General features: G+C 47.8%; 2 protein-coding genes across 2 annotated transcripts; both read left to right on the top strand.

Moving 5' to 3' along the window:
* Positions 1-7,184: 7,184 nt before the first annotated feature.
* On the top strand, positions 7,185-13,769 carry Itpripl2 (ITPRIP like 2). Its single transcript, XM_038313426.1, has one exon. It carries the CDS (start codon positions 7,766-7,768, stop codon positions 9,371-9,373), a length of 1,608 nt encoding a protein of 535 aa, XP_038169354.1. The 5' UTR covers positions 7,185-7,765; the 3' UTR covers positions 9,374-13,769.
* Positions 13,770-57,862: 44,093 nt separating this feature from the next.
* Positions 57,863-126,240, top strand: Syt17 (synaptotagmin 17). Its single transcript, XM_038342980.1, has 8 exons — positions 57,863-58,180; positions 62,976-62,993; positions 63,627-63,775; positions 71,073-71,221; positions 72,931-73,550; positions 98,498-98,618; positions 100,519-100,674; positions 125,103-126,240. Exons 1-8 carry the CDS (start codon positions 58,166-58,168, stop codon positions 125,297-125,299), a joined length of 1,425 nt encoding a protein of 474 aa, XP_038198908.1. The 5' UTR covers positions 57,863-58,165; the 3' UTR covers positions 125,300-126,240.
* The last annotated feature ends 17,939 nt before the right edge of the window (positions 126,241-144,179 follow it).

The raw sequence follows: 144,179 nt of genomic DNA, 5'->3' as shown, positions 1-144,179 counted from the left end.
CAAGACATGCAGAGGAGAGGTAAAAGCCACAAGTCACATGGCAATGCATAGATGAATAGAAATGGGTTAATTTAAGTTATAAGAGCTTAATTTCATAATAGTAAGTCTCCATGTGGTTTTCTGTGAGCTGGCAGCCCAAAGAAAAAGCCTGCTACAGTTTCAGAACAGAGGCCCATGTGGTTTGATCAGGGTGTAGAAAAGCCACTCGGGGTGCTAGGTCAGGAGTTTGGGGATCAGGAGTAGAGGACGAAGGACCCGGTAGGGTGCCTGCTGGGACAAGGCAGGCAAATGAGGCGACAGATTTGATTACAGTGGCAGGATAGGGCTTTACGTGAGGCTAAGACACAAGGCTTAGAAATGTCAGTTGTTGATCCCAGCACCCAGTACTGTGCTGGGACTGCACCCCGACTACCCAGAGCCCTGATTCTTTTTACTGTCCTTATTATTTTGCTTTGAACAAAATAGAAGTTTATTCTTAGTCCTAGATTTGAGTACATAGTCCACTCAGACCTGCCAGCTCAACAGACCAGGGATCTATGTGCCTTCACTGTTGGAATATAAAATGTCCTCCGACGGTTTATATGTCAAGGTTCCAAGTTGGTCTCACTATTGTAGGAGGTTAGTGGTCCTGGGTGGAAGGAAGTAGGCCACTGGGGTTTGATTTTGAAGGGGATACCTGGTTTCTGCTTCCCATCCTGCGCACCATGAGATGAAACAGCCCCTTCCCCACCTGCCACCATGATGTTCCAAACTCCTCCCATTCCGCTGCGGCTCATGCATGGAGCCCAGTGACCACTGAGCCCTTGAAGCTGTGGTCAGAGAGAAAGAAACCCAAATGGTGTCGTGGTGGCACACACTTTCAGTCCCAACACTCAGGAGGCAGAGGGAGGTAGATCTCTGTGAGTTTGAGGCCAGCCTGGTCTACAAGAGCTAGCTTCCAGGAAAGGCTCCAAAGCTACAGAGAAACCTTGCCTTGAAAAAAGAAAGCAGGGGGAGGAATTCTTTCTGCAACTTATTCTGTCCAGTACTGGGGAAAATGCTGTGTAAAAATTCCTAATGCTTTGTCTCCAAGGTCAAGGGCAGCAAATCTTCACGTGCTCCTCAAGCTGAGATTTTTTTTTTTTTTTGGCATCAAGTAACCCTTTTGGAAAAGGGTCTTGCTCTGTAGTCTTTGAAATAAAGTCTTGCTCAAGTCTATGGACTTGAAGTCATGATTCCCCCTGCCTGAGCCTCCTAAGTGCTAGGATTATAGGTGTATACTATCATGCCTCTTAAGTATTTTGGGGGAAATCCAACATATTGCTGTGGAATAATCCTCTTGTACACTGTAAAGATTTGTCATTTGAATTGTTTTAATAAAACTCTGACTGGCAGGTAGCCAGGCAGGAAGTACTAGCAAGGTGACCAAACTAAGGATGATGGGAAGGAGAAGGGCAGAGTCAGAAGTCACCAGCAGACACAGAGGGATCAGAAGACAAGGGTGTCATGCTAATAAAAGTACCACCATGTAGCAGAGTGTAAATAAGGAATATGGGTTAATTTAAAATGTAAGAGTTAGCTAGTAAGAAGCCTGAGCTATCAGTCAAGCATTTATAAGTAATATTAAGCCTCTGAGTCAATTATCTGGGAAGTGGCCGCTGGGTAGTTCAGAATAGACGGACAGGAGAGAAATACCCACTTACAGTGTATATTTCAGGACATGAGACTGCTTAGAAACTCAGGCTTCAGCATCTAGAAATAAGCAGTAGAGTCAACTCCATCCCCTCATTGACCTGCTTTCTGAAGCTGCTACAACGATTTGGGGTCAGGGATCCCCCAAGCATGGATGTTGTGTGAATTCTAATTGTTCTTAATAAAAACTCAGAGTCGGGTATTAGAGGGCAAAAGCTGAGAGATTAGAGAAACAGTGCAGCCAGCCACTAGAGACACCTTGTATCTCTATCGAATCCTCAGACCTAATGGGTGATCCTGCCCTCAGGCTGCCTTCTCTGACTGATTGCTTCAGACTGCACTTCAGACAACATCTACAGACTGCATCCTCAGACTGCATCCGCAGACTGCATCTGAGACTGCATCCTCAGACTGCATCCTCAGACTGCATCCTCAGGCTGCATCCGCAGGCTGCATCCTCAGACTGCATCCTCAGACTGCATCCACAGGCTGCATCCTCAGGCTGCATCCGCAGACTGCATCCACAGGCTGCATCCGCAGGCTGCATCCGCAGGCTGCATCCTCAGGCTGCATCCGCAGACTGCATCCTCAGGCTCCACTGACTCTTGTCTTCTCCCACCTTTTATTCCTCTCTCCTCCCAGCCACATCCCTTCCTGTCTCCACCTCCATAGTGCTGGGATTAAAGGTGTGAGCCCCCGCCACCTGGCCTCTAGTGGCTTAGCTCTGCACTCTGATCTTCAGGCCATCTTTATTTGTTAAAACACAAACAAAATATCACTACACATGGAGACATTCTGACTCTGATACATGCATCAGTCTTCATTCAAAAGTGTTTTTTCAGAGGTAAACAACATGAGATGAAGTCATACTAGACTAGGGTGGGCCTTAAAACTGACTGACATCTTTCCCCTTCACTCATGGTCCTGGTTGTTGAACCTTGGCCCTCACACATACTAGGCGGATGCTCTACCGCCGAGTTACCTACATTCCAAGCCCATTCTGCAGTTTTCAGATTTTTGACGCAAGTTTTCCCTAAACTCTCCATTCTGGCCTTGAACCTACTGTAGGCCTTGGACTTGGGATCCTCTTGCTTCCGTCACCCAAGTAGCTGGGATGACAGGGCTGTGCCACCACATCTGGAATGACTGATTTTGTTGTTTGTTGTTTTTTGAGATGAGGTCTCACTCCAGCTCAGGCTGGTCTGGTATTTACTATGCAGACCAGTCTGGCTTCAAACTCATAGAACCATCTTGCCTTAGCTTCCCAAGAGCTGAAATTACAGACATGAGCCACCATGCCCAGCTTACAACTGACATTTCAAAAACAAGAGAGAGAGAGAGAGATTTGGAGACCGAGATGCCAGCAAACACACAGGGAAGAGATGGTGGAGGCTGCAATGCTATGGGCGCAGGCTAAGGAATGCTAAGGACTTCCAAGAGAAACTAGGACTGGCTTGATTTTGGGCCTTTAGGAGGAGGAAGAGTCTGTCAGTCATGTGGTTTTGCTATAGAAGTCTCTAGAACTGTGAAGAAATTTTGTCTTTCTGGTATTTTGAGACAGAAGTTCACTATGTAGCCCAGGCTGGCTGTAAGCTTATGATCCTCCTATCTCGACTTTCTGAGTATCAGGATTACAGGCAAGTGCCCCCAGGCCTGGTAGTTTCATGTTTAAGCCACTCTTTTGTACAGCTTTGTTCTGGCGACCCCAGGAAGTGAACAGAGCTTCGCTGGGGCTGCTGAGAAGACCTGAGCAGTTGTGGAAGTCAGGCTCAGGATCTGAAACTACCCACAGGGTGGGTCCTCACAAAAGTGTTTGCCAAGCTTTGTTCTACAGGGTGGCCATTATTTGGGTGGTAGGAGATGGCGCACCACCGTATCTAGTGGGGGGAATTAACCACCCAGTAGGTGTTACAACCCTCCCTACCCTAGAGATTCAGTGAGCAGAGCCAAGCAAGGTTAAGACATAAACAGGCAGCCTCTGCTCTGCCCCACCCCTCCTCCTTTAGCACCGTGACTTTCTCTGGGGGAACACCCCTGCCACAGTGACCCTGTGTCCTGTTCCCAGGGCTGGGTACCCAGTGTGTTAGTCAGCTTGGACTGACTGCAAATGCCGCAGGTGGAGTGACTTTAACAATGGGACTTTATCTGCGCCTGAGTCTGGAGCCTGGGAGGTGAAGGATGGAGTTCTGCCGGGCTTCGGCTTCTGAGGGGGGCTGCTTCCCCGGCTTGAAAATGGACACCTCACCCTGGGTCCTCATGATCTTTCCTTGGTGAATGTGCACAGCCAGGCATCCATGTCTCCTCACAAGGCCACAGATCCTATCAGATGGGGGCCCCGTCTTTACCTCATTTAACCTTAGTGAACTCCCTAAAGGCCTTTCTTCACATTCAGTCATCTTGGAGGCTGGGCTTCCACGGAGAATCTGGAGGTGGGAGCACAAGCCGGGGGAAGGCAATCAGTGCCTTTTCTTACCTGGTCACTTCTCACACGTGGCCTGACACTATCCTGAGGATGGCATTGGTTACAACTGCTGGGAAAGCAAGACTCTCTTTCCCTCTGAACCCAGAAGAAACGTGAGGCTAGGCTAGCCATGGCACATAGAGGTGACCTGTCAAAGCACAGCCCATTTAGGAGAAATCAGAGTTAAGAAGCAGAGGGAGAGCAGACACATTTGGAATTATGGGACTTAGGGTCAGCTGAACCTGAATCAGGTTCACCATGGACTCCTGCACTGACAATACAGTGTTTTGTTTTTTTTTTGTCTTAAAACATGCCTAGCTGTATTTCTGTCCTTCTCAACTTGTTAGCTAGTCTATAACCTCTTATCTAATATTCATCCTGTGGACAGTCAGCCTCTTTCCATCCCCATCATTACCTAAGAGGCCCATGGACAAAGTGGCTCTGGTGGTAGAGAGGCAGATTAGGCCCGAGCTCCGCGACTGCCACTCACCAAAACTGACCCTGCTACAGCTGCTACTGAATTCCCCATCTGCCGACAACAGAGACCAGCACTGAGCCCCAGATATGGTACCATTCTCTAGGAATGAAGGTATAGGTCATTCCTCTAGGAAAAGAGCCAAGGTCTGCCGAGGTGGTACTTGCTGAGGGTGGAGGAAATACAGAACGGGTAGCAGAGAGAGGTAGTTATAAATACCAGCTGAGACCACAAGACCAGCTGCAGACATGAGGATTATAATTGACATGAGTGTTTCTGTTGTACCTTTGTTAAGAAGTCTGTGCATATGAACAAATACACTAAGCATTCACTTTCTTTTATTTCTCTGCCATATAATATAGGATGAGATAATATCAGTGGTTATTATCATGTTTAGGTCATGAGACACTAAAAGACTAAGCATTCCTCAAGGGACATTGCCACCTATTCTAAAATATAATACCGCATTAGTGATTGTATGTGGCTAGTTACATCATGTTTGGCAAAATTATGACCTGGTTATTGTTTTCATTTGAAAATTACGCATGGCCTAAGGATGTGACTGAAGATCAGGTTGTCAAGGGGTAGGTGTGTGATGGCAAATCTTGGTTGTCATCTTGCCTACATCCGGCATCAACTAAAACCCAAGCAGCTGGGCACTTTTGCGGGGGATTTTCTTCACTGGATCATTTGAGGTGGGACTATCCACCCTAAACCTGGGCCTCAGATTCTGGTGTCATCCCAAATAAAAGAACAGGGAAGAGGAAAGCGTTTGCTTTTTGCCTACTTGCCTTCACTCTTGATGGCAAGTTCATCCCTGCTTGGTTGCTGCTGCGGAGCACTCCCCCACTGATGGCAGAGCCTACTTCTTTGGAATGCCAACATGGACTGAAGACTATCAGCTACTAGGAATCCTCTGGGACTCCGGCACCAGCCCAGATGGGATCCAAAACATGTCTGGAGGCTGGGAGATGACTCAGTCAATAAAACACTTGCCTTACAAAGGCGAAGACCCTAGTTCCACCCCCAGAACCACTGTGGGGAAGCTGGCCACGATGGCACTCCCTCGTAGTCCCAGCACCTGGGAGGTGGAAACAATCTGATCTCTGGAGCTCACTGGCTAGCTGAATCAGCAACCTCAGGCCCCAGTGAGAGACCCTGTCTCAAAGACCAAGGAGGACTCAAGGAATAGCAACCAAAGTTGATTTATAGCCTTCATATATGCATGTGAATGAACATATGCATGCTCACGCACACGCACACGCATGTGCACACACACACACTTCTGCTTAGCACTAACTGGTTTGATCGAACTCTCCTGGTCTAATGCTAGGAGGACCCTTTGTCCTGGTTCCCAACCATGGCTGGGCTCTCATATGCTTTAACGCATTTACCCTTGCTCTCCTTACAAAGCAGCAAGGTGTGTTTAAGTGTGAACAAACACAGGTGACTATTCAAATAAATTCAGATTGCTTCTGGGAGTAGCCATGCTATGAAAAAGCGCAGACTTTCTAGGTCCTAACAGAGTCCTGGAAGGACTCAGACTCAGAAAACAAAAGCCCAGAGGATGAAAAGGGACCCATGGGCTTCTTCCCTGGGCATCCTGCCCTCTGGCTTTTCCAGATGTAAGCACCTGAGTTCCAGGCACAGCTCTGCAAAGTCTGTGATCTCGGGCAATCTTTGGAACCTGCCAGGGCCCTAGTTTCCCTATAGGAAAAGCAGAGAAGGCACTAGGTTATTCATTAGCAATAGATATTAGTGCTAATGTTTAATCAGTATGTATTAGTATTAAAGTGCAGAGTGAATGTGTTCCATGTGACTAAGTGCAGACATAAGTCCTCCCTCCAAAGAGAGAGAGAGAGAGAGAGAGAGAGAGAGAGAGAGAGAGAGAGAGAGAGAGAGAGAGGCGCTCAGAGGGTAACTGGGAGCGCCTCTCTCTCTCTCTCCTCTATGTAGGTTCCAAAATTAAACTCAGGTGGTGAGGCTGGGGATCAAGCCTGACTCCAGCCCTGTAAAAACTATCATTATCTCCTCGTTCCTGCTCTCCCAGGTCTCAGGCCCAACGCCATCCCCTCAGCCACCACTCCCCCCTCATGGTTAGGGCAGGACTGGGGGGGGGGGGATGACCCCTGAAGTATCACCCTGTACTCCTTCTGCCAGCTTCCATTTAGAACATCTGCCTGCAGGGGGCTTGTTTTTGGGACAGGGTCTGCCTCAGTGTAGCCTAGGGCGGCCTTGAACTCATGACCCCAACACAAGGGTCAGAGGTGGTCATCAACCTTACTGTTCATAGTCCCTTTTTACAGGGTTGTAAGCTTGAAAGGCTGGCAGAAAAGCCTCGTTCACACTGTCAGCTGCATTCCCAGCTTTTAGGCTCCTGCCTAGTGCATAGTAGGTGCTCAGCGAATGTTGGTTTGCAAGAAAGCACAGCCTCAGTCTGCAAGGGGCCACTTCCGCCCCGGGCCTGCCACGCCGCCAGCGGGACGCGCTGGGGGTGGGGCCGGCGAAGGGAGGGCCGGGCGGTGGGGCTGCAAGCCTTCCTCCGGCAACTTCCCAGTAACTGCGGGATCCGATGCAGCCACCGCCCCGGAACCAGGCCTTCTCTGTTCTGCCTTCCGAGAGGGGGCCCGGGAGTAGCCCTTGGGAGGGCAGTCTCTCGCACGTCCCGAAGTCCCTCTGGCCACCCGGCGTCGATCCAGGCGGAGGCCGGGAGGGGGCCGCCCTCCCCGCGAGGCTCCAGACTCAGGCATTTCCTCCCTGCTGCCCGGCGCGGCCTTCCCCTCCGAACGAAGAAAATCCTGGGGCCCGAGTAACCCGGCCGATCGCCCCGGTGTGCAGCGGCTGCCGAGCCAGGAGGGCCGCTCAGGGTAGGATAGGAGTCCGGAGCAGAAGCTGGTCGAGGGCAGCGCGGCAGGGACTGAGCGGGACAGGGACAGGGCGCGGCCAGGGGCCGGAGTGTGCAGCACGGGCGGCGCCTGGAAGGGGAACTTGAGCTGGGAGTGGAGGCTGAGCAGTGAGGCTGCTGGTCCCGGCGCTGCGAGCCGGGAACCGCCTCCAAGGCCAAGGACACGGGGGCCGCGGGGCCGCCGGGGCGCTGCGCGCATGCTGGGCAGGGGACATCACCCGGGCTCGCGCCCTGGGCCGCCCGGGCTCCCGGCATGTCCGTGCGGTACACTCTCAACCTGAAGGTCTTCTGGCCGGTGGTGACTGGACTATGCACGGCGCTGGTGTGCCTCTACCATGCCCTGCGCAGCACCGAGGGAGCCCGGGCCGAGCCCCCCGACGGCGTAGACAGCGGCTTCCCGCTGCTCAAGGTGGTCATCCTCCTTCTTCTCGGCTACATCCTCCTACGATGTCGCCACACCATCCGCCAGCGCCTCTTGCCAGGCTCTTCCCGCTCTTGTGGCCACGCCAACTTTTCAGCCAGACCCTTGCAAGAGCCAGGCCTGAGCATCTTACTGGAGAGTTACTATGAGCACGAGGTGCGCCTGTCGCCGCATGTGTTAGGTCATAGCAAGGCGCACGTGAGCCGGATCGTGGGTGAACTGGTGCAGGCTGGCCGAGCCCGAGGGTCTCCAGGCCCCATCACCGGGGGAGCGCTGGCCTTGGCCTTCCGGGGAGATTTCATCCAGGTGGGCAGCGCCTATGAGCAGCATAAAATCCGCCGGCCAGACAGCTTCGACGTGCTGGTGCCACTGCGCTTCCCGCCGCAGGTGGCTCTGGAGCCTCGGAACCTGGGGACCGAGCCCACGCTGGCCCCTGCCTTCCGCAGCTGCTTCGTGTGTGCCCTCAAGGCACCGCCCTCGCCATCGGGGACCTCGACAGGACAGTGGCATCGCGACTGCAAACCCTTCGCTGAAGGGTTTTGTGTGGATGTGCAGGGCCGGCGCCACCTCTCCGCTACCCTGGTGCTGCGCTGGTTCCAGGCGCACCTACAGCGCTCCTTGGCCACAGTGCGCTACAGCCTGGAGGGTCGCTGTAGAGTTAGCCTGACCCCAGGTGGTCTGGAGCAGCCTCCCACCCTCCACATCCTTCCTTGCCGCACGGACTATGGCTGTTGTCGCCTTTCCATGGCGGTGCGCCTCATCCCCGCTGTCCATCTGGGCGATGGCGTCTTCCTTGTGGCACCGCCACCGCCACCCTCACCCAGCGGAGCCCTGTCAGAGCTGCCGGGTGGCCTGCGCGCTGAGGCACTGTGGGGTGTGAATACAGCACGCCAGGAGCAGAAACTGCTGGGCTGGCTTCAGGAACGGGCTCCTCCGGGTGCCTGCTACCTCAAGTGCCTGCAGCTGCTTAAAGCTCTTCGAGATCTGGGTGCCCGCGGGCTGGACCCTACAGCAGCTACCCACTGGGGACGCATCCTGTCTTCCTACGTGCTGAAAACGGTGCTGCTGGCCGTGCTTCTGAAGGAGGGCGGCCCAGCGCACAGCTGGGACGAGGCACACCTGAGTGAGTGCTTGGAGAAGCTGGTGAAGTTCCTTAGGGACTGCCTGCTGCGACGCCGAGACCTCTTCCACTGTGTCCTGGGTCCAGGTGGAGCGACCGCCGAGGTGGGCCCCCTGCCCAAGGTGCTGCGCGAGGCCGCTCCAGTTGACCTCCTGGCACCTTTCGATCAGCATGCCCGGGAGCTCGCAGCAGCGCGGTTGCTGTCCACCTGGCGAAGGTTGCCTCAGCTTCTCCGGGCCTATGGCGGTCCCCGCTACCTTGCCAGGTGCCCCTTACCCCGGAGTCAACGCAGCCAGGGCTTCCCTGAAGATGAACCATGAACCCGGATTACACTGCACCTGACCAAATGTCTCTTTCCCACAGGATGGGAGGGAGGGTGGCAGTTCAATTCGAGATGAGCTGTAGAAAGGGTTAGGAAATTTGGAGGATATCAAAGGCTTTGGTGGCATAAATGTTCTGCCCTAGGCTTCATGACCCAAGATAGCTGTAGCATCTTCTGCAGGTCCATTAGAGTGTCCTGGGTGGTCTTATACACACCCATCTCTGCCCCCAAATTATTTGAAGCAATCATGTTTGACATGCCTACTTGTTAGATGCTAGGTTCTCAACTAGGTGTCCATGTTTTTGGAGGGGTGTTGATTGTATGTTTGTTTCAATTACGGGGTTGGACTCCTGGGTCTTGCATATGCTAGGCAGCTACTTCACCACAGAGCTGCACATCCAGGGCCCCTAGTTTTGTTTTTAAAAGGGGGGAAATCCTTATCCACAACTGGAGTTGAAATTCTAGTCCAGCTGTTAGCATTCCAGAGCAATAATTTAGCCATTCCCATGAGTATTTGTGTATTTTTAATGGTGCAATCATAAATTTGTTGAGCAATATTACTGGAGTTGCCATAAATTAAGTGACCTTGCTAAGACCTGGCCGGGAGCTGAAGAGAGACTTTCAGAGCAAGCGGCCCTCTATACCCAGCCATTCTCTTGTTCTATGGTGGCCGGAACCAGGGACTGTTCAAAGAGGGCTCCACACAGTTATCTGGAAGACCCAAGCTCTGAGAAGCAGCCAGCCACCATTCAACACTCTCCAGGTCACAGGTGGGGATTGGACACTCAGCACCTCTTCATTTGAGCCGGGCAGAATGCAGAGGGAAAAGATCCTTAATTAAGACAGGTCTGGCAAAAGTGTGAAGCACGGGTCTTGAAACAGATCCTGCCCGAGGCTCGCTGTCAAGCCGGACACAACCCGCCTTTGTTTCAAAGTTTCTGAGCAAGCGGCACCTCAGGCATGTTTCAGAGTTTAAGGATCTGTGAGGAGAAAACGCTTGGCATGTTGCCTAGTTAGGGCTCGGCTTCGGTGATGCCTTGTGTTGGGGTAGTGGGTGGAAGGTTCTTGATTGCCCAGATAACCTTACAGAGTCTTGGAGGCCAGCTCTTGCTTCTGCGGATGACCTGTGAAATAGTAGCTTGCAGTTTGTGCCTGGAGACCTGCCATTTCTCACCAGTGGGCAGAAGAGGTGGGTTACAGGAGCTGAAGGAGAAGCAGGGAGCTGGCCTTACAGTGTTCTGCTCTTCTTGGCCCTGAGCTTCCCCAGGCTGGGGGCATCTTGCAGTTGGGAAGAGCCCATTCCCCTGTGCCTCTCAACCTCCCGGCTTCCTGACAGCTCCAAATGGCACTTCAAGTTTAGAATGCTCCACCTTCCTCTCTCCTAGTGGGAAGTGCGGCCACCTCAGCAATATACTTAGGGATTTTCTTTTTTAAGTAGACTCTTTAAAGTGAAGGTTGGAGGACGAAAATAGTCACATGAATAAGGCCATTGTTTAATTTCTTAGCTATCTGGAGGGAACTCTGCAAACCCCCTTTCTTTAGGGCACCCGGTTGGCAATCGATGGGAATAGATTGTAGGAACTTCTCGGTAGAGCTATGTTGGCTTCTGTGTCCTTTGCAACTGAAAGAGGAACAGCTGTCTCAGTGAGTTGTTTTGGGGACCACTCCTCTTGATACCCCAAGGTCATTCCTAGTTTTTTGAGGCCAATATTTGGTCATAAGGTACGGCATTGGATGTAGGGGGTGTTCTGTCATCCTCTTGCAAGGACAGAAACTGCACAGTGGGTTTTATTTTAATTACTTTAAAAAGTCAATGCCAAGGGAAGATTGTGTGTGTGAGTATGTGTGTGTGTGTGTATGTGTGTGTGTGTGTGTGGTATGTGTGTTTGTCTGTGTGTATACTACACATGTTTCCATACTCAGCCTGTTGATTCCTTTGTAGTCACTAAGTTGGAATAGAGAACAATGAGACAATTTTCCAATTATTAGATTTTTTAAATTGTGATAATATTTTGAAGTATAAAACTGGTTATTGTCATAAATATAAATATCTTTCTTGTAGGGTTTTTCCGTTATTTTTTTGGTTAATTAACCAAAATTTCATCCATCCTCAAAGCTTTTAAATTTTATTATATTATTATTATTATTATATTATTAAATTAATGGGCATTGTGCTTGTGAATTAAAGAAATATTAATGTTTTATTTAAGTGCCATGCTGAACAGTTGTTCTTGATATGTGGCAACCAAAACTCAAGAGATTTCGATCAATTTTGATCAATGTTTAGCGATCTGAAGCATGTACTGTGTACAGATGCAATAATACGGCCGTTGCGGTGGCTGCCCGAGGCCCTTGCAGTCAGCTGAGTCCAGCCTTTCGTTACAGCCTCTGTCACAGCCTCTGTTTGATGTGTACACATTTTTGGTGTATATTTGGTACTGGAGAGTCACATATGCCAATATTCTCATAGAAGATGGCTCTACCAAAAACTAAAGAGTTGTTTAGCCAGTGCCCAAAGATGTTTTGAGGAAGATGACTCAGCCCTTTTATAATCAGACACTTCAGTGACTCCCACTGCCCGGCTCGGAGCCTTCCTGGAATGTTCGTGGGATGGGAGAATGTGTTTTGCAAAAATGAAGTTGGAATGGAAAGAGAGGACGGTCTGAGTGGATGCAGATATTGTCTGAGGATTGGGGACAGGGGGACTTAGGATGAACGTGAAAGGGAGAAATGGGAGGAGGGAGATCCCTCGAGGGTGGGAGGGTGTTTTAGGTGAAGAAGTGTGTTTTTAGGTATGTATTTTCAGCCAGGAGTCACAAACTCAGTAGCCTGAAGGCAGGAAAATAAGTGAGGGAGGGGAGGGTGGCGGGGGCTGTGCCTACTTAAAGAGGGCAAAGAAAAGGTGGGGCTAATTTCAGATTAAAATACTGCAGCTCACTGGTTTTTAATTTAAGCTATAATTTAAACTGTCTAAAACCACCGAGTGAGCAGAAAGTTGGTTGAACCTGAGGCCACCAGTTTGTGACACCTTGCCTTACACAGTTAGCCCTTCCTCTGAGTATATATAAAGTTATATTCTTTGCTGTGGAGACGATGGTTATATGTATGTGGGGGTGTGCTAGCTCGTTTCTGCTTTAATCTCTCAGAGTTAAGATTTATTATAGGAATAACAACAGAAAAAATTAACAAAGCCACAGATAACATTTATCCCCAGTTTCTGGTAGGGTTCCCATGCAAGCCTGACTCTCCAGTCAGGATCTCAACTAAAACACTTGGGGCTATTTCTGGATTTTCTTTGCCGGTGATTTGGGGTCAGCTTCTCTCCCTGGCTGGAGTTTGTGGATGAGTAATGAGGCGGAATTGCGGAATGCATTCTTTCTTTGTATTTGGTTCTTATCCGAAAATTAGTTTCTTTGGTTGTTGTCCTTGGTAACCTAGCCCGGGACTTCACAACGTTGGTTGAAGGCATTAAACACCAGCAAAATAACAACCAAAACAGCCCGTGTTCCATATTTGGGCCAAATTCCATGGCTTTGTACTATGGCCTTCTCCAAGAATCCTGCGGGCTTACTCCCAGCATTTCCGTCCCTTTCTGACTCAGTGTCTCTCACCAAAATTGCCACCAGCTGAGCTTGCTTCCAAGGCGTCTTTTGTCACCTCCCAGAGGAAGTTGTGGTTTCCACTGGGCTTCTTGGCTTTGACTTTGACGACAAGGTTTTTCCCGGTCTACACAAAAGTTCCTCCCACGTGGAGAGAATGAAGCTTGTCCACATTTCTGACATCCCTCAGGAGGGCAACTCGCTCAGTGTTACCCTTGTGTGGTGCGTTAGCTTCTTTGTCTTTAATTACGTGTCCGTAACATATCTCATTTTTTACGGCATGCGGTGGGGGTGGGGATAATGCTAGCGGAAGTCAAGAGAAGGTAGCAAATTACGGATCGTGTAGACAGAGAGAATTGGTGGAGACCTACAGCTAATTGGTATGGAATCTGGCTCTGGCAGTATTAGATATTTAGGACTATTTTAGCACTTTTTGGAAAAAAAGTTTCCTTGTCTTAGTTGCTTGACTTGAAGCATTCCAGCACAGGCAGCTTTTTAACGTGCCTTCTGACCCCAAACTGCACATTGGGATACACTTAGAGGGTCTCCGTTACAGCCCAAGTTTGTTCCAATAAAAGAGACCAAAGAGTTAATCAGACCTGGTTGACTGCTATCACAACTGTGTGGTTAAGGATGTCTTAATCACGCAGTCCATGGCCCCAGTGGTCAAGGCCCGTCACTCCCATCTTCGTCTGAAGTTGGAGTGTGCATTTGCACTTTTCGATCCTGTGGGTCACTAGGGGACCTTGTTCTTTCCCGTTTTGCTGTATCAATAAAGGAATTTGTGGAAACCTCTGGACTGTGTGTGTGGGCTTTGGGGGGCCTAGGGGGAGGGTGCTGGTGCCTGTGCCTGCACCAGCTTGAACTTCGCACAAACTTCAGTTGCTTTACTTCAGTTGCTCCCTCTTTCCTCCCCTCAATCCATGTGTGTGTGTGTGTGTGTGTGTGTGTGTGTGAACAAGAGAGAGAGACAGAGAGAGAAGAGGTGGTTCTGGGTGTTATAAACTCAGGTCCTCCTGCTGCTTGGGCGGCAATCACCTTATCGGCTGAGCCATCTCTCCAGCTCATCTCATAGACTTTTCTGGAACTCTGTCTCTTGATCTTACTGGAAAGAACTGTTTGCCCAGGTGGGTGTAAGATGCCCTGCAGGGGTGCAGCCTGAAATTCTGTCTTCTGTTCTTTTCCTGCCTAAAACTCTCTGCCCTGCCCCTCCTCTCTGCCCCCACCATCCCCCCTCGAACACCATTCAAGTACTGACCTGTGGCTAATTCACAGTTCAAACATTTTGCCTAGAAACTGCCTGGGCCCTGAGGCCATCTTGACATGGTTAACTGCTAACATTGGAAATCAGCCATTCTTAACCCGAGATGGCATCTTGGAGACCATGTTGGGTGGTCGACATCTCAGCCAGCGAGGCCTCAAGGAAAGCTGCAGCTGCCACTGACTAAGCACTAGCTGTGTTGTGTGTTCAGCCTCCAGGACAGCTGATGAGCACATTGCGCTGAGCTTTCAATGAGAGTAGTCATATCCCAGGGTATTGAAGACAGCACAGAGCTGGCAAAGACACACACCGCCTCTTCCAGGATTATAGACGAGCTGTCGGAGACTCGGGTACTGAGCAGGGAAGGCAATGAAACTCACAAGAGGGATGCCTCCTCGGGCATAGGCATAGGGATTTCCAGGAGGGCTCCTTGGAGGAGGTGGCTCTAAGGCGAGATCTAAAGACAGATAGGAATCAGCCAAGCCAAAGAGGTTGAGCTAACTTCAGAAGACTAATACATCAAGTGCCACCAGTGAGGAAATTGGCAGAGGAAAACTGGTCACTTCTTACCAGGAATGAGAGGGAGGGGTTGGGGGTCCCAATGCCTGCTCTTAGCGACCTGGCCTCTTTCCTCTGTGGTCCAGCTCCCCTAAGGCTCCACTGTCTCCCAGTAGCCTGAGGACCAAGCCTCTACCATGGGGACTTAGGGAAACCTTAAAAGCCAAGCCATTCCAGAGGAGCATGGAGGGAAAGACACGCATTAAGAACACATTTGGCTACAGATTATTATAAAAGCCTGAACTACAGGGACGTCAACAAGGATTTCAAACCCCATCTGCTTCTAGAAGATGTGAGGGTCCCACAGTTGAGGGATGATTCTAAATCCAGGCATCTTTTTGCTTTGGCTTTCAAGGTGGCTTTGCTTTTATCTTTGTGCAGTATACGTCCACTTGCTTTTCCTACAGCTAACTTGTTCAGAGAGAACTGGCTGAGGAAAACGATGGATTTCCCTCTTCCTATTGGACAGAGTCCTGTCGCATGACATACTTATAGGAGAAGCTAGGAAGGGCAAACGGGTATTAGTGGATAAGCAAGCCAGCCACGGAATCTACCAATAAACAAATCAGCCCTAGATACAAGTTCCTGAAGAATCTACCAGAAAAGGGAGCAGTGGAAGACTCAAGAGTTCATATCTGCTTGATGTAGACTGTCCTAAGTTAACTTGCAAAAAAAAATACACAGATGAGTCTGGTATCAGGGTCACTCTTCACTCATGATGAGGTTGGTGATTATTATTATTATTTCTTTAAGTCAGTTAATTTTTTTTTTTTTTTTTTGGTTTTTCGAGACAGGGTTTCTCTGTGGCTTTGGAGCCTGTCCTGGAACTAGCTCTTGTAGACCAGGCTGGTCTCGAACTCACAGAGATCCGCCTGCCTCTGCCTCCCGAGTGCTGGGATTAAAGGCGTGCGCCACCACCGCCCGGCAAGTCAGTTAATTTTTTAAAAATATCACTCCTACCCCACATTCAGCATATGAAAACCCATCCCTTGATAGCAGCACTGGAAACAATGCATGCACGCTGGCAAGTGTGAGTCAGATGTTAGCTGTCTGCCCTTAGGACCTGTATGGCAGACTGTTGGAACAAGCAGAGGGTCAGCTTACAGAGGAATCCTCTCATGCATTCAGCCCATTGTCTCCCCATCACCAAATTTCCTTCCCGGTGGGACCAGGGAACATTTTTTTGAACATTTGCTGTAGCCGTCCCTAGAAATGAAGTCCATTCAGTGAGAGATTCGCCTGCAGCCGCTTCTTTCTACCACAGTGAAACGTCCCCAAATGTCCTCCAGCTGTTGTCCTTGAGAGTTCCAGGCACAAGGCTCAGCTTCTCAATGGTCTCAGCCCTGGCTTTCTTAGGACACACCAGGGACTTTGCAAAGACACCCAAGCTTGGGGTCCTACCCGATACCAGTGAGATCAGAACCTCTGAGAGTGTAGCCCACGTAAGAACCCTTTTTAGAACCCCATGACTGGATTTCCTAGGGCTGTTAACCACTGGCTTCTGTCTGGCGGCCCTTCCAAAACCCACTTCCTGTAATATCGCCATCAGGTCTTATGGCACCAGTTGGTGTTTGTCACATCTGCTTCCTGGCAGAGACAGACAGGTGAAGGGTCAACAGCAGTGGTGATAATGGACAGGAATCTTTGCCTGAGAGACACAGGCTCAGCATCACTTCTGAGCAGGCATGGGGTGTAACTGTACAGGCACTTTCCCTTTCTCTAAGGAAAGACAGAGACAGTTTTGTCAAGATGTTGAAGTCCCAATGAAACTTCTCCACGGAGAAAAGCTTCTATAACAGAAAGACACTACCCTCCTGCTATAATCCATGATGGAGCTGGATGCTCCTGCTTTCTGTCACTCTGACAAAATACCAGATATAAACAAGTGTTAAGAAGAAGTTAGAAGAAGTTTCAGAGGGTTCAGCCCATGGCCAGTTGGCTCCATTGCTCCATTGCTCATTGTCATTGTGGGACATCAAGAAAGAGATGGGGTTGAGATTCCCTTCAATGGCATGTCCCACCATGACCTAAATTCCTCCCACTAGGATCAACTACCTAAAGATTCAACTCCCTCCCTCCCTCCAATGGCACCATGGGCTGGGGACCAGGAACCAAGCTTTTGATACATGGTCTTCAGAGTGAGCCATTTAAGATCGACATGCAGTAGCTATAATCCATCTTCACAGAATGCTGCCTTTTCCCATGAACATCCAATGACTTTATCCACATGCGCATGTACATACATGCATGTGGCAGCCAGAGATTAACTTTAGGTATAAATTCTTTTTTAAAAATATTTTTATGGTTTATTTAACTTTATTTTATGTGCATTGGTGTGAAGGTTTCAGATCCCCTGCAACTGGATCTTCAGACAGTTTTGAGCTGCCAGGTGGGTGCTGGGAATAGAACATGGGTCCTCTGGAAGAGCAGTCAGTGCTCTTGACCACTGAGTCATCTCTCCAGCCCCGATTAGGTATAAATTCTTCAAGCTGTCTCCATCACGTGATTTTTGTTGATTTGGTTTGGTTTAGTTTTTTACTTTTGTTTTGTATTGTTTTGTTTAAACACAGTCTCGAAATGGCCTGGACCTCACCAAATTAGCTAAGCTGATGGACCACCTAGCCCCTGAAACCTGCCTGTCTCCACCTCCCCAGCACTGAGATTACAAGCATGTGCCACTTCTGGCTTTTTAACCTGGGTCCTGGTCACAGAACTCAGGTTCTCCTGAATCTAAGGCAAATGCATTAACAACAGAATTGGCTGCCCAGCTCCTTGCTACCGCTTCTCTCTGTTTCTTCCTCCAAGCCCTCTTTATGTGCAGTGACCCCGAGCTGTCCCTGAAGAAGAGATTCAAGTCCATTGAGCCACCTTCCTCTGAAGCCAGGGGGAGAGACCCCAAGAGTCACTCTGTCTTCTGCATCCGACAGAAAACTTTTAAGGGCCTAATCTTTTGAAAGATTTTTGTCTTCATGGTTTATCTAATCATCAGTCATTTCAAATTAAGAGCTAGGCCTCTAATGAGTGACTGTCGATCAAAATGAAAACATCAAAGCATCTCAAGCAGGGATACAAATGGTCTTGGTGCTGCCGATGAGTGGCCTTCCGGATCCCACAGGGCAAGGAACCGCAGACTGAAGACACTGCCTCACGTGTCTTAGATGTCACATGGGCAAAGGTTGTGTGATCCCACACCTTTTCTGATGAATACAGTCCACTTTCCATATCCATGGCTGGCACATCTGTGAGTTCAACCACGGATCATAGATTCAGGGAAAAAAACAACAACTGAGTCTGGAGACCAGCAAGATGGTTCAGCAGGGTAGAAACACTTGCTCAGAGAGCCTGAAGGGAGCTAACTACCAGAAGTTGCCCTCTGATCTCTACATACACACTGTGGAATGTTCACACCCACATGCGCACAAACACGCATACATTATAATACAATAATTTTATACATGTGTTAAATTTTAAAAATTACATCTGGGACTGGCAAGACAGCTCACATGATGAAGATGCTAGCTGGCCAGGCTGAGCTCACCCCTGGGACCCAGAAGGAGCTATCTTCAGAACATTGTTCTCTGACCTTTACATGAGTGCCAAGGCGCACAAGGATCATGGGAGACTTGATCAGTTTTTGGAGAAAGGACCTCACTCTGTGACTCCAGCTCTCCTGGAACTCAGATTACAGGTGTGAGCTGCAGTGTATCTTTCTTCCTCTATTGTTGTGTACAGAGGGCCTGAGCACCCGCAGTTTTGGTTCTCGGGGTGGGTCTTAGAGCTGAAGTTCAAGGATGCTGTGGTGTGGTTTGACCTGGTTCTCAGAAGCCATCTCGTTGGTAGCGTTCTGTCCCTTCCAGGTCTTCAGCGAGCATTGGGACTCCCTCTTCCTAGTCACAGACTCGGGAAACCAGTCTCAGAGTCTGAGCCCTCCACGTGCAGAGGCACACACTGACTAGATATGAGCAACCCTCTACTGACCCGTCCCCCTACAGGTGCACAGGGCCGAGTGACTAGTTGTATCCAATGGGTGGGGAGCAGAAGAGACATGTGTTTGACCCTGCAGGGCCAATAAAAGTGACCAGTTGCAATGACAGCATCCCAAATTGCAGCTGAGTCATGAACACATAATCCCATAGGAGACACCGGGGTTATATTTAGATGGTTGAGAAGTCAGCCATCGTTGCAAGATCTTTGATTACACTGTGTAAAGATATGTCACTGTGACTGGTTTAATAAAAAGCTAAATGGCCAATAGCTAAGCAGGAGGTATAGGTAGGACTTCTGAACACAGTTAACCCTGAAGAAAAGCAGGGTCACCAGCCAGATTCAGAGCGAGCAAGACATGCAGGAAGAGAGGTTAAAGCCATGAGTCACATGGCAACATGTAGACAAATAGAAATGGGTTAAGTTATAAGAGCTAGTGGGAAAAGCCTAAGCTATAGGCCGAGCTTTCATAATTAATAATAAGTTTCTGTGTCATTTTTTTTTTGTGTGTGTGTAAGCTGGCAGCCCAAAGAAAAATCCAGCTACAGACCTTTGTGATGCCAGGCTTCTGAAGCTCAATGCTGGGGCTCCCTGTCCCTCCAGCACAGCCTAATCTAACCCATCCTAACTGATGCATCAGGTTGCTTCCCATAAGAGCAGAAGTTCTCAGCCTAAGGGCAGTGAGCCTTCTGTAGACTGAATGACCCTTTTATGGGGGTAACCATAGACCACTGGAAAACACAAATATTTACATTAGGATTCATAACAGTAGCAAAATTATAGTTATGAAGTAGTAATGAAGATGATTTTATAGTCAGGGGTCACCACAATATGAGGAACTGTATTAATGGGGCGCAGTGTTGGGAAGATTGAGACGCACTGTCTTAGAGAATCTCCTTGGGAGCTAGGCAATACATAGCAACTGTCAACTATGTGCTGGGCCTGTGCAGAGGGTGGGGACGGAATGGTGAGCATACAGAACCTCCCGAGTCTGAGGTTTACAGCTGGCTAAAGGAGAGAGGTTCTTGTCAGACACATGGGCCAATAAAGGTGCAGCGTGGAGGCAAAGAAGCCAGTTTCTATGACGTCATAAGTGAAAGGAACCTGGCATGGCCCAGGGGTGTTAAGAACGGCATCTCTAAAACCTGGAATCCCAGAAGTCTGTTTCAGGGGGCCACCTTGGGGAGCCCTTCCTGAGCACAAAGCTCCGTGGCAAACATTTGACACACACGATTCTCATTACAGGAACTGTTCCAGGAGCTGGTTCTGGGAGCCGGCCTACGTTACAGACGAGGAGACGTTTGCTCAGCAGAATGAGGTCACAGGCCCCAAGGAAGTACACAGGGTTTTGAACCCACATCTGCAAACTCCATGAAGAACTCTCAGCAACCCCTGTATTGCTGACCCTTTAAACTCAGCCAAAGAAGTGACTCAGGCAGGAAGTTTCCCTTTGGGAGTCCCAGGAGGAAAATCAAACCCAACTGGGCAGGCAGCATCCACCAGCACCCTGCAGGAAGGGTGTAGAGCCTTCCCCCAAGTCCCTCCTTAAAAACTCCCTGGTTCCTTTTTAACGTCTACAGCTTCTTCTCACTACCCCCACCCTAGGCTGACTTCACTTCTCTCTTAACAGATGGGAACGCGTGGGTGGCTAGTCCCACAGTAGCCTAGCCACTGGCCTCCTTTCCCTGCAGACTTAACCCAGAGGCAAACAAGGACGCAGCAGCTGGTTCTTCTCTTGGCTTGCTCTGATGCCTCCCTCTCTCCTTCCTACAAAAGCAGGAAGTCCCAAGATTGCTGTGTTGAAATGTTGAAATGTTGCCTTTTCTTTACAGAACTAAGACAGAAACACAGTGACACATTCAGACTCATGTTTCCCATGAAGATGTATGCACACGGGCTCATGTGTATGCATGCATGTTACACATATTCATCAAGTATTCTAGGTAGGACAAACTTTGACATGCCAGCACTGTAAATAAAGTTTTATTGAAACACTCATTTCATTATATCACATCTGCAGCTGTTTTTGGCACTACAAAACCTGATCTGAATGTGTGGCAAGTGACTGTTTTTGTTTTGTTTTGTTTTTAGAGACAGTGTTTCTCTGTGTAGCTTTTAGAACCTGTCCTGGAACTTGTTCTGTAGACCAGGCTGGCCTCAAGAGATCCACCTGCCTCTGCCTCCCGAGTGCTGGGATTAAAGGCGTGCGCCACCACCGCCCGGCAAGTGACCTTATTATTTATGACTTTTGAAATCTAAATTATTTATCATTTGCCTCTCAGCAGGAAAACTAAGCCTTGTTCCTTGATCCTTCTTCCAGTGTTCTGTGAGGTGTCTGCTACTTAAAGGTTTGTAACAAAACACCTTTAAAAAATTGAGCTGCTGAAACCCACTGTAGGGGCTGGGAAGATGCCAAGGTCAGTAAAGTGCCTGCCATATAAGCACGAGGACCCAAGTGTCCCCAGAGCCCATGTAAGACCCGAGTGTGGCAGTGCCTGTAATCCCGATGACCAGCAATGCATGCTCACAAGCCCAGCTCTGGAGAGGTGGAAACAGGCAGATTCCCCAGGCCAGTGAGAGACCCTGTCTCAGGAAACAAGGAATGTGATCTGAGCCTGATTCTGGCCTCTATGTATATATGCACCCCTCCACACACACACACACACACACACACACACACACACACACACACACACACACTACCACCACCACCACCACCACCACCACCATGGCACCCTCTCTCGTAGTTCTGGCATGGTGACCAAGCTGAGCCAGGCAGTATTGCTGCCCATGTTGTAAGATCTGAGACCTGGGCACCTCTGTTCACTTCCCTAGTATGGAGGAAACCAGAAATCACAGATGAGCTCAGCATGCATTCCTGAGCAGCAGAGCAGCCCCTGGGTCGGTGGTGCCTGCTGACCACCCTTCATGCAAAGTCCTGGCATAGGGGAAATCCACAGTGCTCAGGAATGGATGGGTCAAAGGTGCCCATTCAGTACTGAACTATGGCTGTGTGTACATATGTATGTTCAGGTCTGCGTATGTTTGTGTTTCTGGATATGTGTATACTTGTATGGGTATGTATATGTATGTTTGTGTTTCTGTATGTGTGTGTACTTGTATGTGTACATATGTGTTTATGTATGTATGTATCCATGTGTATGCATCTCTGTGTATATGTCTGTGCATGCATGCATGCATGCATGCACATGTGTGTGCATGTGCGTGCATGTGTGTGTGTGAGTGAGTGTGTTAGGACTTCACCATATGGCTCCAGTTTTACTCAACTAGTCTGGTTGACCAAGGAGCTCCAGAGATCTGCCTGTTTCTGCATCTCCAGTGCTGATATTACAGACACACACTGCATGCCCAGCTTTTCACAGGTCCTGGGGACCTGAACTCAGGTCTCCATGCTTGCTCACAAGCACTTTACCTGCTGGGCCATCTCCCCAGTCTCCTGGTGCTCTATATAAAAAGTATCCCATCTTGAATATTTTGTTATAGAAACTGAGCACAGACTAAAACATTTAATAAGATTAAAAGTTTTTTAATTTAATTAACTTGTAGTGCTGGGGATCAAAGCCAGGGCCTACATGCTAGATGAGCGCTCTACCACAGAGCCACATCTCCAGCCTCAAGAATGCTTTCTTTTCTTTTCTTTTCTTTTCTTTTCTTTTCTTTTCTCTTCTTTTCTGTTCTGTTCTTTTCTTTTCTTGCACAGCGATGCCTGAGTTCCATCCCTGGAGACTAAGATTTGATTGGTCTGGGATGGACCTGAACACCAGGGCTTGTTAAAGCTCCAGGTAGTTCTAATGCGTGTCCTGATGGAGCCTGACTGGTCCATTGAGAAGCTGCTGTGGGAAGATGCCTGGGAGCTGGAAGGAGAAGAAAGGTGTCTGCTGGACATCAAAACAGGAAGGTCTGGATGGCAGCACAGCCCTGCTGGTGGATTTATATCGACAGTCAGCCACTCTACGCAGGACACACCCATTCTGCTCTTGAATGCTGACTCCCATGGCCTCCCACCATTGACTGCTCTTTCAGACATATTTTACTGTGGTAAGTGGCTTTGGCCAAAGTAACCCACAGGTCTCAGTCTATCCATGGTATTCCAAGTATTTTTAAACTTTAATTTTATTTATGTGTATGAATATTTGACTTGCATATATGTCTGAATACCACTCAGGTGGCAGATGCCCTCGGAGGCCTGAAGAGGGGCTTGGATCCCCTGCAACTAGAGTTTCAGATACTTGTTAGCTACCGTGCCGGTGCTGGAAATTAAACCCCCTGGTCCTCTGGAAGAGCAGTAAGTGCTCTTAACTGCTGAACCATCTCTCCAGTCCCAAGGGGGCTTCTCATGTATCCAGTGTGATGGCTAATCTTGATTGACAACTTGATGGGATTTAAAATCACCATGGAAACAAATCTCTGGGCAGGTCTAGATTAGGTTAACTGCGGTGGGAAGAGGCAGTGTAGATGTGGACAGTGCTATCCCATGGGCTGGGGTCCTGGACTGAGGGAAAAGGAAAACACAAGCTGAGTGTCAGCATTCATGGCTCTCTGCTTGCTGACGACACAGCGCAAGCTGAAGCCTCAAGCTCCTGTTGTCTTCTCTGCTCTGGGGGAGCAGGCGCCCCCCTCCAACTGTGGGCCAAACAAGTCCTTCTCCCTAAGTTGCTTTCATCACATCAAGGCAAGCATTATCCTAACTACTTCAGCTCATCTGAGGCTTACTTGATGGCTGGTGTTAGTTCCACAAGTCCACTCAGAGTGTCTGCATATGACAGAATCTCGGGAGAGCCTCCTGATTCTGCTGAACGGTTATCAGGATGCTAAGCCAAGGTCCAGGGAAGTCAGGTCTCTAGAAGAATGCCAGCCAGTGTAGGGTAAATTTTCCATGATGGAAATACGGTTCTTGTTGGTTGGGATTGTGGAAGTCTAAAGAATGCATAAATGTATGACTGGAAATGGAGATCACTAGATACCCTCTAAAAATTTAAGGCAGAGTATCCCCATTTGGTACCAGAGTGAGGGAGAAGGGCTGCTTAGGAGGGCTCCTCTCCACCCAACTTTACCCATGGTTTCAGAATAAAACAGGCCATTTTCATGACATCACCTCTTTGCCTTGGGACTGTGGTATGGGGACAATGGCAGGATGCAGCCTTCCAATTTAGCTCTTGACATCAGCCTGGTTGGAAATGACTTGGCCCAGAGCCTCTATGTGCCCCTGGGGAGGAATCACTGGGCTTGGGCCCAGATCCTGTCTCTGGAGTGACTAATAATAAGCCTGTTGTCTGGACACTCCCTGCATATCAACTGTCACTCCTAGACTAGCTAACTCAGAGGCAGGCACACCCCAGCACAGGGACCACTGCATGTCCCACTTTGAGCATCCCCCACAGACCGTAGGTTGAAGGTGTGCTCCCCAGAGAGGCACTGCCGCAAGTCGTGAGACCTTTAAGAGGTAGAGTTTAGTGGGAGGTCTTCAGGTCGTTGCAGCGTCCCCTGGAAGGGGCCAGGGGGACCTCAGCCTTCCTTTTCTCTCTTTCTGAGTTCTGCCACCATGCCTTCGCTCTGCTGCTACAGACTCTCTTCACCTTCTGAAACTGTAAGCCCAACTAAAGTGCTTCCTGTAATAAATTGCCTTGGCCACGGTGTTTTGTCATAGCAATAGAAAAGTAACTAAGACACCTTGTGTACTGGAGGACTTTGCACAGCCAGCCTTCCAGATGTGCCTATTTTCAGTATATCATTCGAGTCTAACGTAATTACAGTAAAGCCCGCAGTGCTGAGGGAAAACTGCGTGAATAGCCATGACAACCTGAAACAGAAGCCAACACTTCTGTTGCCGTAGAAGCCCCCTTTCAGTCCCTACCTTATCCAGTTCCCATGACTTTCTATAAATAATAGGACTGCGCAACCTGGGCTACAGTGGATAAATGGTGCGTCTGTGATGTACAGCAGTACTGCCTTGTGACTGTGTCTGGGGACCCTGAGGGTCATCTTCACCTGTGTGTGTGTGGGGGGGGATTCTATTGTCATCTATCAGGGGGATCCTGCTGTGTGGCAATTTCCTCTGAAGTGAAGCATTCCATCCTGGCTCAGGACGTTCTAAAGGGAGGCTGGTTAAGATTGTGATAGCAAACAACTCAAAAGGCTCAGGAAGTCCCTAAAACTTACCAAATCTACAAGGTCCTTCCATGCCTAAGCTGATATAAGCAGTAAGCACTGCTCAAGAGAGGAGACTCTCCAACCTGCGGAGCTGCCTGCAAGGTTTGCTGTATGCTCCAGGTTTCTAGCTTTGTTGACTGTCACCTATGTTGGTGTGGGCTTTGGTGAGGCAGCTGTCTGTGAGTCATTTCTGCTCTTGTAAGTAGTTCCGCACCATACTCTTTAAAGTAACTCCGGTAACTCTTGGCTAACCAAGTTGGACTCTAGTAGTATTCTTACTTTGGTCTGCCATCAGTTCATCTTTGGGTTAAGTATGTCCCAGTCTCCCCATGGGGTAGTGTCATGCAATAAGTCCAGGGATTCCGTTCAACATCCCACACTACAGGGAAACCCCAAAGCAGAGAAAGGATTTTCTCTCTGTGTTAGCCATGGTGAAGTGCAAACCTCTGCTATGGAACAGACTAAGGAGCTCAGATTGTATTTGAAGAGCAGCAGACGTGGTGGGAATGAGGGCACATGCTTGTCAGGCCCACTTCTAGGAGGGGAGGCAGAAGGATCATGAGTTTGAGATCAGCTTGGCCTGCAGGGAAAGACCCTATGTCAAGATAAAGTGAAATGGAGAAAATAGGAGTGACGGAGAAACAATGGCTTATGGGTGCTTTCAGCTCTATCGGACACTGCCAAATCCTCTTCAAAGTGCCTATGTCTGTCCTCTTTGCTTTCAGTTCTGCTCATCTTACCAGTTTCCCTCTTCTTTGGGCCACCAAATCAGTGCCAAATGAAAACCTGCTTAACAGCCTGCCTAGTCGGAATAGATCTGGGTCTAAAACACACACACACACACACACACACACACACACACACATTGTTCTTCTGCAACAGAACCATGATAGAAGCTTCATTTAAATCATCTGTGCTAAACCTGTGGGTCACGACCCCTTTGGTGGTGATCAACCCTTTCACAGAAGTTGTCTAAGGCCATAAAAAAAAAAAACCCCACAGATACTTACATCATGATTCAAATCAGTAGCAACAAAACAGTTATGAAGTAGCAATGAAAGTAATTTCATGGCTGGGGGTTCCACAGCATGAGGGACTGTGTTAAGGGGTTGCGGCATTAGGAAGGTTCAGACCCACTGATTTAAATGTAAATCTCCATCCTTCTTTTGCTTCGCACGGAATGGGCAACAGGAGAAAGCTCTGGTCATCTTGGCTTCTGCTCTGGTTTCACATCTTGTATACTGGAAAGATAAACAGGAAGTCCCTTCCTGGCTGGGATTATGGGACAAGCCTCTGCTCCTCTCAGTTGGGACTCAGAAAAGCTAAGTGTCCCCTGGGAGGTGCCCCAGGACCCTGGGATGAACTTCCTGCCTGCAGAATGCCTTTTTCCTCTCTCCTAAATGCCCCTTTTGCACTAATTTTACTTAGCAATTCATCTGGAACATCCAGGAGCCGTTTGTCTTTGTCTGAAATTCCAGTTTGGGTAACGCTTTAAGACCTGAGCATATGGTGATGGCATGACTTGCCTTGGTTGTTTTGGGGTCGCTAATAGTTTTCCTTTTAGTTTTTTGTGTGTACGTGTGACCTGTGCACATGCGTGCAGAGGCCAGAGGCTGGCATTAGGTCCTCCATCACGACCCATTTTGTTTACTGAGGCAGGATCCTTCCCTGTACCAGGAGCTCTTCCCTTTGGTTACTCTAATCAGCCAGCTTGTCCGGGGCCTCCGGTCTCCACAGCCCAAGTGCAGGGACGATAGACTGGCCACTGTGCCCATTCTACTGTTTAATGTGGATCCTGGGGATGCAAACTGTAGGCCTTATGACTGAATGGCATGCACTCATCCACTGAGCTATCTATCCCCTCGGCCATGCCACTGATGCTTCAAGCAGCTGGATCAACAATCTCTTTCAAGTAAACTCCATGTTACTAGAACAACAGAATCAATAGAACAGACATTTTAAACATTCTCTCTCTCTCTCTCTCTCTCTCTCTCTCTCTCTCTCTCTCTCTCTCTCTCTCTCTCTCCCTCTCCCTCTCCCCTTACCCCCTGCTTCCCTTTGTTTAGAGACAGGGATCTTGTCACATCTAGACCAGGCTGGACTCGAACTCACTTTCCTTCTGCATCAGCCACCTGAGTGTTGAGATTATAATATGATAGATAGAAATGGTGGAAACACCTGAGGTTGACTTGTGCCCTGCACATATGCTATGCCCAACACACTCATCTTTTCTCTCCCTGCCTCCCTCCCTCCCTCCCTCTCTCCATCCCTCCCTCCCCTCCAGGTTATGGCACTTCTCCAAGGTCATCCTGCAGAACAGGAACGGCTCCAGGTTCAGGGTTTGTTCTACTGCAGCCTGCAGCAAGTTAGAGTTAATAAAACCATTTCCGGAAATAGTTAAGAGCCAGAGCTGGGAAAAAAAACATTTGGAATTGGCCAAGGGGGAATTGAGCAACAGCTTCTGTCACATCCTTGCCTTTTCTCCTGATGTGGCCAATTGCCTTCCCTGACTATATTTTCTTAACTGCTCTAATCTTCCCCAGAAGAAAAACAGCATAGAAGTTCATTCATTCATTCATTCATTCACTCATTTATTCATCCACTATTATAGATTAGAGTTTTGTCCACCCAAATTTATATGTTGAACCCCCAACCTCAGCATCTCAATTATTTGAAATATGGCCTGTAAGAGACAACTAAGGTACCACCTATGGTAGATACATACTGTAAAACCAGCACAGGAGACTGAGGCAGGGGGATCACGAGTTCAAGTCCAGCCTCGATAACATAGTGAGTTCCCGGCCAATCTGGGATACCCAGCAAGATCGTATCTCAAAAACAAAGCAAAGTAAAAACTCCAAAGCATAACTAAGATAAAATGAAGTCCCACGGACGGACTCTAGTGACCGGTGCCTACATAAGAGGTCAGAAGGACACGGACTGCATCGAGGTGAGGGATGGCTGCAGGAGGACACAGGAGGAAGGCTGCCACCTGCAGGACAAGACAAGTGGTCTCCCGAGAAAACCTCAACCCTGCTGACACCCTTCTTAAATGTCCAGCTTCCAGAAGTTAGAGAAATGGATTTCTGTTGGTTACACGGACCAGGCTGTGCTGTTTAGTTACAGTTTCTGGAAGAACTGAATACATCTTTCCTCTCTTCATTCCCCGGTCACGCACATTGCTTCCCGTGCAAGTCTGAACTCAGCTGTCAGCTCCGGGGATTTCCTGGATCCCCCGTTTAACGCTGCAGCGCCACTGTCTCTGGCTCACACTCTGGTCGAATTCCCTTCTCTGCTTCATCATTCTCTGTAGCGCTGATCGCTAGCTGGGACTTGGAAGGGCATGGCAGTCAACCTCTGTCCCTTGGAGGTAGGCTCTGGTACAGCCTTACTCCCTGCATAGGGAGCTACAGGGTTTCACTGGGGTCAGCATGGAGGCTAATTGTTACCTACTCCTAAGAAGCGGGGAGGATATAAGATGGGAGAAGACAGCTCTCAGTCAGTCTCATTCTGAGGATTCCTGAAGGCAGGATCACCATATTGGACTGAGGTAGAAGTAAGAGCCATTGGCTGGCTATTTTGCTTTTCTGACCTTCAGATTAAATCCCCCTTCCCCCAAAAAAAGAAAGCAGAGAGGAGAGAATTTTTCCCCTTCCCCTTTGCAAAGGTGACACATACAGATGATTAGGATTGGCTAAGTACCACGTGGGCGACAAATGTAGGCATAATAAAGACTTCCACAATAGCCGGGCATGGAGTATAGCAAAGGTTTATTTATTTAGGGATAAATTCACAGAAAGGATAGCGATCCATAGTCCTCTGCATGCGCTGGAAGCTGGAAATAGAATCCAGCAGAAAAGGGGCCACGCATGCTTTTCATCTGCATTTATAGTACCTCAAACCACGTCCAAAATGGGCCGGTGTCTAAAAGGCTATTGACTGAAGGAGTTCCCATAGCACGTGATGTTTCGATACATGAACATAAGAACAGGGAATGCTGTAATAATGACATGACTGTCAGGAAGCTCACAAGTGACTTACAAAGTTCCAACTGCTTTCTGATTAGATTTGAAGCCTGTTACATGGGAAAGAACCAGGGCTGGTACCGTCAACATGGTCAGAAGCCCATAGCTGAGGAAGTCGTAGCAGACACATTGTCAAAGTACCTTCTGAATATTTCTGCTTATGCCCACAGATCAGTGCAACACTCAGCCTTGACGAAAAGAGCTTCTATTTACAGTGGATAGAGGTCAATACAGAGTCTCATAACTAACTCATCAAGGGCTGAGAACAAGTCACCACTGAGGGCTCAGCCCTAAGCAGAACATCGTACCAACCTCATCCAATGCCCGGGGAACACAGGGGAAGAAAGGGCAGAACACGAGAGCTGGAGGATGGCAGAGGAGCTGTGAAATTCTGTCTTCTGAACATGGTGAGGCTGTAGGACTCGTGGATTCATGGGAACTGTAGTCACCTGCACAAGACCTACGTGAGGTCAAGCCAACCAGCATTCCAGCATGGATCAGGGAGGGGCTCGTGAGCCTCCCCCAGTATGGGAGCTGTTAGCCATTGAAGGCTGCTGGGGGAGAGGGAGCTTATTTTCCTCAGGGGTGTTGCCTGTGTGATTGTAGGCAGCACTAACTGAACTCCTTGGGTTATTAAAACAAACAAACAAACAACAAAGCAGAAGAGGAGACTGTTGGGAGGGTCTGAAGGAGCAGGAGGGTGACTGAGGCTGGATATGATCAAGATATATGATACATACATAGCAGAATTGTCAAAGGCTGAGTTAGAATTTTTTTTAAATCATGATAATCATGCAAATTCCTCAAGCGCTCATCACACTTAGTTCTTCTCAGTGGTGAAGACTCAACATCCTTTTGTTTAGCGTTTGAAGTGCACAGGACAGTACTGTCATGCGCAATCCCCTGCCTGGTAGTAGCAGTTCAGAACTCTGGTCTTGCTATAACTGTCTATTCCGCCCGACTCTTCCCGAATTTAGCAACCACTGTCCAGCTCTCAGCGCCTTCAGCACTAACTTCTTCAAATTCCAGGGGCGAGGTGCCCATCTTGCTGGGCCTGGAGGGTTTCACGTACCTCATTGCTGCCAGGTCCCTCCCAGTAGCAGAAGTGATGAGATTTCATCTCTACTTTGAGTTCATTCATTGTCCCCTTCTAGATGTGAGAAGATGACAACATGCCGCTTCTGAAGTAAAGAGCTACCCTAAAGCCCAGACTCTGGGATGCACAATGGTCCACCCTGCCCCCTGCTGGCTCACCACACTTGGCTCCTTTAGGGTCTTGTATATTTGCCTTTAATTTTGCTCATGGAGACGGCTTACGAAGGTGGAAAACCCCGTGTGAGGCACTGTCTTGTCCTAGTGAGCTTCCTTTTCCTGCTACGGAAGAAGTCTGGGCTATGCAGCTGTGGGTGTCATCAGACACGGGGGAATGGGGAACTTGAGATTTGTGCAGATGGCTGTCTACGTATTGAAGTCTCTAGGCTGGGAAGATGCTCAATCAGAAGGCACTGGCCATGCAGGCATCAGGCCTTGACTTCAAGCCCCAGAACACATGTAAAGACTAGGTGTGGTGGGAAGTACCCGTAGTCCCATGGTTGGAGAGGCACAGACAGGCAGATGCCTGGGGCATAATGTTCAAATCAGGATAACTTGCTTGGCAGCCCATCTAAGCAAACTAATTAGCTCCAGGTCAGTGAGATACAGTCTCAAACAAAGAGGAGAGAGATTGGAGAAGACTCCTGACCTCTGCCTCTGGCCTGCAGACTTATTTATACACATACAGGCATGCACATGCTCATACACACACACACACACACACACACACACACACATATACACATATACACATATACACACACTCATGAACATGTACATATACCAAATATACCAAAATGTCCAAGCCTTGGGAATGACAGTCTTGCTGAGTTCTTTAGCGGGAGTAGGGAAGCGTCTACAATTTTTTTGGTGGGGCATCAGAAGCCAAAATGGAGGAAGGGGCAACACAGCTGGAGAGACTCATGAGGAAGCATGCTGGATGAGGTGCTCACGATAGTCATCACATCCTTTCTGAATATCACAGAACGCTGTGGGAGAAGTGTGGGCAAGTGAAACTTTGTGCTTCTGGAAGGAGACTGTGGACCGGACTCTCAGATGGAGTGGTAGTGACTGTCTAAGGTGGGGACGCTGGAGCCATGTTTAGAACGGCTGCTTCTGTTGTCTCCTCCTCTTCCTCCTTCTCCCCGTCTTCTAAGGTGAGTGCACTGATAATAAGCCACACCCATAGCTCTGCCTTCAGTTTTTAGTGCAGCGATTCTCGACCTTCCTAATGCTGCGACCGTTTAATGCAGTTCCTCATGCTATAGTGACCCCAACCATAAATTTATTCTCGTTGCTACTCCGTAAGTGAAATTTTGCTCCTGTTATGAATCATAATGTGAACATCTGTGTTTTTTTGATGGTCTTAGGTGACTCCTGTAAAAGAGTCATTTGTGCCCCTAGGATTGCCACCTATAGGTTGAGAACCACTGTTTCGAGACAGTACCTCACTTAGCCTCCCAGGATGGCTGTCTTGAGCTCATGCCATCGATCCTGCAGCTCATGAACATGAGATCTTCCTGCCTCAGTCTCCCCGTAGCTGGGACTACAACCTGGCCTTTCGTCACCACTTGTGACATGGGCGCTATAGTTGACAGAGCACAGCCTCCAATTTTCCCACCTGTGCTGGGTATGGCAGCCGCTTTGTAAAGCCCTATTATATTTCTGATACTTTTTTTCTCTTAGAATTTGGGGGTGCATATTACTCATCCATTTCGTCACCCCTTCTTTCCTTCCCTCCTTCCCTCTCCTTGTTTCCCTCCCTAAGTTAACAGAAGACCAGTGAAGTAGGGGGCTGGAGAGATGGCTCAGAGATTGGGAGCACTGACTGCTCTTCTGGAGGATCTGGGTTCAAGTCCCAGCACCACGTGGCTGTCATAACTTCGCTGGCCTCTGTGAGTACTGCAGGCGTGTGGTGTGCAGACATACATGCAGAAAAAAAACACCCAAACACATAAAAATGAAAAAAAATAAATCTCAAAGACAAGCAAAGTGTGCAGTAGCATTTTCCATGTTGATCATAACACATTAAAAAGCTACTGTTTAAAATGATAAAATAAAGGTCACTGACTAAACCACCACGCATCTAGGTATATCTAGGTATATCTAGGAAGTTTATCCTGTGTGCAATATTAGGACCTACTCATATTAAAGTTTTGTTTTTCTGATATTCAGTTTTAAATAGGCTTTATGTCTGTATTTTCCCCCAGACCTCACACTCTGGCTTGCCTGGCTGTACTGACCTATGGGATAGAAACATGGAATACATTAACACTGCAGGGCGCAGGGAGTGCAATACTAGCGCTTGAACTCTGAGCGTTGCACTACTAAGTATGCAGCAATCCTGAATATACCCCAACCCAAGAACAATTCTGAGCAACTCTCTACGTAGGAATCCTTTAGCTTCATAGAAAGTAACACAGTATGAATGAAGTTCTAGCCTACCCTAAGGTTAGCACTTTACAGAACCAGGGAGAAATCGTCAAAACTTCGAGACTCTCATCTGTGTGGTGCTATTCACGAGACTCCAGCCTGTGTGTGTGTGTGTGTGTGTGTGTGTGTGTGTGTGTGTGTGTGTGTGAGTGGGTTTATGTGGGTGTGTGCATGCGTGTGTGTGTTCCAGTGTACCTGCACATATGCATACGTGTGTGTTGACACCAGGGCTATCATTCTTCCCCATCTTGTCTCTCACTGGCCTTGAACTTTCCAAGTAGGCTAGGCTGACTGGTCAGTGAGTCCGGCCAACAGCCTCTCTGCACCTCTCTGGTGATAGGATTCCGTGCATGCACCACCACTTGTTGCTTTTTACACTTTTACAGTGGGTTTTGGGGCTTGAATTTGGATTCTCATGCTTGTATGGCAAGCACTCTACCAACTGAACAATCTCCCCAGCCCCCCAGACTTAACATGGCGCTCACCTCATTTTCCTACTGGCATGCCTTTTCTGACCCAGAACCCAGGATCTCACATCAAATTTGGTGACTTTGACTTTCTTTTTAAAGTTCCATATTTTAGGGTCTATGCCCTGTTTACTTTCATTACAAAAAGGCAACTGGCTGAGATTGTGTAAATGGGGGGTTGTTTGAAACTTTCAAAAGTTAATCAAATTTCACAGAATCACAGCAGAAAGAAGGGTACAATGCCATGCTTGTGAGTGTCTGCCTGAGGGCTGGTGTGAGCTCGTGGCCACGTGCACGCCTTCTTTGTAGCTGTGCCGCACTTAGGAGCATATTATTTATTGAGCAATCTTCAGCACTGAGCTGCTGTTATCAGATCACTTGCCCCGTGAGGGCAGGGACCAAACTCCCTTTTTGGCCCCAACACAATGCCTGGCATTCAGTCTGTGCTCTGCAAACATTTACCAAATAAACCAGGCATAGAATTGTTCTCCCTAAGTGTTCAACTATATGTCTAACTAGTTTGAAGGTCAAACTTCTATGAATATGTGTGTGTGTTTTAATTTATTAGTGTGTGTTTGTATGATGGGGGTCACACATGCTGCAGTGTGTGTGTATAAGTCAGAGGAGTTGTTTTGTGGAGTTTTTTTTCTTGTTTTCTTTTTTTTTAGACAGGGTTTCTCTGTGTAGCTTTGGCTGTCTTAGAACTCACTCTGTAGGCCAGGCTGGCCTCGAACTCAGAGATTCGCCTGCCTCTGCGTCTCAAGTGCTGGGACTAAAGGCATGCACCACCACCATCAGGCTTCCTTTCCCTTTTATGTGGGTTCCAGGGAGCAAACTCGGGCTACAGGCTCGTGTGGACTCACCAGAGCACCTTGCCAGTCCTGGTTATTTAAGACAGGCTCTGGAATTCACTGTTCTCCTGCCTCCACTGAGTGCTGACACGCGTCGCGTCATCATGCTCGAGGGTGATTGGGGACGGGGTGGAGGGGCTCTGCTTCACGGGTCTCTTGACGCTTAAAGACAGTTGAAAGTTGACTGTGTGCACGCCTGTAATTCCAGCGCTCGGGGAGCGGAGGCAGAAAGTTGTAGAGTTTGAAACCAGCCTGGGCTACTTATTTTGGTTGCCTCTGCTATATTGTTGTGGTTAGAAGTGGCTACATGGTCTCCACTAGCTAAAGGGACCTATGAAATACAGCTTTCCTTTGGCCCCAAAAAGAGGTCCGTGGAAGGGAACTCGGTGAGTGTGGCCTTGTGCCTCCCAAGTTTAATGGCTCTTCTTTTAGAGTAACCCAGTCTGTGAAACAGATGGCTTCTGCCTCATCCCCTGGCTTGGCACAGAAAGGACAAGCTGCCGGGACTTGTAGATGGGATAAATGCAAGCATAAATCAAGAGCCGTCATCTCGGTTTTTGCCTGGCTTTGGGCAGCGCACCCTCTGAGTCATATTTAATTCCCTCGCTTCCAGGCTGAACTCTTGAAAAGATCCTAATTAGATTCTTAGAAGAAATGATGCCCATCAGACAAACACATGACAGGCAGTTGCCCGCAGAGCTCAGCTCCAGGCTGGGAAAATGTAATAAGAGGGCCTGGCCCTCTAGGGACGAGACAGACATGCCCAAAAAGGTCGTGCCAGCTCCCAGCAAGCATGCTGCCCATTGTGTCCTTCAAGGACCAGAGCCCTGCTTGCAGTTCCTCTGAGGAGGAAGAGCGCTTCTGCTGTACTGTAGAGACATGCTTTGCTCCCAACGACAGCAAGCTCCTCCTGCAATGTTCTCGTGCAAGGACATTTTACAACCCCCAAATCAGAGGGGTGTGCATTTCACAGCCAATTCTGCTTTGTAATAGAATTCTATTCCAAAAAACAATGCACAGATCTCATGAGAAGATATGAGATGCCTTGGTGTTCTTTTAAAAATATTTGCGTGTGAGTGCGTATGTATGTGTGAGTGTGTGCGTGCATGTGTGTGCGAGTGTGTGCATGTGTGTGCATTAGGGGTGGTGTGTGTACATGAAAGTGCAGGTCCTCTGCACAAGCAGCAAAAGATTTTGAGCTGAGTCATCTCTCCAGCCCCTGGTGGTCTTGTCACCTATTCTCCAGTGGAAATACACATGGCTTATCACAGTGTTATTTATACAGCATCTTACAGAATGACTCTAGGATAACCATCCAAGTCAACCCATAAGGAAGCTGAGGATCAGTAAGGTTACACTTATTGTGAGCTAGTATCTGTAGCTGAGCAGTTAGTGCACTGTATAGCTGCACTAAAGGTGTGTGTGCCTTTGTGTGTGTGTCTGTCTGTGTGTCTCTGTGTGTGCGTATATGCGTATGCTTGCTTCGTAAATATAAACACTGGGCCTGGTGAGATGGTTCAGGGGTAAGAGGTGCTTGCTGCCAAGGCTTACGACCTGAGTTCCATCCTCAGGACCCACATGGGGAAAGAGAATAGACTCCTACATGCTGTCCTCTGATTCCACATGTGTGCCGGGTATCTCTCCAAAGAGACATAATAAAGAGAAATTTCTAAATTTATTTTTTAAACAGGTGCAAGAGAGATGGCTCGGCATCCAGGTTGTAGGTGGTGCCTTCTGGAATTGTTTAAGGTGTTGGTCTGTGCTTCTCAAAACTGTGACAGGAGACCAGACATAAACAACTTAAGAGGGGAAAAGATTTATGTTGGCCCATGGTTTCAGAGACTTTAGTTCATAGCCCTTGGCTCTGTTGATGATGGGACCATGGTGAGGCAGAGCTTTACGGCAGTGGAAGTGTATGAGGGAGGAGATTCTTCACTTCATGGTGAACAGGAAGGAGCCAGAGCAGTCTATGCTCTTCAAAGACTTTCCCCAGTGGCTGTCTCTCAACATGCCTCCCTTTCAGAGTTCTGCCACCGGCCAACAGTTTGTAGGCAGTTCAATCCATCAACAGATTAAACATGATTTCAGCCAGAGGCTATATGCTGGAACCATCTCTGTAAAACACCTAATTTCCGAGGTGGTCTCTTAGTTCATTCGGCTGTGAGTGGAGATTGGCAATTGCAGGCCAGTCTGTCTCTCTGGTGAGGGTAGCACAGTTCCACCCAGTAAAAGGTGGCCCCTTGATGCTTGGAGTAAAATCAGTTCAGCAGACATGATTTAGAAAACAGGAACAAAGCCTCCAGCATCATTCTCAATTCCCCCTTTCCTCCTCCTGTGCCGCTAGTGACCCAGGGTATGCGCTCAGATCCCGGCCCCTTGAGTCCTGGAAGGGTTTCATGATTTCACTTTCTGTCTGATAGGCAGTACTCACTGAAAGCCCAGAGTCAGACACAAATGTGATTTGGCCATCAATGAGGCATGACCATGTGCAGACCACAGCAGCGCTGTGACAGCAGCTGCCCACGGGTTGCATGAACTCAGTATGGCCACCAGGCTGGAGCCCACAACCTGCAAATTACCCATGCCCCGTTTACTCTGAATGTTCTCTACATAGGACTGGATTCTCTAAGCAGTAAGCATGTCCAGCCTGTGGCCCATGGGCTGTGTGCACCCCAGTGTACCCATGAGTGCAGTCAAAATCATACATGTTGTAGTTTGGGGGTTGGAGGGTGGGACACAGTTGTGTGACTGTTGAGCTCTGGAAGGGCTAGTGGCCGCGGGTGAAGTGTATACCTAGAAAATTACAAAAATTCTAGGCTAGCCTCAGTTTGTACCCCCTTGTACTTCAATCTGCCCATGAATCATGAGAGACTTTGTTAAAATGTAGATTCTGACCCAATGAACTTGGGGTGGAACCAGAGGTTGGGCATCTTTCATGATCTGTAAGTGGTTGTTACTGCCACTGGCCCCACTTTGAGTAGCCCAGAGCCAGGCACGAAACACATGAGCCCTGAATCCTGACAGTCCCAGGTTTGAATCCCAGCTCCTCCACATTCTGATTGAGCTTGGGGAAGCCCTTTGAGCTCACTGAGCCTCAGGTTCCTCCTCTGCACAGCAAGGCTAGCGACCCCTAGCTCGCGGTGTTGTATTAGGGCGTCAAGTGGTATAATTCAGGTTAAGCTCTCAGCCCAGTGAGGGAACCTAGTAAGTGCTCAGGAAATGCTGGTTGTTCTAGGGCTAGACTGCTCAGAACCACGCTGGAATTCTGAAGGCTTCACGGAGAAGGTGATGTATGACCCAAGTCTGGAAGAACAGGACAAGAGGACATAGGTAGCAGAACTTAACACAGGTCACACTCTTGCGTCAGCACTCAGTATGATGTGGGCTTGGCAGAAAAGCCTCACCCTTCTCTCTCCTTGGCTTTCTTCCTCAGTTCTGCTGCCACCATTGCTCTGACACATGTGTGGAGCTTCCCTGTCAAATATGGCAGCTGCTGGTGGCCAACCAACATTGCACTTACCTAGGGCCTCATATTAAAATGATAATATTTTGGATATACTAAATTAAAGAAAATATTTATATCTCATAAAATATCCAATAAGATATATTGTGAAAACTAATTCCACTGTTCCATTTAATTCTTTTAAGACGTGACTCCATGCAAAGTTTAAATTACATATGTGGATATGGCTTATTTTTTTTCTATGAGCAGCAGTGTTTTGGAGCCCCTATCTGATCTTTGATTTCTTTGCTGACGACAAGGACAGGGTCAGACTAACTGAAGCCAATGCTAGGGTATGCTCCAGTGATTTCAGCAGCCAGAGAAGCAGCTGTAGGACAGAACTGAGGACTGAGTCTGAGAAAATCATTGTATTACAAGAAGGTTATACCAGTGCAGAATGTCAGTTAGCTACTGCTGTGTAACAAATGACCCCAAAGCTTAGTTGCCATTCACTATGGCATCAGGAAAGCTAGACAGTTCTGCTAATCCAGATGTAACTGCACTGCTCTTGATTAACTTTTTGATAGATCTTTGGTTTCACTTATTTGTAATGAAGGTTTTGTTTTGTTTTCCTCACCAGCGCTCCTCTTACCCCATTCTTTTTTCTTTGTTTCTTTTTGGGGGTGTGGTTTTTATACAAATTGTGGTATCTGTATCACTAGAATAATTTCAGTTGGTACATGATGAAGATTTCTTTTTTAATTAATTTTTTACATACCAAACTCAGTACTCCCTCTTTCCTCTCCCCCTACTTTTTCCCCACCCCACCCCCCATCTGCTCCTCAGTGATGTCCTCCCCTGGGAAGCCAACTAAGTCTGTCCCATCAACTCAGTGAGGGAGGCCCAAGCCCCATCCCCTCATTTCCTAGTCTAAGCAAGATATCTGTCCATAGAGAATGTGTTCCACAAAGTCAATTCATGCATTAGAGTTAGATCCAGTGGCCCCATCTACCGCCTAAGTCACACCATTGACACCTGTATTTGGGGGGCCTAGTTTGGTTCTATGCAAGTTCCCCAGTTGTTAGTTCAGAGTCTGTGATCTCCCACTAGCTCAGGTCAGCTGATTCTGTGGGTTTCCTCATCATGGTCTTGACCCCTTTGTTCTTATCACCCCTCCTCCCTCACTTCCATTGTTCTCTGGGAACTCAGCCCAGGGGTTAGTTGGGAATCTCTACATCTGTTTCCATCTGTTTCTGGAAGAGGGTTCTAGCTTCTCTGAGGTTGTAGATTATAGGCTGGTTATCCTTTGCTTTATGTCTGGTATCCACGTATGAATAAGCATATATTTGTCTTTCTGGCTCTGGGTGACCTCACTCAGTATGGGTTTTTTTTCCCCTAGATCCATTCATTCGTCTGCAAATTTAAAGATGTCATTGTTTTTTAGTGCTTTGTAGTATTCTATTGTGTAAATGTACCACATTTTCCTTATCCATTCTTCGGTTGAGGGGTATCTAGGTTGTTTCCAGGTTCTGGCTATGGCAAATAATGATTTCCACAGCAGCTGTATAAGTCTCCACTCCCACCAGCAGTGGAGGAGTGTTTCCCTTACTCTACATACTCTTCAGCAAAAGTTGTCATCAGTGTTTTTGATCTTGGCCATTGTTAGAGGTGTAAGATGGAATCTCAGGGTTGTCTTGATTTGCATTTCTCTGATGACTAAGAATGTTGAGCATTTCCTTAAGTGTCTTTCAGCCATTTGAGATTCTTCTGTTAAGAATTCTCTATTTAGATCTGTACCTCATTTTAATTGGATTATTTGGTCATTTGATGTTTAGTTTCTTGAGTTCTTTATGTATTTTGGAGATCAGCTTCTGTCCTATGTGGGGTTGAAAATCTTTTCCCATTCTGTAGGCTGCTGTTTTGTTTTGTTGACCATAACCTTTGCTTTACAGAAGCTTCTCGGTTTCAGGAGGTCCCATTTATTAACTGTTTCTCTCAGTGTCTGTGCTGCTGGGGTGTTTATTTAGGAAGTGTTCTCCTGTACCAATGTGTTCAAGTGTACTTCCCACTTTCTCTTCTATGAGGTTCAGTATGGTTGGTTTTATGTTAGGGTCTTTGATCCATTTGGACTTGAGTTTTGCCATGGGGATAGATATGGATCTATTTTCTTTCTTCTACATGTTATATCCAGTTATGTCAGCACCCTTTGTTGAAGATGCTTTCTTTTTTCCATTTTATATTTTTAGCTTCTTTGTCAAAAAATTGGGTGTTCATAGGTGTGTGTGTTAATATTAGGGTCTCCGATTTGATTCCATTGGTCCACCTCTCTGTTTTTATGCCAATACCAAGCAGTTTTCATTATTGTAGCTCTATAATAGAACTTAAAGTCAGGGATGGTGATGCCTCCAGAGGTTTCTTTATTGTACAGGGTAAAGTTTTTTTTTCTTTTTTAAAAGCATTATTACTTTCTCATTGCTTCTTAGACAACTCTAGGCAGCCAGGAAGAAGAACCATTGGTTCACAGCCTGACTGGTGATGTTTAAACTTGGGAATTCATCAGTTCTCCCAAGGTAGGGTCGAGGTTTCTTCCTTCCTTCCTTCCTTCCTTCCTTCCCTCCTTCCTTCCTTCCCTTCTTTCTGTTTCTTTCTTTCTTTTTCTTTTTCTTTTTGGCTGGGTATTGAGGGGATTACAGACAGTATCTCTCTGTGTAGCCCTATCTGTTCTGGAACTCACCCTATAGACCAGACTGGTCTCACACTCACAGAGATCTACCTGCCTCTGCCTCTCAAGTGCTGGAATAAAAGGTGTGCACCACCACTGCCTGGTTGGGTGGAAGCTTATTGAGACACAGATTTCTGGGCTTCCCAGAGTTTTTGATTCTGAATGTTCACATTAAGTCATAACTATTTGTGTGCCCCCCTCTAGTTCTCGGGTAGATGCTACTGGCCCAACAACCACATTTTGAATACCATTACATAAAATAAAATCACTATTAAGGTAGGAAAGAGAGGGAGTTTCCTTAAGACAGAACAGGGAAGGGGAATGGCAGTGAGTCTGGGAAAGGGAAGTGAAGGTTAGACTCAAGAACTCTCACTCTTTACTTCTAGAAAGAAGCAGCAAGAATATGTCAGCTGTAGAATTTTCTGGAGAACTTTAGGAGGTGTCAGATAATGGGAAGTGATGTTTAGCCTGTGTTCTCCTTTTCCTTTCTTTAATTTCTTAAGACGGGCTCTCCCTCCAGCCCAGGCTGGGCCGGAATGCCAGGCAATCCTCCTACCCCGGACTCCCTACCCAGCACTGGGAGTCTGAACCGCCATTCTCGGTGGATCTGGTCTCAGATTTCTATGGCAGTCATCTACAGAGACTTCAGGATCATGAGACTACTGTATGGGATTGGTTAGCAAAGACCGAGAGAAGTACTGGAGGACAGATGACTTTGAAGACAGGCTTTCTGGATCCAGGATGGTGATAAAGCAAACCAAAAGAGGGATTCATAAATGTGTCCCTTGCTTCTGGGGCTACACCATTTCTGGTGCATACTAGCAGCCGAGTCTTTGAGGAAGCACTCTGAGGAACCCAGGAACAGAGATGATGGCAAGAGAGACTCTCATTAGCATGAATACCAGGAACTAAACCAGTAGGGACCAGTGCAGACCTGCAGCTCCTCAGTGGAGGTGGGGGAGGGGAGACACAAAGGGTGTGCCAGCACTCATGTTGGCCGGAGAGGACCAGGCACGCTGGGCACTTAGCACCAGAGTCAAAGTGGCACAATTACGAGGTCATCTCTGATCGTTGCCCCAGTCCCTACACAAAGACAGGTGAAATGAGAATCCACCCAAGCTGAGGGTCTCCAGACTCCATGGTCTTCTCAGAATGCTACTGGGGTTCTTAGGCATCTCCTACACCCATCTTGAGAAGGGGTTGAACTCTACCATGAAGAAAAAATTCTGTCAGCTTTGTATCCTGGGCTAAAGTCAGAGGTGACTGAGTTATCTTTCATTCAAAAGTTTCTTGAGGGCTGGAGAGATGGCTCAGAGGTTAAGAGCATTGCCTGCTCTTCCAAAGGTCCTGAGTTCAATTCCCAGCAACCACATGGTGGCTCACAACCATCTGTAATGGGGTCTGGAGCCCTCTTCTGGCATGCAGGCATACATGCAGAATATTGTATACATAATAAATAAATAAATATTTTTTAAAAAAGTTTCTTGAACCAGAAAAGGAGCCTTGTCACTGGTAATCAAGACTTTTCATTTGGCATCCCCGAATTACAGCACGCTCATATCCTTGGGTTCTGAGCTCACGGGTCCAACCAACCAAGGATCAAAAATATTTACACGCATGCACACACACACACACACACACACACACACAGAGAGAGAGAGAGAGAGAGAGAGAAAGAGAGAGAGAAAGAGAGAGAGAAAGAGAGAATAAATGAATTAATGAATTAATAAAATTTCTGGAAAGATAAAGAATTTCCACATTAGGTACCATAAGTACTATGGAGGTAACAAGGTTTGTGGGAGAAAAAAAGAAAAAGAGAAGAAAAAATATACGGAAGTATACATAGGTTGTGTGGAAACACAATGTTATTACAAAAAGAGCTCAAGTACCCACCAGGCTTTGGTATCTGCAGAACTCCTGAAAAACATCCCTCATGGGAATCTTGGGTCAGTTAATGCTATTGGAGCTGGCTGTGTTGCCTACCCATATTCCCAGCACCTGGGAGTTGAGGCAAGAGTATTGTGAGTCCCAGGTCAGCCTGACTGCACAATGAGACCCCATCTAAAACACAAACAAACAGCAAAAAGCAAGAAAGATGCGCTACCCAGCAGTCCTAAGGTACCGACAAATACAAACTGTGTGAGATAAGAACATACTTTCATCTTCTGAGGTGGGGGATGGGGGTTTGGCATGAGGCTCGGAGGAACCTAAGGAGGGTCCTTTAAGACTGAGTGGGGTGTGGGCTGTCTGAGAAGCTAGCTCACAGTGGGGGCATGCTGGACCAGGATATCAGTCCTTCAGCAACTAAACGGTTACTAGCTTGCTGCAGCATTTTTTTTGGAAAACGTGGGGGCAGGGATAATCTGTCTCTGATCATGCCACATCCAGGAGTTATTAACTAAACTTATTCCATGTTGCATGACTGCTCCCTGGGAGACATGAATAAATTCTGCTCATCCCAACTAACAGTACCAACGACATGTCAGAGTATGTCTGCCTTAGTGAGCCAGTGAGTTGTTATCCCACCTCAGCAGGTATAAGGACGTCTTCACAGCTGCAGATTTGCAGAGAGGGTGTCTCCCTTTCTATTAACCTTCTGCTCTATACCTGAGCAGCCTTGGACACAGCAACTGGGGCAGAATCACACGCATCTAGGAGGAGGCAAAAGTGTGCATGTGTGTGTGAGTGAGTGTGTGTGGGTGTGTGTGAGTGTGTGTGTGTGAGTGTGTGAGTGTGTGTGAGAGAGTGTATGTTAGTGTGGATGGGAGAGTGTGTGTGTGTGTGAGTGAGTAGGTGTGTGTGGGTGTCTGTAAGTGTGTGTGAGTGGGTATGGGTGAGTGTGAGTGTGGGTGAGAATGTGAGTGAGTGGGTGTGAGTGGGAGATAGTGTGTAAGAGAGTGTGTGTGAGTGAGTGTTGTGTGTGTGTGTATGTGTGTGTGTGTGTGTGTGTGTGTGTGTGTGTGTGTGTGTGTGTGAGAGAGAGAGAGAGAGAGAGAGAGAGAGAGAGAGAGAGAGAGAGAGAGAGAGAGTCTGTATGTGTGATTTCAGGTGAGATCTAATGACCCTTCCCACCCTCTCCTTCTATGAGGAAATGTCAGTGGATCTGATCTTGAAGCCATAGCTGCTCTAATGACGACGGCGATGACCCCATGCTCCAAGGACGAACCCCACAGGCCCCTCCCCCCCCCCCGTGTGAGGAGCACATGTGAAGTACACACTTAAGTGCTGTATGCCATTTGGGCTGGTTTTAATGTCAACTTGACACAAATTAGAGTCATTTGAATAAGGAGCCTCCCCCGAAGAACTGTCCTGACTGTCGCAGTTGACCAGAGAGGACCCACAGCAGTAGCATCTCAGATACGAAGGGTGTGACAGAGGGAAGGTGTCTCCTCTGCTCACCTGGACTTTTCTCCGGTGGCTGAGCTAATCTGTCCTGTGCCGCTATAGCTGCCTCCCGTGTGGTGCTGGAGCCAGTGTTTCCAACCTGGACTGAGGGCTGGCTGCTCCCCGGGAGCAACTACTGGGCTGTCAGCCTCATCAGTGAGAGAAGCCATTGAACTCCTCCAGTGCTGAGGTGCCCAACCCCAAGGATCAAGCAACTACCAGGTTCTCAGGCTCCCAGTTGTCAGATAAATCCTGTTACTATTTTAATGTAAACCGACCTAACAATTAATATATGTGTACACACACACACACACACACACACACACACACACACACACTTCATCCCATTGTTTCTATTCCTCAAGAACTCTGACTAAGACAGATGTCATCCCTTCTGGGACTGCACCGGGGGAGCCTCTCATCATGGGATGGGAATGCTGAGTAGAGGAACCAAATGTGGACCCCAGTGAAGTTTTCCTGGCCACAAGGAGAAGTCACTGGTAAGTCAGGGTGTGGCAGTTGAGGTCCAGTATGCCTGAGTAACACCTGTTCTCCAAATTAAGATCTCTTCTCTTCCCCAGCTTTCCATGCCTGAGTGGGTTCCCTCAACAAGCTATGACCTCCAAGAATTCTGGGGCTGTTTCTGCAAGGCACGGTTAAGGAATGTTTATTTACTTATTTTGGTGTGTGTATGTGCTCGTGTGTGTGTGTGTGTGTGTGTGTGTGTGTGTGGAGTAGTGCACATGTGTTTAAATGCATGTGGAAGCTAAGAGTTACCATCATCTGTGTTTTCTCAATTGATCACTGCTATATTTTTTGGGCAGGGTCTTCCACTAAATCTGGACCTCACTGATTCATCTAGAGTAATTAGCCAGCAAATGCAGGAAGTGTGTGGAGTAGTGCACATGTGTTTGAATGCATATGGAAGCTAAGAGTTACCATCATCTGTGTTTTCTCAATTGATCACTACTATATTTTTTAGGCAGGGTCTCCCACTAAATCTGGACCTCACTGATTCATCTAGAGTAATTAGCCAGCAAATGCAGGAATGTTCCTGTCTCTGCCTCCCTGGTGCTGGGATTGCAACCACGTGCTGCTGCACCCATCTTTTTATGTGACTCTGGTGGCTAAAACTCAGGTTCTCACTCTTGAATACCAGGAACATTACTGAATGATCTATTGCTCAGCTCTGGATAAATGCCTGAACACTTGATTCCCTTTCTCCATACTGAGCTCTTTAGTTTCAGACATAAATTTGGGAAGTAGAAAAAGACAAGATCTCCTGAGTAAATTGGGAGCATGGGGATCATGGGAGAGGGTAGAAGGGGAGAGGAAAAAAAAGGAGGGGAGCAGAAAAAAATATATAGCACAATAAAAACCATAAGCAGAGCAAGAGTGGGCTGTTTATTTTGCATTTTAATTTTCAGTACTAGATAAACAGTGGCTGTAGAAGAAGAAACAGAGTGCAGGAGTGGATGGAAGAGGAAGAGATAGGGGCCCTGTGAGATGCAGAAGGACCTGCAGGGCAACTTTATAAAATTTTTTTTTACAAAATTTTTTATTGTTTTTATTGTGTTATATACTTTTCTCTGCTCCCCTCCCTTTTTTCCCTCTCTCCTCCTACCCTCTTTCATGATCCCCATGCTACCAATTTACTCAAGAGATCTTGTCTTTTTCTACTTTCCATGTAGATTAGATCTATGTATGTCTCTCTTAGGGTCCTCACTGTTGTCTAGGTTCTCTTGGATTTTGAACTGTAGGGCTGGTTTTTCTTTGCTTTATGTAAAAGCCACTTATGACTGAGTACATATTATATTTGTCTTTCTGGGTCTGGGTTATCCCACTTCGTGCGATGTTTTCTAGCTCCATCCATTTGCCTGCAAATTTCAAGATGTCATTATTTTTTCTGCTGTGTAGTACTCCATTGTGTAAATGTACCACATTTTCCTTATCCATTCTTTGATTGAGGAGTATTTAGGTTGTTTTCGGGTTTTGGCTATGACAAACAAAGCTGCTATGAACATAGTTGAGCACATGTTCTTGAGGTAATATTGAGCATCCTTATGCATATACCCAAAAGTGGTATTTCTTGGTCTTGTGGTAGGTTGTTTTCTTATTTTCTGAGAAATCTCTATACTGATATCCAAAGCATCTGTACCAGTTTACACTCCCACCAACAATTCAGGAGTGTTCCCCTTCCCCCACATCCTCTCCAGAATTAGCTGTCATCAGTGTTTTTGATCTTAGCCATTCTTACAGGTGTAAGATGGAATCTCAGAGTTGTTTTGATTTGCATTTCTCTGATGGCTAAGGATGTTGAGCATTTTCTTAAGTGTCTTTCAGTCATTTTTGTTTCCTCTGTTGGGAGTTCTCTGTTTAGGTTTGTACTTCATTTTTTTTACTGTATTATTTGTTCTTCTGATGACCAATTTCTTGAGTTCTTTGTATATTTTGGAGATCAGTCCTCTGTCTGATGTGGGGTTAGTGAAGATCTTTTCCCATTCTGTAGGCTGTCGTTTTGTCTTGTTGACCATGTCCTTTGCTTTACAGAAGCTTTTCAGATTCAGGAGGTTCCATTTATTAACTGTTGCTCTCCGTGTCTGTGCTGCTGGGATTATATTTAGGAAGTGGTCTCCTGGGCCAATGCATTCAAGTGTACTTCCCACTTTCTCGTCTATCAGGTTTAGTGTGGTTGGTTTTATGTTGGGGTCTTTGATTCATTTGGACTTGAGTTTTGTATATGGCAATGAATATGAATCTATTTTCATTGTTCTACATGTTGGTATCCAGTTATGCCAGCACCATTTGTTGAATGTGCTTTTTCTCCATTTTAGATATTTTGCTTCTTTGTCAAAAACCTTCAGGGTAACTTAATGCCTGTTGCCATCATCTTCAACTTGGTGAAGATGGTGAGCAAAGTGCCCACATTTTACTTTTTCCTGAGCCCTGCAAGTTCGGATTAGCTCCTCCCACCTCACCGGAGGGTCAGAGTGGAAGGGAGTGGGTACCAAGCTGCCTCCTGTGGCTCCTACCATGACTGCCAGCTTTGGATTACATGCACCCCGCAATCCTCAGCACTTCCAGATCCCCTTGAGGGAGAGCTCCAAGGTGTGCATTGGTTACTCTTCTGTGGCTGCTTCCAAAGCAATATAAATAAAATCCTAAAGCGACTCCAGGAAGGGAAGACTGACCTTGGCTCGTGACTTCAGATGGTTGAGTTGTGTTTGACTACATGCACTGGGACAGTGTATAGAAAACGGGCTGGGAAAGAAACGTTCAAAGGCATGTGTCCAGGGAAGCCCTTCCTCTACCTAGGCCACTCTTCCTAATGTTTCCAGAGCATCCCTGAATAGTGCCACTAGCTTGGGACTAAGAACTCAACACGACCTGTGGAAGCTGTTTCACATTCAAGGTATAGCAATGTATACTAGGCTGGCTTTGAGAAGGGACCCATATATACTCAGTAAGCATTTTCGTGGGAGCTCCTGTCACGCTGTCGGTTATGGCATGGCCTGCCCTTTACCACTGGACTTCTGTGATTGCCCTGTACCTGGGAGTAATGGAAGCCACCTGGTGTTTCTGTTTTCTCAGCATCTTATTTCCTTTGGGGACTGTTCTTCTCCTCTTCTATATTTTGCTAGTGAGGCTGCTAACGATGGTGCATGCCTCCCTCTAAGCTACAGGCATATGCATGACATCCAAACTGGGCCAATCGTAACGTCAGAGTCTCCTTGTACCTGTGATTGAACCAGCGTGGCTCTTAGGACTTACTTCTGTCCTTTGATTGCAGTGAAATGGAAATTGAAGGTCACCAAGGGTCAGGCTAATCAGAGGATCTCATTCTCTCCCTCAATCCCCTGTAGTCTCCAGGAGACACTGTATGGACTGCCCGCTTCCCTCCCTGACCGCTTGAGCGGTGAGCCCTGCAGCTGGTGCCCTTTTCAGAGGCAAGGTCAGGCAACAAAGGTTCTGTGAATCTGACTAGAACACCTCCTTAAAGGGGCAGCATATTTTGACCCTTTCATTGCCTTACAGTTTATTTTGTGTTTCCCTTACATCAAGAGGTCACGTTGACTAGGTGAAGTGTAGCTTAGCCTGTGGAGTGCTGGCGTAACATAAATGAAGCTCTGGGTTTCATCCCCAGCACTGTAGAAACCAGATGTGGCTGGTACCATCCATGCCAGAGTTAGAAGCAAGACTCAAGAATTCGGGTCATCCTCAGCTGTGTAGTGAGTTGGAGGTCAGCGTGACATACATGAGACCCTGTCTCAAAGAAAATCAAATCAAAACAAAATAAAACAACGAACAAGCATGAGAGAGAGAGAGAGAGAGAGGAGAGAGAGAGAGAGAGAGAGAGAGAGCCATATGTAATGGTTGTCCTACACTGTCTAGGTTTATATGAGTATACTGATGTTCACAAAGTGTCACCCAGCAATACATTTCTGATAACTACAGCCCCGTTGTTGCACTGAGTGTAATTGTGGCAGGTGTTTACACATCGAAGATGATTCAAAACATTCTGGTCCAACTCAAGCACCTTGGAGACATAAGACAGTAGGAGGGGCAGGTTTAGGACAAAGGAGGACAGGTCAGGAATTTGGTTTCTTAATATCCAATGTATTATGCTGCCTTACTTGACCATATTATTTTATCGGGGTGTGTTGGCTCAAGTCTAGGTCTCACACAGGCTAGGCAGGTATTCTATTGCTGAGCTCCAGCCCCAGTACAGACAGGGGTCACATACTTCATGATGGCAAACAGCTTGGACTCTGCAGGGCACCAGGTCTCTGCCATTGGTCATCAGCCTCACCGCTGTGGCCTGGCCTCTGTCACAGATGCATGCATCCCAGTAAAGCCGCTCTTGGCCAGTTTGCTAAGCCCTATTTTCAAGCCCGCGTCTGTGGAAATGAGCAGCTGCTTATAGAGGGGCCTTTGGTGCTCCAAGGAGGCATGTGGGTTGCACACACATTTGGAGAATCTCTGCAGACAGCCTGAAGACGGAAGGAGAGCTGGAGCTGGAGGATCAGCAGCGTGGATGTTCTGAACTGGCTCCATCTGACCCTCAGGAGCACACATCAAGGGTACAGGTACCAGCTAGGCAGGCACAGCTTGACTTCCATGGACCACAGGTAGATCTTCGGACTGGGGAGATGGCTCAGTGGGTGAAGTGTCTGGTGCACAAGCATGAGGACCAGGGTTCGATCCCCAGTACCTATGTTAAAAAACTGGTCATGGTAGTATAACCTTAGCGCTTGGTGGTGAAGACAGCAAGATCCCTGGGACAGCCAGCCTAGCTGAAGTGGTGAGCTAGCCCCGAGTCCAGTGTGAGACCTCATAAGGTAGAAAGCATTAGAGGAAGACACTCTAACACCAGCCTCTGGCCTCCACACACAGAGACGAGGGCAAGAACACACAGGTGAGGGGAAAGAGAGGGATCTGAGCTCCTAGAAGAGAACAGGTGCTAAAGAGAGGATTTCTTGCCACAACTCCCTGATGGTACACCCCCTCCCATCTAATAAGTAGCAGCTGATCCCTGAGAAACAAGTAAATTGCATGCCAAGGCTCCCAACTTTTTTTTTTATCCATCTGCTCCTCTAAGCTGCTGTGCACATTCAAAGGACTTATTAAGGGTCCCCAGACAGGCCAGTGTGGACTTGTTCCTTGTCTGAACCTGGGTCTCTGTGAGTCACACTCTGCCTTCTGTGTTCCACCTGTCGAGGGACATGGTCCACCTGTCTACTCTCCTTTCTCATCCTTTCTATGGGAGGAGGCTATGGATGAAAAAGGCACCCATATCTAAAGGGGCTCTTTTCTAGACCCCTGCTACTCAGACAGTGGTCCTTGAGGCAATAGCATCGGTATCTGCACAAGCTAGCTTCCCATCACCGCAATGAAACCCCTGAGCTAACCAACGTAGTAAGGGAGGAGGTTTACGTTCGACTGACTGACCTGGTTACTTTGGGCCTGTGGTAAGGTAGTACTTTAGTATGGCCGAACAACCCTACCCACTTCAAAACTAGCGAGGAACAAAGAAGCACAAGGAGGAAACAAAGAGCATGGTCCCTTTAAGAGCACATCCCATCAGGCTCCCACCTCTCAAAGATTTCACCACCTCCCGAAACTGCAGTCCTGGGGACCATTCTTTAAAAAAAAAATATCCAAATGAATTAATTGTGTGTGTGTGTGTGTGTGTGTGTGTGTGTGTGTGTGCTAGCATGCAGATCCACCATAGTCACATAAGGAGGTAGAGGACAACATGTGGGAGTCAGCTAACCCCTTTCATCATGTGAGTCCCAGAGGTTGGCTCTGGTCTTTGCATGGCAAGTCCTTCAGCCACTGAGCCATCTCACCAGGGCCACAGTATGAGATTTCTTAGTAATTTGACAATATAATATCAGTGTGGAAAAAGTTAGACATACCTAGTAGAACTTGCTAGAAAAATAGGATTGACTCAAAGGACCTGCCCCCAAATTCCTGAATGGGGGATTCCAAGTGAGGACTGCACCATGAAGCAGGAGTCTCTGTGGTCGACATTCTGGGAGCAGCATCACAGCCTCCTGTAGGGGTGCAGGGGCAGTACCAGTACAGACCTGTCTCGGTGCCCAGGGCATCTCATTCAGCCGGGTAAGACTCTGTCCTTCTGGTGAGGGTCCTGCCCATCACCCAGCTGCTGCCTCAGATGCGGGTCCAGAGAATGGACCTTGAAAATCACCATGGCAGCTGGAGGCAGAGAATCTCTGTGAATATGAGGACAGCCTGGTCTACAGAGTGAGTCCCAGCCCAGCCAGGGCTACACAGAGAGACCCTGTCTTGAAAAACAAAAAAGTAAGAAAAGAAGGAAGGGAGGGAGGGAGGGAGGGAGGGAGGGAGGAAAGGAGGGAGGGAAAAGGGGAGGGAAAGAGGGAGGGAGGGAAAGAGGGAGGGAGGAAGGGAAGGAGAGAAATCATTGTGACTCTTAGGGCACAAAAGCTAGGGAGTAAGGCTGACTATGGTGCCAGTGCCATTCTCATGTGGCAGTAACCCCCAGCCTCAGATCCTCTTTCTGCCTCTGGGAGAAAACTACACAGCAGATCCCAAGTTGATGTCTCGTCATTAACCCAGCAAAGCAGACATCAGGTGCTGCCCCCTGAAGTCACATCTGTGTTGTCATGTCCATGCCAACCCTAGCATCCTCTTCTATTTCTGCAGTTAAATCACATCTCTATTCGTCCTAGATGTAGGAGAGGGGGGCAGAGAGAGAGGGAGAGAGAAAACAGGTGGTCACCCATTCCCCGCAAATACCCTTTCACATGTGTGCAGGCTGTTATTAAATCGCCCTCAGATTTTCCTTCTTGAAGGCTAAATCATTAGCTATCCTTTTCTGAATCATGAGGTGGAGATGGTTTGGCTGACGGTAGTTACCAACCTCAGTCGAGCTAGTGTCAGGGTTCCAGAGGTTTTTACAGACTAGATCATCAGACTCCTTCAGCTAAGCAGGATCCTTGGGGGAGACGCCAGCAGACAGCATGCAAGATGAAGCGATGTCTGGTAGGTTGCAGGGACCAACCAGCATGAGGTCAAGCAGCATGGGTGAGTCAGGTGTCTTCAGAGGTGATGCCCATCCGGTCCATCTGCCGGGTGCATGCCCCACCTCCATGTCATCTCCTGTTCTGAGCCCTGACAGCCAATGCGTGAACATCACTCAGAGGCAGTCTGGCTGATGGACAGCATCCTTCTAGTTGAGAAGTGCAGAAGTACCACAGAGATGATGTCCTAGCAAGCTAAGGTCAAGGTTGAACTTTGTAGCACCTGCTTCTGTAAGCATCCTCTGGAAAACTGGTAGGAACTGGGGTTCCCTAGATTCTGTCCCTAGCCCTACCCCATTCCAGTGTCTACGTGAGTTTGCAAAGAGGGAGATTAATGAGACTGTTACCCACTTCTGTACAGTCCAGTTTAAGAATAACCCGTGTCTGGGGTGGTTCTGTCATCTCAGTCTGGGCCATGAACGGAAGGAAAACTATTCAATGTACACAAGTTGCACACTGATAGGGACTTGTCGGGGGGGGGGTTGAGTGTGAGTGTGTATGTGAGTGTGTTCATTTGTGTGTGCTTGTGTGTGTGAATGTATGTGTGTGCATGTGTGCATGCATATGTGTGCCTGTGTGTGAGTGTGTGTGTGTGTGTGTGTGTGTGTGTGTGTGGCCCACGCGCTACCTTGGGCCTCACACTGCTAGGGAAGTGCTATATCTTCAGCCCATACACTTTGAGAATAAAAAGGGAGTGGAGGAGAGCATTTACTGAGAACTCTTGGGGGCTGGTGCAGTGCTATGGGATACATGAGGAGTTATTCGATGCACCGTCAGGCGGGTACTGGTGCTGTGAAGTCCTGGTTTTGACCCCATCCACTGTGGAGGAAGAGGAGGCTGAGGCCCACGGAAAAAGACATCCCAGGTCTCACAACAGCTCATGAGAGGTGAGAAGCAGGACTTTCAGGCAGACTAGCTGACTCCGCTAGCCAGGATTTCAACCTCCAAGTTGTCCCCTTTGCTCCTTGACAAACTCCAATTTTCCAAGCATAAAATAAAACAAGAAACCCCCAGCAAATATATGTGCTTTGGGGGAAAGAAAGGGAACCACTTCTGGTGCATCGTGTATCCACGTTTTGTGGAATTTCCCCAGTGCCTAGAGTTCTATCCAGCCCCAGAAGGAAAGCGTAGGATATTCAGTGTACAGATGAGGAAAACCTAGGTTCACAGAAGTGAAATGGCTTGTCCCAGTCACACACCATTATACAGATGAGACGGAGCTTCATCTCTGCAAAGACAGAGACCAAAAGAACTCCAATGACCATGCATCATAGCTTGTGCTCTGGAGACCCTTTTTGACAGGTGGCTTCCCTCCCTATTTCAGAATGGCCATTTGATTAGCTTTGAGCCTTCTTACTACTTTGGCATTGTGGGTAGAAACACAGTTCAGGGAGGGACGTAGGCATGGCTAAGGCAGGATCTGAAGAACATGTTTTATATGTCATAGAATTAAAATGGACTTAGGCAACAGGTTCCATCAGGGAGAACGGCCAAAACTGACAGCCCCTGAGCCAGAAGCCGCACCGTTCAGACAGGTGGCAACAGCTGTTTCTGCCGCCCTGGCACTTTTGAATGATAACAGGTATTGTAAGGGCTGAAGACTGCATTCCCACCTCTAATTCCCTTCTGAAGACTGTTATTATGTGGACGCATCTGCCACCCAAAGCCTGGTGCTCTAGGCTGGTTCATCTTAGCTAGAGACGGTAGCAGTACCACAAGAGGAGCTGGAAACCAGTCCCCACTGTCCTGCCTTAGGAGGGCTAGGAGTCCACAAACATTATGCTTCTCTCTGGCCTAGATGGGCCATGGCTACCTCATGGTGGGAATGATGCTTCTGTCTCCAGCATCTTTTCTTAAAAAGCCAACCTTTCTGCCACCTATGTGGTCCTCACCAGGCAGTGATTTGAGACGCCACATGTAGCTGGCTGCCTGCCCAGTCTCGCTCTAGCAGGGTGCTGGGTCCTCTGACTCAGCATGTGACATAAAATCTCTCTTCATTGGGACCACAAACATAAAAATGTAAATCAAGGACACCCCTCCACCCCATTCCTGCCCCCACCCCCGCCGCTTTTGCCACAAGAAGCAAATTATCTGGTGCCAAAAAAAAAAGAAAGAACCAAACCCAACCTTAAAGAAGCTGAGAGAGGTGACAGATGCAGAGACTTCACGGCTTCTAAGCCACCCCTGATTCCAGCTGTGTCTGGGGGACTCGTCCTTGGACACCCCATTAATGAGCCCCCGAGCGACAGGAAACTGCTTGACCTCTGGCCTCTGCACTTGAGGACCCTCACTGGCTTCACTGCGATCTGAGAACTGCTTGCCGTTCCCACTCTGCTAAACCAAAGCACCTGCTGCCTTGAAGGAAAGTTCTTTATCCCCTGAAGGCTGAATTTTAGGAGAATGGTTTATGAGTATAGGACACAGCCTATCAGACATCAGAGAAATTAACTACTTGGATATGCAGTTATCAAAGTATTTCGGCAAACTGAAATATAGTAATATTTATCTTTCTCCTCATTCCCCTGGTTTTTAGTTTTACTTATTTTACGCTTTCCTTTAACTTTTGAGATTATAACATAATTACAACATTTCCTCCCTCTTTTTCCTCTATTCAGATTCTCCCATATACCCCTCCTTGCTCCCATTCAAATTAATGACCTTTTTTTTTTTAAATCATGAACTGTTGTTCCATGCATATGCACATACATAAACATGCCTAGATACAACCTGCTCGGTTTGAATAGTGTTACTCAAATGTGTGTTCTCAGGGCTGACTGCTTGGTGTTGGATAAACAACTGATGTGCTCTTCCCTGAGGAAGACCATTTCTCCCCCTCTCAGCCTTCCTTAGTTGCCTGTGGTTCTTGTGTAAGGTTGAGGCCTCAAGGTCTTTCTCCTGTTCGATTGAGCAAGTATACTGTTCTGTTCACGTTTGGACAGCCGTGTTTGGTGAGATTTAGGGTGTGGTTTCTGACATTCCCAGAACAAACAATCGTACAACGAACTCCCTGGTCCTCTGGCTCTTGTGATCTCACCACCCTCCCTTCTGAAAGGTTCCTTACGCCTTAGGTGCAGGAGTTGTCTTGTAGATGTATCCGCTGGGACGAAGTTTCATAACTCTGTATTTTAATTGGCTGTGGCTTCCTGTAATGGCCTTCATCTTTTACAGGGAGCAGTTTCCTTGCAGAAGGGTGGGATTACACTTATCTGTGGGTACAGAGACAAATATTTAAACTGTGTTGTCTTCTGGGTTTTGATTCAGGGTGTCACCACATATCACAGGCTGACCCAGAATGCCTAATGCCCTTTCCTCAGCCTCTTGAGTGTTTGGGATTGTAGGCATATGCCATCAAACCCAGTTTATATGTGTTTCTTTACTGACACACTCAGTGCAAAGATCTAGTGGAGCGCCTGATAACTATTGCCTTTTCAAGCTGTAAGGAGTCCAGCTCTGTGAACATAGCGGTGTTTCCTGCCCAGCCTGACAACCTGACAGCCCTGGACCCACGTGGTAGAGGGAAAGACTAAATACCCAAAAGTCATCTCTGACCCCTGTGTGCCTCTTGTGGCACACACATGCCTGTCCCACTTCCGCACACACATATGTTTACACACAATAAGTAGTCAAATTTTATAAAATAGAAAATTATAAAGAAGAATACAAATGGCATTTTACGTGTCTACAGCAGCGGTAAGGCAGGCTTCTGGTGATCAGAGCTTGTGCCTGCCTTGTAGTGTAAATAGTAGGATTTGGCAGGGCTAAGAGAGACCACATGGACATCTTTCCATAGGTCCCTGAACTCAAGAACCCAAGCACCATTGGCCCCTAGAACAATCCCAAGTCTGCAGTTCTTGGGACTCAGTTTAATGGCAGTCCCTCAAGGAAGCCTTCCCTGACCCTCATCACTCTGAATCAGTGTCCCTGCTCTGTACCCTCAGGGCTTCCCCTGGGCACTCCACAAGTACGTTATGAGAAACCTTGGTCTGAGTCCAGCTGACAACTCAAAGCTGGACTGCAAGTACGCATGAAGGGCAGAGATGATCAAAAGGTCACAGGAATCTAGTCTTGGAGTGACCTTGTACACTCATCGAATGAGGCCTTAAACTGACCTCTGGGTGACACTTTCGTCTGAGGGTGGGGCAGCCATGAGCAGCTGGGCTGACACTAGGAAACAGATCAGCTTATCCCTTCTTTACCATCGCTAACTCGCTTTGCCCTCCAATCCAGCACTGCAACCTCCTCACTTGTAAAAGGGAGAGAGATGCCACTGTCCCAACTTGCAGAATTCCAGCAGAGGTTAAGCTGGGCCCAGTGTGATGTGCTCAGCACCTGAGTGTGGGCATCATGTTTGTTAGCAGCCATTACTGTTCATTTACCCACTCTACAAGCACTTAGACATTTATTAGCACCCATTGTGCTAGGTATTAGCATACAACCAAGACATTTAATACTAACAGAAGTAGATTAGCAGAGTCTATGATCCCCAAGCCAGGGTCCTTAGAATTCTTACAGACTTTAAATCTTAAAAGATTTGAAGGGGCCAAGTGTGATGGTGCACGCCTGTAATTTCAACCCTAGGGAGGCAGAGGCGGGAGAATGGAGAGTTTGAAGACAGCCTTTGCTGCATAAGGACTTTGAGCTAAGCCTGGGGCACACAGTGGGACCTTATCTGCAAAACTCCAGGGAGAAGAGAGGAAAGGGGTGCTTATGGTGATAATGATGATGGGGCTATGGAGGTGGGGCAGAGAGGAGGGCAAAGGAGGAAGGAGAGAGGAAAAGGGACCAGATAAGAGAAGGGGACAGATATCAATGTGTTAAGCTTGCTCCAAGAAGTTCATCTCCCTTCCCCTTAGGATCAAGCATTATGGGACCAATAGCTACAGTGGCTAGGGGAAGGAGTCAAGTTTAGGCTTCCTACTGGACCCGAGCTCCTGGAACCCATGAACCCTCTAGACAAGTTTCTTTACCTCTATATGCCTCCTTTCTGCATATCTAAGCAGAGGGATAATAATGGAGTCTACTTCAAGTTTATCTGAAAATTAAAATGTTGAATGTGTGCCAAGGATAAAAGACAGAAGTGAAGACAGGCTTGGGTTTAGCAGGACACAGTAATGCATGCTAGAGTCTGAGGCCAGCCTGGGCAACATAGTGAGAACTGATTTCAAAGTTAATAATATGTAAGTTATTTATCATTATTTATATAAATGTCTATCAAACTCTTCTAGCCCCTTCCCATCTCTCCAAGAAGTATGTTTCCTCTGTGAAGGCCCTTCCCCCACAATATACACAGGTAAATACTGTTAAGTCTTCCAAGTGTGAGGAAGGCAGTCAGGGCCTTGGAGAGTAGCCTAACCTCTCTGTACCTTGGTCTCCCCATCTTTAAACAGGGGCTAAACCCAGCACAGGGGACAGAATCTGCAGCAGTAAGCAGACAGCTTGCTGAGGATGCTCTGGAAACATGGACTCGCCTGACCCATTACCCACACTCAATGAGTTCCATACCAAGGGTAACATAAACACTCCCCACAAAGGACTCCAAAGACAAAGCAAAGTACGAGCTCACCAAAATCCAGCTGGAGAACCACAGCTGATTTGGCTTACTTACAGAGCATGGGTGAGGGCTTACTTACAGGAGTGTCACAGCGCTACTGAAAAAAAAAAAAAACCTCACTTCCCCTTAGCTGCACATATGAAGGTCGTCCCATCAATACAACTGGCTTCAATTAACTTTCTACAGTCTACACACTGTAGCATCTCAGAAGACGGTGAGGCTGCATGTAGTTAGGACAGAGCTATGTACGAGGGTCCAGCGACTCTCCCCGACCCCTTCTTATGTGAGGGAAGGCCGCCAAACAACAAGCCCTACCTCCGTGTTCTCTTACAAGGAGCACAGCTGTTCTGATGAAGGTGATGGCTGTTAGGCTCAGAGGATCGAGTTATTCAACATGTCGCATGCTGTGCTACAAATGTTGTACTCCCAAATGATAGATTTTTCCTTGTGTGCATTATATACTTAATTATTTCCATATTCCTTTACTCATTTATCTCCCCCGGAGGCTAGCCTGAGCAGAAATTCGACCCTATTTTTATTGGTGAAAAGATAGGGCTGCCAAGAGGTTGGAATGATAAGCCTGATGAGTTGGTGAACAGCGACACCAGCTGCCAGGCATGGAAAATAGAAACTCGAGGAGGGCCACCTTCCGCCTCAAGTCCCTAGCCGGAGGGTTGCACCGACCTCGGTAGCCTTACCACTGAGACCCTGGGCTGGGAGATGTGCTGGCGATCTTCCAGTGCGGGGGTCCAGCAGGCGAAGCCGACCGGCCGCGACAAGTCCTGAACGCTGGGGTCCCAGCTGCTCTCTGGCAGAGTCACGCCCCGGGCTCAGTCCGGCGCTGGGTGGCGCTGCGCGGCCGCCCTGCGCCAAACCTGTTGCGCCCTGGGCTCCAGTCGAGCGGGTTAGGTTAAAGGGGCCCACGCAGAAATGAGCGAGGGTGAGAGTCCCCCTGCCCCAGCACTGTCCTATGGACTGCCAGGTCCACCCTAAATAGGTGGTGCCTGCCCTCCACGCTCTACACACACCCTAGCCCGGTTCTAGGCGCGTCGGGTGCGGCTGGCATAAAACTTCGCCAAACCGCTTGGGAAGAGGGAGGAATGGAGGGGACCTTCCAATTTCAGACCCCACAGCAGGCTGCCCGGTGTCATCTCAGCCGCTCAGTCGCCCCGGAAGCCCTGCTGTCGATCAGGCAGTGGATCGGTACCACTCTAGTGCCTGCCGGCGGCGCTGACCGGGGCACCGCCCCCTCCCACCCCTCGGCGATCCCCATCCCCTCCCCCGCCTCCCGCGCTCGGGCCCCAGCGTCGCCGGCCCCGCCTGCGACGGGGTCGCCGCAGTCCCCGCGGCTCGCCCGGGACTTCCTGGCTAGGCGTCCTAGCTTTATTGCAACCCGGGAGCTCCCCAAGGTGTGAATGTGGGTGCTGGTCCACCAGAGGCTGAAGGAGGGGACCTCGGGGCATCCCGTTTCTGCGCTCCGGGGAGGCGGCCCCGCAGGGCTGGGCTAGGACGGGGCGGCCGGCAGAGGGGCGGGCGGCGCTCATCAGTCACGCCAGTCACGTCTGGGGCCACCCGGCCGCCCACTGGTGTCTTGCCGGCTGGCGGTGCCACCTCGCCGGACTGGCGAGGGCAAAGGGGCTGTGGCGACGCCATGCCCGGGCCGGAGTGAGTGAGCGCGGGCGAAGATGGCGTACATCCAGGTAGGACTGTGGCTGGGGGCGACCGCCAGGGGATATCGGGGACCGCGCCCCCTCTGCCGGGAGCGCGCGACGCGGGAGTGCGCACCACCCAGCTCCCACAAACTTACTAGGAAAAAAAAAAACATCCAAACCACAAAAAACAACAAAACAACGGGTGCCCCAGAGCAGGCACCTGTGCGTGTCCTGGAGCAGGGCAGGGTACCTCAGATCCGGTATGGAGGGACCTACGTGGGACCTGCATCCTCTTGTTTGCCTCCCTGGGAGGGGAGACTGTAGGGTGACTTTGCATGCCCCCCCCCCGTCCCCCTGGCACTCACTCCAGGGGAGGGGCCGCGGGAGGGCGGCCCGGGGCGCGCCAGCCACCCGGCCCGCCAGTGCCCGTTGCCGTGGTGACGGCTCGGGCTAATTGGCCGGTGGAGCCAGCTGGAGGCAGCTGTTCAGACCTGGAGGGACAAGGACATCGTTCGCCCGGGCACTGGGTGCAGAGGGGTGGGAACATCCAGAGGCCAGAGCACACTGGTGAGGGCTGTGAGGACGGTTCCTTTAGTCTGTTGAGGTCTGAGAAGTGCAGGAGCCCCCCCACCATCCCTCTCACAGAGCGCCCCCAAGATTCCCAGACGGAGAGGATATCCAAGTAACCCCCCCTCGCTCGCCGCCCCTCCCTCCCCCGCTTTGGAGGGGACGGGTGGGGATGGAATGTGCTGCGTGGAGAAGAGACCCGTTTCTTTTACAAACTGAGAAGTGGTGGCAGGTCATCGCCAAGGTCACGCAGTCGGACCCGCAAACAGATCGGAGGAGCTGCCGGGTTCTAGGGCTGCCTGCTCTTACCCAGAGAGGAAGGTAGCAGAGGCAGGGACTCACCTTTAGCCTCCCAGCCTCAGCCTGGTGTATGGGGGGGGGGGGGGAGCGGGACACGGACTACAGACCCCCTAGGGCTCCATGATCCCTTGTCCCCTGTTCCTCAGATGGTGTGCCACCTGGTGGAACCTGACCCTCTCCTCTGGCTTTGATCCCCAGGAATGCCTTGCTTTTTCCTAAATTGCCTAAGTCCTGATTTCAAGTTCAATGAAGGTTACTGTTACTGTGGTATATTGTGACACTGTTCAACAGTTGCTCAAGGACACCGGGATGACACCAATTATGGAACAGCACTTAGGACATAGGTCACAGTCCCTGCCCCTCTGATGCCCAAGGGAGTGAGCAGAGAACAGCGAAACAAGTTTTTATGGTTCTTCATCCAATTCATACATTTTCTTTTTCTGAGACAGGCTCTTGCTATATAGCCCAGGCTAGCCCTGTGATTCTCCTGCCTCCGTCTCCTGAAGCGCTGGGATTACAGTGGTAAGTCACTTTCGGCTACCTACACCTTCCTTCAGCACAGAAAAGTTGTTGTTTGCCAAGGTCACAGAGCTCCTTAGCAGTCACAGTGGGTTCTGGACTGTAGGCTGGGAGGGGGACATGTAAGCCCTGCAGCTCAGCGGTCTTGGCTTCCCTCTTAGAAACAGTCTTTGAACTTCTACGGACCACAGAGAGTAATACTTTTTTCTTCTGTCACAACTTTTCAATCGGGAAAACAGTACTAAAGCAAGCACAGAGGGAGGTCAGAGAGTGGGCGTGGCTATGCACCCACGAAGCTTTATTTGTTGTGGTCAGTGAGTTTCAGAGACTTTCTGAAAGTCAGGAAGTAGTCGTCTGGGTGTTTTGCAGCCATTTAAAAATACGCAGATCTGCCAGGCTCTGGTTGTGCATGCCTTTAATCCCAGCACTGTGGAGGCAGAGAGGTACGCAGGATCTATGGGAGTTCCAAGCCAGACTGATGTACACAGCAAGTTGCAGGACAGCCAGGGATACACAGAGAAACCCTGTCTCAATAAAATAAAATAAACAAAATAGGAATTCTTCTTTGCTGGAGAACTGGGTAGTGGCCTACTACTGGGTTGTGAGCTGGAGTCTGCGCACCTCTGTGTAGGTGCCTGGGGGTTTCTCTTTATGCTCCCTGGCTTCAGTTCTCCACTGGTACCTGAAGAGTAAACCCCCGAAGGATGGGGTGAGGCAGAATGAGACCCTAGCCTCGGGGCCTCCTTCCCATTCCCGTTGTCCCTGCTTTGGGTTGCTCCTGTAGCACCATCTTCTACCTGGGCTTTGAGAAAGGTATTCATCGTCAGGCAGCTTTTCTGCTTGCCACAGCTGTATAAATGGCTCAATGGATCTCTTCTGACCTCCCATGCCTAAGAACATACCTGTGAATTGCTGGGATGCCCCACGCGCTTGGAAGCATGACTTTACATTAAACTCTTCACTTTGTGGTGACTGGGTGACCCGGAGGACTTGGGGGGAGGACTGCACATCTCCGGACGTGTGCGACAGCGGGAGAACAGCTATGGGGGTTGGTTCTCTCTTTCCACCATGGGGTCCTGGGGATTTGACCCAGGTCGTTGGGTTTGGTGGCAAGCACCCTTACCCACTGAGCCGTCTCACCAGCCCTCAGTTGTTTGTTTGGCTTTTTTTCTTTCTAGACAAGGTCTGGTTGTGCAGTCCAGACTGGCCTCGAATTCACAGCCTCCCTTGCTCAGTGTCCTGGGGCCAGGATGATGGGCACACAGCATAGGCTCAGCTTATAGCAAACATCTTCAAGCCGATTCTCGTTCGAGCCCCACGAGGGCGCAGTTTTTATGGCTGAAAGTTGCCAGGGTGGTTCTTGGTGTCTTGCCTCAGAAGCCACGGAGAGGGTGCATTTCTTTGGCTGGGAGCCACACAGCGTTTCTATATTAAGAAATCATCAAAAGGTGATCCAGGTGCAGAGCCCACCTCCCTCCCAGCTTACTTGGTCATATGACCTGTGACCCTTAGCACCTGTGCCTGGCTGAGTTTGGGTTCTGGGGGACCCATGATGAGCACTTTAAGTGCTTTCCCACAAGACCACCCGTGGCACTTTAAGGAACCTGAGTTGTACTTAATAGTACCAATCCCTAGGCTATTATAAATTGACATGTTTTTTCTAGAATTGGACTCTTTTGGTTTGAGTGCAGATCCTCAGCACCCATGTGAAAACTGAGTGTGGTGGCGTGTTACCTTCATCCCGGGGAGGCAGACAGGAGTGTCCCCATGGCTCACTGGCCAACCAGCCTGGAGTTGATGAGCTCCAAATTCATGGTCAAAACCCTGTATCAAAATAAGGAAGACAGCTGACATTGACCTCTGTCCTTCACATACATATATCCACGTGCATGCATGTGCACAAGCACAGGAATGTGTACACATGCCACACATATACACATGTGTATGTATCTATATACATACACATATGCATATACGTATACACATGTGTTTATATGCATACACAGTGAAAAAACTAGCTCTTTTTTTATTTTAACTTACAAAAAAAATCAAGTCAGGCATGATAGTACATACCTATAATTCCAGAATTTGGGAGGGTGAGGCAGGAGGATAAAGCGTTCCATGTCTGGGGCACAGAGTTATACCCTGTCTCAGGACAGCCAGCAAGCCACCAAGCACACCAAAGGTCTGTAAAGGAAACGGTCACCTGTGGGCAAAGGGAGTCAGGATCACATGATGGAAACAGAAGGCGGCTGGAAAAATAAACACAAGGGGACTGCTTCAGCATTAAATCTGAGCCAGACTGGGCTAGCCTTAGCCTTCTAGGACTCCTCTTGCTTTGTTTACAAGGAAGAGCAAGAGTAGAAAGATGTTAGCCTCTGGGAACAAACCCAGACTGTCTCCTCCCTATTGGCTCCCTGTGCACTCCAGTGCCCTAACTTTGGCCAGTCTAGGAACTGCCCTAATCTGGTCTGCAGGATTTGATACCTGCCTGGTGGATTATTTTGATCATGTATTTGATTTAGTTTTTAATTTAAAAAAATCCTGGGACTGTAAAAATGGCTCAGCTGGCAAAGTTGCTTGCCACAAAATCTGATGACCTGAATGTGATCCTTGGAACCAGGTGGAGGATGGAGAGAATGGATTCCTGAGAGCTGTCCTCTGACCGCCATGTAGTGTGGTGGATGGTTGTGACCACACACAGAGATGCAAATGCACACACACACTAAAGAAATGTAATAATTGAATAAACAAGGAAATCCTGGCTGCGCAGAGAAGCCCTTCTCTGGAGGAAGAGGAGGGAGTCTGGGGCTTGGGGACCCTGAGAAGAAGATGAGGTAGGGGTGGAACCACATCAGGGAGGGAGGGCCAGCTCCTGGCTTCCTTCCAGCCCCTCCCCCACTTGTGGGTGGTCGAAGGAAGCTCTCCACCAGCAGGATTGGAGCAGAATTGGAAGGTAGGGCCCTGGCAGGGGCGGGGGAGTCGGCCTGTCAGTTTAGCTAATCAGGCCCTCTTGGGTTGGCTTCTGGCTATTTCAGTCTGGGAAGGTTTGCGAGTCCCCTGAAGTGTGGCTGCGTGTTGAGTAGCTTGACGATCTGTCTGCCCGCTCTGATTCATAACAGCACACGGTGCACATCCAATGGAAAAGCTCACATTTCCCGTTTATTCGCTGTTAGTTAACCAAGAGGCTCCCAGCAGCCCTGCAAACATAGCCATACCTTGGTAGTAAAGTCAGCTCCCTCCCCAGAATGGTGAGTGCAAAGACGCAAGGTGCTGCTTTCTGTTGTTTTTGTCTTGCTGTTCTTTGAGTTGCTGGAATATTGCTAAACTGGTCTCTCTCTCTCTCTCTCTCTCTCTCTCTCTCTCTCTCTCTCTCTCTCTCTCTCTCTCTCTCTCTCTCTCTCTCTTTCCTCTCTGCCCCTCACCCTGGCTTCACCGTGGCTCTCTAAAAGGGCAGTTGGAACCACTGAACGAGGTGGGTTAATTCAATCATCTGTTTGGTCTGGATTCTAATCAAATGCTTGCCTTTCTGTTTGGAGTCTGGTGTGGGGCTGGGGCATGATTGAGTACTGAGTCACAGGGTATTAGCAAGGGTACAGTTTTTCTGCTCCTTCCTACCAAAAGGGAGACCCTGGCCAAAGGGATGTCCTGGACAGCATGTGTGTCCCAATTAAATTGGACTCCCTCAGTTTAGTTGCATGTCCCCAGGGCTATTTTTCCTGAAGTATCTTTTTTTTTTTTCCTTTTGCCGGGAGAGAACCCTATGCATGTGTGTTTGAGAACATATTGCCCAGCCTCTCGGTGTTGTAATAACCGCCCACCTGTCAAGGAAGGCACACACATAAACTACAAAGGCAAACACCTGCAAGTGTTTTGCTTGCTCCGAACGGCTGCAGTCCCTTCTGTTTGCCATCCCGTGCCCACAGTGCATAAATAGGAGAGAGGAAAAAAATCTTTTTTTTTCTCCTACCAGCAACTCTGCTCTGGAGTGCCTGTTTGTCATGGGTGGGGCACATCCCAGATGGGTTGCTTATAATTCGGGGTGTTGTCTCTCCTCTCTCTCTTCCTCACCCTCCTCCCTACCTCCTCTTTCCCCCAATGGCCTCAGGGATTTCTGTCTAGAATCTCTGACGTGCTGCTCTGCGGATGGACCTGTCGACATTGCTGTCAGAGGTGCTACGAGTCCAGCTGCTGCCAGTCCAGCGAAGATGAAGTGGAGATCTTGGGACCTTTCCCTGCCCAGACTCCTCCATGGCTGTGAGTAATCCACTTGGAAATTTACCTCCCAGCATCCTCTCCACTGCAAGACGGGCAGAGGGTGGGGTGGGATAGGCTGAGTTACCATGGACATAGCCAAGAAGGGCTTCTCTGTGCCCCCTCAGTGGTGGGCCAGCTGGTAGCACCAGCTGGCGGTGAGGCTCAGCCATTCTCACACCAAGCTTCTGGGATGCTAGCCGGGTAATGCTAATCTTGGGGACACTTTAAGTAGCCTAAGTATCCAAGCGACTTGGGCTCTTTCTGAAGAACTTTCCTGAAGGCTGCAGCCTCCAAAGGAGGACCAGTGCCTGAGTGAGTGTCCCCTCCCCAGACAGCATGACAGACTATCTTAATGTCCAACCCCAGGCCTGCACCAAATAGATGCTCAGTAAATCTTAGCTGCTAGCACTTTTCAGATGATGCCTTTTGGCTGACCTGAGCAAGGCCTGTATCCTTGGGGCCACAGGGAGGGGTGCCCAACCCACCAAGCCTCCAATGCTGGTGGTGCCCAGCCCACCAAGCCTCCAATGCTGGTGGTGCTCACACTGGCATCTTCTGTATTATTTCTAATCCACTCCCCTCCTGCGCCCTCATAACCGTCTCCATCTGCCTGCCGGTAGCTCAGATATTTTGGGAAGGCAGTTTTGAAGCTTGGCCACATGTCTGATCCACCTCACTGTGGCAGGGAGAGGGATGTGGTCAGAGTCTGGGGAGAAGCTGGGAAAGACCTAGAAATAATTGACAACAGCTGTTGGGGACTCTGGGAGGGAGGCCCAGAAAGGAGATGGTGCCAGGTACCAATGGAGTCCAGGGGTAGCACTTAGAACTGTCTCTACTGAATCTTGGGCTGAAATCCCAGAAGCCCTTAGAGCCCTTCCTCTGGGTTGGCAATCCTGCTATGCATGCCCTTATTTTTTTTTCTTCTTAGAAGCAAGTTTCAGATGTTTCCAGAACACAGTCATGTCAGCCTACATGAGTTCAAATCGACTTTCGGCTACAGCTTTCTAGTTCTTTAACCCTGGGGAAGTTGTTTGGCTTCTATGAGCCTTGGTTTCCCATCTATAAAATGTGACGATAAAAGCCAGGTGGTGGCGCACACCTTTAATCCCGGCACTCAGGTGACAGAGGCAGGCAGATCTCTGTGAGTTCAAGGCCAACCTGGCCTTCAGAGTGAATTCCAGGATAGCCAAGGCTACACAGAGAAACCCTGTCTTGGTAAGAAAAAAAAAGGGGGGGGGGGTAGATGGTAAAAAAGAATAGTATTTACCAAATAGGTTTGTTGAAGTTGTGTTTAGAAAAGTACATAAGAGTACTTGAGACTTTGTAGATGGTCAAAAGTGGGACATCTGTTTACTTAGAGAGGCAGGGTCTCACTGTGCAGCTTTAACAGGCCTGGGATTCTCTTTATAGACTAGGTTAACATCTAACTCACAAAGGTCTGCCTGCCTCTGCCTCCTGGGTGCTAGGATTAAAGGCACAGACCACCATGCCATGCTTATTTTTATTTTTTAAGACAGGGTGGTAGCTTAGGCTGGCCTTGAACTTGCTATGTAACCAAAGATGACCTTGAATTTGTGATCCTTCTGCTTCTACCTCTTGAGGGCTGGGATTACATGCAAGGGCCACCTTACCCAGGCCTTTGCATGTTGGCAAGCATTCTACCAACTGAGCTATGCCCCCAGCCCTGTGGGTGAAATTTTTGTTTGTTTTTGTGTGGGGTTTTTTTTTTTTTTCTTTTTGAGACAGAGTTTCTCCGGCTGTCCTGGAACTTGCTCTGTAGACAAATCTGGTCTTGTCTCACAGAGATCCGTCTGCCTCTGCCTCCTGAGTGCTGGGATTAGAGGCGTGTGCCGCCACCACCTGGCAAGTGAGTGTAATTTTTAAAAACCTTCCTTTGGCTTTGATTTCCATATCTAGAGAAAAAGAATGGTAAAATAATGTACTTCAGAGGACTGTAATTAAGAGTAAGTGAAGAAAGCTAGCTATAGTAGCACATGCTTTTATTTCTTTTTCTTTCTTTCTTTTTTTTTTTTTTGGTTTTTCAAGACAGGGTTTCTCTGCAGCTTTTTTAGAGCCTGTCCTGGACCTAGCACTTGTAGACCAGGCTGGCCTCAAACTCACAGAGATCCGCCTGCCTCTGCCTCCCGAGTGCTGGGATTAAAGGTGTGCGCCACCACCGCCCGGCTTAACACATGCTTTTAATCACAGGGCCGGGGAGGTAGAGGCATGAGGATGTGAGTTCAAGACCAGCCTGTCTGAGCTACGTAGTGAGACCCTGTCTCAAAAATAAACAAGTGTGAATGAACTGCCTTCAGAATGTGTTTAGTCCAGAGGCGAGAGGTCTGAAAGCATTCTTTTTCTTTTTCATTATTTGGTGTCAACAGGGACCTTTTAGTCATTTTGAGAGCATGCTTTCCAGTAGGTGGCCACAGAGCTGAGATAGAAGAGACAGTCATATTTTATAGGGTCCTTGTAGCGGAGTGGCTGAGATCATTTGGATCCTAAAAGCCATATGTCTTAGTCACTTCAAGGAAAAGCTGATGGCCAGGTACAAGGTCACACCTGTATTCCCAGTCCTGAAGATGGAGGCAGGAGGAGCGTGAGTCTCAGGCCAGCCTGGACTGCACGGTGAGGCTCTGTCTCAGAAGCTCGAGGGCTAGGGACGGAACCCAGCGTTTGCTGCATGTGTGAGGCTCAGGGTCTGATTCTCAAACCAGAGTCAAAACAGAAGAAAATACACCCAAATACGCACAATTATGTGTGAGTGTGTATGTGTATGTATTTTCCAAAGTCTGCTGGTCACCTGACGAGCCTAGAGGAAGAAACTGAACCCTGAAAGTGCTCTCTTATCCAGCCATCATCACAGACAAGTGGGGTTCAATATCCTTGGAAGTCCAGCCTTGATCTTTGGTGGATATGTGGTGTGTGTGCACACGTGTACATTTTGTGGAGGTCACGACTCAACCCCAAGTCTTTGCCTTTCACCTCAAGACAAGGCCTCTTCCTCTTGCTGTTCTCCATCGCATACATCAGGCTAGCTGGCCTGAGACCTTCTGGGGACATTTCTCTCTCTGCCTCTTATCTTACAGAAGGGGTGCTGGCTTTCATGGGGATCTGAACTCAGGTCCTCAGCAGCATGTGACAAGGGCCATCCTCTGAACCACCTTCCCAGTCCAGTAGTTATTTCTTTGAGTGCACATTGCATGGGGGACACTGTCATCTTCATGAGCTTAGATTGGCTTTTATGAGTAGGGGACTTTTCCATTTTATATAGGACATAAGGCAGGTGTGGGAGTCAGGTTGCCTCCTAGAACCGTACTTTCAAACCTAGCATACTATATGTGACCACCTAGCCTAAGGTCTCATGGACAATCCAGGGATGATGGCTTCAGGCATGGCTGGATCCAGGGGCTCACATGGGTTCTCTGTTTTTCCCATTGAGTTGGCTTCATTCTTAAGCTCGCTTACCTCTTGTGCTATGTTTGACTCACATTCTATCAACTTTATAGAAAAAAGGTTAAAAGACAGAAAATTGCGCTGGCCCAGCCTTCGTCCTGTGCCAGTCACTTGTGCCCACTTTCAGGCAAGGAGAATAGCTGCTGGGCTAGGTTGCCATCCACCTGGAGCTAGGGCAAGAGCTGTTCCTGTCTGAAGAGCTATAAGGTAGCTATTTTAGCCTCCAGGGCCTACGACCATGAGGCAACTAGTCACCCACCATAGTGTGTGACCACCACCACACAGAGAGGAGAAGCGAGGGTCGTGGCTGGTAGGAAGCCAGGCAGTGGGTGCAGTCCTTTAGCTCACAGACCCTTGGGGCAGATTCTCCAGTGTTATAACCAGAGAGGATGGAAGAAGCCTGGATAAAGTGGAAGCACCACTGAAGGCCTGGGGTCATGGGAAAGAAGCCTCAATTCGGCTTGTTCAGGGCTTCGAGTGCCAGCTTAAAGATGTGGATTCTCGTTCTCGTTCAGCAGCTGCCACCTCCTTCCCCTTTGCCAGTGCCGGTCAGGTGCAGGCTCCCCTGTCCCCACACTACCCAGAGAGTCCTGTTACAGGTGCACAGCCTCATTGTAACTCTGAGTTGGGAGACAGTTTTGTTTTACATTGAATACTGGCCCTTGGTGTAGAAAACAAAATACAAAAAAAACAAACAAAAAAAAAACCAACAAAAAAAATACTGGCCCTTGATTCTTTTTGGAGGTTCATACTGTGTGCAGACAAAAACAAAGAAGTGGACTGGAATGTTCCTTCCAGGGCCAGCGCACCTCAGAACTCTAAGCAGTACCGTTTATGTTAAGGTGTTGTGCCGTGCACCATCTGGAGTTGGACAAGCTGCGTCGTAAACAGCCGTGCATGACCTTTCTGCTTCCCAGGATGAGCCGGGCTGCCTCACACCCTCCCGTAGCCCCTCATTTGTTTCTGGTCTCCGACACAATGTAAGGCGGAAGCAAGAAATCTGTGAAGGAAGAAAAGTGCGTTCAATCATTCCGAAAGCCGATCTGCAGCTGCATTGCTCAGATTTATTTACCAAGTGGGCAGTTGCATGTTATCAAACAGACAGGAAGTAGAAATGTCAACTGCTCGGGCTGTGCAGAGTCGTTCCTACCGTGACATCTGGGGCCTGTCTTCATACAGTGATGTGGTGGGTGAAGCGGCCATTGTGTGTTCTGTGTGAGATCTCTGGAGACACCGCACTCATTGTGGGTATTAACGTCAATGTGGACAGGTGAGATCTCGGTGACTGCAGTCTGCATGGCTCTGTTGGAGCAGTGCCAAAAGGGTCCTTATGGGAGAGTGACTGGAAGCCCAGCTGTTTGTCCATCAAGCCTATATGGAGTACCTGCTTTATGTATGGCTCTCATGGGTTGCACAGAGCATGCCCAGCTGTGGCAGAGAGTACGTGTCTGGACCGGAGTATAGCTGGGATCCCCTGGGGCACCACCGTTCATCAATGGGCAAATCAGCTCCCATCGCAAGCTTGCACTTCCCATCAGTAAGGGAAGGAGGGTGTCTATAGCAGCTAGCTGCAAGGACTGCTCGGAGAATGGCCTAAGATAGTGTTCATGGGCACCGTAGGTGCCACTCTCCACTCCCTGCTCTCTTTGGTCAGTGAGCTCAAGAGTGCCATGACAACACTCAATGTGCACCCCAGTTCATCCTGGGGTGTAAAAGACAAGGGCCAGCCCTGAAGACGAGCATGCAGCACTAAAGAGAAAGAAAGCTATAGAGGGAAGGATGGGAGAGATCACAGGGACAGGATTACAGTCCTTGGAGGAAGGGCCACTGAACCAAAAACTTGAATGGGTAAAAGAACAAACAACTGGGCAAGAAAAGCCTGGAGGAGCATCTTAGGCAGAGGGACAGGGAGGCCCAGGGTGTCTGAGAGGACAGGGAGGTGAGGCAGCCCTGTACTCAGACACTTGCCTTTGAGTGGCTCCGGAGGGTGGTGACATTTAAGCTGACCACTGAAGGTGTGTGGTTCTCATGGGAGGAGGTGACTGTCACTGTGAAGCTTGGCAGCTGGGAAGCAGGGCCAGAGGCAGGCAGGAGTCTAGGAACCATGGCCTTTGTACCCAGAGGCTGCAGCTCTGCTTTAAGGGGGTGTGTGCCCCCGGGCGATCCTGTCCCCTGTCCCCATGCGCCTGCCCACACGTTTCATCTGTGTCCACACATAGCCAGCAGGTGTCCACTCCCCCTTTCTGGCCTGTCTTGCCCTGGTCGTTGCCTTCATCCCTTTGTGGCTAAGTCAGCCTCATTTCTCCCATCAGGTGTCTCTGAAAACCCTCTAGAATTCAAAGCTTGCATTTTTCGTTGTTGTTTCAAGACATGTTTGTTTCCTTGTAGGCTTAGATGTCAAGTTGATGGGTTATGACCATTATGGCTCATGGCGCACTGTGTTCAATATTCCCCTAAGCGCGGTATCGCTGGCACCTACATCTCTTTGTGGGCTCCCCGCTCTGTCCGTCCCTGCCCCAGAGCCCATGCCCAGCATGAATAATGGTGATGTTTACTTGTTTGAAACAAGGTCTTTCTTGGCAGCCTGACCTCAAACCCAGGATTATTTGCCTCGGCCTTCTGAGTGCTGGAATTACAGGTGCACACCAGACCCAACTTGGGGGGATCTTAGAGCCACCCCATTGTAATACCAGCTAAAACACACCAAGCACCCAACTATGTCAATACTGTAGCAATTGGTGCTTGTTATCTCGTTCTGAGAATTTAGCAGCCAGAGGAGGTGGTGGTCTTGTGGTTGTTCCCATTTTACAGATGGGGAAATGGAGGAACAGGGAGTGGAAGGGAATCACCCAGGGTCACCTAGGTAGGGTTCCAACTGAAAGCATCTGTCTGCCTCTCCATCCATCTACCTGCCTACCTATCATCTGTCATAATCATCAATCTTCTCTCATCTCCTTCGCCATCTGTCCCCAAGTCTTGCCCATGCCTCCCCCAGTTTCTTAGCATTTCCCGTCTTCATTAGCATCCTGTTGAGTCATCGCTGCTGCTAATCCGTAACCGCTTCCCCACCTCCAACTCCTGTTCTCAAGTCATCGGTTCACAGGACCACTGTAGTCATGCACCCGTCACTCCATCCTTGAGTAGCATTGCGATGCCATATTTTTTTACATATACTTTTTGTTGTTGTTGTTATTTTTGCTTTTTTGAGACACCCTTTCTCTGTAGCTTTGGAGTCTGTCCTGGAACTAGCTCTTGTAGACCAGGATGGCCTCGAACTCACAGAGATCAGCCTGTCTCTGCCTCGCAGGTGCTGGGATTAAAGGCGTGCGCTACCACTGCATGGCTGCGAGAGCTTATTTAAAGGGTGTTAAATCAGAAGCGTGGAGGCTATTGAAACAGAAGGGCACATAACCCCCCAAGGGCCACTTTCACAAGTTCGGATGAATCTAAACAACCACAGGGTTCCTTCCAGACCCAAGACCGACAGGTCTCCAGCTTCATTCTGCCACAGTGGCGCCCCCATGTGGCAACAGTGTAGATTTGCTTGCCCTCCAACTTGAAGCTATTTTCTAAATCAGGGATGATACCTTTGAATTATTTCACAGTTCATGTGAAAAGCAAGACTATATACATCATTCTGAGTGGTGCAGTGTGGGTCAGAGGCTACATCATCACCATGCATGCTCCAATATAGGAGCCCTTGGGTTCAACCACTGAGTGCTTGCTCATGCTCTGGGAAAGGTGCCTGTAGCGGTTGAACTGTGGACGAGCAGCTGGAGGCCCACGTGGAACTCTGCTGGGGGTTGCCTCGGCGGCCACTGAAACCTTTTTCTTCCTCTAGGATAGCCAGTCGGAACAATGACAAGGATGGTGACTCCGTCCACACAGCCAGTGATGTCCCATTGACCCCAAGGACCAACTCCCCTGATGGGAGACGCTCATCCTCAGACACATCCAAGTCCACCTACAGCTTGACTCGGAGAATCTCCAGTAAGTGCCTGGAGATGGTTAGGGTTGGGCAGCGGGGGGGAGAGAGGCATTCTCTTAGTATAGGGGAAAGAGCTAGCTGAGCATGGTGGCTCGTGCCAGGAATCCCAGCACTTGGGAGTCGGAGACAAGGGGAAACAAGATAGCCTGGAGTAGAGTGAGTTCCAAGCCAGCCTGAGCTATAGAGTTAAAACCCTGTCTCAAAACAACAGCAGGGCTTACACTTCAGGTCCTGGAAGCAGGGTGACAAATGGAAGGGCTCGAGACAGGAAGACCAAGGGGCTCTTGCACCCTCAGACCTCATGATCTCCCTCTGTTCGTAGGCTAGCTGGGCTTTCACCCAGACACGCTGGCCCCTGGGATCGCCCTCCCAAAGTGGGGCAGTGCTGCACCTCAGCTGGGGAGAGCCCACTTCCCTCCTGCTTCTCGCTCTCACAAGTACAGGGCTCTGGAGAGTGATCACAGTCTAAGGTGTCCTCTAATATCCTCGGGACCGGACCATGAAAAGTGGATGACTTCGGGGCGATGGCATGCATTTAGAGTGCCACCTGGCACCGAGCTGCTCTGATGATTGTGGTGGGATGCTCTAGGCCACCACTGGGCAACCACCTCTCACAATAAATAAGATCACAGTTATCTCTCCGTGTGCACACATTCTGCACCCTCAGGTTCACCCAGTCCCAGCCCTTGGGGCCAAAGGTAGAAGAATCGTAAATTGAAGGCCAGCCCAAGCTACAAAGTGAATTCCAGGCCACTGGGGACTGCTTAGCAAGACTCTGTCTCAAAGAGCCAAGAAAAAAGATTGTGAGTGAGTGTGTGTGTGTGTGTGTGTTGTGTGGTTGTGTGTCTATACTTAACACAGACTTTCTCCTCATGCTTTTTATTTCCTAAACAATATGGCAGAATAGCCAAGCTTGGTGGTGCAGGCCTATAATGCTAGCTACTCAAGAGGCTGGGGCAGGGGTACTATGAGTTCAATGCTAGTCTGTGGACCTTGGTGATAATCTATCTCAAAGTAAAAAGGAAAGAGGCCCAGGCCTACAGCTCAGTGGTAGAGCAACTGATGCGTGGAGCCCTGGACTGAATCCACCACACTGCAGGAAAAGGAAGACCGTAGGAAGTTTCATTTTGTGGCATTTGGATTGTACTCAGCACTTTAACCTATTTGGAGACGGTGCAGGGGTAGGTATAATATCATCTACAAGTGTAACGATCTGCATTCATAGCTAACCTGGGGTACATGTTGCCTGTGGGCTTCAGGTTGGACATATATGGATGACTGTGCATAGGTTATATATTGTTCTTTTACATTTATTTATTTAAGTGTGTGTGTGTGTGTGTGTGTGTGTGTATGTGTGTGTGTGTACGTGCATACCATGGTGCATATGTGGAGGTCAAACAACAATTTTTGGAAGTTGGTTCTCTCTTTCTACCATGTGGGATTGATCTCAGGTCCCCAGGCTCCATGGCAAGTGCCTTTACCTAGCGAACCATCTTGCCAGCTGCTATGTCTCAAGTAAGGGCTCTGAGCGTCTGAGGGATGGGTGTGTCAGGGGTCCTGAAACGGATTCCAAAGCTCATGGAAAGCCTGCATTTCCAGTGTGCACAGAAGAGCCCATTGAAGCAGAGAAGCCCGTGTGGGCATCTGGGGACCTCTGTTGATGTCACCGGGTGGCCAGTGGTGGTAATCATTGTTCTTGGTGGCTGTTTAGGTCTGGATTCCCGGCGCCCCAGCTCCCCACTCATTGACATCAAACCTATTGAGTTCGGGGTTCTCAGTGCCAAGAAGGAACCCATCCAGCCATCGGTGCTGCGCCGGGCCTACACCCCCGATGACTACTTCAGGAAGTTTGAGCCCCGACTTTACTCCCTCGATTCAAACCTTGATGATGTGGACTCTCTGACTGATGAGGAGATCATGTCCAAGTACCAGCTGGGCATGCTGCACTTCAGCACACAGTACGACCTGCTGCACAACCACCTCACGGTGCGGGTGATCGAGGCCCGGGACCTGCCGCCCCCCATCTCCCATGACGGCTCTCGCCAGGACATGGCCCACTCCAACCCCTACGTCAAGATCTGTCTCCTGCCCGACCAGAAGAACTCCAAGCAGACAGGCGTCAAGCGCAAGACGCAGAAGCCTGTGTTTGAGGAACGCTACACCTTCGAGATCCCTTTCCTAGAAGCCCAGAGGAGGACCCTGCTGCTCACTGTGGTGGACTTTGACAAATTCTCCCGCCACTGTGTGATTGGCAAAGTGGCGGTGCCCTTGTGCGAGGTGGACTTGGTGAAGGGCGGCCACTGGTGGAGGGCTCTGGTCCCCAGCTCGCAGGTAAGGCTTGGGTTTGCTGCGTCGCCTCCTGGGAACTCTTCTGGTTATTTTAACTTATTTTACTACTTAATTTTTTTTCTTTTGAAGCTGGGTATGGTGATACATTCCTGTAGTCCCAGCACTTGAGATGTGCAATGAGGATCAGAAGTTCAAGGTTACCCTTGGCTATGTAATGAATTTGAGGATAGCCTGGACTATTTGAGATCTTGTGTCAAAAAGCCAAAGACAAAAAAAACTTACTTTGTATTTAAGTTGTTTTTATTTTGAAATGATTATACTCATATGAAGTTTCAAAAACAGCATAGAGTTCCAATTGTTCTCTTGTCCATTGTCCCCAGAACAGTGTCTTACAGCCCTGAGAATGTAGGATAAACCACCAAACACCGTAAACTAGAGTAGACCAAGTTCAGATTCCAGTGGGTTTTTATATGTGTCCCCCACTATGTGTGTACATGTGTGAGTGTATACGCGTGTGTATGCATGCATGGGCATGCATGTGTGAATGTGTGTGTGTGTGTGTGTGCATGGGCATGCAAGGGCATGGACATACATTGCATGAATCATGTATGTGTGAATGTGCATATACATGTATGTGTGAACGTATGTATATGTGGGGGCATGCATATACATGTATGAGTGTGTATGTATTCAAGGGAATGCATGTTTGAGTGTGTAAGAGAGAATATGTGTGTACATGTATAAGTGTGTGCATGGGCATGCACATATGAGTGTGTGTGTGCATATACATTCATGGGTAAGTATGTATGTGTATGCATAGGCATGCATGTAGATGTCTCTGTGTGTGAGAGTGTGTATATGTGCATGCACATGTGCGTGCATACATGTATGTACATGTATGTGTGCATGGGCATGCATGTGTGTGTACATGGGCATGCACGTATATGTGTGTGAGAGAGAGAGTGCGTATATATGTGCATGTGAAGTTCTATTAAATCTTTTCACTCTTTAATTTATGTATGGGGATGTATGTGTGTGAAGTATGTAAGGTGTATGAATGTGCATTTGTGTGTGGAGACCAGGAGAGGTGTCATGTGTCTTGCTCTGTTACTCTCTGCCTTATTTTTTTTTTTTTGAGTCAGGGACTTTCATGGAACCTAGAATAGACTGGTGGCCAGCAATCCCCAGTGATCCTCCTGTCCCTGTCCCCACAGCACAGGGGTTACAAGTATGCATATCTATGCCTGGGTTTTTAGTGGGTTCTGGGGTCCAAGCTCAGACCCTCATGCTTATGAAGCAAGGACTCCTGAGGTGTCCCTTCGGCCCCAGTTCTGTAGAATCTTACCACATATACAGAGTCGTGGGCCACCACCCTAGAAATGCTTTGCCACCAATGCTGAACAGTTTCATCAGGAGAGTGATTATCCAGGGTATAAAGATATCAATCATTTTTACTCTCAGAAAGTGATTTGGAAAAAAAAAAACAAACAGAAACAAAAATAGGGGCAATGGAACCGATGATGTGTGGATGTTTCTCAGGCCCACTGTAGTGACCGACTTCCTGCCTCATGTCCAACCTGAAGGGGGTGTGATTAGCTTCTGGGGACCCCATTCTGAGGCCACTGGCTGGGCTGGGACACCAAGAGGCTGTTAAGTACTCTCGAGTGCACCCCCTGGAACACAGAGAGCAGGACAACCAGGGAAGGGGAAGGCCCAGGCAGGAAGAGATGTACCTCACACTGCACAGGTGAGGATGGCCCAGCCCAAGGAGACTCAGACAGAGCAGTTGTAGATTGACAAGATGGGGCATCTCAAAGCTGTGCAGTCTTGATCGGGAATCCACTGACCCAGGGCTGCCTTTGGGAGGCAGGCTGGTTGGTGTACAGTGAGTTATGTGCTGGAGATTAAAGCCAGAGCATTGTGCATGCCGAGCATACCCTCTTCTGAACTACGTCACATCCCAGTGGTACACAGGTTTCCAGATTGGGGTAAAACTGTCCTGTTGTGTGTGTGTTTGTCTTCCAAGATGAAGGTCTACCCCTTTCGTCGTATGAATTCCCCATGAAGAAGGTCCTGAGACAAGGCTGGTCCTATATCAGGGAACACCAGGAGGGATTTGGAAAGTCCGGGAGGGTGTGTGATGGACAGGAGGTCAACACAGCAGGCGTTGTCCAGTTCTTAAACCTGCAAGGCACACACAGGAGCCCAGTGTTGTTCATCCCCAGAACCTTTGTGTAAAGGCGACTGGGACCTGGGAGCTTAAATTCCCTGGCAGTTTTGTCCTGTGGTCCTAGCAGGCAAGAAGCCTCTGACACCCATGGTGGGAGGTGGCATCTGGACACAGGCCTTCATGCTGAAGCAGGGAAGACAAGAAGAGAGCAGGCCAGGCACCTAGACTGTTGCCATCCCAGCTTCGTCCAAAGACCCTTCCCCTGGGCAGCTCTTTCCTCTTGCACTTCTTGTGCCTTCTACAATAGTTGACAACACTCGGCGTTCAAAGGATTTGAACCCAGATGCAGAGGGCTTTACTCTGAGCCGTTCTTCCCCAAGCCTTCTCATAGTCTCCCTGCTTCGGCCTTCTGAGTGCTGGGATTGCAGGCATGCATTGTCATGCCTGCCTACAGTTATCTTTAATGTTGGGGGGTGGCTTGGGAGGTAGTTCAGCTAATAATGTGCTTCTTGTGCAAGCATCAGGAGCCGCATTCAGTGCTTATTTAAAAAACCCAGGTTCAAGGCAGGTAGATGCCAGTGTTGCAGGGCAGGGACAGAAGGATCTCTAGAGCTTGCTAGACAGTCTAGCTGGATTGGTGAGTTCTAGGTTATTCAGAGAGCCCTTGCCTCCAAAAATAAGGTGGAGGATTATTGAGGAAGATACTGGATATTGACATTTGACCCTTCTCCCCCGACAAGCACACAATGCATGCATGCACACACAGAGGAACACACACATATATGACGCCATACCACACACATACACACACATACACAGAGGACTGTTTGGGGCTCACAGGAAAATCAAGAGGGAGATTTATAGGTTTCCTATCATCCCTCTTCACCCTTACCCACGCAGTCTCTCCATTACCGGCATCCCTCACCACAGCAGTGTGTTTGGTACCAGAGACAAACCCACGTTCACACATCATTATTGCAGTTTGGGGTATGCTGTTAACGCGCACATCCTATAGATCTGGGCAAATGTCTGGTGACATATGTCCACTGTGATAGCAGCAGATAGAGTGGTGTCACCAGGGCTTGTTCTCAAGGCAAAAATAATTGGAGCTGATCAGCGCTCTGTGCTGATTGGACCCAGTACCTGGAAACTGCCTGGAGTTACAGACGCCCCCAGCCTGCCTTCTGGATGGCTAAAAACAGCCTGGTAAACAGAGACTCCTAACTGCCTTCTGTATTTTGAGATTCCTCACCAACTGCTACTGTCACCGTCCAGCCCTCAACCAGGCAAATGGCAATGTTTTCAACTTGCCCTGAGTTGCTGTCAGCCGTGACCTTTAGAACCCTGGCCCCGTATGTGTTAAAAAGCGTTTCGGGCTCAGCTTCTGATAGGCAGTCCCATAATGCTGCTGGGGACCAATTCAGAGCTCGATAGGGCAACGGGAACTAGAAGTTTCCGTGCGCCCCTCCTCCCTCGGTAAAAATCAATTTCACACTTGAGAGCTTATTAAAATTTCTAATTACATTCTTTATTTGCTTAGTGTGTATATACTATGTTGTGCTTGTGGGGGTCAGAGGACGACTTGTAGGAGCTGTGTGGGGTCCAGGATACAAACTGAAGCCCTGAGCCTCCTCAGCAAGCACCTTTACCTGCGGTTCTAGTTCGCCTTCTGTTGTTGTGACAAACGCCAAGCCAAAGCCTACTTGGGCAGGAAAGGGTTTATTTGACTTATACATAGGATGCAGTCCATGGAGAGGGGCCAAGGCAGGAACCTGGAGGCAGGCACCGAAGTAGAAGTCATGGAGGAGTGTTGCTGACTATGGATTGTCCAGCCTGCCCTTTTTATTTTTATTATTTTATTGTTTTGTTTTTAGAGACAGGGTTTCTCTGTATATTTGGCTGTTCTAGAACTCACTCTGTAGACCAGGCTGGCCTCAGACTCACAGAGATCCACCTGTCTCTGCCTCCTGAGTGCTGGGGTTAAAGGCATGTGCCCCCCACATCCTCAGCCTGCTTTCTTATACAACCCAGAACCTTCTGCCCAAGCATAGCACTTCACAGTGGGCTGGGCCTTCCTCTGTCAATGAGCAATCAAGAAAATGCCCCACAGACCTGCCTTCAGGCAGTCTGATGGAGACATATCAATCAAGGTTACTCGTCCTTGAGTTACTCAACTGAGTTACTCTTGACACAACTCCAACTTATGTACAAAGTTGACAAAAAAAAAAAAACCAGGATACCTGCTGAGTCACCTCACTGACCCCAGCATGAGCTTTGACCCCTAGTTATAGCATGTCATAAAGGAGGAGCCAGGAACAAAGTGGATGGACCCCCCTGTTGCATAAGTGAGAAGACTGCATTGCAGGAAGGTCGAGTGATCAGTCTAAGGCCACACAGATTTTCATGGCAGAACGGAGACTACAGTTAGGTTGCCTGACTCCCATGCATGTCTTGCTACTAGGCAAATCTTCTTTACACCTCCAGATGATACGGTCTAGTGATAGGGAGGAGCGTGGGCCCTGCGCTCACACAGGCCTGGGTTCGAGTTCTATCTCCGCCGCCTGCTAGAGGTGCTCAGGCTGGTTACGCACCCTCACTCAGCCTCTATTTCAGTCTCCTCAGGAGCATTCGCTGTAAGCCTCCTGACTCTCAGTGCTGCCACCAAATGTGGACGTTTGCCCTCAAACAACCACGTCTCCGTTTCTCCGAACACCATCTGTCTTATGTTTTGAGCCAATTCGGACTCTACCCACCCTAAGTTAGTGCATGCAGTCATAAGTCCCAGCTTACCACTCTGGCTGACCAGACTGCTAAAGCACAAGTCCCAGGACCCTCTGCTCGGGTTTAGTCATTTGTGGAAAGGCTTACGGAGCCAGGCAAAGCCCTTGTCTTCTTGTTTCAGCCCATATTTTTGCAAGGTTCAGTCCGTGGCTTGGCACCAGGACAGAGAGCGTCTTGACTAGGGGAGCTCGTTGTGAAGAATCTGACCTGGGAGCCAGGGCAGAAGGGATGTCTCAGAAGGCCTGAGGGAGGCATGTGTGACGTCTCCACCCCTCTGCAGGCACACACTACCGACACCCTGCTGCAATCACCAAGCTTAAAAGTTTTCCAAACCCTGACGCTTGTGAGTTTTGGTGGTGGTGCCGTGGTACAAGCGTGATGAATTGAACTATCGTCAGCTGGCGACTGAACTAAGCCTCCACTCAGCCACCCCTCCCTGGAGGTCAGAGTGGGGTAAAGCCGCCAGCTCTCTCCTCATGGTCTTTCTGGTAGCCAGTCCTACCCTTAAGTTACCTGAAGGTCCCCAGTGATCAAGCAACCTCGTTCGTATGCAAAAGATACTCTCCCTGCTCAAAGGATTCCAAACACCCTAGAAGCGCTGTGCCAGGACCTCGGTATAGACACCAAATGTGAATTTCTTATTTACATCCGGGCTCTGCCACCCAATTACTGGGTGATGTTAGACTTGGACCTGAAACCTACAATCATGACCATGACCATCCTCATCACCTTCCTCATCCAAAAGGTCCCCTGAGAGCTGGATGGGAACACATCTGTGCAGTTCCCAGCGTACATTGCCCACTGTGACCGTGGCTCAGTTGTGCACTGAAGGCAGCAGGTTTCTCATGTGTCAGAGCCAAGTGGGTCTTGGGGATGGAGGTGAGACTGGGGGTTTGAGGTCCAGACTGAAAGTGATGGAACTCAGAGTCCTAACCTGTTCCCCACGCCACACTTCTCTGGAGTGGCCTTCTGAGAGGCCTGTTCACAACCCATGCCCAGGGCTGCACCGGAGCCTGGTTCCATACATTCTCTTGAGCAGCTGCCAGCTTTCTGCCTAACAGGCTAAGAACATGTGGGTGAACACCACCTCGCTGTGGACTTTCCGGAATAGTTGGCTTGCCCGGCATGTGATTTGCTCTTGTGATGGAACAGGAGATTAAAGGCAGCAGAAATCAGAGGGGAAAGGGCCTCAGAGACTAAGCTGTGGATTTCAACTTTCTCCTGAGGGAGGTGGAAGTCATTAAAAGATGACATGCTGGGAGTTTCCTGGCTGGTTTACCTTTTTACTTGCTCCTGAGGCAGAACATGAGGTAGAGGGAGAGCAAGGTCTGCACCATGGTGCACTTGGTTTCCCAGGCTAGACTATCCTGTCCATTGAAGATATTGGCCTCTCTCTGTGGGAAGCCAGTCTCTGGCCCTTCCCTGGTTATCAAAATCAAACCAAACCAACCAAAAAAAAAAAAAAACACTGCCTCCAGGCCTCATGAAACCTCCCCTGGGACACAGTCCTGGTTGATATCTATTGATCTCGAGATATACTCTAACAATAGGGACAAGGTAACTGATTGTATTAGTCACTTTTCTCATCATTTTGACAAAGTGAGTCTTTTGCTTTTTGTTGTCTTTGTGGATTGTTGTTGATGTTTTGTGACAGAAGCAGCCTAAACGAGGAAGATTTATCTTAGCTTTCAGTTCAGTTCATTGCAGCAGAGAGCATCATGGTGGCAGAGTGTGTGGCAGGGGTCCAGCTAGTGTCTGTTCACTGTGATAGGGAAACGTGGTACAGGAGTCTGTGTGGGTCTTCTCTCCTTGATGGGCGGGAACTAGAGAGAGAGAGGAAGGAAAGCCACAACACACACTCTCCAAAGACACATTCACAGAGACCCACCTCTCCGCAGTGAGACTCCCTGCCCAAAATGTCTGCAGCCTCCAAAAGTAACACCACTAGCTGGGGACCAGGCATGCAGCATGTGGACCTCGGGATCGGTTCCTATTCAGACCTGAGCAGTACCCCTCAGTGAGAGGAGCCAGGGGTCTGGTGACTTAGACATACGAGGTTGGTGTGAGGGCTCCAACTCACTGTTAGTGGGTTTGGGGAGTTGGGAATGACCTAAAAGGAGGGGTCTCATAGAATGTCAGCAAGTTTGCCGGAGAGAGGTTTGCTGAGCTGGATGCTAGGCAAGGAGCTAGAGGATGTGGGTGAAGAGACAGCTGTGATGATGATGACTAATTTAATCCAGGATGCAGGATGCTGAAGTTGATGGGGTAGCACCCCTGTGATTTGCAGTGGGCCAGAGTTGGGATCCCTAAGTGATCTGGTCTAATCCAGTGACTTGAAGCGACACTGCTTTGGGCCTGAGATGGCACCTCATACTGGGTGTCCCTGAGGGGGAAAACTGCTCCCAAAGTGGCTGGGGAACAAAAAGAGAGAGACCAAGGTCCTGCATTTTCCTTCAAGGACAAACCCCTGAGGCCTCCAAAGGCCTTCAAATAGGCCACAGTTCTGAAAGCTCTAGTCTGAATAACACCAAGTTGGGGACCAAGCCTTTGATACATGACCTTCAGAGAACTTTCTCATGTAAACTATGGTAATCCCTGAACTCCTATTTCTCCTCCTTTCTTAGCTCAGCATCATTTGGGCGGGGGAGGCTTGGGAAGGTGAGTTCCCATGGCATGTCTTACTCTTTCTAACACGAGCCACCATGTTAGTTAAGTCATTGCATAATTAGCGCATCGGTTATGTGAGTTGCTTATATATTAGAAAGACCATCACAGGACCCTGCCAGTCTTTGTCACTGCTGTATCTCCGGGTCACTGAGGCAATGGATAATTATTGAACAGTATCCTAGTTACTCTCTGTTATGGTGAAGAGGGACCAAGGCAGCTCATAAAAGAAAGCATTTAATTGGGGGCTTGCTGCAGCTTCAGAGGCTGAGTCCATGACCATCACGGCAGGAAGCAAGGAGGTGTGGCGCTGAGCTGTAGCTGGGAGTTTGTATCTGATCCATAGCCATTAGGCAGAGAGAGCTAACTGGAATGGTGTAGGCTATTGGAACCTCAAAATGCACCCCCAGTGACACACCTCCTCCAATAAATCCACACCTCCTCATCCTTCCTCAACGGTTTCACCAGCTGGGAGCCAAGCATTCAAACATAGGAGCATATGGGGTCCAGTCTCATTCAAACCACTACAAGCACCTCCTATGCATTTCTGTGGGCCTGACAGGTGGTCGTTTCTCTGAGTGGCTGTGCAGTGGAGGTCAGAAAAAGGTTTTCTGTGAAAAAAAAAAAAAGAAAAAAGAAAAAAAAAACGGAAGAGGGAAATGGTTTAAAAGGTTAAGGCTCCTGATCCAGCCTCTCCCTTTGCGTCTTTCAGTCAATTCCCTGAAAGGTCCCTGAGGCCATCCCAGCTTGAGTGGAGGGGGAAGGGGAGGCATCACTAGGGCGTGTCCTAAAGGGCCCTATCTTCCCGTTCCTGCACTGTTTCACTCAGCTTCCTATCTGCCATGATGTGAGCAGAAACCTCTGAAACCGTGAGCTGAAATAAATCTTCCTTTCCTTCAGTTGGGTATATCCAGTGTTTGGTACAGCTATGCACAGTCTAACAGAGCTGCCCCTATTGGTTCTTCACTGAGATCACTGGGTAGACAGGGACCAGGCGGTATGCCTAGCCTAGTTACAGGTAGGGGTGGAGTGCTTGCAATAAGACACGCACTGGCTTCCTGGTTGGTGCAGAATGAAACTTACTCTCTTGTGATGAAGTGGATATGAAGGGGGTTGGCTGTCTCTAGACAGGCATGCGGTCTAAGACAGAAACTCTCAGACACCAGAATACAGACCTGCTCTCCAAGCTTTCTCGGAAGACTGGGTGACACACACAAAGATATAAGTAAGCATTTATTGTACTGGGCAACATTTACTGCGGCTCTGCTGTATGCCGGAATCACTGAGAAGTGGAGGCACTGCTCTGAATGAGCTCACAACCCTGAGGAGCAGAAATAAATATAGAAGGCTCGGAGTTGTGGCTACATCGGTAAAGTGTGGCCTAGCGTGGGTGAAACCTTGGGTTCTGACCCCGGCACTGCGTAACTGGATGTGAAGGAGCATATCTGTATTTCTGGTACTCGTATGGTAGAGGCAAGAAGGGAGATAAGAGGTTCAAGGCCATCCCTAGCTACATGTTGAGTTTGAGGCCAGCCTGGATTATATGAAAACTTATCGAGAGAGAGAGAGAGAGAGAGAGAGAGAGAGAGAGAGAGAGAGAGAGAGAGAGAGAGAGGGAGGGAGGGAGGAGGAGGAGGAAGAGGAGGAGGAGGAGGAGGAGGAGGAGGAGGAGGAGAAGGAGGAGGAAAAAGAAAGAGAAAATGGATCCTTACCTTGTTTGTATCGTTCTCCAAAAGAAGCCCACATAGTCAAGATCTTACATTTGGATGTCCATCTTAGAAGGAAATAAAGAATATCTTCACAGTTTAGTCATAGCTAAGCATCTTTTTAAATGGATAAAATAATTACAATCCATAAAGGGAGAAGATGAGTCCATTTACCGTGTCAGATTGGTGGTTACCTACCCGAAGCTCGGATAATGGACACCAAGGGTGAGCTGGAATAGGTTTGTGCAAACACGTTGGTTTGCCAGCACTGGCATAACTAAGAACCACACTCTGGTGGCTCAAACAAGAGAAGCTAGCTGTTCCCATAATTCTGGAAGGTACTGCTTGAGCCATGTGCCCCAAGCTTCTCTTAATTTCCCATGGCTTTCTGTCCATCCTTGGTCTTCCAGGCGCCTACCGTCATCTGTGTGTGTTGTCTCTGTGTTCAAATCTGTTTCTCCTTTATAGAGACATCAGTCATATTGGGTCAGGGTCCGTCTTCTCCAGAGTAGCTTTGTCTTGACTATCTACCTGTTACAACTGTTTAAAAATAAGGTCTTTCTAACACGCTTTGGAGTTGAAATTGAATATGGCAAATATGTTTGGGAGGGAACATAACCCCAGCAACATGTAACTGTTGAATGATTAATATCTGCAATATTGAAAGTCTTTTCGTTAGTAAGAAAAGAATAACGCCTAAAATGAAAAAAAATGAGCAAAATGAATCGGGCAGGATTTTCACAGACATCGGTGTATAAACAGCTGATAACCCTGAACAAATACTCTCGTCAGCAGTCAGGAAAATCCAAACTGAATTCCTTGAGCAGTTACTTATCCGCTATGTGTTGAGTATGCAATGTCCCCAGTATGCTTACTGGGGAAAATATGGGTCCTCAGCTAGTGGTGCTGCTTAGGAAAGTTGTGGAACTTCTAGGAGGAGAGACCTTGCTGGAAGAAACATATGACTGCAAGTAGGCCCTCACTTCCGTCTTCCCTCCATCCAGCCCCACCCCCCTCAGATGTCCTCCCTCAAATGGCTCCCATGCACCCCTCTCAAGTCAATAGTCTCTTTTTCTTTGGTTATATTGCTTACATGCATGTAAACAGATAAGTGTATGTGCATGCATGTACACATTCACATGGGTGTGCGCGCGCGCGCGCGCGCACGCACACACACACACACACACGACGTGCTGAGTCCATTTTTGTTGGTGGTGTGTGTATGATTTCCAGGCTGATAGCTCCGAATTGGACAACCATTAAGGGGCCTCATCCCTGGGAGAGGCTATTTCTCCTTCTCTCAGCAGTCAATAGTCCTTTGTCTAGGGTGGGACGAAATTACTCCCCTCCCACATTAACGTGCCCACTGATATTGTGATTGTTCAGGTCCTGTTTATGCTGCCGTTTCAAGGAGAGACTGTCTCACAGCAGACTTCCTGATATTATGTCTCCTACAGTCTTCCCACCTCGCCTTGCTCAGATGCAGGAGCTGTGGTGTAGATGCAACCCCTGGTGTGGGCTCCCATGGTGTGTTCGTCTCTGCCTTGCATCCAGTTGTGGTTTTCTATGAAGGGCTCCATCTGCCAGCAGACGGATACCTACACTGTCTGCCTAGAGGCAGACTATACCTGTATTTTCTGTAGGTGTGTCTAAGATTTAGAACACAATAAGGAATTATGTTGGTCTAGCAAAATTTCAAGAACAGACTCTCTTCTATGGCCCGTTTCCTCACTAGCCCCAGGAATCTGGCTAGGTTTCTAGTACCTGGGATGATTTCCCTCCTGTTGAGTGGGCATTGGGTCCAGCTAGACAGCTATTGGTGCCCACTGACATGGGAGTGCCACTCTCTGCGCCTTTATTCATATCTTGCCTCGCTAGTACTTGTGGAGGTTCACAGATGCTGCAGCGTGTAGGACTGTTTAATTGCCTCCCCCCTTGGCAGCTTGGGGAGTGTTTTCTGGAACCTTGGAAGCTAGGCTTCAGGAAAAGCCTTTCAGGTCTTATCAAGCTCCAGTCATCGGAGCCCTATGTCCTAAGTGTGTGGTGTCTTCAGCAGTAGGGGTGACCTTCAACCCCTGAGAAACAACCAAAGGCTACATGGAAAATCTCTATTTTTTTGGGGGGGGGTCACTTGGATTACCATGAGCAACCCTTTGAAAGGCTGTGCCCTGTTTGTGTCATACTAGGGATTTTGTTAAACTGTGGTTCTTATGGGGAACTTTGTCTTAACCTCCATAAATATATATATATATATATATATATATATATATATATATATATAGAGAGAGAGAGAGAGAGAGAGAGAGAGAGAGAGAGATTCAAATATACTTACACACATATAATATATGCTTTAAACATATTTATATAAGATATATGTGATATGTCATATGTGTGCCTTAATGTATATATTTGTACATACATACATACTAACACGCATTGTGTGTCATTTTAGGTAAATATAAAATAATGTGATTCCGTGAGTCTTTATCAAGCACTTCAATGTGACTGGGTCGCACCCTTCTCCTTCTGTACTGAGCTCCATCCCATTTCCCCAGCTGGAGCCCCGCCCCAGCGTTATCCCATTTCCTAGTGTTACAATGTGACCATCAGCTGCCTTGCCTTCCTGCTGAATACTGTGTCCCTTGGAACTGTAAGCTGGAATAAACCTCTGAAATTGCTTTGGCCAGGTATAAAGTTACTAATACCTCACTGGCGAGAATGATGAGGGGCTGGAGAGATGGCTCAGTGGTTTAAGAGCATTGCCTGCTCTTCCAAGGTCCTGAGTTCAATTCCCAGCAACCACATGGTGGCTCACAACCATCTGTAATGAGGTCTGGTGTCCTCTTCTGAACTACAGGCATACAAGGCAGAACAGAAATTATATACATAATAAAATAAATAAATATTTAAAAAAAAGAATGATACAAGCTTGAGAGTGGCAGAAAAATCCAGCCCATTGCACCATCACCCCAATGTGGGCATGGAGAAGACGTTGGCTTAGATGGAAAGTCAGAAGCCAGTGGTTCTGAACAGAGGAAAGACGGGATTCCTCTTCCGTGCATGAGTTTGCTTTCTGTAGTTTCACTTACCAGGGTCAAACACGGTCTAAATCAATAAATGGAAAATTCTAGAAATAATAAGTTTTAAACAACTTATTATAATGTTTCATTCTAATTCTTCTAATATTATTAGTGTTGGTTTCTTACTGTGCCTAACTTCTAAGTTTAGCTTTCCTGAGGTAAACATGTATAGAGAAATTGTGGCAGGTATTGGCTTCACTGTTACCTGTGCTTTTGGGTACCCGCTGAAAGTTGGACCATATCCCCCAGACATGTGTGATAGAAGGGACCAGCACACATTAAACGGACGCCTGACTAGATAGTTCTATCCACTAATTTCCTTGTCACTGTGACAAAACACGAAACTTAGAAGGTGTCTTCTACCTCACAGTCAGATGTGTAGACTATCACGGCAGGGACAGTGTGGTGGCTGGAACATCTTGGTCCGTGGTGGCCAATGCTCCGGACTGGTCACATCACTCCTTACCCTGGCACCAGAAGCAGATAAAACCCTCAAGGCCTACCCCAGTGAACTGCTTCCACCAGCTAATCCCCTTGTCCCAAAGCTTCCATAGTCTTTCCAAACAGCCCTGAGAGCTGGACCAGTATTCAGACTCACAAGCCTGTAGGGGGTGTTTCAGATCCGAGTCATGACAATAGTCAATTGGAGAAATGTGACAGTCATATGTTAGACGTCGCCATGATCTTGCAACCATTTGTTAAAGCATTAACACCCTTCTCTAGTCTCTCCCAGACACATAGATTCACATCTTGTACGCTGGTGGCCAGAAAGTTAGCTTACCCCTTTCGGCAGTCAGTCCTCCAGTTCATATTGAATGTCAAAAACTACCTTACTGTTTCTTGAGCCAACTATCCTACCTCAGGTTTTTATGGGGATATAATCATTAAAAAATAAATCCTAACTATTCCATTGAGGTCATTACAAATAACTGGATGGGGCCGGGGGCCTGGGAAAATTTATTACTGCACAAGCATGACCCATGTAAATGCCCACTGGGCACGGCAGTGCACCTGTAATCACATTGCACAGACTCGAGACAGTGGATCCCCAGGGCAAGCCAGCTAGCAAAATTAGCTGTACCTGTGAGCTGTGGGTTTTATTGAGAGATCATCTCTCAATGAATAATGTGAAGAAGGACGGAAGAAGACTCCCTATGTCACCCTCTGGCCTACACACATGCACGCACACACACATACACACACACACACACACATGCAAGAGCATGGGCGTGGGCACGGGCACGGGCATGCAGGCACACTGTATACCCATGTGAATGAACACATACACATACCACACACAACCTAGGTATCATCAGACTACACTGTTAGATTAAGGCTGATGTACAGCTAGGTCATTACATGGAAAATATGTGTTTAAAGTTTACTACAAGAAAATTTCAGAATCGGCTTGTGTTCCTAGGGTGACTGTATAAATACATGCAGGTGTATTGACAGAGGTGGGAGAAGTAAAGGGCACATTGATGAAGTGTGTAAAATGTTGGTATTGTTAAAAATGTATATTATAGGGGCTGGGCGATGGTGGCGCACACCTTTAATCCCAGCACTCGGGAGGCAGAGGCAGGCAGATCTCTGTGAGTTCGAGACCAGCCTGGTCTACAGAGCTAGTTCCAGGATAGGCTCCGAAGCCACAGAGAAACCCTGTCTCGAAAAACAAAAAAACAAAAAAAAAATGTATCTTATAATTACAATAATGTATTTTTATGTAAAATGGATTTTGCTTTTTTAGAAACCTTTTCTTTAGAAAGATTGCTTTTTACAGTAAATTAGGAAACAAAGATTTCTCCGGGGCGGTCAGAATTAAAGCTGAGGGGGCCTGCAGAGCAGCTGTGTTCGTGCCCCATTAAAAGTGTGTGCACACTTGCGAAGCCCTAGCGAGGTGAGCGTGAGCAGAAGGAGCATTTAGAAGCACTTCAAAGACAGCCTGTGAGGAGAGAGCCCGCTTCTTGTTTCCCTGGAAAATGTCCTTTGTCCCAGATGCTTTTCTTTGATTTTCTTTTTATTGATTAGAGCTTGACTGTATTCAAAGGCTGCAGGAGAGGATTTGCGTTTTCTTTTTTCTTTTTTTCTTTTCGGCCTGGGTGGAGAGGTACAGCGTTTTCACAAGCAGGGCTGCCAGGGAGCTGGCAGAGGGGGCTCTGGATTTGCTTGAGTAATTTACAGACAGTCTATTTTGGGTCTCCCTAGCCCACCCCACGTGGCACTACTCGATTAAGCACATCAAGCTTTTATAAAAAAGGAAATGAGGCTTGTTGATTTGTGACATCTCCCCTACAAGGGGAAAGAGAGAATTGATTCCCTCACTCAGTTCATCTTCCATCTCAGCTTCCAGATCCTAAGGCTGGAAGAACAGGCGGCAACAGCGTCATGCCCTCTCTGGGACTGAGATGTGACAGTGGTCCCACCTCCATCTGGGGGGCCTGTGTAGCTTGTTCTCAGGATCCCCCAGATTGGAGTGGTGTCTGGTGTCATGAGTACTGCTTAGCTTACAATGCAGTCACATTCCCACAGATCCACCGGGAATTAGAAATATTGGAAGCTGAAAACCTATTTCACCTGCCTGCTGCAGCCTGCAAGGTCATTGACTCCCGCTGTGGTGAAGGTGCGATCCTCAGTGGGGTGCTGTTGGGAGGTGTTAGGGCCTTTAAGATGGGACATAGTGGGATGTCTTTAGGCCACTGGAGATCTGCCATCAAAGAGATCCTGGACCTTTTCTCCTCCTCTTTTTTGCATTCCAGCTGTTCTGTGTGGTCCAGAGAAGGACCTATGGCAGATCTATGGTAGCTGTGCTTGGGGTTTCAAATGAGTGTGTTTATTAAGCACATCGAAAGCGTAAGAGCAGCAAGTAGCAGGTAACAGAGGCTGTAGGTCAATAGCAAGCCGGGTGCTTAGGTCATCTGACGGAGGTCTGAGAGAACAAACAGGGACACACCATCAGGGCTCACCTGGGCTTCCAACACAACCCCTCTGTCGTCCTGCCTTCTGGCTCCCTTTCCCACCGCAGACATTTTTGTGCTCTGGGATGAATAGTGACCTCTGTTGGGGATGGTTTGCATTACACTGCTCTCAAAGGCACAGTGTTTTCAGCCCCCTTACTGGTTGCTGTTCTCTTTCCTCCATCTTAAAGATTTAGGGGACAGGGTGCCCTAAGATGGGGATCTTTGGAGGACACTTGAGACCAACATGATTGGATATGAAACAGAGGGAACAAGGTGCCTGCTTCCAGAGCTAGCTTCTCAGTGAGTTTAAACAACACACGACAATTCCCCAATACATTTCTGGTCTATCAGCAGGGATGTAAGTGGTTTTGTTCCACTGTGAACTGACACTCTGCTATGCCGCCTCACCACAGGCCCAGAGCAAAGGGTCGGCCTGTGGTGGGTCAAAACCCCCATAAACCTTTTCTCTGCGTAAGTTGATTGTCTCAGGCATTTAGTTAGAATGACAGAAATGCCACCTAACCCTCCAAACGTCACAGTTTAGTAGCGCAGCACACCTGTGTCCTTTTGTGGCTGGTGGAGGCTGTACTCACTGCTCACACAACATTGCAAGAGAGAAACCACACATAGCCCCAGCTCAGGCAATGGTCAAAATGCTCAATTCAAAGAAAACGTGGAAGAAAGAAATCCCAAGTTGAATCATTGTAAGTTAGAGACTACCCTTGTCAGCATGCCGTGTGTGTCCCAGGGTAGCTATGAATGTGGCCTGACTCATTTGGAAATGGCATTGTTTCAAAAGATTGGACACTTCTGTTCTATATAGGAGTGAACAGGTGGCATTGTGCTGGCCTTTGTGGGGAACACGAAGACATCTGGTAAGGACGGAGTGCCACACAGGCTATAAAACAAGCCTGCGCGATAGAGGGACCAGCTGACTTTAATTCGATGGGAAGCTTAGAAGAGAAGGTGACATTTGAGATTCCCTGGAAACTGCAGGACCCCTACACCAGCCATGGCCTTAAAAGTTTTCCTTTGTTCATTGTGTATGTGCATGTATGTCTGTCTGTGTCTGCCTGTGTCTTTTTCTCTGCATGTGTGAGCGTGTGTGGAGTATGTATAGGCGTGTGTCTGTGTAGACACATGCACATGGAGCAAGGTATCCTGCTTCATCGCTCTTGGCCTGTAACATGAGGGGCTGCGGGCAGGCCTGCTTCTCATCCCGCCCAGCTCCTGGCCGCCTGGCTAGCTTATGCCCCAAAATAACAACACAAATAGTATTCATTTAAACACTGCTTGGCCCATTAGTTTCAGCCTCTTATTAGCTAATTCTCACATCTCGATTAGCCCATTTCTAATAATCTGTGTAGAACCACAAGGGGTGGCTTACAGGGAAGATTCTAGCCTGCATTCATCTCAGAGAGGAGAGTCATGGTGACTGCTTGAGGCATCTGCCTCACTCCCAGCATCCTGTTCTGTCTACTCCACCCACCTATGTTCTGACCTATCAGGCTAAGCAGTTTCTTTATTAATTAACCAATGAAATCATCAGATAGATAAAAGACACACCTACACCATTGGCCTCATTCCCTTGAGACAGGGTATCTCACCAAACCTGGAGCTAGGCTGGCGGCCACCAAGTCCCAGCTCTCCTTTCTCTCCCCGCTAACCCTACACATAGCTCCGGAGTCACAGGCAGGTATATGGCCATGCCCATCTTTTTATTACATGAATGCTGGGGATTTGGACTCAAGTTCTTATGCCTGGGCAGCAAACCATCTATCCATCTCCCCCGGGCCCCAACTTTCTAATATCTCAACACTTCCTTTAGAGTTATTTTGTGAAGTATCATACTCTTGCCCCTAAAATATACATCTTTCTTGTTTGAAATAGAGATGGGTCCCACCTGCTTCTGCAGGGGTCCACAGCACACACCTGTTCTGCCTGTGTGGGAAGACATCCTTATCTTTCCCGCTGACCAACCCAACAATAACAACTTAAAATCGCCTGGGGTGAGGTTATTTATAAAGGAAGGTCTTCATTTATTTTTTAAAATCTAAGCTACTAACTGTCTCTGCTACTTTATTATTAGTAACAAGTTATTTAGAACTTTGTGTTATGAATCTCAAGAATTCAAGACCTGAGCACGAAAGAGCAATGGAACTCAAGTGAAGGACTCCCGGGTTCTATCTATCTATGCTCCCTGAAATGTTTTTCTACAACAGGTTAAGCTAAACAAAATCCTACCTCCATTTTTAGACCTGTCCCCAGTTCATCCTTCTCCAGGAAGCTTTGGTGGCCACATCCTGCGGAGTGAGTGTGGATCAAACTTCAAGCTCTCTAGTGTGCCACAGGCCTTATGATGCCCGTTTAAATGAAGGTTAAGATCACATCATATAAATGTGGCCATTTTAAAGTCTACAGTTACTGGCATTGGTTAAACCCTCAGTCGAGTAGAACCATAATTTCTACCTAATTCAAGAACATTCCATCACTCAGACACGGCTTTGTATTCCTGACGAGGTCGCCCTGCATTCCTGCTCTTTCAGAGCCTGGAAAGCATCCCTGTGCTCTCTGTGCCCAGAGGCCTGCAAAGGGCTGCTTAAGGAAGGAAAGGTTGTTAGGTTCATCGCTTGACTCTCAGACAGTCATGGAGGAAAGGCATGATGGCTGGGGAAAGGCAACTGGCACATTGCATCTGTATTCAGGGAGGAACACAATGAATTTTGGTCTTTAGCTTGCTGCATCCTTTTTCTGTTTATTCAGTGTGGGACCCCAGCCCATGGAATGGTGCACCCCATATTCAGGGTGGGTCTCCCCTACTCAGGTAGACATCCCCACAGATACACCCAGGACTATATCTCGTAGGCAACTTTAAACTCCCTCAAGTGGACCGTCAAAGGTTAACCACCACAGTTTGGATGTTCTGTATGTTCATGGAATCATACAGCACATGGTCTTTTTTGTCAAACATGTTTTCCAGGTTCATCTGTGTAGTATGTGTCAGTGCTTCATTCATTTGTTTATGTTTTTTAAATTTAGAGTGTGTGTGTGTTTGTATGTGTTCATGTGTGTGCACATGCACCTGTGTTTGTGCATGCACACATGTATCACAACACATATTTGGAGGCTAGAGGACCACTTTCAAAAGTTGGTTCTTCCCTCCCATCATGGGTTTCAGGGATGGAACTCAAGTCCTCGGGCTTTCATGGCAAGTGCCTTTGCCCACCGAACCGTCATACCAGCCCTCATTCTTGCTTAGGACTGAAGAACATTTGATTGTATACATACACCATGGCACTTCTGCATTTACTGATGGACTCTGGGCTTGGGACTGCTTTGAGCAGCACCACATGAACATCTGGGACAGATGTGTTGGGTTCTCTTCTCTCCTGGTTTTAGTTTGCTGTTGCTGCTGTTGTTTTGAGACAGGGTCTCTCTCACCGTGCAGCCCAGGTTGGTCTTAAACTCATGAGCCTCCTGCCTCTGTCTCTCAGATGCTGAAATTCCCCCACCTAAAGCCTGGCTCATGGACAAGTTTTGTGTGGATATCTGTAGCCTAATTGTTGGATCCCATGGTGGCTGTGTTACAATGTGTATGTCAAACTACTATGTTTATGTACACAATTGTTGGTAGAGACCACTCATTTGTTTCCCGGCCACCCAGACCCAAAATAACCACACAGAAACTGTGTTATTATAACACTGCTTGGCCTATTATCTTATTCATATTTCTAGCTAGCTCTTATATCTTAAATCAACCCATCTCTATTAATCTGTGCATTACCATGTGGTTGTGGCCTACAGGTTAGGTTCCGTCTGGTTTCCGGCATCTGTCTTCTGCAGCTACATGGCTTCTCTCTGACTCTGCCTTCTTTCCCCCTCTATCTGCTTGGAATTCTCGCCTTGCCCTATTCTGTGCTGGGATAGGCCTAAAGCATCTTCTTTGTTAACCAGTGGTATTCACAGCATACAGAGGGGAATCCCACATCACACAGTGTGTGTGTTATATATGTATCGTGTGTGTACTCGTGTGGTGTGTATGTACATGCATATGAAGTCCAGACATCAGTGTCGAGGGTGTCCCTCAGTCACTTGCCTCCTGATGTTTTGAGACAAAGTCTCTCCTTGAACCTTAGGCTCACCAATTGACTGGGCCAGCTAAGCAGCAAGCTCCTGGGACCCACCTGCCTCTGCCTCTCCAGCATTAGGGTGACAAACAGTGCTATCTGCTGCCTTTTATATGGGTGCTGGGATCCAAACTGCCCTCATGCTTGCTTAGCAAGCACTTTACCCACCACGCCATCACCTGGCTCCAGTGTGGAGACTCTTGAGACTCAGACAGTTGAGGGTTTTACATTTGCATCAGCAATAGCCAGGGTTCCAATTTCAGGCCATCGCTTCAGAAATTATTATTTCCTGCTTTTGTGTATGTGTGCACATGTGTTTGTATGTGTGTGCTAAGGTGTTCATATGTGTGTGGGTGTGCTAAAGAACATGTATGGAGATCAGAGGACAACTTGTAGAAGTTAGTTCTGTCCTTCTGCCTTGTGGCTTCTGAGCAGTCTCACCGGTCATGTTTTGGGCTCTGTAGATCCATTTATTCATCTTGACGGTAGCCTTGTAGGTAGACATGCATTCCCTGGTGCTGTGACATGTTTTTCACCTATTATCCCCCAGTAGACTATGTTTGGCTTGATGAATGTCTGTTATTGCCCCTTAACTGTCAAGAAGATCATGCGAGATTAAAGCCAAGAACTGAGTTTGCACCCTGCCTGTCATCCCTAACCTGAACTGCATGGTTCGAATGGATTCTTTCATTTAAAATGCGGGGGCCTCTGGAGTTGTTGGAAGGACGGAATAACAGCCACATGTGGGTCAGGGCCTGGCCTGTGCCACTGTCTTGCTGATAGTTTGCTGCGGTGGTCACGACCATGACACCCCCTGGGCTGAGGATCCAGGCACTATTGAATGAAGCTTGTTAAATGAATCATCAAGCCTGCTGTTCAGTTGGCCTGCTCTTTAGTTCTCGCTAACTGCCCCCCCCCCCCCCCCCGCAGCACACTGATCTCTCCTGTGATGAGCAAGCAGAGGAGCAGCCGGATCGATGCGCATACTTCCCCGGAAGGATAGGAGTGGATGCTGTGGTATTGGTGTGGGGGTGAACCTGGGAAGAAGAGGGAACAGTAAGCCTAAAGCCTACACAAGCAAGAGGATAAAAGAGCTTTGCTTTATTTAAGGCAAGAAACAACTAGAAAGGAGATGAGTCCAGGAAGCTGCCTTCGGAAGGTCCAGTTGGTGGCCCAGATGAGAGAATCAGCAGGCCTCTTGAAGGTGGTCTCCTGAAGGCCTCTTGAAGGTAGTCTCGTCTTGAGAGGTTCCTGGGTACTGAGGATGCAGGCAGTGGCCTCTTATCCCCTCCCACTTCCTATGAGAACGGCCAAGGCTGAGCAGGCTCCCATGGGCACAGCTACCAAGCAGCTTGCCATGGCTCACATAGATGTCTCTAGAATCCGGCTATGCCACACCCCAGCCTTCATTTTGTTCTTTAAACACACCGATCTTATTCTTTCATGTTTGACTGACTGAGCTATTAATCCCTCCCAGCACCACCCCCGGTCCATATAGAAGGCATCGCGAGCTGAGAAGCTTGTAGGTTTTAGAAGGAATGAGGGAGGTATTGCTTGGGGTTTTAAACCTGGGAAGAGGAAAATTTATAAGGACCTAGATGGCTTCCCCTGGCCTGGCTCCTGTGGAACCTCAGCCTTACTGACAGGAAGACTGATGCACCTGTGGGGTCAGATGCTAAGGATAATGCACCCTCTAGGTCCCTAAGGACCAGAAGGAGGCCACCAGCAACTATGACCCAGGGTACCCAGTTCAGACTTCCTGTCGTGATAATCTGACCCTCCAGGCCAGGGCGAGAGAAACCTGGCAGGGCAAAGGTAACCAGGGGACACAACCCGACAAGGGCAGGGCTCACCAAACTGGTAGTGGGGGGTGTTAAGGAAAAAATACCCAATGACAATTTTTTTTTCAGTCCTGAGGTCAAACCTTTATATTTGCTAGGCAAATACTCTATCACTAAACTACATCTCCAGTTCCATCAGAGATTCTGTGTGTGTGTGTGTGTGTACATATTTGTGAGTGTACATGTTTGTGTGGGTATGTGTTTGTTTGTAGGTGTGTATATGCTTGTGTGTATGTTTATGGAAAAGCATGTGTGTATGTGTATGTATTTGTGTGTGTGGTGTGAATGTTTATATGTGTATATATTTGTGTGTTTGTGTGTATTTACATACTTGTGTAGGTATACACATGTTTGTGGGTTCGCATGTTGTATGTGCACATATTTGTGTGTATATGGGTGTGTACATGTTTATGTTGTATGCATGTCTCTGCATATATTTGTGTGTGCATTGTGTACATGTTTTTGTAAGTATGTATATATGTGTATACACGTTGATGGATACACATGTATGTATGTGCTATATGCATGTTTGTATGTTTGTGGCTGTGTACATGTTTATATAGATGTGTACATGTTTGTAGGTATACATGTTTGTATTTGTACATATTTGTGTATATGGGTATGTACATGTTTGTGTGTATATATTTGTGGGTGTGTACATGTTGGTGTGGATGTGTACATTGTGAGGAGTATGTGTATGTTTGTGGATATACATGTTTGTATGTGTACATATTTGTGTGGGTGTGTGTGTACATGTTTTATGTACATGCATGTGTGTATGTTCCTGTGAAGATGTACATGTTTTTTGGGTATATATCAAATATTTTTTCCATTCACTTTCTACCTTATTTTTTAGACAGGACCTCTCTCTGAACCTAGAACTTATGAGTTTGGCTAGGGTGACCTGTCTGCCAGGGAGCTCCAGGGAGCCTCCTGTCTCTGCGCTCCCCCAGCCCCTAGCACTGGAGTGACTGTGTACCACCACACCCAGACTTCATGTGGGTGCTGGGCAACTAAACACATATCCACATGCTGGTGCAGTGGATGCTTTACCGACAACCATTTTTCCAGCCCCCAAACGGTACTTTAAAGCACTCAATCAGGCTGGTGGTGGCACACGCCCTTAATCCCAGCACTCAGGAGGCAGAGGCAGGTGGATCTCTGTGAGTTCGAGGCCAGCCTGGTCTACAAGCGAGTTCCAGGACAGCCTCCAAACAAAGCTACAGAGAAACCTTGTCTCAAAAAACCAAAAGAAAAAAAAAGCACTCAATCAGGCTTGGTCAGGATCATCCTGATGGCATCAGGAGCACAGCAAGGAGATTTTGTAGAGGGGCAGAGCTTGGGCTCAGTCCTTAGCTAAACTATTACTGAGGGTGCCTCCGAGGGAAGAGGGACTCTGTCTAAATCAGCCTTGCTGAAGACAGGCCAGGCGACTGGGATGGTGGTAGAGGAGGAACCTGAGACAGTGAGAACTCAGATATTGGCAGCAAGGGTTTGGGGCCAGCAAGAGTGCTCAGTGGGTAAGGGTACCCCCCAAACTACTACATAAATCAAATAAAATATAATGAAAAAGTACGGGAGGGGCTCTGGGTAAGTGAAGTGAGCAGGCCCTTGGGTAAAAACTGGCTTCCCACAGTAAGTGCCCAGACGGGCCCAGGATAAAGTCTGTCCACACAAAGAACCTTCATCAGCTGCCAAGTGGGCACTTGGGCCCAGCACCAGCAGACCTTCCTGTTTTTCAAGCAAAGCAAGGAATCCTATTTTTTTTTTAATGTGAACTAGTTTGCTCTTTAAAAGTACATAATGATTAGTAACTGTCTGTTTGAATATGATATGAGCCAAACAAAATACACCCATGGACTACAAGTTTGAAATCTGTAAGTTAAGTGTGAGGTAGTCTCTTGTTTATAGGTTAACTTGATCTGGCTAGGAATCCGGTTTTGTTGTTTTGTGTTTGAGACATGGTTTCAATGTGTAGCCCTGGCTGGCCTGGAACTTCCTATGTAGACCAACTTGGTTGGCCTCAAACTCATCGAGATCTGCCTGCCTCTGCTGCGATTAAAGGCATACACCACCATGTCCAGGCCATATAGAAATATTTTTGTGATGAACATTGTTTTAGAATTGCCACTTGCCATCAGTTTGCTGAAAGTGGTAGAGGACGTGGATGGATGTAGACATGCATGTATGTATGCATGAGTAAGTAGGTGAGTGGAAGGATGCATGCATGCCTGCATGCGTGCATAAGTAGGTAGCTGGATGGTTGGGGGGATGGATGAGACACATTTAGAGACACATTCTGAAATATTACTAATAAAAAGGTGTATGTCTAGAAGTTACTCCAGAATCACATATGGGGTCGAATGAAGATGTCAACATCTAGATTGATTACGAGGTAATCCCTGAATCTGAGATATGGTATAGATTGAGATTCCTTGGACGTTTTTGACTTCTAATATGCCTGGAAGCTGACAGTACTAAGAATACTTATTTTAATGCCCTGATCACCTAGCAATGCTTTTTGGGGGATAAACAGGAAAAATTGTATCCTACTTGGGATTTAATTTAAAACATTTAGCTAATTTTGTATTAATAGAGGGAAGTATAGACAAAGCACCATTTGGTAAAAGTTTATAATTATTACAATTGGGCAGTGGGTACGTGGGGAATGACTTGTTACTCTGAAGTGGCTGACATTGTTTTTTTTACAATTTTTTCAAATAGCGGCATGAAAACAAGGGCTCCTGTTTTCTAGGCAGCATGGAGTCATCCATCCTGGGTACTGGTGTAGACTTTTCATAGCCCAGAGATAGCCCTGACATAGAGGGAGGGTGTGCTCTTTGGTAGGAGAGGCAATATGCTGAGCATGGTTGTGGTAAGGGGTGGGCTCTGTTAGCTACAGGTTAAGAATGGTATCTTTCTCAGGTAGCTCACGGCTGTGTAAAAAGCCTTACATCATTTGTCTTGTCTAAACTACATCTTCCCAGCCGTGTGACTTTGGCTAAGTCTCATTTTCACTACCTGCTAAACAAAGTAAATGCTGTTGCCTCTGGGACTCATCATGAAGACTAAACTGGCTGTTCCACTGAAAGGACTTAACACGTCCTTGGCCATCACTTCTGTTGTTGTGACAGTGGTTGTTGTTTTTGCTGTTAAATGTCCTAAGAGCAGGAAACACTTTTTGAGATAGACAGGAAAATAATTGGATGCAGAAACTAAGAAGTCAAACATGGCTTAGTCAATGAAGCGCTTGTATTCTTGATGATCCAAGTTCAACCCCCATAAAAATTTTGGGTATAGTAGCACGTGCCTGTAATCTCAACACTGGGGAGGCAGAGACAGGAGGATCCTGGGGCTCACTGGCCAGCCGGTCTAGTCTAATTGACGAGCTCCAGACCAATAAGATCCTGTCTCAAAGGAGGTGGATGCTTTCATGAGGATGACACCCACATCTGTCTTTCCTTTTGCTTCCATGCAAACTCACACACGTGCACAGAAAGGTGTTGCCCCCCCCCATGTGCACGCATGCACACGCACGCATGCAAAAGAAAAAGTTCAAGAAAGAAGCACCCACTGTCAACTGACCCACCCGCAGCCATGGCACAGGGGGCACAAAGGAGGAAGACTGACAAAGCGACCATCTGATGATTCTCTTTCCTGCAGAACGAAGTGGAGCTGGGGGAGCTGCTTCTGTCTCTAAACTACCTACCAAGTGCTGGGAGGCTGAATGTGGACATCATCCGAGCCAAGCAGCTCCTGCAGACTGACGTGAGCCAGGGCTCAGGTATGTCACAATCCCATCATCCTCCACATCTCTAAGGGGTTCTCTATTGTTTGGGGGACCAGTTTTGTGTGTGTGTGTGTGTGTGTGTGTGTGTGTGTGTCCTGGACGCTATTGATGGTGCACAGCATAAGTGTGTCCATATAAGGGCGGACAGCATCTAGAACTAGAATACTCATTCAAAAAGAAAAAAATAAGTGATCACCTATGTCTTAGGATGAAAAAGTTCATTGTGAGAGCCCTATCACACATGTGACCAGGTATGACAACTTCTGAAATCCATCTTTCTTTTGAACTTAGGAGTCACTGAGAAGTAACTTGCTTTTTCCACACCCTATGCCTGTAATTCAGATGCTATGCGCTAGGTGGCAGAAGTGCACAAGTGGCTTGGCACTCTGATCAAGGAAGGTGGGCCCAGCTTGGGGGGGGCGGGGTTGCAGATCGTTTCCTGTATACCATAATTCTTTATAAATCCCAGCTCTGAAAGAGCTATTATGATATCTACATTCTAGCAAAAACTGGTTCAAACACCTTTAACAAAAAGCTCAGATTCCATACATCTCTATGTAGCTTCTTCCGTGACAGCCGAGGATACTATTGTAAATGAAACCATCCTGGGCTTCCTCACTTCAGCTCAGTGGTAGAAATGCTGCCCCCCACCCACCCAGATCCAATAGCCAAAGGAAGTTGTTTACAATGAAATCACAGCTGAATTTAGACTGCACCTTGTATTCTCAAAAGCCACACTAGAAAGTAGAGGCTTCAAGAGGGCTGTAGGAGCACTACCGTGGCTGTAGGGGCACTGCCATGGTTGGAGGAGCACCGCAGTGACTGGAGCATTCCAACTCACCACAGTGGAGAGGCAGGATGCTCTTCCACAGGAAGTCAAACTGCCTGACATAAAATGTGTTTGTGCGGCTTGCAAAGTTGGCATGGAGAAGTTGCTTAACCTTTGTATATCTCAGCTTCTTTGTCTAGAAAACTGTATAATGATAGTGTTTATCTCACTGGCTTGCTTATATAAACATTAACTCCAGTCACCTGTGCAAATGCCTTTCTAAACTCTAAAATGACCAAAGCATGGCAATTCTAGTTCTGCCTTTGTTCTTCTCCTGTGTATAAGCTGTGAGCCTACTGCCCCACGAATGGCTTTCTGCTTTTGGGTGGCCTCCAACCAGGTTCTGTCTCCACCAGCTAGATCTTAAGAAAATTATTTCTTGTCTTTAAATCTACAGTTTTCCCATCTGTGAAGTGAACACAATGACTAAAGCATGGGAAGGAGTTCAGTGAGTGCTGGATGGGGCCGGGGAGGAAAAGGAATCAGCAGATAAGAAGACGGCTTTGGAAACGATGGGCAGATACATAGGAGAATGGTTAGGTGAAAGCAGGGTAGATTGATGCCTGGATTAATAAGTGGATGAGTGGTTAGATGAAGGAATGAACCAGTGGGTAGACTGATAGAAAAAATAAAAAGAGCTCAATAGCAGAGCCCTTGCCTAGTATGCAGGGGGCCTTGGGCTCTTTCCCCAGCACTGCAACTGTATAGAGATGGGGAGAGAATAGGTGGTTATTCTGTTCCATAGACAATAACTTTGATGGAGATGGATGGATGGATGGATGGATGGATGGATGGATGGATGGATGAAGAATGGTGAATGGTGAGTGTATTAACGACTTGATGGATAGATGGAAAATGGGTTGGCAAAAGAATAGATGAGTGCTCGTATAGATGGATGGATGAATTGGTTGCGACAGGCAAAAATTGGATGGATGGATGGATGGATAGAAGGATGGACAGAAGAATAAGACAGCAAGAGGGTGGCTGGGAAGTTGAAGAGAGGAGAGATGGCTAGATTCTGTTTCCTCATCTCCAGTGTTCTATAATGTTATATCCAATCCTCAGACCCATTTGTAAAAATCCAGCTGGTACATGGACTCAAGCTTGTGAAAACCAAGAAGACGTCATTCTTAAGAGGCACAATTGACCCTTTTTACAACGAATCCTTCAGCTTCAAAGTTCCCCAGGAAGAACTGGAAAATGCCAGCCTAGTATTCACAGGTAAGGTGACATCCTAGACCCCAAGGAAGCCCTGGTGAGAAATGATCAGCTTGTTACGTGAAAACCGAAGGCATCTAGAGAGAATTATGCCTAAGAATATGGTATCTGGCTGTTCAACTACCTAGATTTGAACCCACTCCCTATCCATAAACTTGGACAAGACCTATAGAGCCTAAATACAATTGTTATGTAATTGTCAGGAATCTAACTCAAGCTGGATTCCTTGAAACTACCAAATAAGTTACTTAGCTCCCCAGGGCCTCCGTTTTTCATCTATAAATTATGAATAATATTAGCTCTTGTGTTATAGGTTTACTGTGTTGAGTAAGTGATTTATGACCCCTGAATAATATCTGATACATATAATGTCAGATTTGTTGATGATGGTGTTGGTACTGATGATGGGGATGATGATAGTGATGGCGTTGGTACTGATGATGGGGATGATGATAGTGATGGTGTTGGTACTGATGTTAGGGATGATGATAGTGATGGTGTTGGTACTGATGATGGGGATGATGATAGTGATGGTGTTGGTACTGATGTTAGGGATGATGATAGTGATGGTGGTGGTACTGATGATGAGGATGATGGTAATGATGATAATTCAAGTTGATGGATTTAATAGAAATAGAGAAGGTTGGGTGGTGGCTCACACCTTTAATCCCAGCACTTTGGAAGCAGAGGCAGGTTGGTCTCTGAGTTCAAGACCAACCTAGTCTACACAGGGAGTTCCAGGACATCCAGAGCTCTTTTAAAGATATCTTTATTTATTATATATACACACACCAGAAGAGGGCATCAGATCCCATTGTAGATGGCTGTGAGCCACCATGTGGTTGCTGGGGATTGAACTCAGGACCTCTGGAAGAGCAACCAGTGCCCTTAACTTCTGAGCCATTAATCCATCTCTCAAAAAAAAAAAGATTTGTGTGTGTGTGTGTGTGTGTGTGTGTGTGTGTGTGTGTGTAGAAGAAAGTGAGGTCACCTAACTCAAAAAGGACAGGTGTAAAAATCATGGAGAATATAATATTTAAGTACAGGTGTCATGTGCTACTCTCTAGTAAAATTTAATTTACTTTTCTGGGATATGATTGTGTTTAATTTTAGGGGCTATAAGTTATCTGTTGCTGCATAACAAATCACCCTAAATTTTAGCAACTAAATAAATCATCAAACCTTATATCATAGCTCTTGTCACTCAAGAGCCTGGGCAAGGAGCAGGGGTTGAGCTCAAGCTGGAGTGCTTGCCTAGCATACATGAGGCTCAAGTTCAATGCCCAGTACCATACAGATCAGGTGTGGTGGTGCTCACCTGTAATCCCAACACGCCAAGGTCAGCCTCAGCTACTTAGCAAGTTTGTAGACAGCCTGGGCTACATGAGGCCTTTTCTTAAAAACAAAACAAACAAAAACCCAACTCAGGCAGAGCTCTGGTCTACTCTGTCGCTCTGGCTGGGCTGACGTTACCCTCTGGAGCAACTGGAAACTCCTCTGTTTAGATGCAGTCTAAGGTCCTTATCTCTTGCCCTGGCCAAAATCTATATGAAATGCTGAGGACATGGATCAACAGATGAGAGTCCTCTCTGTAGTAGCACAGGGTTCAAATCCCGGCACATGTGTCAAAACCACGCATGGCTGCAGGAGCCTGTAACCTTAGTACTGGGGGGGGGCTTCTTTACAGTGGTCATCAGATTCTCAAGGAGGTGAATGACATTCACCCTCCTCCTCTGGGACACATACACACACTGATGACATTTTCAAAGAATAAATGGAAAAGAACATTTTTGAAGTTATTCATGAATTCAGCGAGTATGTATTAAACATGTTCTCCTTGCTCAGACACTGTTTCCAAGTGTTAAGGACAGAGCAGAAACCCAGTTGATCTCCTCTGGGTCCTCAGGGTCACTTGGGCCTCTTTATAGCCATCACTCTACTGCTTGCTGTTCTGAAATTATCTGTGAAGGTGTCGGGTTCCTCAGGAAACAAATCAAGTGTGAAGACGCTTGCACTTATTTGCAGAGGGTTTCAACCCCCCTGAAATCTCACATAGTCTGTAAGAAAAAGGTTTTCAAAGTGCAAGTGTGTGCACACACAGCTCCACCTCTCAGATGACTGTTTTCATTGAGCAGCATTTTATCAGCTCCATCAGAAAAGCCCCCATCACATTTATTTATTTGTGTGTGTGTGTGTGTGTGAGTGTGTGTGTGTGTGAGTGAGTGTGTGTGAACACTTGTGTATCATCATGTCTGTGAAGGGGAGCTTGATGGAGTCCATTCTCTCCTTCCACCATGTAAGCCCCGAGGATCAAACTGAAGTTGTCAGACTTGGCAGCTGACTCACTGAGCTCTCTTGCCTGCCCAGGACCTGTGGTCTTGACACACAAGAAAACATGCTTAACCATACAAGCGCCAAGGCTCGTGCTCCTCAGGGCCAGTGCCGCGGCAAATATTCACTCAGGAAGAAGTTAGCCGGGCTCCCCCACCGTGATGTCAGGGCTACTTACAGTGTCATCAGGGAGCTTGAGAATGCAGCCCGTGGCCATGCCTCATCCCCAGAGACTGGAGCAGAGTGTTGGGACTGGGTATCAGCAACGGGTCCTCACATCAGCACAGTTTTGCTGCTAGGGTTCCAGCCAGCCATCACCAAATGACGTGCAAAAACACTCAGCGGGAAATCCCACAGACCATGTCCACAGGACCTGGAGGGCAGCCTAGAGATGTCAGTATTCTAGTTTATTAGTGGCTGGTGTTCATCTCTTACGCTGCTGTGTTTCTGAGTTAAACTCTATCACCGGTATGAATAGGAAAGAACATACAGAGGTGGTACTGTGAGCTGTTTGGGGCATCCACGGGGCCTCTCAGCCTGTCTCCCTACCGACGAAGGGGTCTCCTGTATATATAAAGATATTATAAAGTACCCCAGATATTTCTAATGCTTAGCTAGGCTAGGGTGCAGTCACAGCTGAGGGTGGGAACTACAGCTGGCTGGCCTTTTACCTAAAGGACTCCGGCTGGAACAGTAGCAGAAAGGTGGATTTGGATCTAGGCAAAGCCAGAAGAGGTCCCATGCCACGTTCTCCCCCTCCCCTACCCCGTGCAGCTTCTCAGGTTCCTGACTTGCTTTCTCTGCTGACTTGGAAAGAGTGTTCTTGCCTCCAAGGCAGAGATCTGAATTCCAGCCCAGCCCCTTGTTTCCAAACACTTCTCTGGGGAAGTCAGGTTGATCTGCAATTTAAGCATTTGCTGATACTCCCAGGGGAAACCTGTTATTAGCCTTGGGGCTGGGTGCTCTGAAACAGTTTCTTTTCATGGCAGGAGGGCATGTCTGCTCTGCAGTCAGGTGATTTTATTTTCCAGCTGAGGTATAAAAAGAAAAGGGAAGATAGCTTTCCCAACCTTGAAACCCGTTGTTCAGGACCTTTCTGGAAAAATCCACAAAGGTCCTGTGGGAGGAGGGGGTGTGAGTTGGTCACTGTAGTGATTGGGAGGGAGGAGGAGGAGGAACAGTATAGAGAGGAAGAAGAGGAAGGAATTGATGGAAGAAGGGAAGAAGGAAATATTAGGAGAGGCAGGGAGAGAGGAAGAGAATCAGAAAGAAAAGAAAGGGAGGAAGGAGAGGGGAGGAAGGAAGGTACTCAATTTAATCTGCACAAACTTAGAACTAGACCTCTATTGCCATCCACCAATTCTACATCTCTGTGTAGAAAAGGGATAGGGAATCTACGGGTACTGAAAGCAGAGGCCCAGATGTCTGTGTCCCTGTGTTCCCAGCACTGCAAACAGCTAGAAGGGGAACCACCTGGTGTCCAGTGATGGACAGAGGGTAAAGAGAATCTGGCCTATTCAGACCAAGAAATGTCCAGAAATTACCTAAAAAGAAATGACCTAAAAAGGGAACTCGTCAGATGCCGGCTACAACATGAAATTGTGTGCTTTAGAATGAGCCAGTCAGAAAAGGAACAAGCAGAATGGAGAGCAGTCAAAATCTATGAGAATGGGGTCCCTGGGCTTGACAGCAGGGTACACAGGGAGCTGCTTTTAATGGTGGGGAATTTCACTTTGGGAAGACAACAACAACAATAAAAATAATAATAATCCTATAGTCTGGGCATGGTATCACATGCCTGTAAGACATCATATGGAACCCCTGCTCTGGCTCTCAGAGTACCTGCTGCAGAACCTGCCCAGGACACAGACGTCCAGTCCAGGCATCCCATTAATAACTTGTGATAGACAGCTCTGAAGAAAGCCAAGGAATGTCTGGTATTTCTCTCTCTCTCTCTCTCTCTCTCTCTCTCTCTCTCTCTCCCTCTCTCTCTCTCTCTCTCTCTCTCTCTCCCTCCCTCTCCCTCTCCCTCTCCCTCTCTCTCTTTCTCTCTCTCTGTCTCTTTCTCTCTGCCTCCCTCCCTTCCCCCTCTTTCTTTCTCTCCCTCTCTTCCCCATCTCTCTCTCCTCTACTGCCAACCCTCTGAGTTTCCCACGCATGGTACAATGCAGATTCTAGCCAGGAGTGATGGCAATGACTGTGATGCTGGTGCAAAGGAGATGGAAATAGGAAGATTGTGGGTTCAAAACCAGCCAGAACTACATAGTCTCTAGACTCCAAACTTGTGAGTCAAATAAATCTCTGTTCTTAATAAATTCCCCAGTGACAGAAAGCAAACTAAAGTGTAGGCTCTCTGTCTGGCCCAGGCTGGCTTCAAATTCACTACCTCCTGCCTCCCTTCGCCCTGCCTCCAGAGTGTTGTGGTTACAAGCAGGTACCATAGCAGTGAGCCTGACAAGGACTGTTTAAAAACCCAATGTCCAGAGCTCAGCTCACGATTACCAAACCTGCCGTGGCATCTACCTCTCAGAGCTCTGAGGTGGCTCTCTGAGACAAACTATGTCAGCCAGACTTTGCCTAGAGTCTATTCTGCTCCCTCCCTACCCACTGTGTGTTTGGAAGTCTCCCAGGCCCCACTTGAGAGCGCGTTCCAAGGCACCGGGTCTGTGTTTCCTAATTGCCTGTCTTTCTGCAGCTGGAGTGCAGAATTGGTTAGTTAATGGAATCTACTGCAGCAGTGAGATGGATGGGAGGCAACGGGTAGAGATCAAAGGACGGAGGGTGGTGCTTCCAACATCTACCCTGGAAAACCTAGGGCTCTGATGGGCACCAGATGGCAGGCGTAAAATGTGTTCGGCTTGAACAGCCAAGCGTGGTGCTGCATGGCTATAATCCCAGCATTGGAAGGTAGAGACAGGGGGTGGGGGGATACATGGGTCTCAATGACCAGCCAGTCTAGCCAGTCGCTGAGCCCCAGGTTCAGTGAAAGAAGCTGTCTCGAAAAATAGGGTAGATGACCAAATGGAGGACGGTGGCACAAGCCTTTAGTCCCAACACTGGGGAGACAGAGGCAGGCAGATCTCTGTGAGTTCAAGGCCAGTGAGGGCTATTAAGTAAACATGGTGAAGTGTGATAGAAGAAAACACCTGACATTGACCTCTAACCTCCACACACATGATTCAACACACACACACACACACACACACACACACACACACACACACCTGAGAATGCACACACACTTACACACACCTGCGAATACACACACACACACATACACCCCCCTGCAAATGCTTACACATGCACACACACACACACACACACACACACCTGAGAATGCACACACACTTACACACACCTGCGAATACACACACACACACATACACCCCCCTGCAAATGCTTACACATGCACACACACACACACACACACACACATACACACACCAAGCTTAGGCAGAAAGCTTGTGGAAAAGTTGAACACATCCATTGAAGGAGAGAGAAGGAAGTTAGTCTGAGAGCAACGTGGTTGTTCCAAGATGGAGAGATATCATGAGTTTGTTCTGGGGCACAGTTCTGGCCCTGTCCCAGCCCACCTGCCATACTTCTCTGCAGCTCCCATCTCTCTCCTCATGCAGCTGGGCTTCCTGAGCACAAAGCCCAGCCGAGCCATAGAAAGAGGACTCCAGGCTATGCAGACTATGGAGTGGAAGGAGACGTGATATGATCCAAATTTCACCTTTGCCACCTAGTTTGCAACACCAAGCAAATGATTTTCTCTTTCATACCTCAGTTTCTCCTCTGAGTTTATAACTCAACACTTTATAGCATAAGCCTTGAGCATGCCTCGCGCATAGCTGATACTTAAGACTTACCAGATGCGATAGTTTTGGTGATGCTGATGCTAGTGGTGATGTTGATACTGCTGTGCTAGTCATGGCGGTGATGATGGCGCTGGTCCTGATGCTGTTGTTACTGTTGCTGCTGCTGCTGGTGGTATTGATGCTGATGTTGTAGTGATGCTGCTGTTTTTGGTGATAGTGATGATGGTGCTTATGTGAGATAGTCCTATCACAGAAGGACCAGACCCTAGAACTACAAAGACTTGGGATGAGTTTGACCCCATCATTAGTCAGCTGTGACCTTAAGCAAGTCATTCTACATCTCTGAGCCCAGCGTCTTCACATGTGAAACGTAGCATGTTATTCCTGCTATAAAATTAAAGGTGTAGGTCAGTGGTGGCATAACCTGTAATCCAAGAATTCTGGAGGCAGACGCAGGCGGATCTTTGTGAGTTCGAGGCCAGCCTGGTCTACAGAGAGAGTTCCAGGATAGCCAAGGCTACATAGAGAAATCCTGTCTTGGGGGGGAAAGGATGGAAAAAAGAATTAAAGGCAAAGCAGCATGTGGACCTGTCCAGCTCAGACAGCCACTGAAAAAAATCCTGTCTGTAATCATCTCAGTGTGTGAGGGGCTGAGTGTTGGCTCTTTGGATGTGCACAGCTTAGCCTGGTTGGCTGTAGTTGTTACTCTAGCCCCTTTCTCATCTAATCACCATTACCCCAAAGTTACCAGCTGGCATCATGTCCACAAACGGACATACCCTATGCCACCAGATGCAGAACGAGACCAGTGTGGCCTCCCACAGCATCCTGAGTTGGCAGTGTGTGAGCTAAGTCAGAGCTGACATCTACACCAGGCTCCAGTTCCAGATCTGCTCATGAGCAGCAAGCGGCTGAATGAGCAGCTTAATGCCCTCAGTCCAGCCAGAGGATCATGAAAGTCGCCCTGTCAACCAGACACCAGGGAAGCTCGCAAAGGGGAGAGCTGGATAAGGGTCCCCATCAGCCTGTGTGTGGACCCCAAGCTCAGTGGGAATGGATATGACCCTCAGATGGTATAACCGAAGCTTTCTGAGCTGTACAGGCTGGATTATCATCAGTTCCTTCACTGATCCCTGGGGGACATACCCAGGGCAGACTAAATACCATAGCACAGGCATTGAAAATTGAGCTGATGCTGGAATAATGTCACACCAAAGGCCAGGTAGAACTTGTGATCTGAAGCTAATTAGTTTGGTTGTTTAAACACCAACATATTAATAGGGATTAAACAAGACCCAGGGTCTTATAGTATTCAAATATACGTCTTAACAATTCAAAATGGCTTCATTTATAAAGAACCAAGACAACTTGACAGATTCCTAGGAAAACATACAATTGGTGGTGCAGCCATAACACGGTCCAGATGTTGGGATTCCCCCAAGGGCTTCACAGCAGCTATGACAGCCATGAGCCAAGACAGTGGTTCTCAACCTGTGGGTCACGACCCCTTTGGGGTCACATATCAGATCTTTACATCATAATTCATAACAGCAGCAAAATTACAGCAATGAAGTAGCAATGAAAATGATTTTATGGTTGGGGTCACCACCACATGAGAGACTGTATTGGAGGATCGCAGCATTAGGAAGGTTGAGAACCACTGCTCTAAAAAAGTAAGGGCGAACCCTCTTGAGAAGATAAGAATGAACATGTCAGCAACCAACAAAGAAAAGGAACTGAAATAAGATGCTCACCCTGTGAACCCCATGGCAGACAGGAAGTTAGCGAGCTGGAGGCAGGTCAAGAGAAAGTTCCACCCAGATGTGTCTGAGAACCGCCACATCTCCTCCACCAATGGGCTTCATCTTTCAAACCACAACCAGAGTAAACCCTTCCTCCTTCAAGTGGCTTCTTTCAGGAAATTCGTCTCAGCAATGAGCAAAATACCTAATGCCCTGTGGGGAATGTGTGAGTCCTGGGGAGCCCGGAGTAGTTCATCCAGCAAGCCTGTTGTGAGACAGGAAGGCCCTCAGAGGCCAGGCCTTTACCCAAGTCTGCCTCAAACACTACACAAAGCCACCTCAAGTTCAGCATCCAGGGCCAGCCTGTGGGATAGGCCTGTGCTAGAAATCAAGGAGCAACAAAAATCCCTCCACACACCTCTTGTGCCTGCACCCACCTAGAGCTCCTGTGAGTAGGAAAGGCACAGCATGCAGGGCACAGGCCAGTGTCCCTGTCTGGCTTTTCTAGGAAGCCTTTTGCTGTATGAAACAACCCTAGGCTTTGGGAATCAGGAAGCTCAACCCCACAGCTTAGCCACTGTGCCACTGAGAGCAAAACCTTTTCATCTCTTCAGCTCCTATTTTTTACCTATCAAGATACAAGTCCATCTCCAGGGTGGATGAGATGGCTCAGTGGGCAAAGGCGCTCGCTGCCAAGCCTATTGAACCAAGGGTGATTCTCAGGATCTACATGCGAAAAGAAAAGAGTCAGCTCCCAAAAGTTATTCTCCTACTACCATACCCCTTCCCTCAAATAAACAAATAAGTGACCGTAGTAATAGTGAGGGTTGTATAGCTCTTACCAGACACTGCCCCAAGGGAAACCCTTGAGTAATTGATGCAAAAAAGACAAGAAAGGAACATTCTCGATAGAGAAGAAAATGGCAAGTGCAAAGTCCGTGGGGCAGAAGTGAGCTTGTTTTGTTTTCTAAAGAGAGAAAAGGCTAGAATACCAGATCAGAATTAATGAAGGGAGTGGATTATGCAACAAGTCGGGGCTATGGTAAGGAGCGAAGATATGACAATTTATCTAACACCTACTGTGTACCTAAGGCCGCAAGCCCTGGGAACAGATGTGGCTCTGTGAAGCACCGGGGTAAGACAGTGTGTGCGAATGCAAGGACTTTGCACAGAGCAGATGCTCCGTGGGTGTCACTTTCTCGCTTTCCCAGTTTGTAAGTCGACATGAAAACTTCATCTCCGGGTCTCTGTTTCCTCAGCCCCCGGCATCAGAGCAAGGCATGGATGCCTCTGTGGGAGTCAGTCTTGGAGAGGCAGAGGCAAAGGCACCGTTCACCTGGAGCACACTCAGGAGCGAAGGACAGGCAGGGCTGGGGAGATGGCCCAGTGGGTAACCTGGGGACCTGAGTTCTGATCCCTAGAAACACAGAAAGTGGGGTACAGAAAGTGCCGGTACACAGCAGCACACACCAGTAACCTCAACACTGGGCAGATGGACACAGGATCCCTGAGGCTTGCTGGACAGCCAGGGCAGCCAGTCATTGAGCTCCAGGTTCAGTGAAGAACCCTGCCTCAAAAAGTGAGGTACGAGCCGGGCGGTGGTGGCGCACGCCTTTAATCCCAGCACTCAGGAGGCAGAGGCAGGCGGATCTCTGAGTTCGAGGCCAGCCTGGTCTACAAGAGCTAGTTCCAGGACAGGCTCTAGAAACTACAGGGAAACCCTGTCTCGAAAAACCAAACAAAAAAAGTGAGGTACGGCGTACTGAGGAGGACCCCTCACGTCAACCGCTCACTTCCGCGTGTGTGCAAGCTCACGTGTGCATACATCAACAAACAGATGAATGAGAAGCACAGGAACAGGCCGTCCTTCCAGCTCCATCAACAGGCGTCCCACACTGGCCACAGGAGGGACTCAGAGACTTTGTGGCATGTCCTTTAGAATCCTGAGTACCTAGTGGGCCTACACGCTTGTGCCTTGTCCACTGAGCTGGCAGCCAAGATGCCTATCTTGTGTCTGCCGTGGGGTGCACCTCATCCTGTTTAATGCATCGGAGGCTTCCGGAATCTGTAGATGATTCATGGGGGTCCCCTCCAATCTCTGTTTAATTCCACTCTTGAACTTTTGGTGGCCTCTGAGTTAGGAGAGGCAGAACACCTATCGTATGCCTGGACAACCTGGGGCTCAAACGAGACCCCTGTCCTTTGCTACAAGAAGTATTCATAGCTCGACCCAGTGGCTCAGGTTTGAAATTCCAGCTGTACAAGAAAGTAAGGCAAAAGTTAGGAAACTCTTAACTGAGAGGGGCAGAGACTGGATGGACCCACAGTAGTAATAACCAACCTTTATAAAGTGCTTAGTGTCCACCTGGCACTGTCCTGTACACTCCGTAGAACTGTCTCAGTGATCTTCACGGTGACCAGATGAAGTACATGCCACTTGTGCAAAATGCGTGGGACCAAAAGTGTTACAGATTTTTTTAAAAAAAAAAATTCTGATTGTTTGCATATTCATAATGAGCTATTTTGGGGGATGGGACCCAAGTCTAAACGTGAAGTTTATTTATCGTTCATCTATACCTTACACACATAATCTAAAGAGAATCTGCAAATTAAGATTTCATGGTGTGACCTCCTCCACTTATAGCATCATGTCTGGACTGAAGCACTGTGAGAGACTGGATGTTCAAATGCAGGGTGCACACTCTGCTGTTATCACCCCATTTTGCAGGGCTGGGGAGATTCCCAGGAAGTTCAGATAACTTGCTGAAAGGCAAGGTTGTGTATGGCTAAGGGGGGCCTGGCTGATGCAATAGGTCAGCCTCCAGGTGAGGCTCTACGCTTTGCAGCAACAGAAGTTAGCTATTTTTCAGCACCATGGGTCTTGAGGCTCTTTCCACAGGTGGCTTCCATGCTGAGGTGTGACCCAGGCTCCTCCCAGGTTCTGCTATGATCTCAAGTTTTTCTGGCTGTCATTTCCAACCCCTTGATGCAATAGGGACAAGAGATAGGGATAGAACGCCAAAGAGGCACAGGCATTGATTATTATTACATGGGGAGATTTTATGCCAGGACTGGAAGGAATGCAGATCACTGCAGGGGACGCTGGGAAATGTAGTCCAGCTGTGCAGGCCATGGAGCTTGAGGATCACACAGCCTTCTCTTCAGTCAGCAAATAGCAGAGCTATCCTGTGCCTTGCATAGCTTGTCCTGTTTCCTCTCTGGCCCTCCAAGTTCAGGGCCAGAGTCGACTTTGGGGGGCCCATCACTCAATGCCTAGTAGTAACCTGGGATGCCCTGAGCAGCTGTCCAGTTAAACACGCAGTTCGCAGCTGGTTTGACTTAACCCTCCAGCAGATGTCTTGCGATGTCTGAGGCCATTCTTGGCTGTCACAGCCCAGGAAATGCTACAGGTACCTAGTAAAGGCCCAAGACACCGCTAAGCACCCAGTGGCATAAAGCAGCATGGGTAAGGGAAGGTCACAGCACCAGCGGCACTGCTAAAGAGACAGGACTTTCTGAGCTAGAACGGGAGTGTGGCCTCTGACAGAAGTCCAGAAAGGTAGATTGGCAGAGGGAGGGCAGAGCTCAGGGCCACCTGTATATGGGGGCCCAAAGGGGCCACACTGCTATAAAGAAACAGAACCAGAGACACCAGGGCTGGAGAGGTAGACCAGTTAGCAGAGTGTTTGCCATGCTGACTGCTTCCTGAGCAAACAAGGAGCTGATTTCAACTCCCATGAACCCTGGCGGTGGGGAGGGGAAGTGAAGACACATGGATATCTGGGGCTCACTTGGCAAGCTGAGACCAATGAGAGACCGTGCCTCAAAATAAAAGGTGACTGAGGAATAACACCGGAGGTTGACCTCTGGCCTTTACACACATGCACACTTGCACCCCCACACTCATCCACATGCATGCACACACACACACACACACAAGTTACACATACTTTGTAGATGTATGTATATGTGAGCACATATATACATAACTTGTTTATGTAATGTATAACTTATATGTGGTACTATACATTTCTGTGAATTCTGTAAATACACTAGTTATATGTACTAGTAATTTTTACATTTGTTTACTCTGTGTGTTTACATGTGTGCATTGTTCGTGTGTGTGTGTGTGTGTGTGTGTGTGTGTGTGTGTGTGTGTGTTAGCCCATGTGGAGAGATCAGAGAACATCTTGCCGGAATTGGTTCTCTCCTTCCACAGTATGAATCTCGGGAATCAAACTCAGTTTGCCAGCTCAGTGGCAAGTGCCTTTACCCGCTGAGCCGCCTCCCGGCCTCAAAGGAATTTTAACAGAGTGCTACCTTCACTGTATCTTAAAATCACATCTCAGAGTCTCTACCGCATGAAAAGGAAAGTGTGTGGTGGAGATTGTCATCCTTTGAAGTGAGAGGCCTGTAACAGCGTGGGCCTAGCTTAGGAAGACCGAGTTGCCACTCCAAAGACAAGGAGCTGATTTCTTTTTTTTTTTTAAATATTTATTTATTATGTATACAATATTCTGTCTGTGTGCATGTCTGCAGGCCAGAAGAGGGCACCAGACCTCTTTACAGATGGTTGTGAGCCACCATGTGGTTGCCGGGAATTGAACTCAGGACCTTTGGAAGAGCAGGCATTGCTCTTAACCACTGAGCCATCTCTTTGGGTATTTTTATAGGGATTCTAATTCCCAACTTACTGGTGCAAAGGTTCTTAGGCCAGCAGTGGCTGTGGAACCTGGCTGTCCCTGAATCACTTGTAAAGGATTTTAAGCACACAGATGCCCAGCTGGGTACACCTGTAATCCTAGCATTTAGAGGGGAAAGCTAGACTCTGGCTGATTCCAGGACAACCTGAACTACCTACTGAGACACACACATCCCTGTCTCAAAACCCAAGAAAGTATACAAATGCTGGGAATCTGTATCTGTCACATCCCTGGGACGGACTACCAGATGGAGTGTGAATTCTAATTAGTATTAATAATAAAATCCCCAAGTCAGATATGGGGTAGATGCTGAAAGATCAGAGGAGCAGAGCAACCAGCCTCTAGTTCTTACTTCTACAAAATCCTCAAACAGAATGGGTATCCTGTCTCTACAAGTCCCAGCCTGAATGCCGTCTCTATGAAGCCTCAGACTAGATCCTGAGCTCCTGTCTCCTCCCACCTTATATTCCTCTCTCGGCCCAGCCCAGCTGTATCACTTCCTATCTTCCCCTCCCTACTGCTGGGATTAGAGGTATGAGCCACCACTGCTTGGCTCTGTTTCTCTTTTAGACTGATTCTATCTCTTGTAGCCCAGGGTGGCCTTGAACTCACAGAGATCCGTCTGTTGTTCTCTCCAGAGTGCCGGGATTAAAGGCATGCGTCACCAGTGCCTGGCCTCTATGGCTAACTGGTGTGACTAGCTCCACACTCCGATCTTCAGGCCAGCTTTATTTGTTAGATCATAAACAAGATCTCACCATAACTGGAGATTCATCGCATTCCATCCCTGGCACAGAACACCTGAGGGAGAGTGTTTTTTTTTTATTATTATTATTATTTTTTTATTTTTCGAGACAGGGTTTCTCTGTGGCTTTGGAGCCTGTCCTGGAACTAGCTCTTGTAGACCAGGCTGGTCTCGAACTCACAGAGATCCGCCTGCCTCTGCCTCCTGAGTGCTAGGATTAAAGGCGTGCGCCACCACCGCCCGGCTTGAGGGAGAGTGTTTTAAAGAAGAAAAGGTTTGCATTGGGCTGACAGCCTCAGTGGCGTCAGTCAGTGGGCGGTTGGCCCAGTGGCTTTTAGGCCTGTGGTGAGGCAGCACATTGTGCAGGACAGGTGGAGCCGAACCAGGGCGGGGAGGGAGATGGGGAAGAGAGGCAAGAGGGTCTGTTAATGATCGTGATTGTGATGATGATCGTGATGGTAGTGGTGGTGATGGCGGTGGTGGTGATAGTAGGGCTGGTGTGTGTGTGTGTGTGTGTGTGTGTGTGTGTGTGTGCGCTCGCGCGCGTGCACGCACGTGTGCATGCACACACATCAATAAACCTGTGCCAGGACAAACTCTGGGAGGCAGTCCTGCTTTGGTTAGAAGGAAAATGGCCCCCAAGGGGAATGGCACTATTAGGAGGTATGGCCTTGTTGGAGTAGGTGTGGTCCTGTTGGAGGAAATGTGTCTCTGTGGAAGTAGGCTTTGTGGTCTCCTATGCTCAAGCCATGCCCAGTGAGTCAGTTTACTTCCTGTTGCTTTTGGATCAAGATGAAGAATTCTCCAGCACCATGTGTGCCTGCATGCCTCCATCCCCCCAGCTGGCATGCTCCCTGCCATGATGATAATGGACTGAACATCCAAAACCAAACCACACCAAATAAATGCTTTCCTTTGTAAGAGTTGTCATGGTTGTGGTATCTCTTCACAGCAACAGAAGACAATCCTTTCCCTTTTCCCTCTACTGTGGGTTCAGGGACCTACCAAGTGCTCAGACTGGTACAGCATCAAGCATTTTTGCCAGCTGAGCCATCCTGCTGGCTTCTCCAGTGCAGTCCTCCTGCCTGCCTTCTGCATATCAATGATCCCAGCAAGAGAATTTTGTATTCAAGGCCGGCTAGAACTGCTCCTGTATCAAGATCTTTTATTCCCCCACTTAAAAGAGAGGTTATACCCCAATGACCTACTTCTTTCTATGAGGCCCTGCCTCTTGAAGAATCTACCACCTCCCAATAACACCTCAGGGAACCAACTTTTTAGATTTTAAAGACTATTCAGATGCTGTGGTTTGGGGCCCACATTTTGAGAACAAACTGCAGCCCATAGTCTAAATGTAGCCCACTTCTTGCTTTACAAATAAAGTTTTATTGAAACCTAGCCATGTCTATGGCTTCTTTCTCCTTCACCAACATGGTTGAGTCATTTCAGAAGAGACCTTAGGTGGCCCTCAAAGCCTAAAATCTTCACAATCTGATTGTTCATGGAAATAGTGTGTGCACTCTGGCCTGAAATAACACCTCCACATTCTTCCAGGTACCTGCTCACTCCTCCAGGGGAGGAATGACTTACTTGATTGGGAACAGGATGAATTTCTGTGAACACATTCCTGGTTGTCTTGTGGGAGGGAGTAGTGTTAAAGAGACCTACCCATCCTGGGCAGTATTCTCCATAGCCCCTCAGTGAGCCTCTGGTGGGGACTGTTGTGTTCACAGAGGTTTCCTCCAATAAGAGCAGAGAACAGAGTCAGCTGCCGCGTCAGACACGACTGCAAAGCTGTGGCCAATACCTGAGAGAGCAGCTGCAGGGAGGAAGGGGTTTGGGCTCACTGTGTCGGTGAGTTCCATTCCCAGCTTTGTGGCCAAAGAGCTTCTTCCTGGCAGACAGGAAGCAGAGTAACAAGGGAGTTCAAGAAGAGGTCAGGGTGAGAGGCAACTCCAAGGACAACCCCGCAGTGGCCTGCCTCCTCCAACTTAGGCCCCGACTCCTTTTGCCACCTCTCCATAAAGCCACCATATTAAGACTCCATCAAGATTTTAACCTATTGATGACGTCAGAGCCGTCATGATCATCTCTGGAAACACCCTAGGACACACTGAAAACGTGCTTACTACTAAGCTCTTAGATGCCACCAAGAACAGACCATGATGGGTCCCCTTATACAGACCGTGGAAGTCCTCACTTCACCTGCAGCTTGATTCTTCACAGAGCCTGATTCTTGAGAATCACTTGGGGTGCATTTGAAAAACACCTGCAAGAGTCCCCCAAGTCTACACGCCAAGAGAATCTCTCCGAAGCCATGTCGGCTGAGCAAGGAAGATAAAATTAATGTGTCCCTGGAACATCAGGAGGTGTCTTGTGACTAGCCATGTAGACAGTTGGTAGCAAACATTCTCGCCAAAGCCTTGCCAGCCTCTCTGGAACGAATGTGCGGAGATAATCTTCAGCCCAATGTAGAAAAGTTGGAGGTTGGTGTGAAAAAAAGAACATCACTTTATAGTCACACCTTCGGAGGCTTCCAACAGAATGATGTGATTCACACCCAAATCTGAGTGCAGTGTTTTACCTCGTGCATCAGCTTAGCAGACACAGGCTCCACATACTCCACCCAGATGCATAGAGTAGTCCCGCAACCTCAAAGGGCCTTGAAGAGATTTTAATCTTTGTTCCCATTTCTTAAGGAAGGACAAGAGATCTAATTGATAAACCATTTGGGATGATTAGTTTTAACTATCTACTTGGCGAAGCCTACAATCACCTGGGTAGAGTATCCCAGTGAGGTATTGCCTGTGGGCATGGGGAGGGGCAGTATTTTGATTCCAGCAATTGATGTGGGAAGACCCCAGACACACACACACACACACACACACACACACACACACTGTGGGTGGCACCATTCCCTAAGAAGGAATTTCTGAACTATATGAGTAGAGGAAGTGAGCTGAGCCCTGGCATGCACACACTCATTTCTCTTAAGTTGTGATAGGTATATCGGGACACACACATCATAAATCAAGGAGATTCCGTGTGTGTGTGTGTGTGTGTGTGTGTGTGTGTGTGTGTGTGTTGGCCAGAGCTGCACACAGGTGTCCCTACCATACTTTTTGAGACAGGGTCTCTCCCATAACTTGGAACTTGTGGACTGGGTAGAACGGTTGGCAATGAGCCCCAGAGGTCCTCTTGTCTCCAGCTCCCCAGCCCTGGGATTGCAGCTGTGCCCTCCTCTGCGGGGCTCTGGGGATTGAACTCAGGTCCTCAGGCTTGTGTGGCAAGCATTGTGCTGACTGAGTCATCCCCCCAAGACCCACCCTGCATTATATCATACTTTCCATCTTGTTTCTCCCTATGGGGGAGCCAAGGGCAGTGGGGCAGCAGAGACCTTTAACTTTGTGATAAGGAAAGGAAAGTAGTGTTGAGTAGTTTCTGTTCCTGGGGTGTGGACGACCTTGGACACGGAACTTCTAATCCCTTTGAGCTGTGGATTTCCCATCTGCAAAGAGGGGGTGGGGCGGGGCATAAATGGCATCTTCCCCGCAGGGCTGCGGTGTGGATTGAGTGCTTTCTGCGTGCCTGGATGGCAGAAGATCGGTGGTGCTGGTTTCCCGTGACTGGTGTGGTTACTCAGACCGTCCTGATGGCTGCGGGAACGAAACAGGCGAAGGCAAACAGATCTGTGTGAGCAGCTGCTCTGAGTCATGAAGGGAGCCAGGAAAGCTTGTGAAGTCAGGTTGAGATCTCTGGGGGAAGTGCTCTACCGCTGCACTGCGGCCTCAGCCCAGGGAAAGGTCTTGGGAACAGAGAAGTAGCTTCTGAAGGGGCACACGAAACCTGCATCTGCTCACCCATTTCTAAGTGTGGAAACTGAGACCCAGAAAGGGGCTGGATAGAATTCGTATGAGGAAAGGCGTTCATATGTGTGCTCATCCATATGTGTGCTTGTGTGTTTGGAGGCCAGAGTCAACCCTTCAGGACAAAGTCTTTCACCAAGGTCTGGAGTTCGCAAGTTAGGTTGGCCAGTGAGCCTCAGAGACCCACTGGTCTCTATCTCCCCAGAGTCTCAGAGACCCACCCATGTCCATCTCCCCAGCTCTGGGGTTACAAGCACATACCGCCATAGTCAGCTCTTCACAGGGGTTCTTTCCGCTTCAACAGTCTCTTCAATGACTGAGCCTCATCTCCAGCCTCCTGAGGTGACCTGCTGTAGAGACAGCCCTGGAGGAGCGTGCTGACTTCAGGAGTGAGGAGTGCTTGCTGCTGAGGGGATTCTGTAGAAAGTAAAGAGATTGGGAACCCCTCATCGGGGTGTGCAGAACTGACCTGTGCAAAGGTGGAGGGATCAGAAGCACAGATCCTGTGGGTCTCTAAGGTTAACTCGTGAGCATCCTGAAATGCAGGTGCCCTCACCCCCACACCTGTGGGGAGCCGGAAAGGTTGTGCTGTCCAGTATGAGTCTTGTGAACTTCCCTACCCCCAACCCATTCTCCTTGGCTAAGCAGAGGACCACCTCCCCACTTCAGCCCCGTTCTCCTTGACGAAGCAGAAGACCACCTCCCCCCCCCCTTTTTCTTTGTAGTGTTTATCACACCCACATTTGAAGGCATCCAGCTTCCCTTCTAGAACCATCTGTCTCAACAAAGGGAATTAGCAATCAAAAAAGTTTAGCTCCAGCAGGGAAGAACAAACTCATTTTCATATCAAGTACCAACATGGGATGCTGCCGCTTGCCACAACTGGGTCAAGATAGCTAGATTTCGGCCAAGCTCAAAGGAATTTCTAGTTACTTCTCTGGACTTCTGTTTTCCCAGATGTGGAAATGGGTGAATGGATTGAATGGATTCTCTCTCTCTCTCTCTCTCTCTCTCTCTCTCTCTCTCTCTCTGTGTGTGTGTGTGTGTGTGTGTGTGTGTGTGTGTGTGTTACTGAAGGGAGCTGGATTTCAATGTACGGTTTACCGACAGGGACTGAGAGTGGTGTCAGGATGCCTGAGATCATGTGGTTCAAAGGCTCGCTCTGAGCAGCAAAGAATGGGTTCCTAAAGGATTTGGTATAAGGAAAATTTCCCCATACTGCACACTCTTCCCTTTGGACTTTAACTGTGTTTAGAACAAGTCTTTTCCTATGTCCTTTGACTCACAAAGGAGCATTGAGCTTTCTTGTGGACTGAGAGTCATGACTATAGAAAGGAATGACCTCAGAGCAATCTCCTTCACCTCTCTTCAAAGGAGAAAAAGTTGATATTCTCTTCCCCAGAAGCCCTCGTTCTAGCCTACCTGTTTGTATCCTTGTATCTGTCTGATAGTCAAAATCCACTACATTGATTTGTCATGTTTCAGATGGGGAAAATGGGTGCTCCATCTCGTTAGCTCACTTTCTGTTACTACCACAACATACATAAGACTGGGTACATTCTAAAGAAAAGACACACAATTTTGAGAGTCTGAAAGTCCAAGATTGGGTGGCCCCAATTTTTTGTCTCTTATTGAAGATCTCACAGCAGATGGCACCAAGGGGGAATCACATGACAAGATAGGAAGACTTCAGGACTCAGGCTTACTGTTCCATAATGACCTGCTGGCCCTTGCTCAGCCTTGTAAAGGCTCCACCATCTTAACACTGCCACACTGTGGCCCACACCTGAACTTTGTTAGGATGACTCACGTCCAATCCATAGTATCACACAGATTCTAACTGTGTCAAAACAAGTTCCTGGAGAGGGCCTGAGGGTTCCTCCTCATTATCATGGAGTTTGTGACATTTGTCCTGACTGTCTATGGTCTGGGTTACACAGGCTGCTGGGAAACTGATTCTAAATGACAAGGGGAGAGAAGAAAAGTGTGTCTGTCTGTGTGTGTGCTACAGTAATGCATTAACATCTGCTTTCACTTGCATGCCCCGTGACAGCCAGTACAGAATGCCTGCAGGGAGAAGGAACGCGACGATCTAGTTAGGGGTTGCTTTCCTTTGCATCACTTCTGTGGGTGTGGTCACTCACTAGCTGCACGACTTGGTTTTCTAAGCCAAGGATGGAGAAGCAGAGATATCTGACCTGCTGTCTCAGACACCATGCTGGATTCTTTTGTGTTTGCTTATCTGAGACACTGTCTATACTTACCTCAAACTTTGGATCCTCTTTCCCCAGACTCACAGGCTGGGCTACAGGATGCCCCAGTAGGCTACATTCCTTTTCTGAATTTTATGTCCAGTCTTTTTTGTTTTGTCTCACTATGTAGCCTTGGATGTACTGGAACTTACTATGTAGACCAGGCTGGCCTTGAACTGACAGAGACACACCAGCCTCTGCTTTGGGATTAAAAGCGCACACCACCACACCTGGTCTCTAATCTTAATTCTCTGTGCTCTCTAGTGACATAGAACTTAGTGTTGTGGTGATGTCAACTCTAGACTTCTCCCCACACAGCTTTTCCACTCGATGCCATTAGGTTTATTCAACCTCAACTTATGTGTGCGTCTGCAATGGTGCATTTTCTCATAGACTGTCAGGAGCATGTGTGTGTCTGCAATGGTGCCCTTCTCATAGACTGTCAGGAGCATGTGTGCATCTGCAATGGTGCATTTTCCCATAGACTGTCAGGAGCATGTGTGCATCTGCAATGGTGCATTTTCCCATAGACTGTCAGGAGCATGTGTGCATCTGCAATGGTGCATTTTCCCATAGACTGTCAGGAGCATGTGTGCATCTGCAATGGTGCATTTTCCCATAGACTGTCAGGAACATGTGTGCATCTGCAATGGTGCATTTTCCCATAGACTGTCAGGAGCATGTACTTCACTAAGCACTCTGCAGATACCAATGCCTGCCAGTTAATTCAGTTGGCCATAGAGGCGGCCTTCCCATCCCATCCACCGGGACTGAATCACCATGAGAGCCCCCACCTCCCCAGGACGATTCACCAGCCAAGTTACTTTGCAATTTGGGCTGGGAAGCGTAGGCTCTACAGCTTCCGTTTCTTTTCCTTCCCTTCTGGCGATTTAGATGTGAATTCTCTAATAACGGCTGTTTTCTGCTTTCTTCCAACATAATATGTGCTTGTTACATGAAGTTCAAACTCTACAGACTTATGTAACAAGAAAAGTAGGATTTTCCAGAGAAAGGCTCTCTTGACATCTTAGTGAACTGAGTACCTTAGAGATCCCGCCCCCACCCCACCACCTTTTGAATGTGTCTGTCTCATGTCCAGCGATCATGTAGATCCAAGGCATTCTATTACATCAGAGGTTAATTAGTGCTCTCTGCTCTTTGTGCTGGCATCCACAAAGCATGCTCTAAGTTGATGACATCAGTGAACATGAGCTACCAGGGGATGGTGAGGTAATCGAACTCCAGTCTTCACCCTCACACATGCCCTGAATCCCGATGTTGAGGCCTTAGCTTCCAGGGTAATTGTGTCAGGCTGTGGAACTGTGGGAAGGTGGAAGTCATAAGGACAGAGCACTCACGGTTGGGCTTGATGAAGAAGGCCTCAGAGAGCTGGTTTGTCCCTCCCACTGTGTGAGTGCACGGCAAGATGCCATCTCTGAAGAGGACCCTCCCCAGAGACGAAACTTGCTGTGCCTTGTTCTGGTGCTGCCCAGACTTTGGAACTATGAGAAATAAATCCCTGTTGTTTACAAGCCCCCGGGTGATGGCGTTTTGCCACGGCAACCCAAACAAACTAAGATAAATGAGGCAGCACAAGTGCATCATTATGTAAGCAAATGGGGTTGGCCATGTTTCAATAAAACTTTATTTACAAAAGCGGGTGAAGAGCTGCATTTGTCTTAGAAGCTTTCTGTTGTCAACTCGTGCTGTATAAAACATCTTTGTGTGTGTTTATCTATGACTGCTTCTGGAGGTGGTGCTGTGGGACTCATTCTTCGAGCAGATGTGCTGGGTCACAAGTTGCTTTTTATGCTGAACCAACTCCAAAAGTTGAACCAACTCAGTCTTCATTACATTAGAGTATTTAAATTTTTTCTTTCTTCTCCCTCCCTCCCTCTCTCTCTTTCTCTCTTCTCTCTGTGTCTCTGTCTCTGTGTATGAGCTTCTCTCTGTCTCTGTGTCTCTTTTCCCTCTGTGTCTCTGTCTTTATGTCTCTCTATGTCTGTGTCTCTATCTCTCTCTGTGTCTGTGTCTGTGTCTGTGTTTCTGTCTCTCTGTGTATGTGTGTGTGTATGTGTGTATACACATATTCAATTGTATATGGGTATTCCTATGCACGTGAAGACCAGAGGTCAAGGTTGGGTGTCTTCCTCAATACCTCTCTATTTTATTTTCTGAGATAGGATCTCTCTCTGTACCTGGAACTCACCAATTAGGATAGGCCAGGACCAGTGAGCACACAGGATCTGTTTTTGAGGATGCTGTGGATCTAAACTCTGGTCCTCAGCTACATGGGTAAACACTTTACCAAATGAGTTCTCCCCAGCCCAAGACTTCCCTCCTTAAACTCTTTCTCGAGGATATAAAACCTATGCTTTGAGGGATACTAATGTGTGTGACCATTTCTTCACTGGAGTTCTTGAGATGGGGGCTCAGTCTATAGTTTACTCTAGCTTGACACAGGATTTTTCTCCTACTTCAACCTCTCATATGCTGGGGTTGTGGGCATGAGCCACAAGACCATTATTCTTGAGCTTTGCAGAGGCAGAGAAGGTCAGAACATTAGCCTGGAAAGGTCTCCTGATAAGATTTTGTTTTAAACTGAAGTTCACATGGAGGGAACCCTGGCAACCTGTTTTTGTCAGTTAAGATAAAACTGTATGCTCCTTACTAAATATGGTTCAAAAAGGTCTTGATTGTGACCTACTCAAAAATTGTTTGCTGTGCATCACCTTAGCAATGTCTTTACTAAGCCAAGAGTCCATCACTACTGCTGTCCTTCTGTCATTGGGGTTTTCATGTAATGAGGTCCATCTAAGCAACAAAGCTCACTATCAATTGTACAAAAAATATATATGCTCCAATTTCTCCCACAGAGCTGACAGCACCAGACACCCTTGAGCAAGCACTGGGTTTCTCCTGCCCGGATTTAGAAGGTGTTTTGGTTTTCAGATGTTGAATGGTGTTCTTGATCTTTTCACTTTTCTTCTCCCAACCCCCATTTCTGTCATTTGGAATTCTCTATGTGAACCCCACAAGGGAGAATGGAGGTTCACTACAAGCATTCAAGCTTGGTTTGGAGCTGTGGATTTGAGCTGTTTTGCTTGATAATCAGCACCCCTCCTGGGATCTAGCCTGCCTTTGCTTGGCTCATGCTGGGTGAATCTGTGATATTTCCCATTCTGTAGCCTTTCATTTATAACACAGGCACAGCCTGCTTCCCCATTAGTGCGATGGCATGCTTGAACTACCCACACACAGATAAAGAATAAGGCTGAACTTGGCTGTGAAGACAAATCAGCCCAACCATCTCATTAGGTTTGAAAGACATTAATTAAGCTTGCATTGGAATTAACAGAGACTCTTTCTGAGAGACAGAGGATGTGACAAGGGGCAGAAGAAACTACCCTGGCCATTTCTCTCAGGGAACTTCCCTCCGCTGTGAGCAACAGAGGAAGTGCACAATCTCCTTTTTATGAAGTTAATGGACAGAAATTTAAGATCAAAACGACAGTATATCATTTGCCATGTGTTAAGCACGGTGTGCTGAGAGCCCTACACACATTATTTCATCTCCACCATGCTTGAACTTTCAAGATTAACTACAGTGAGAATCCTCTCTACTCAATGAGGGAAGGAATGCACAAGAGACTTTACCTTATGTCATAGATACTTTTCCTGTTTGCTGTGATAAGACGCCCTGACAAAAGCAACCCACAAAAGGAGTTTATTTCGGCTCAGAGTTCTAGTACAGTCCATCATGACAGAAGTCGAGGCAGAAGGAGAGTGAGGGAGCTGACTAGGCTGAGAACCAGGCAAGACACAGCAATCAATATGTTCAGCAAATTTTCTCCTTTTCCATACAATTCAAGACCCAAGCCCAGGGAGTGGTGCCACCCACAGCGGGTGGGTCTTCCCACCTCAATTACTCTAAACAAGATAATCCCCACAGGCACGCCCAGGAGCCAGTCTCCCAGGGTGATTCTAGATCCTTTGAAGTTGACAGCTGAGACTAATAATCACCTTGCTTCAGAGTTCCAAGATTCACCTCAGAATGCCTCCCTTAGTTCAGCTGTAGTTGCTCTCATCTCTGCTGGATTGACCCTCTCTTAGACTCTTGGCCATGTCAAGAGACGTCTGTGGTTGTCACAGCTTGAAGGAAGGATGCTGTTCCTGGCCTCTGGTGGGTAGAGTCCAGAGATGATGCTAAGCCGTCTTCCTATCCCAGACAAGCCTCTACAGTAAAGGATTATTCAGACTACAATGTCAGCAATACTGCTGTTGATATACTCCTGTCTAATCCTTTAAAGCATGAGTCAGTGGGTAAGGATGCTTGCTGTGCACACATGAGGATTTGAATCCAATTCCTCAGCACTCATTAAAGAGCTGAGTGTGGCTGAGTGTGCATGCCTGTAACCCAAGTGCTTTGGAGGAATAGAGACAGGAGGATCACTGCAGCTTCATGGTCGCCAGTCTAGCTCCGAGTTCACTGAGATACCCTTCACAAGGGAATAAGGCAGTCTCCTTCTGGTCTCTGCACAAATATGTGCACTTATAACACACACAAGAAATTCTGGTTTGTCTGCTTAGCTGGACTATGGGGAGAGCTTGCTGTCCCACTGAAACTCTATGCCCATTCATAGAGTTCTGTAGACGACGCGTGAGTCAGTGAAATGTAAGCATATAGTTGCACATTGTGGGTGGCATGGCTATCAAAGAAGGGACAGCCAGTGCAAAAGTTAGTAAGTGGGAACGTGACTGGCTTGGTAAGGGACAACAGGAGCCTCAGCTGGGCTTAGGAGACAATCCCCAGGAGAAGAAGCAATGTCCCCAAAGCAACAAGCCCACGTGTGCTATTATGCTACTACTCAATGTGTGAACTAATGGCCTCTGTTTTGTGCCTATCTCCCCATCCCATTTCCCGTGCTCCTTCCTTCCTCCCTGCCTGCCCTTATCCTTCTGGCTCGCTAGTGTTTGGTCACAACATGAAGAGCAGCAATGACTTCATCGGGAGGATTGTCATCGGCCAGTATTCCTCCGGCCCCTCTGAATCCAACCACTGGAGGCGGATGCTAAACACCCACCGCACTGCCGTGGAACAGTGGCACAGCCTGAGGTCCCGGGCTGAGTGTGACCGTGTGTCTCCTGCCTCCCTGGAGGTGACCTGATTGCCACGGGGAAGACAGCCTTCGTTTGTTAAAAAAGAGAGAGAGAGAAAAATGTGTCACATAAATATTCAACCCACACCTACATATACTTTCACACATGTGCACGTGCATACATAACGCCCTCTCAGCACTGAGAGCAAGCTGACGGCTGATCATGAAATAGCCCCCCTCTTTGAGGGAGGCTTGTGAAGTTTCCGGAAACTCCATTCACGCGTAAAAGCAAGCTGAGTGGGCTCTACTGTGAGACTTATTGGCAGTGCCTGCTCATGTCCATACCCTGTCCCGAAATATCCTTTCAACCTCCGGCCAGAGAAAGGAGGCCTCCCTGAAAACAGCGTGACTCAGTGTAATAAGAGTTTGGCTGGTATGTCGGGGACTTGATCCCCACTTCACAAACACATTTGCCAGGAAACTTCTGAATAGGCCACTGTTTCCTGGGGTCTCCGCACCTGATCCCTTTCTCCAAAGGTGTAAGTATCTTTGTTTTCTCCTTAGTAAATGTGATAAATAGATTAGACTCTTTGAAGAGACTGGGGGTGACAAAAGACAGTAACTCCATGTCCCGGAGCCAGGCTCACCTGCTTTGTCCTTGTGTTAGCTTATTCCTGGAATTCCCTGTGGGTATGTGTGTATGTTTGTGTGTGCCCTCACAGGTGAGCACATGTGTGCCTACTCACCCTGTTAGACAGCAAGGTGGTGACTAGAGCCTCCATCCTCACAGCTTCCTTATCCCTGCCTTTTATCCGGTGCGAGTTTACCCCATGTCCTCCCATCCCTCAGAGACCCAACCTCGGGTAGTGTCCCTTCAATAGGGTGATGATAGAGCAAAGGTTATATTTCCTGACAGAATCATGGTGGTTATGACACATCAGGGGTCTGGCACATGGACTGATAATGGTGCCACATCCCTCACCGTGACCTCTGCCCTCAATCAGATTCCAGTGATCCTCCGTGTTTGTGTGTGCACCACAGTCATGTCTCGTGCGCTAAGGCTTTAGTGTAGTTAGAATAGATTCTTCCCTCGTGGGATGCTTCTGTATCTTTCTCCACAGCGTATCGTCCTCCATGATGGGGAATTATTTGTTGAAATTAAAGATTATTTATTTGTGCCATACATCGGAGTTATCTGTTTTGTTCACGACATAGAAGATGGGAGGAGGTTTGGCTGCTAGTTCATAATTAGCCAATCCGGCCAGAGGCAAGAGGTGGCTCAGTGAACTACTTGCTGGCGGATCACCAGCACCCACATAGGAAGACAGGCCCAACAAAGAGTAACTGTAATCCTAGTATGGAGTATGGTCCATGTGTGTGTGCGTATGTGTATGTGTTTTATGACAAGACTTTTCTTGGGGAGATGCAGTACACACGTCTAACTCACCCCAGAAAAGAAGTCCACAACAGACTAAAGTACAGATCACACCGAAGTCCAGCTTGGAGAAGCAACGAGTTTTATTGGGGTTACTGACAGGAGCAGGAACAACTCAAATACAGCTGAATCACCAAAGCCCGCCCCAGCATGGGTGACAGCTCACACAAGCTGGCAACTTGGAGCACACTGCTCAGCCTTCAGGCAGCTGCACTGGCTTCTGCTTCTTCCAGACAGCTGGTCTGTCTTAGAGGCTTCTCTGCACTTTGGCTGTCTTGAGAGATTCTCAACTCTTTTTTGTTTACTCTTCAGAGTGAGGGGCTAGGGAATCTGGTCTGTTTCAGGGACAAACTTCCCAGCAGGATGGGATGTTTCAGTCTGGGAGGAAGCTACTGCACTACTGTGTGTGTGTGTGTGTGTGTGTGTGTGTGTGTGTATGTGTGTGTAACCAAGTGAATCCATGGGGCTCACTGGCTAGCCAGTTTAGTCAGTCAGTGAATTCTTAACCCAGTGGGAGACTATTTCAAAACATAATATAGAAGTGATAAGTATGATACTCACTGTTGACCTCTGACCTCTACATACCTACATACTAGCATAAACACAGAAATACCTACAACACACACACATACTCCCAACTACTCAGAGCAGCGATGTCTATCTTGGTAACAAATTTTTATTTGGTAAAATTCTAGCTCGGACCCAGCAGAGATGGCTTGGCTCACTGTACCTAGGACCTAAGCTGGAATTCTTAAGGGCTAGGGCACGGAACCTTCTAAAGACTTTTTCCTCCTGTGTTTGGTGCTTGGTGCTGGCTGACAGCTGAGTGTAGTTGGAGACTACTCGTTCATTTCACATAGAAACTGTATTAATTACATCACTGCTCGGCCAATCAGCTTAAGCATATTGATAGCTAGCTCTTATACCTTAAATAACACATTTCTATTATTTTATATTTTACCACAAGGATCATGGTTTAATGGTGCCAGCGCGCAGGTGTCTTTCTCCTCCGATGGCTACATGGCATCTCTCTGACTCTGCCTGCTCACTATATCTTTTTCAGCCTGGCTATATTCTATTAGGCCATTGGCTGAAAGCGGCTTCTTTATTAACCAATGGCAATAAAATATATTCATAGCATACAGAGGGGAATCAGTTGAGGACTTGTTCCCCATCCTTGGAGGCCTTGGCACAGGATGTCTCCATGAGGGGCTAGCTTGGGCTTCCTCACAGCATGGTAGTGGATGTGATAGTTTGAATATGAAATGTTTCCAAAGTGTTGAATGCTTGATCCCAAGCTAATGACACCACACACTTCTGCCTCTGTAGCGTTCTACCCAAAGGCTGAGCCAAGCCATCAGAGATAGGAGCCTCTGAAACCGTGAGATAAGTCATTCCTCCCCTAAGACACTTGTCAGAGTATTTTAACACAACAATGGGAAAAATAACATTACAGAGGGAGAACGGCAGAAATGATTCTCTATGACTTTTGAGGACAGGGCATAAGAAGGACATGTTTGCTGGGTGGTGGTGGTGCACAACACTCAGGAAACAAAGGCAGGCAGATCTCTGAGTTCAAGGCCAACCTGTTCTAAAAGAGCAAGTTCCAGGACAGGTAAGACTACGCAGGAAAACCCCATCTCAAAAAAAAAAAAAAAAAAAAAAACCAAAAAGCACAGTTTTCATCTCTCACAACCCCCCATGCTTTTCTCTAGGGACTTCTGTATCATGTGCTTCCCACATTGCTCCAACAGTTGGGGAGCAGAGAGCATGAATGCACGCTAGTGCCTTGCTAGCTTTCTCCATTTTATGCGGTCTGGGACCTAAGCCCAGGGAATGGTGCCACTCCCTGTGGGCATAACTTCTCTCCTCAGTGAACCTAATCAAGGTAATTTATCCTTGACATGCCCTATCCCAGGAGACTATAGATCTCAAACAGCTGACAACCCGGGCTGACCATGGAATAATCACACACATGCTCACTTAAGGGAGGGAACGTGGGGGAATATCAATAAAGAAGAAGCGGTGAGAATATATGGAAAGCTTTTAGGGTGTGTGGTGTGCAGTGCAGCCATCTTTGGAAAACACAGCCCACACAGCGGGGCAGTCAGACTGCACAAGGCCGTGTTGAACCTCATTGGTACGGGGTGTGGTCCAGGGAAGAAGAATGAGTGAAACACATGTACCAATTAGAGGACCAAGAGGTGAAGCCACATGAAAAGGAAATGGTGTTTATGTTAGATGTCTTCGGTTGTCAGTGACAGAGGTTACAGCTTTCAACATAGCTGGCTCTGGGGACTCAGGTGAGCTCTGTTGGGCTTTATTTCTCACTTCATCTCTTGGATAGCCTCTCCCCTGCTTAATAAGCATCTTGGTGACTACCGATAGTCCCTAACTCACCCTCTGTATTGAACCCATGGCCCTGTGCACACCAGGCAGCAACTTGTATTCTACATACCTATCTTAAGTTTCTACTTCCTGATTTCCCAAGGGTGAACTAACATCTCGTTCCTGTCCTCCCAACAGCAGGAAACTTCTGTTGGTAGCCAACTATAGTACTAAAAACTAAAAACTACTCCTTACTGCCTGCTGCACACCGTGATAAATCCAGGTGCTATTTGATCCTCACAGCAATAGGATCTGTTATGATCCCTCCCCCTTTTAGATATGTAAACAACACTCTGGACATCAAGTGTCACCCATAATGCCGCACAGGAATATGGAGTGTGTGCACTGTGCACCTGATTAGCCAGAATAGGATAGTCAAGTATTCTACATTCGCTGTTCTCCGTAGAACTTTCGATTTGTCCCAGACCAGAGTCATGGCTTAGCCTTTTATCAACCATGCCCTGCTCAGGCTTGGCCTAGGTAAATACTACACACACACACACACACACACACACACACACACAAATCTTGCCTCTCTTGGCCACAAAAAGTATTTGTCTGAGTTTCTCTTCTGTTGCTGTGATGAAATGCCAGATAAAGACAACGTAAGGGAGAAGAGGTTGGGTTTTTTTGTTTTGTTTTGTTTGGGGTTTTTCTGTCATGTAGTTAAGGAACAACTGTGATGAAGATGTCAAGGCAGCGGGCTCTTGAGGGGGTTAATTATGTCACATCCACAGGTAAAAAGCAGGGGGCAATGCACACACACCAATGCTCAGCTCACTCTCTACACAGTCCAAGATGTCCTACCCAGGGAATGGTAAAGGCCACATTTAAGAAGGGTTTCCCACATCAGTGTAATCAAGATCATAGCCCACGGGTATGCCCAAAAGGCCATTTTCCGGGTGATTCTAGATTCTGTCAAGTTGACAACTAAACACCACTACAGGGATGGCGGAATCTGTGACGGGTGTTGTTGGTGTCACTGTTCCTGACATTCTATAGAAGTCACAGGATTGTGGCAGGAAGGCTAGGTTGGTGGAGTTCTCAGGAGAGAAAAGTAGAGATGATGTTTTCCTTTTCTACAAAACTCTTTCCTTCCTGGGGCTGAACAGAAGAGAGCAAAAGCAAAAAAGACAAGCATGCGAGTCAAGTAGATAATGGGCATATCAGCCAGAGATACAATAGATGATGATCAGGCTCGTGGGCTCTAGAACCAAAGAAACCATAGCCCAAATCCTGGGCCCACAGTCAGAAACCAGGCAACTCCTCCAAGCTTCTGTCTTCCTCCTGTCTTAGTAAGGGTCCCTCCATGGCAGATTCACAGAGCAACTTGGAAGTAAATGGTTTACTGGGGAAACAACCCAAGAAACAGAAGTTGAAGAAGAAGGATGAGGGGCAGATAAAGGCTGCCTGCATTAACAGTAGGGACACCAGGAGCTCAGAATCCTTATTGTGGCAGATTTAAGTACTGAGCCTTCCCCTTGGCTTGTTCCTGAGAGTGTTTAGTGTTTGATACTCCAGGACTGTGCTGTGCTGGTAGGGTAAGCTCCTGCAGCAGAAGAGAAACTCCTGGGTGGTGAGAGGCATGTGTGAGCTTGAGGGGGTGAGCTGTGCCTATGCACAGCCTGACACACTGTAGCCTCTGAGGAGCTCGGCTGGACTGCAGACAGGAGGTAAAAGCAAGAGGGCTAACAGTGTGAAGTACCAGAGTTCTCCCCACAGGAACCTACAGCAGTGGCAAGGCTGTTGTCAAGGTCTAATGAATCACTAGTGGTGCTGGAAGGCCAGCCAAGGGGCATTTACCAGATAAGACTGACGATGGCCCAAGTTTGAACCAGATGTGGCTGGGCAGTGGTGGCATACACCCTTAATCCCAGCACTCGGGAAGCAGAGACAGGCAAATCTTTATGCATTCAAGGCCAGCCTGGTCTACAAGAGCTAGTTCCAGGATAGGTTCCAAAGCTACAGAGAAACCCTGTCTCAAAAGGAAAAGGAAGAAAGAAGAAGAAAGAAGAAGAAAAGAAGAAGGAGAAGGAGAAGGAGAAGGAGAAGGAGAAGGAGAAGGATAAGGAGAAGGAGAAGAAGAAGAAGAAGAAGAAGAAGAAGAAGAAGAAGAAGAAGAAGAAGAAGAAGAAGAAGAAGAAGAAGAAGAAGAAGAAGAAGAAGAAACCAAACAGATGTGGTGGTACCTATCTACAATTCCGGGACTCTCATGGGAGCTCCCAGGCCATCTAGCCTGGTGTACAAAGTACAGTGGCAGAAACAAGAAAGACCCTGCCTCAGAAAACAAGGTGGAAGGAGTGGACTCCCCAGAAGCTGCCCAGCTTCCACATGAGTGTGGTATCACACATGCACCTACACTCCATTGCACAAAGTAAATAATTAAATATAATATTCTTCTCAATTTACATCTGTGTCTTAGTCACCATTCTATTGCTGTGAAGTGACATCATGGTCAAGGCAACTATCATAAAAGAAAGCATTGAATTGAGGATTTGCTTACATCTCAAGGCTTAGCCCTTATCATAGCAGGAAGCATGGCAGCAAGGAGGCAGACAATGGAGCAGTAGCTGAGAACTATATCCTGATCCATAGGTAAAGAGAGAGACTCTGGGCTTGGCACAGGCTTTTGAAGCTTCAAAGCTAACCCGCACAGTCACACTTCCTCCACCAAGGCCACACACCACTGCCTGGTGACTAAGCTTTCAAATATATGAGCCTATGGAGGTCATTCTGATTCAAAGCACCACAATCTGTATTAGATGCATGCATATTTCTTTTCTCATTATCATTCCCCATATGATACTGTGCAACAACTGTAATGGTAGCATGGCCAGAGCACTGGGTATTGTAAGCAGTCATAGATGATGCAATATTCATGTAACATGGAAGGGTTAAAGTTAGGTTAGTTCTATGTTAACACTGCCCCATCTTATGGGAGACAATTGAGTATCTGTTGTTTTCAGTATCTCTGGGTGTCTTTGAACCAGCTTCCCTCAGACATCTGTAATCCAGAGTAAGTATGAGCCAGCTGCCCCACTGATCTCTTTTGTCTGACAATCAGTGACAACCCCAAGGGATAGATGTAAGGACTTGCTGGAATCGGCAAAGTTCTCACTTGAGTCTTGGCACAGCACTCAGTGGCTATTATTACCTGGCGTGCATCAGACAGCTTTTGCTGGGCATGAGAAGGAACATTGGCAGCTCAGATCAGAGCCATCCACATCTCCAGGAATAGAGTCTGTCAGGAGACAGAGAAATGTGTTGAAAGGTGAAAGGAGGACTGAGTTTCTATAGAAACCGAAGCCCAAGGTGCCCTGCTTTGGACTAACCATTGTTTTAATTAGCAACCTCCTCCTCCTCAGGTAGGAGGTGGGAAAGAGATGCCTGGACCACTTCTCCACTCAGTGTGGTGTGGGGACCCAAGTTAAAGGAATAAAGGAGGGTGGGGAGCAGCAGCAGGGAGTTTTAAAGATGCTCCCACTTCCCCAGGGCCCTGGAGTATCCTCATCTCTTGGAAGAGAAGTCATTCCCTTCTTCCTCCTCAGCTGCAGCTCTGAGCTCAGATCAACTCCAGAACATCTTGGGATTTCAACTGCACCCCCAGACTTGACACAAACTACAAACCTCTGCCCTGCCTGTACTGAAAGAATAGTCCCATCTAAGACACCAAGACCAGCCTGCCATTTGAGGCACTGGCATTTTTCTCCTAACAAACCAAGAACTGCAAGAAAGAAGCATCCCTTTCCTTTCTGGGTACCCCGTTGTCACATCCAGTGAGATAACTGCCCTTCATTAGGAATATTGTGGGATAATGCTCTCTCGTACACTGCAAAAATTTGTCACTCATATTAGTTTAACAAAGCACTGATTGGCCAGTAGTCAGGCAAGAAGTATAGGTGGGGTGATCAGACTAAGAGAATTCTGGGAAGAGGAAAGGCAGAGACACAGTCACCAGCCAGACACAGAGGAAGCAAGATGAGATGCCTTACTGAGAAAAGGTACCAAGCTACATGGCTAAACATAGATAAGAATTATAGGTTAGTTTAAGTTGTAAGAGGTAGTTAGGTAATAAGCCTGAACAATAGGCCAACCAGTTTATAATTAATATAAACCTCTGTGTGTTTATTTGGGACTGAATAACTATGGGACCAGGTGAGACAGAAACTCCCATCTGCAATTATGTCCAGACATTCCAAGTAGAAATGACTCCAGAGGGGTTAGGAGTTTATACCTAGAAGAAAATGTTGGAATGTACTGCCTTCCAAGTTCAAAGCGGCTAACGTGTGGAGAGTGTGTTAGCGTTTTATCACTGGAACAAAGTACCTAAGGCAGGGAAAGTATGAAGGATCAAATTGGGCCATGGCTTTGACATCTGCCAAGGGCAGTGGATGGAAACACACCTTGGTGAGAGTGTCGTAACCAGGAAGCAGGGGCAGAGGGCAGGTGCTGGCTGGCTGATCTTATAACTCTTGCGAGTTCACATATGAATGGCCTTAACCTCTTCCAAGGATGACGTCCCCAGTGACCTCTTATTAGGACCAACCTCTTAAAGCTCAAGCACTTCCCAGTACTGCCACTCTGATTCATCATAGGGACCTTTGGGGGACATTCAAGCCATATCCAGACCACATCAGCTCCTTTCATTCTTAACTTTAGGTCATCTTATCCAGGATTATTTAAGGTCCAGATTGTGGGTGCTTCTCACGTGCCAATAATTTTCTAAGCACTTGTTTGGGAGAAGTATCAGCTTGCTCACATTTTGTAGTCGAGAAAGCTGAGGCTTCGAAAGATGTACTAATTGGCATCTAATCACTCAGCAGTAAGTCCAGGGCATGAAAACATCTATCTCGTAGTTCACAAAATGTATTAGCATCAACTCCTCTTTCATAATGGTTGGGGACAGAAGATTTTAACTATTAAATAAGCAATCTTTTTAAATGTCTGTTTGACTGTGGATACATGTGTGTGCGCAGGTATTTCTATGAACAAACAGAGACAGAAAGAGGACACCAGGTGTCATCCTCCATATCTCTCCACCTATCCCTTTGAGATAGGGTCTCCTGTAACTGAAGCTCCTGTTTCCTTGGTCAAACTGGAAACCAGGAAGCCCCATAAATCTTTCTGTCACTGCCTCCCTTGAAGCTGCAATTACCAGAATATTCGAGATGTCCAGCATGTTACCTAGGTGCTGGGGTCCAAATTCTCCTCCTCATGACTTCATATCAAATGCTCTTAACCTCTGAATCATCTATCCAGCCTCATAAATAACATTTTAAAAGCTAAAAAAATGAGAGAGACATACAGTAAATAAGTAGATAGATGGATAGATAGGTAGATAATGTATAGTAGATGTTCTAGACAGATCTTAACTGACTTGTTCAGCCTCCAATAAACACAAGTATAGAAGAGGGAAGACAGAGTATCATTCAGTAAATGCCCTTTTAAGAAACTATAAAATATATACACACATACATACACACAGAGTACTACAAAGAGATCTTTATAATCTCCAGTTGACAGCAAACATACTTGTGAAAAAAAATCATTCACTTTTTTTTTGTCTGTAAAGTTGAGACTTAGATCAGAAGTTGGCCCAACCCATTGCCTGTCTTTATAAATAAAGCTTTATTGAAACACTTTCAGGCCTATTCCTGGCTCTCTGTTAGAGCTAAAAAGTGATAGATTAGCAAAGCCTACAAAGTCTAAAAATATACTTTCTTTACAGAAAAGTTCTGTAGCCCTGTCTAGAGCACTATTCTGTAAACTTTAATGAACACAGAAGCCACTGGGAAACAGCAAACTAAGAGCAATTTCTGACTCAGTAGCTCCTGGCATGGCCTGAGCTCTGCAATTCTGATATACTTCCACAGGCCACACCTGCAATTGAGCAATGGACACAGAGAGGGGATGTTTACAACAACACTCAGTCACCACATTACAAGACAGCTGACTATAGGTGTGGATTCAGCAAAATCTGTCTAAAATTTTCTGTCTATTATCTATCTATCTATCTATCTATCTATCTATCTATCTATCTATCTATATATCATCTATCTACCTGTTTTTATCTATCATCTGTCTTCTGTCATCTATCATATATCTTTCTATCATCTATAAGCTACCTATCTATCAATCATCTATCTATCTATCTATCTTTCTATCTATCTATCATCTATCATCTATCTATCTATCTATCTTTCTATCTATCATCTATCTATCTATCTATCTATCTTTCTATCTATCATCTATCATCTATCTATCTATCTATTTATCTATCTATCTATCATCTATCTATCTGTCACCTCTAAGCTATCTACCTACCATCTATCCTCCTTCCACAAGAATTTCCAGAGACCTCTTTTGAACTATTCGCCAGCTCCCATCTAGATATTCATACTCAGAAGGGCATTGCTGTGATTGGAATGCTTGTCTCCACCAAAATTCATATTGAATTTTATCATTTGTGACATGTTTTGGTCTCATAAAGTGTATATTAAGGTGTTTATCTCAGGAGTTTGTCTCCTCTTCTGCCCCCTCCTCTCTCATCTCCCTTTCCTTCTCTTCCTCCCTTCCACCTGTGATGCTGCAGCAAGAAGATGCAGATTCGCCAATGTTGAATTTTACAACCTTGAAACTGAAAACAAATCATCTCTTTTCATTGTCAATTATCCAGTGTCAAGTATTTTGTTATAGCAGCAAACACGGATTGAGGCAGATGTGTTTGGGTTCCTGGTATCCCCAAATAACAGAGCAGCAGAGGCCTCTCTATTTCTACTCACAGATAGCAGTATTGAAGTGAAAGTGACTACTTTATCTTTTTATGTCCCTTCACTAATGTCAGGTTAGGGGTGTTTGGAGCAGCGAGACTAGTATGGCAAGTTATGACAGTTACCTTTGCTCATTTCTGTGGCAAAATACCCGACGCAGACACTCAAGGAAGGAAGGGTTTGTTTGGGCTCACAGTTTTGAGGGTATAGTCCATGATACCAAGGAACACATGGTGGAGAGAACAGCACCAGCTGGGAGAGAAGATAGGTGGGGCAACCGGTCATATCGAATCCACAGACAGGAAGCAAAGAGAGATAAATACTGACTCCATTCTGGCTTCCTCCTCTTCTTTTCAGTCTGGGATTCCAGTCCATCAGATGGTATACCCACATTTAGGATGGGTCATTCCTCTTCAGGGAAATTTCTCTGGAAACACACATACACACTCAGAAATGTGTCTTCTAAGTGGTTCCAAATCCAGTCAAGTCAATGATGCAGACTGATATTCACACATTAACATTTTTGTTGTTGTTGTTGTTGTTTTTCAAGATAAAATTTCTCTGTAGCTTTGAAGCCTGTCCTGAAACTCAATCTGTAAACCAGGCTGGCCTTGAACTCACAGAGATCAACCTACCTCTGCCTCCCGAGTGCTGGGATTAAAGGCATATGCCTCCACTGCCCAGTCCACATTAACATTTATATTCACAGTAATGTCAGCACTCTTAAAAACATGCACTAAATGTTTACCACTTCTGAATAAGTATGCATACTTTGGCAGTTACCCTAATACAATGGTCGTGAGACAACTGGTATACCCCAGACTTGCTGTAAGCTGGAGCTGGGTCTGAGTTGAGCCTGAATGCTGAGTCATGCCTTGGCAGACTTCAGCGCTCATACCAGCGGGGCAAAGCATGCTGTGTGGGTGAGAGCTAAGTTGTTCCTCACAAGCTTAGCAGTGGGGGTTCCAGAAGGACAATGAGTGACTAGGAAACCGAGTTGACATATTCCCATCTTACGCACGAATGCCAGTTACGTGAAGTGTCAGAGAATCCTGCAGCGCACTTTGGGCAAAGACAGGGGGCATACAGAATGGAGAGGGTGCAGCTGGTGCCAGGGTAAGTCTCTCATGAGATCCATCTCAATAATAGCAATACGCACTGTCAGTTGGTGAGCATCTTCTCCAGGCCAGCATCCATGCTAAACAGAATAAACACCTGGCTGTGGTGGCACGTACCTGTCATCCCTGCTCTGGGGAGCCTGACAGGGAAGGATCATGAATTTCAGGCCAGGGCTATAAAAATTCCAAAATTAAAAAAATAGTGTAAGCAAAGGAATGGATTTCATTTAATCTCTTGGAGATACATACCATTTATTATTAATGAGATGGAGGGAAAAGTGACCTGCCTGAGAACACACGGGTCAGAAGCGAGAACAATTCTTGTTTTCATAAAGAGGGGTTCTGGGGCTGGGGACTTGACTCTGTTGGTAAAGTACTTGAATTTGAATCTTCACAGCCATGTAAAAAAGATGTTCAGCCACACACATCAGGAATCCCAGAGTTGAAGAAAGAAGAATCCTTAAAGCTCATTGGCCAGCCAGTCTAGCAGCATCAATGAGCTCCTGGTTTAGAGAGAGACCCTGTCTCTAAAAGTAAAGTCAGTGAAGAGTCGTTAAAGAAGTCATTTGACACCAACCTCAGGCTTCCACCTGCCCAGGCCACACGAACACACATACATACATATGTATAATGAAAGGAATAGGAACCTTCCTACATGCAGTGAAATCCTGTTAGAAACACCAGGGGGCTTTAAGACATCGAAGAATGAACAAACCACACAGCAGAGCTGGGCTCAAAGGATGACCACTGTGACATTTATCACTCGTTGTGTAACCCTTCCACGGATGCCTCCTTTAACCCTGCAAGCAGCTGGAGAGACCTTGGTGGCCTCAACATCAGACTAGTGGACAAGACCTCGGTAAACTTGGGTTCGTAGAGTCCTCCTGATGTGGGTGCCATCCTCACCTCTGGGTAGCAATTCTGCTGCAGAAATGGGGACTGAGTCTCATCCAGTTTTCAGATTTGCAGCAGGAGACAAAAATTGTCCCTTAGCCAAAAGCCTCCTGATTTTTATATTCTGACATCAGTGTGTGGTATGTGATGTGGGGTGTGTGTGTGTGTCTCTGTGTGTGTGTGTGTCTGTGTGTGTGTGTGTGTGTGTGTGTGTGTGTGTGTGTATGTCTGTGTGTGTGAAGTGTGCTGCTTGGAAGTCAGGAAAACTTGCAGGAGTCAGATCTCCCTTCCATCACGTGCGTCCATGCAAGTCCTGGGTCATCACGTTTGGCGACGTGCTGAACCAGCCCTGTTTTTATATTAATTTTAAGGCATTATGTGGACCACACATATTACCTCCATGGATGGGGTATAATCAACCTAATCAACTTCACCTTGTATTTTCAGCTTTTGAGAGGTTTTCACCCAAGAGGACAGAGGTGATTGGTGGACAGGCTGGAACACAGGCCACTCCATGATCCCGTCTGACAGAGGCAGAAACTGAGGCTCAGAAACAGGGTGGCCTGACTCAGAGCTGGGAACCCAGGTGGCTCAGGGGCTCCCAGGGGGCTAGAGCTCTGTTTTGTTCCTAGATGTCATTGGCATTGTGCTCAGTGATGCAGAGGAGTGGAGAGAGAGAGCCAGGACGGGGAGGTGCTGGGGTCTAAGCCATGGGCCAGAGCTGCTGGAGGCTCTGCCTGAACCTAGAAGAGCCATCAGGTACTGTGGCCATCCTGGCCCTCCAATCTGCATGGGCCTTTCCACACACCGACATCAGTATCCACTCAGGTGAGCACAGGGGCCAGGGGCAAGGCAGGTTGCAGAAGGTCACTTCCAGACTTGAGGACCCACCAGTGAGGCCAGCTTGCCTGGGCTGCAGGAATACTGAGGGGGGTGGGGTGCTGGGGGGCTAAGATGACCTAATGAGGGAGCATTCCAAGTGCCTTAAAGTTTAAACCCCAGCTTTGCCGTTTACATGCTGTGTAACCTGGGAGACTGAATCCCTCCCTCCCTCCCTCTCTCTCTCCCTTCCTCCCTCCCTTTCTCTCTCCCTTCTTCCCTCCTTCTCTCCCTCCTTCCCTCCCTCCCTCCTTCCCTCCCTCCTTCCCTCCCTCCCTCCCTCTTCTCTCTCCCTTTAAACTTTTGTTATTCAGTCATTTATTTTTGAGACAGGATCTTGCTACTATCCTAGGCTGGTCTTGAAATCTCAATCCTCTTGCTTTCTGCTCCAGAACACCAGAAAGTGGCTTGGGGGGCGGGGGGAGATGTCGTAAGATGATCGCTTTCTCCCGGCCGTGGAGAAAGTACTTAGCACAGTACCTGGCACCATGGGGAAAAGGAAAATGGTATTTTTGTTCAAAATCTGATTTCTGGGACCCTCCTCCCACTTCAGCCGTGGCAATGCCAACCATTCCCAGAGAACTTTCAGATCCACATGCACTGGAAACGGACATGCAGGACAGATACAGTTGCCCCTCTACTGTTCTCCCGGGCAGCCTGACTTCAGTGATATCCATCTCTCTGAACTTTGTGGGATGTCCCCAGGAACTAAGACTCATCAGCCTCAGGCACATGACCTCCCTATATGCCATTGGGGTTTGAATTCTTCCATATTGCCAAGGGTAGGCTAGAACGCTAACACTAGGGAACTGCTCTCGGGTTGGGGGGCATCTTGCATCTCCTTGTGCCTATGAGCCTGAGGCTCTTATCTGAAACCTCCACCAAGTCCTTTTCAAGCACTGTTTAAAAGATCCACTAATGCCAGGAGCAGTGGTACACGCCTGTAAACCCAGCATTCGGGAGGCTCAGGTAAGAGGCTAGAGAGTTCAAAGTCTGAATGGATTACAGATGAAGTGACAGGCTAACCTGTGGTACATATGTGTTGCTCTCCTAAATACACATATACACATATGTGTGTCTGTGTGTGTAGACACAAACAGCACATTTGTGAGGCAAGTTCTAAATACTTTTCATTATGGGTTTATGTAATCTTTCAGTAACCCTGTGGTGGAGACCAGTCCTTTCCATCCCTGTTTAAATGGACTCTCCAGATGGAGATTGTCATAAGGCCGGTTATTGGGCTGTGGCACTGTGGGGTGCTTAGAGTTACCAGTTAAGACACCAGTAAATAAGTCAGGCAGTGGTGGTGCACATCTTTAATAACAGCACTCAAGAAACAGACATAGGTGGGTCTCTGTAAGTTCAAGGCCAGCCTGGTCTACAGAGCGAGTGCCAGGCCAGCCAATGCTGCACAAAGAGACCCTGTCTTGAAAATAAGCCAACAAACAAAAAACACCAGTAAATCCTTTATTAGTCTAAGTGTACCCTAGTTATTGCATGAACAAGTTTATAGTAAAAATTATTTGTTATTTATTTGAAATTCTGATGTTACGAATCACTCTTCTGTTTATTTGTTTGGCAATCCCCTGGTAGGGAGGTGGGTAGCCTTGCCTCACCTGGCCGAGCCTGGGAGCTTCGCTTCTACCCAAGCTCTCTGTGTGTATATAGCCAGCTCTGGATGTGATGGCAGAATCCATAGACTGGGGCCTGAAAATGCAGAAACTTGTCCCTCAGCCCGTGGCTGGAAGCGCTTGTTGTATAGCATTAGGAGCTGAGTTTTCTCCCAAGTGCCTGGTAAAAAGCCTGGCTCCACAGTGTGCCTGTAATCACAGAGCCGGGCAGCAGAGCCAGGAAGATGCCCGGGACTTGCTGGTCAGCCAGCCCAGCTGAACCAGTGAGCTGCAGTTCTGTGAAGGACCTGTGTCCAAAAACAAGACAGAGGGACGGAGGTAGAAACCCAACTTCAATCACTTATACATCCAAATCCACTCTGCACCCACCCACGAACATCTCTACTGCACACAGGCTCGAGTGCACACACGCACATCCATACACACATGCGTACACACACACCCTCATGCATGCGCATGCACGTGCACACCAGAGGTGGGGATGATAATGGAATTACAATGCACAGGAGGTGCTGACTGCATGACAAACATTTGAAAAAAAACAGCATTTTCTTTCGACACCCCTGTCGTTGTGGTTGCTGGTGTCATGATAATAAAGGCAGGAAGGTTTCATTGTGGCAAACAGGATTCACCAGAGACAGGAACTTCCGAGGCAATACACTTGTCCCCATGTGCCACCCTCTTTTATAGACACAGGATCATATGAAACCCAGCAATCTTGGAGACCTCTGACTTAGAAATCCATTCCACTCAACCCTTCCCTATTACAGCTGGGAAACTGACCTCCCTCTACTGCAGAATGACCAAAGTCTACAGTGGGGAAACTGGGGCCGCAGACTAACTGAGGTCTACAGCAGGGAAACTGGGGCCGCAGACTAACTGAGGTCTACAGCAGGGAAACTGGGGCCGCAGACTAACTGAGGTCTACAGCGGGGAAACTGGGGCCGCAGACTGCTGACCGGGATCATCACTGCTCATAGCATCAATTGCATTCCCCAGACTCCCTACCCAGCAGACTGGGACTCTGGGAAAAAGATATCAACCTAGAGAGACTGTGACACACAACACTGAGAGCATGCATTGCTGGGTGACTAGAAATGACTTAGTAGGGTCTCCTTGGTTCCTTGCAGACCTTGAGAGTGGATGAGTACCCCAAAATCCTCTTGTGTTGGATGAACTTGATTTCCTTCCTCTTCTGGATGCCCCCAGCTATTCTATACAAAGCAGCGCAGGGCATCCATCAATTCTCCTACAATTCCTGCTTATCATTATCCATCCCCTAAGCATGCTGATCTATGCACAGACCGGCTCCCCATCAGTCCTGGATTTCCTTGGGGAAAAAAGTCTTTCATACATGCTGGGGGCATTTAGCCAAACTAGACTTCCCCCAGGCTTTCCTCTGAAATTGATTTGATTTCATTGTTTTTGTGGATTCGAGCAAGAGATGTACTTAGAGCTAGAACCTAATAGCAATAACAAAGGTAAGTGCTATTAGGATTCTTCAGCCATTGCTGGTTCCTTCCCCCAGCTCCTGAATCCAGAGCAAAGTTATCTGAAACTCAGCGCCTGCCTCTGCAGAGCCTCAAGGTGCAGATGTAGCAATCAGTCAAACCACTTACTCAACTTTCTCCTGACTCTTCAGAAATATGGCATTGTTTTCTTAGCTGTGGGAAGGTTCTGGGGCTCAGACTGCTTCTGCTATGGTAATACTTGAAGTCTGTTATGGTGCTCCCTCTGCCTAGGCATCTTTCTGGAGAAATAAGGACTCATCCAAGCCACTGTGTGTGCATGTGTGTGCGTGTGCGATGTGCGCACACACACACACACACACACACACACATGTTGAATGTTGTTGTGTAGAGACCAGAGATTGACATTTGGTGTCTTCCTTTTTTATTTTTGTTTTTGAGGCAGGGTCTCTCGCTGATCCTGGAGCTCACTGATTCAGCTAGGCTCATTGGCTAATGGGTTTCAGGGATCTGCCTGTCTCTCACTCCCAACAATGAGATCACAGAGGTATGTCACTGTGCCTGTTTTTGTTTTTACTTTGCTGCTGGCGATCTTATGAACTCCAGTCCTCATGCCCACACAGCTGGCACTTTACCCACTGAGCCTCTGCCCAGTCACACCCATGTCCATTTTGCAGAGTTTCCAATCAGGGTCATCTGGTGGCAGAGTCTGAGCTCCTAACCAGGAAGAGCACAGAGGCTCAAGCAACTGGATGTCCTGCCTCCTAGAGTATACCCAGTCCTGAAACATGCCTCAGACGCTCTGGCCATTCTTGCTCCTCCTCTGTAGTCACAGGACACGCTACACATACTTTGGAATACTCCTTTAGCATATGACAACTTGTACCATGTGGGAACAGCATGAGCTTACACACTCAGGGAAATATAGGAACTCAGTAAATGCTGATGTCTTTAATTAAATCTTGGTTAAACTTGATGTCTAACATACTGTGGTTCCTCGGCCATCTGCAGGGGATTGGTTTCAGCATTCCTGTGGATGCCAAAATTCTCAGATACTGGGTCCCTGCTGTAAAAGGATGCAGAAGTTGCATATAACCAATGCCCATTTCCTGAGTTCTGGGGTGCATTGTGTAGAGAAGGATGACATGAAAGAAAAGCTGAACCACCCCCAATTATGTCACTTAGGAATCTTAGACAAGAGAATCTTAAATCCAAGGCCAGCCCAAGCTACAGAGCGAGACCCTATCTCAAAACACCAGAAGCTAGGTAGAGTGTTTGCCTATGCAAATGCCCGGGCATGATTCCCAGCACCCAGAAGTCTATGTTCAGCACAAGGGCAGTGCCTCCCCAGATGTTTTCTTTCCATTATTGTTAAACTCATAGACCAGAGGCTGTAGGTATGAAGGTCAACTATACTTTTTCTGCCGATGAGCCACAGAGCCATGAGCATGGAACCATGTCTTCCAGCGGCACTAAAGTGCTTGGGAGTTTCAGAGAGTTACGAACCTGATAGCAAGTGGCAGCCTCTCCAATCCTTGTCTGCAAAGTGGGCACAAATCTAATATCATTCCTCGGCTGGCCTCAGGAATCAAGCACTAAGCACTGGTGAATGATCCCTGCTAGGATCAATCTTAGCAATGGTTCTGGGCCATCATGCCTCAGAGAGGACAAGGCAGAGCTCAAGATGAAATTAGCAAGGCTTGCTTTAAGGACTGCCAAGAATTGAGACCAGGCAGGCAATAGATGGGTGATAAAGGCAGCCAGCCCTCCACCTCACTGGAGTCTGGAAGACACTTCCCTTTAGCTCCCAGGAGTGTTGGGGACCCCACTGTGGGAATGGGTGGGGAGGCGAAGGTGGCCTCAGGGCCGCCCCACCTCCTCTCCTTGTCTGGTCCCCAGGCTGATCTTGGCAGGAGGCCCAGCAGCAAAGCAGTGCATCTGCAGGAGGCAGCAGAGAGCAGAGTGTTGCATCTGTGGGCGGCTGGATTGGGGCCAGGGAGCACACAGCCAGATTGAGTGGGAAGGTGACAATTTATTCTTGCAAAGTGGGAGAGCTGGATTCCACGGATGTGTTTTCATCCCAGAACAAGCTCATCTCCCAAGGGCTTTGACTCCCCCTACACCCCCATCTGGGAGCTCGTGGCTGCTGCTAATTGAGAAAAAGACCATGCAGTTTGGCTTCTTGGTTTCCTGAGCAACAAGCCTCCTCCTCCTGCCCTGCATCTCCTGTCTGCCTCTCTCCCACTATCCCCCTAGCTACCTCCAGCCTCACCTTGGATTCCTTCTCAGATTCTTAGCCCTGTTGAACTACTCTCAGTCCCCCACATACGCTATCCTCTGCCTGGGTCATGTCCTCCGCCTGCGC

Source organism: Arvicola amphibius, chromosome 1, assembly GCF_903992535.2.
Source record: "Arvicola amphibius chromosome 1, mArvAmp1.2, whole genome shotgun sequence".
NCBI lineage: Eukaryota > Metazoa > Chordata > Mammalia > Rodentia > Cricetidae > Arvicola > Arvicola amphibius.
The sequence above is the reverse complement of the archived record's forward strand: the minus strand, read 5'-3'. Positions and strand labels throughout refer to the sequence as shown.

Coding starts and splice junctions, on each gene's coding strand:
- Itpripl2 (XM_038313426.1), top strand. CDS start 7,766: ATGTCCGTGCGGTACACTCTCAACCTGAAGGTCTTCTGGCCGGTGGTG.
- Syt17 (XM_038342980.1), top strand. Junction 73,551..98,497: donor CTCTGGTCCCCAGCTCGCAG/GTAAGGCTTGGG, acceptor TCTTTCCTGCAG/AACGAAGTGGAGCTGGGGGA. Junction 100,675..125,102: donor TGCCAGCCTAGTATTCACAG/GTAAGGTGACAT, acceptor CTGGCTCGCTAG/TGTTTGGTCACAACATGAAG.